This window comes from Siphateles boraxobius, unplaced genomic scaffold (assembly GCF_051911475.1).
Source record: "Siphateles boraxobius isolate OS27281-9 unplaced genomic scaffold, OSU_SipBor_1 31, whole genome shotgun sequence".
Classification (NCBI taxonomy): Eukaryota; Metazoa; Chordata; class Actinopteri; order Cypriniformes; family Leuciscidae; genus Siphateles; species Siphateles boraxobius.
Genome location: NW_027508931.1, coordinates 3,901,027 through 4,042,168, shown reverse-complemented (window position 1 = coordinate 4,042,168; position 141,142 = coordinate 3,901,027). Strand labels below are relative to the sequence as shown.

General features: G+C 38.8%; 6 protein-coding genes, 1 long non-coding RNA gene and 1 other non-coding gene across 23 annotated transcripts; 5 read left to right on the top strand and 3 right to left on the bottom strand.

Moving 5' to 3' along the window:
* Positions 1-27,293: 27,293 nt before the first annotated feature.
* Positions 27,294-38,673, top strand: eif4g2b (eukaryotic translation initiation factor 4, gamma 2b). 6 transcript variants are annotated; one of them, XM_077193417.1, is made up of 22 exons: positions 27,330-27,501; positions 28,164-28,272; positions 28,563-28,657; positions 28,943-29,008; positions 29,086-29,226; positions 29,746-29,848; positions 30,475-30,606; positions 30,784-30,850; positions 30,967-31,118; positions 31,236-31,346; positions 33,239-33,421; positions 33,571-33,709; positions 33,797-33,960; positions 34,043-34,153; positions 34,454-34,582; positions 35,580-35,684; positions 35,782-35,997; positions 36,092-36,350; positions 36,557-36,761; positions 36,869-37,077; positions 37,191-37,312; positions 37,417-38,673. In XM_077193417.1, the coding sequence occupies exons 3-22, from the start codon at positions 28,647-28,649 to the stop codon at positions 37,480-37,482; spliced, it is 2,691 nt and encodes an 896-aa protein (XP_077049532.1). In that variant the 5' UTR covers positions 27,330-27,501; positions 28,164-28,272; positions 28,563-28,646; the 3' UTR covers positions 37,483-38,673. The 6 variants fall into 6 exon arrangements, with proteins under 6 accessions (XP_077049536.1, XP_077049532.1, XP_077049538.1 ...); XM_077193419.1 differs by having other exon boundaries at positions 27,365-27,501; positions 33,604-33,709; XM_077193418.1 differs by lacking the exon at positions 27,330-27,501 and adding an exon at positions 27,525-27,603.
* LOC143697176 (small nucleolar RNA SNORD97) lies at positions 34,197-34,372 on the top strand. The gene has a single exon (XR_013186214.1). It is a non-coding gene; the product is annotated as a small nucleolar RNA SNORD97 (small nucleolar RNA).
* On the bottom strand, positions 38,481-43,443 carry LOC143696768 (uncharacterized). Of its 2 annotated transcripts, none has more exons than XM_077193446.1 (8): positions 43,041-43,423; positions 40,278-40,418; positions 39,992-40,192; positions 39,709-39,896; positions 39,352-39,565; positions 39,077-39,175; positions 38,925-38,980; positions 38,481-38,849 (listed from the first exon to the last, which is right to left on the bottom strand). In XM_077193446.1, the coding sequence occupies exons 1-8, from the start codon at positions 43,311-43,313 to the stop codon at positions 38,693-38,695; spliced, it is 1,329 nt and encodes a 442-aa protein (XP_077049561.1). In that variant the 5' UTR covers positions 43,314-43,423; the 3' UTR covers positions 38,481-38,692. The 2 variants fall into 2 exon arrangements, with proteins under 2 accessions (XP_077049561.1, XP_077049562.1); XM_077193447.1 differs by having other exon boundaries at positions 38,488-38,846; positions 43,041-43,443.
* On the top strand, positions 43,436-49,454 carry lyve1b (lymphatic vessel endothelial hyaluronic receptor 1b). Of its 2 annotated transcripts, none has more exons than XM_077193450.1 (6): positions 43,436-47,052; positions 47,149-47,314; positions 48,173-48,312; positions 48,537-48,941; positions 49,078-49,105; positions 49,202-49,454. In XM_077193450.1, exons 1-6 carry the CDS (start codon positions 46,839-46,841, stop codon positions 49,374-49,376), a joined length of 1,128 nt encoding a protein of 375 aa, XP_077049565.1. In that variant the 5' UTR covers positions 43,436-46,838; the 3' UTR covers positions 49,377-49,454. The 2 variants fall into 2 exon arrangements, with proteins under 2 accessions (XP_077049565.1, XP_077049563.1); XM_077193448.1 differs by having other exon boundaries at positions 49,024-49,105.
* A 343-nt stretch (positions 49,455-49,797) lies between these two features.
* Positions 49,798-56,258, top strand: rnf141 (ring finger protein 141). The gene is made up of 6 exons (XM_077193453.1): positions 49,798-49,903; positions 50,827-51,023; positions 51,791-51,899; positions 52,049-52,230; positions 52,331-52,438; positions 54,556-56,258. Exons 2-6 carry the CDS (start codon positions 50,890-50,892, stop codon positions 54,704-54,706), a joined length of 684 nt encoding a protein of 227 aa, XP_077049568.1. The 5' UTR covers positions 49,798-49,903; positions 50,827-50,889; the 3' UTR covers positions 54,707-56,258.
* A 1,435-nt stretch (positions 56,259-57,693) lies between these two features.
* Positions 57,694-123,985, bottom strand: ampd3b (adenosine monophosphate deaminase 3b). Of its 8 annotated transcripts, none has more exons than XM_077193425.1 (17): positions 123,805-123,970; positions 123,196-123,231; positions 122,966-123,077; positions 119,076-119,298; positions 118,798-118,975; positions 110,313-110,478; positions 109,837-110,056; positions 109,618-109,747; positions 109,327-109,521; positions 108,835-108,966; positions 108,558-108,721; positions 107,489-107,615; positions 106,970-107,133; positions 106,685-106,805; positions 103,523-103,696; positions 103,272-103,382; positions 101,544-102,396 (listed from the first exon to the last, which is right to left on the bottom strand). In XM_077193425.1, the coding sequence occupies exons 3-17, from the start codon at positions 123,021-123,023 to the stop codon at positions 102,220-102,222; spliced, it is 2,340 nt and encodes a 779-aa protein (XP_077049540.1). In that variant the 5' UTR covers positions 123,024-123,077; positions 123,196-123,231; positions 123,805-123,970; the 3' UTR covers positions 101,544-102,219. The 8 variants fall into 8 exon arrangements, with proteins under 8 accessions (XP_077049542.1, XP_077049547.1, XP_077049544.1 ...); XM_077193426.1 differs by lacking the exon at positions 123,805-123,970 and adding an exon at positions 123,537-123,655; XM_077193427.1 differs by lacking the exons at positions 101,544-102,396; positions 103,272-103,382; positions 103,523-103,696; ... (10 more) ...; positions 119,076-119,298; positions 123,196-123,231 and adding exons at positions 57,694-57,870; positions 65,161-65,271; positions 65,412-65,585; ... (9 more) ...; positions 78,942-79,113; positions 79,491-79,713 and having other exon boundaries at positions 123,805-123,919.
* On the top strand, positions 95,437-100,646 carry LOC143696773 (uncharacterized). Its single transcript, XR_013186058.1, has 3 exons — positions 95,437-95,489; positions 100,289-100,352; positions 100,574-100,646. It is a non-coding gene; the product is annotated as an uncharacterized LOC143696773 (long non-coding RNA).
* Positions 123,986-125,107: 1,122 nt separating the features above from the next.
* On the bottom strand, positions 125,108-127,164 carry admb (adrenomedullin b). Of its 2 annotated transcripts, XM_077193399.1 has the most exons (5): positions 127,017-127,148; positions 126,569-126,681; positions 126,362-126,484; positions 125,972-126,258; positions 125,108-125,882 (listed from the first exon to the last, which is right to left on the bottom strand). In XM_077193399.1, exons 2-4 carry the CDS (start codon positions 126,667-126,669, stop codon positions 125,988-125,990), a joined length of 495 nt encoding a protein of 164 aa, XP_077049514.1. In that variant the 5' UTR covers positions 126,670-126,681; positions 127,017-127,148; the 3' UTR covers positions 125,108-125,882; positions 125,972-125,987. The 2 variants fall into 2 exon arrangements, with proteins under 2 accessions (XP_077049514.1, XP_077049513.1); XM_077193398.1 differs by having other exon boundaries at positions 125,108-126,258; positions 127,017-127,164.
* Positions 127,165-141,142: the final 13,978 nt, after the last annotated feature.

Here is a 141,142-nt window from a genome sequence, read left to right as displayed (position 1 = left end):
CAACAGTGACAGGTACACTCTGTGTAAGCTCTCTCTTATCGTCCTCCCAGGCAAGAAGGAGTAGAGGCTTGCACAGGGCGCTGGATGGAGAGCAGCAGCTGTGGCGCTTTAATAGGGATTCCTAGGTCACAATGTACGCTGAGAGTGACCGACTGATAGGGAACGTCTCGGTTACTTATGGTAACCCTCGTTCCTTGAAGGAGGGAACGGAGGCGTACGTCCCGTCGCCACATCTACTGCTGCCCGCCGGGGCAGCCAGCTTTTCAGGCTTGGCTTCTCAGCAAAAAACTGAAGTGCAATCACACCTGCTGCTCATTATATTAGTCAAGTCAAGTCATCCTCATTTATATAGCGCTTTTAACAATGTAGATTGTTTCAAAGCAGCTTTACAGAGATAAAAATATAATTTAAGGTAACAGAGATTGGTTTGGTTTTATAGGGGTTTTTGAAAAATGTTTCTTCCAGCTAGTTTTTCCAGCTTCAAGTTAGTTTTGATTGATTCACTTCCGTCTAAATGATCATTTGTTATTAAATTAGGGGCCGCTAAGACGACACCGTTCTCTCTAGAGGCTTATATTACTGCGCTGCGAGGCTGAACAGCTGATGCAAATGATTGCACGCCAATCTGCATTGGCTCATTTAGTTTCACTCGAAGTAGATTGGCCTCTCTAGCGAGATTCCTATTCGTCGGTCACAACGTACGCATTCATTCCTTCATTCAAGGAACGAGGGTTACAATATGTAACCGAAACGTTGTTTCCAACTCTTGGTGATTCTATGGGCAATCTCCTGCCATAGACAAGAGACTGTCCATGAATTTTTTTGGCACTGATTTTTCTAGGGTAGGTAGCCAGGTCTTTATATCTTCACGCATTCACAACTACAGACAATTCACCTATTCTGCTTGTTTTTTGATTGTGGGGGAAACTAAAGTGACCCCACGCAGACACACTCAGCCCCACCCTGCTTCATACCACAGTAACGTTAATGAAACTTAAATGAAACTCAAATGCTCATCCATTAACACGATTTCTGCCTGAGTCGCTTCGGATTGCTTTCTATCGGCTGTGGAGGAAGACAACAACTCCCATGATTCTACGCTCATTCATCAAGTAACGCCTTTGTTGTTGATTTTAAGAAGCGACCTCTAGTGGCGAAACTTACATACTGTGCTGTTAAAAGGGCTATTTCCTGTCTGTCTCTGATCCTGCAGGACACCCAAGCAATAAACAGATAGATCTACACAAATCTTTCCAGAACTTAAAGGTACAACTTTTTTAAAAGCATAAATAGTGATTAAGGAGTTTTTTCCCCCTTTTAACATTACTTAAAGTGAACAATAGGAACTTCTATTAAATAAGTAAATACTGTAAATTTAACTAAGTTAGAGTACAGTATATAACATGTAGCAATAACTGGGTTCCCAGCAGACATACAGTAAAAGAAAATATAAGGCAATGCCTTTATTTATTGAAAACATATTTATTTACTAGATCTCAGTGGAATGGATTCTGCATTCTGTTGAATAATGAAAAGACAAAACTGTACAGAGGAGCAGGTATGCAAAATACATATTCCTTAGAGAACTAGTACTACCATTCTATTTTCTGCAAAGATGATAAATATTTATCATTCTAAGAAGTACATGAATGCATTAACTTGGTGTGTTATGTTGATCCTCACGTCTAAATAATCTGAAGTTGAATGTATAGCTGCTGTGAGCTTGGAACAGCAAGAACGTTTAACTAATAAGTCTTATGGTTTGGATCATTCACATTGTCCTTGAGGCATGCTCCTCCAGCTCTTACAACAATTTGCTGAAGTGGCTGACCTCACAAAGCAAAACAAATGTATATAGCTTTAGGAAAGAGGAATGGAAAACAAACTGCTTTTAGTCCCTTTTTTTGGTCTGTCGTTTTATTTGATTTCCTGGATGCAATGGATTTATCTGTGTGATTTGCGAAAATGAAGCTGTTTACAAACATATTTTAGAGGGAAAGTATCATTAGTTGGTAAAGTTCAGGTGATTGCAATTGCAAGGAAAGTAGTCAAATCACCCACATGAACCAAAATTAACACCATTGCACCCACAAACATGGCAGTAATAGGCAATGCTCTAGACGTGAAATATCCGAATGAACTGGTGCACAGCATGACTATCCCTCAATGGCTCTCTTGCTGCAGATTTATAGGACAACCTCCAATCATTTCCCCCTGGAATCCATTATTTCTGCCTCCTTTCTTCTGTCAAGGTTGTGGGTGTCGAGTTGAAACGACTTTTCAACCCAAGCTTATAGTTATATTTAGCAACTGTTTGTATTTTACTTTCTGTTGGTTATGTGCACCTGAGCCATAAACAACAGAAAAGTTGGCAGAAAAGAATATAGACTTGGCATACGTTTTATTCTATTTTCCACCTTTTTTTCTCCAAATTTAGTTTTACTGTGACAGAACATTGTGGAAAAAATAATCTCCACTGGTAATACATCAACACTTATAGATCAAGACCAGTGGCAGATTGACTTTCTTCATCATAACTGGAAAAATGGTGGCTTTATGGAAAGCGAGCTCTTGATTGAATCCTGATAGAAATGTAAATTAAGGAAATTTCTCTTAAAGATGTGTGACGTGTGTCAATTGAAGTTACATCCAATAAAGCATTTCTTCAAAAAATTAAGTTTAGAACAGATTGACCCTAAACTGCATATCATCAATTTTGTTGATTAAAATTATACCTCATGAGAACCTCGGAAATTTATATTGCACTGCATGATAGTGTTGAAAACTATGGTATGATTACACAGGTGAATTTGATCAAATAATTAATAAATCATGAATTAGTGTTTTATGTTGTTGCGTTGGTTAAATGCTGTAAAGATTAAGGGGTGCTGTGAAAATTATTCATATTTGTGTATACATGTAATTTGGAATGCAGTATCAAAAGCAAACCTTGTGTATGGCAATCATTCAACTTTGTGAAAACCGTTAACATCTGAGGAAATCAATGAGGCCATTATCTTAAAGAAATTACTCCGTGTTTGAATCAGAGTGTCTGAACTGTTTTTCATGTGTTATCACAAAGCCTATCAAAAGTTATGTTCATCATTTTAATTCTTTTGAAGTTAAGAAATGTCCCTTTTTTCTTGAGGAGAGAGAACTGGCCTTTCATGTGAAAATCTAAAAGGATGATATTTCTAATACAGGAAATAAAAGGCCCTGGGGTCATCATGCTAATGCAGAAACTCCCAGAAAAAGTGTATAGTTTCCACTAATAAAAACGATTTTGTGTTTCTTCCCAGTCTTTCATGTACAATGTGATGTATCTGTACCGAAAAATAAAGAATCTCCCCTGAACCTAAGACATGAATATATGTACCAATAAATGTATGCCAATTGTATAATAATGCTGAGGGCAGATGAAAGAAATTTCCATTTCCATGTCTGTCCTATATTTGAATACAAATCAGTTGATATTATGATGAATTTCTCATTTTATTAATGTACTCACAAAATAATTATTTCAAGATATTATTTCACTAATCTGAGTTTTCTTCTATAAATGATTAATTTAGGGTCAACATGAAATCAAAATGTTCCCTATTTGCTTTCTCTATTGCATGTTCCACATGGTCACACAAAGCAATTTATCGGATCTTGTTTGCGTTTAAAAATCACTATTAATATATCAAATGTGTACTTTAGCAGTAATTTTAAACTTTCCACTAATGGGTGACATTAGCTAATAGCCAAATGTTTAAAACGAGAAACTTAAGTGTGGCTCCATTCTGGTACGTAAATATTCACGATCCAGTCGATTTCTGCCCTAATTATTTCAAATTGAATAATCTGTTTTAGTAAAATTGGTTATGAACAGCAACTTAAAAAAAACAACAGCAAAAAAACATTTTACCCCTCAATAAAAGTACTTTTGAAAAAAAAAATTAAATCACATATTCGATTCATATCTATTGCTCACAAATACATGAATCATGGCCGATTGTGAATATCACATTTCTACAATCAAATACTTAACCAAAACCATGTGACAAAGGAAAGCTGTTTAACACTGACACATTGTCTCAACCCATGATTCTTTGTGTTTCTCAACTCCACTATGGCCCTTGTCCTTTTTTTTGTTCTTTGTCCATTTTTACAGCTCTAAATCACCTATTCAGCCTTTCCATTACTATGTGATCATGTTACATCAGGCCAAAATTCAACCTTTAAGAAACCTTGAAGCCACAATCCCTCTCCTAATTTGCTATCATCTGAAGCATGGCCCTCTGGCTGCCACCCTACTGGTGCGCATTCCCTCCTGCAGATAAAATCTATGAGCTTGAAGGGTTTTAATGAGGCAGACGATTCCTGTTAGAGATGGCTTTTTAATTATCACAAGGACCACTTCGCTCTTCTTCAGGAGGGGAATAAAATGATTGGATGCATGAAATCTTGGTGAGCTTTTTGGCACTATCATGGCACGGACCTGGAGAAATACACAGAGGTTTAGCCTTTCAGCCAACATCTGTGACTGTGATTTCGCAAGTCATATATTGGGTAAAAATGAGGGCCCCCCGCAACAATGTTTCATTTTTTTTTCATCTTTATTACTGTATAAGGAGACAAAAAGAGATGTTTTGTGCAAATACTGGAAATAACCCAAGGAAAACATTCTCTGCAAAGATCAGTTCTCAACAAGGCCATCCTTGAATATTTGAATGAGAAAACGTGTGCAATGGATCTTTGTTGCTGCTGCCGTGGTCTGGCTAACTTTCGTCTTCAGGATTTACACACTTTTAATTCTTTCATAAAAAATATGCTCTCACACACATGCAAACTGACTGCAAAAGTTCACCTGCTTAATCCTTATGAAATTTGTATGTCTCAACAAGACATAATAGTAAAAAAAAAAACTTGTTGGGACTGTCTGTGTGTGTGTGTGTGTGTGTGTGTGTGTGTGTGTGTGTGTGTGTGTGTGTGTGTGTGTGTGTGTGTGTGTGTGTGTGTGTGTGTCCAATGCCATTTTTACATTGAATTGGTAAAAAACACACTCTGTAATCATTAAAAAAATCCTTATTGTTGTTTAGCTTTGCTCAACAAATTAATTTATCCCTAGGTAAAAGAAAAGGGGGAGGGGGGGGCAGGGACCATTTATATTACACTGAACAGATTTTCTTATTCAAGTGCTTGAGTTAGCACATCTGAAAACAAATAAGGTGTCTTTAGTTTTCATCATTACTTTTAAATCGTGACGCTTTTGAAGGACAAAACAGCAGTGGGATGTAAACAAGAAATCAAGTGGCTGTTACCAAAGCAAATTTATTTTTGTCACTGTGTGTATATCCTTCGTAGTTCAATGGGCCTCCAGTACAAACACAATGCAAAGTCATACTGTGAGGGACACCCGAGAGACTAGATTTGACTTTGAACATTATTACATCAGGGACCTTATGAACATATTGTTTTAAACTAGAGGTAATGTGATGTGTTCCCATGATGAAGGCATGTTCTTTGATTGTGTGGAAATGTTCTCTGCAGAGAAAGCCGATTCCCAATTTCAGAAACGTGTTTGTGGTTTACTTACTGGCTTAAAGGCCTTTGAAATACTGATTAAAGAATTTGCATTCTCAGGAAAGAGAACAGGGCAAATTATAAAGGAACACGGGAATGCAGTGCACCGTGAGAGTTGACTGTACAGGGCAGCTTAACATTTTCACACTGAATAAGTTCACACTTGCATTGTGGCTACAACAGAGACATTGTAAGTATCCAGGATTTCAGTAACTGAAATCAGCTAAGCTGATATGCTACAAGCCTTTGAATTGGATTAATTCAAATATAATATAACTTGTGAATATAATGGATTTGATGCAACTATTTTGATGGTTTTTATATATATATCTTTGGGCCGAGAATAAGGTCAAATAATCTCAATGTAAAAACTAAGAAGATTAGGTTTATGTAGTTCTACAATTCGGTCTTGAAGGCCTTTAATTAACTAGAGTAAACTTTCATGCTCAGTCGTGTTGTGTGTCATGCATTCGGTGCTGGGTATTCTTTACAAATTGTAGTCCTTACTGATTCCAAATTAATAATAAACCATTACAATACACATTTATGGTAATATAAGCTGACTACTTTTGACCTAACTCATTTATCACATTGAATTGCATAGGACAATCTTGTAAAAATACAAAGCGAAAGAAAATATATGCCATTGTTATCAACAACATGAAGTGCATTTAATATTACATTACGCCAGGGTCTCCCAGACGGTTCGTGATGGAACTGCAGGACTTTGTGAGTACAATGAAAAGCTATAAAGTATTTAAATCATACTTTTTTTTAATTAAAATAAATCATACATCACTTGCTAAAAAGATTTAAATATATATTATTTGTTTACCTGCATGCAGTGTTGGGGAAAGTTACTTTTAAAAGTAATGCATTACAATATTGCGTTACTCCCAAAAAAAGTAACTAAGTACGTTACTTAGTTACTTTTTATGGAAAGTAATGCGTTACATTACTTTTGCGTTACTTTTTCTCACCTGCATGGGCTTGTTTGTTTGTTTTTTAATAACAGCTAAAACAATCTATTTTTGCCAATTGTTAAGGCCCTTTCACATCAAAAGTTAAATGAATAAGCCTAAGGCTGAAGGAAATGCATATTTACTACTGTACAGTAGAGGGCGCCGCTCAAACAAACCTTTCAGCTGCTGCTGTTCTTGATTAAATAACAATAGGATACAGGAGAAGGAAGTTCAACACTCTTATTTCTAAACCTAATCTAAAGTCATTTTTGCTTATTAGTATGGTTGAATTAGATCATTGTAGGTCAGCAGCAAAGACATTGGTTAATAAAGTGAGATTAAATACATAAAGTATATTTGTGTAATTTAACCTAGTTAATTATAAAACTTTTGCACAAAATTCTGAGATTGCATTTGACTGTTTTTATTCATTTTGAGGAATACTGAATGTTTTTGTGCAAGTTAGATGAGTAAATGCATGTTCAATGCAAATGCACACAACACCTCACTTTATTTCTCTCAACATGGGGACAGGAGAGCTGTCAGTCAATACATTTGAAAAAGTAACTAGCGTTACTTATTTGAAAAAGTAACTCAGATATTTTGTTGTAAATTGAAAAAGTAATGCGTTACTTTACTAGTTACTTGAAAAAGTAATCTGATTACGTAACTCAAGTTACTTGTAATAAGTTACCTCCAACACTGCCTGCATGTCATGCAACCATTAACCGACATCAGAGAACCGTGAACTTAATTTTATTATTTATTATTATTATTATTATTATTATTATTATTATTATTATTATTATTATTATTATTATCATTATTATTATTATTATTATTATTATTATTATTATTATTATTATTATTACTATTATTATTATTATTATTATTATTATTATTATTATTGACCTAACTTATTAACTTAAATCTTCAAGAACATATATTAGGTCAAAAAATTTGGGGAATACCTCCATTGCAAGTAAATATGAAATGCTGTGAATCTGTACATTTTAATGTGTTTGAAAGACAAAAGATAATACCTTCCAAAGATAATACGTGGTTAAATGACTGATCATTCCAATAAACATTGCGTTTGAAAACAATTCTTAAAAGTGAAATGAAATACAGTGATCAAATGCTGTGGGTCTTAATTTTCAGCAATAGTCACATGTCTAGTGGGTGCTCTGTGAGTGCAATTCCACCTTCTGAACATATATAGGCAGTAGGATTTTTTAAGAAAGAAAAATATCAAAGATTTAACAAAAAATGAGAATGGGAAGAATCAATGAATTATGAATAGTTTACTGCCATTGTGAGAATAATAGGTAATCAATAAAAAAGTAATCAAGTCTGATTAAGAGTACATATTTTAAAATGTAATATAATCTAATTACAAGTACTTTTTTTTGGAATCTGATTAGGCTATCCAAATTACATGTAATTATGCATGGATGCCTACAATTATGACATCCCATTATATAAAAAAAAACTGTTTGACTCTTTCTGCAATTATTGAACATTAAGCTCCTGTGGATTAAAAAATAAAATACTATCAATGTAAACTGGTAGTGGTATACACAGAAAAAATATTTTTAAAAAAACTCAAAAATGCATTATAAAATTGTAAGAGTTTGAGGTATTCATTCAGTGTATATTTATATAGCATACACAGTTTAATTATTAAAGCTTTGTGCAAATTATCTGTCCACAGTACTCTGGGGGCCACTGTATTGCACATGCTTGGGCTTTTTCTTTTTTGAAAAGATATTTAAGTTTCTGCTGCCATTTAGTGGCTAAAGTCAGAAATGCAATTTAAATGTGTGGAATTGTAATAATTTTTGTTTGATTTTTGCCACAAGAGCTTTGCACTACAAAAGAAAAAAGAAATACATTTCCCTTCTACACTTCTAAATGTTCTTTTCTCTTTTTTTAATTGGTATATTTACATTACATTCTTTGAACTCCGAGACACTAAAATTGAGTGAATCAAAATAATTTATACTTATACTTAATTATTTATAATGCTGTTCTCAAAAGAACTTAGAGTACTAATTGTCTATTTAAAGTGAAGAAACATTAATTTACAAATAAAAAAAAAAATCCCTTCATATTTCTTCATTCAATGAGCATGGGACCAAGTTATTATTCCCACCCATTGCATCTTACAAAACTCCATGTTTAATGCAAAGATGTAACTGTTGCTCTTGATCCAGCTATTCCATCAAAGCCATGGTGTATGTTGTCCATTTCAAGCCTGTGGGCATTTCTGTCAAAGTGCACCTGATCAGTGCACCTGTTTCTTATCTTCCCTTCCTGGGTTTCAGTCACACTTTGTGATATAAGCTTTCCCTTTTGATTGACGCTGCTGACCTTGTTCTCTTTATAGATAATGGGCAATTTCTGTCTTGAATCCACTAAACACTCACCTGCTCAAGCCTTAGTTTTCCGATATCCAATTTATCCTCTTATCTGCAGTCAAAAGAAACTCAAATCCATGAAATTCTCGTGCTTGTTAATGTCAAATTCGTTCTCACTTTTATCACTGGAGGAGTTAATTCATGCACCCTTCTTCTTGCCTGTTGCATAGAAGATGGATTTTTTTTCTGACAGAAAAAACATAAATCATAGTTGTCATTTATAAACTGTATTACTTAATACATCCAAATAAATAACTACAATCTAATTATATCTATTATATATTTAATATTACCTTTTAAAATTCATAATGTTGAAAATAAAAAGCTTTAAAGATATTAAATGTGCAGAGATTTGTTTAGTAGTTCAACATGAAGAGCACTTGAATCTTCATTGTAAAGGAATGGAGGAAAGTTGTCATGGGTTAAAATAACTAAAGCTTATTCTTTCAGCAACTATTCATTGAAAGTTTTTTTTGGGGGGGGGGGGGGGGATAAAGGTTGTTCTTCTGGCCTATGGAACTAAAACCATAAAAAAAACTTTTTGTTACTTGAAATAAATACGATATTATATAAATGATGTACTAATTATATATCCGACTCTGATTACTTGTTTTTGCTACCGTCTATTCACAAACAAATGACAAATACACCATCTGTAGATGTTCCTCAACTGTATAAAGTTTTGGTTTATCTTGCGCTGGCCACCAAACTTAATTATACTGACTCGTACCGGCATGCATGCAGCATCATGCAAAAATAAAGGTTTACAGTATGTATGCGGCTGTTAATGCGGTATTATGATAGATGTATTCTTTGTGTTTCCTAGAATGGGCAGTTTGCATGAACAACAACATTGGCATTATAACATTCAATGGCACATGCCACTCAGGCTACTGATGTGCCACAAACTGACATGTTTAAAAATAATATGACCGACTGTAAACAATTATATAGCCTATTCAATAAGTTATGACCACATATTTTTACATTGCTTTAACTCAGTGGTCTTCACTATTTTTTTCATGAGAGCCGCACTGATAGGACAAAGTCAGTAGGAGAGCCATTTTTACAGGAAAGTATAAAAAGTTACATCCAGTCATAAATACCATGTCTGTTTATTAATATGTCACCCCTGAACATTCAATATGCAATGCAATAAATATTTTTTTTAATGATTTATCAGTCAAATTTGTAACTGAGACAAGATGATTTCCCTTAATGACAAAAAAAGCAGGATTTCCAGAATAGATTCATCCCAGAATGACATTAAGTTATTTTTTTCTACATTAGCCCCTCATGTATCTAATCATCCAAGAGCACATGCGGCGTTAAGAGCTGGAAATACCGCCATAACTGGCAACTTGTTAGACAAGATATGTTTACATGCACAACTTTTGTTTCAATCGGTCTGAATTCATTGTGATTGATTAATCTGAATGTATTGTAGTTTACATGAATGCTTAACATCGTGATATGATGCATGATCGGGGTGATGTGCACGTTTATAAGTCAAAAGATTCAAATTGGGAATAGGTTTTTTGACATTCGCACACTGCACAAATATACAAAGTTTCCCGCTGTTGTCGCGTAATAACCATTTTCATACATTGGTTCTTTATTTGTTTTAAACAGCAGACTTAATATCAAATTCTGGTCATAATTTGGAGACTGTGATGAACCGTTATGCCGTGCTGTTTGTATTGATCACGCAGTAAAAATGCCCAAAATCAGTCGTCTGTGGATGAGAATCTGAAACAAGAACTGGTGAGCCGTTGTCCTGATTCACTTAACAGATACTGAGTGAAAGGAGAATTATAGAACGACGTGACACTCGTTTATACGACACTTTATTCATCAGAAGAACAGCGCGTTCAGCGCGACGGACGGCGTCCTTTCAGTTTCGGTTTTCAATCGATCAAGTGAACATGTTCTCTCGATAAACCACCCCTTTCAATCCGATCAAAATTATTTGAAAATAGAGCTGACACTTTGAGTTTTTAATGGGTTATGTTATAGTCCTACTTCTTTATAAATGTTTTTATGAAATATCTGTAGTGACTGCTTGATCATATCACTGTATTATTTACCGCCATGCGAGCCACAAATGAAAGCTTGGCGAGCCGCATGCGGCTCGCGAGCCGCGCAATGAGTAACACTGCTTTAACTCATTAAAATAAGCTGAGTGAGCAGCTTTTTATAGGCCTATATCAACTCATTTTTTAAAGTCAGTTTAATGTAGCCTAATTTAAGTTGAAATTACTTAAACAGCCAAGTTGATTGTACTTAAAAAATTATGTTTAAGTTTAGGCAAGGCAAGGCAAGTTTATTTATATAGCACATTTCATACACAATGGTAATTCAAAGTGCTTTACATAGAAGAAATTAAAATAATCAAAAGAAATCAGAATAATTAAAACAGTTTAGAATAAAAGATAAAATACAGAAATCAGAATAATTTAAAACATAAAATAAAATACAGTGCAAACAGTCGGACGAACAGTGGCACAGTGCTCATTCAGTAAATGCACAGTTAAACAGATGTGTTTTGAGTCTGGATTTGAATGTGACTACTGTAGGAGCACATCTGATCTCTTCTGGAAGCTGGTTCCAGCTGCGGCTGGCATAGTAGCTAAAAGCAGACTCGCCATGCTTAGAGTGAACCCTTGGTATTTCAAGCTGATGTGATCCTAATGATCTGAGTGATCTGTTGGGTTTATATTCACTGAGCATATCTGCAATGTATTGAGGTCCTAGGCCATTGAATGATTTATATACCAGTAATAATACTTTAAAATCAATCCTAAATGTAACTGGCAGCCAGTGTAAAGACCTGAGGACTGGTGTGATGTGTTCATATTTTCTGGTTCTGCTCAGAATCCTAGCAGCAGCGTTCTGTATGAGCTGCAACTGTCTTATGGTCTTTTTGGGAAGGCCAGTGAGAAGTCCATTACAATAATCCACCCTACTGGTGATGAAAGCATGCACAAGTTTTTCTAAGTCTTGACTGGAAACAAAGCATCTAATTCTTGCAATATTTTTCAGGTGATAATATGCTGATTTAGTTATTGCTTTGACATGACTACTGAAACTAAGGTCTGACTCCAGAGACACACCCAGATTCCTGACTTGATTTTTAGTTGTTTGACCCCTAGACTGAAGGTATGCGTTCACCTTGAGAACTTCATCTTTGTTTCCAAACGCAATGACTTCAGTTTTGTCTTTGTTTAACTGAAGAAAGTTTTGGCACATCCAATTGTTTACTTCATCAATGCATTGGCAAAGGGAGTCAATGGGGCTGTAATCGTTAGGCGATAGGGATAAGTAGAGCTGTGTGTCGTCTGCATAGCTATGGTAAGCGATTTGGTTCTTTCTCATTATTTGGCTCATTGGGAGCATGTACAGGTTGAATAGGAGTGGCGCAATAATTGAGCCTTGAGGGACTCCGCATGTCATGGATGTCCACTCAGACTTATGGTCTCCTATACTCACATAATAACCTCTGCCTCCTAAGTATGACTTGAACCATTTTAGGACTATCCCAGAAAGCCCGACCCAGTTTTCCAGCCTGTCAAGAAGTATTTTGTGATCGACAGCGTCAAATGCAGCACTGAGGTCGAGTAGTACCAGCACTGATAATTTGCCTGTATCAGTATTTAAGCGAATATCATTTATTATCTTTATGAGCGCGGTCTCTGTACTGTGGTGCGGTCGGAAACCAGATTGAAAATGGTCAAAGTATCCATTCGAGCTTAAGAATTTGTTCAGCTGATTGAAGACAACTTTTTCAATGATCTTGCCTATGAAAGGAAGATTTGAGATCGGTCTATAGTTGTTTAATATGGTCTTATCCAGATTGCTCTTTTTCAGGAGGGGCTTGACAACAGCCGTTTTCAGGGAGGTCGGAAAACTCCCAGAGAGAAGTGAGGCATTTACCACTTCTAGGAGATCTGCTTCTAAGCTGTGTAACACATTTTTGAAAAAAGATGTGGGAAGTGCATCAAGGGCGCAGGTTGATGTTTTTAGTTGCTGAACGGTTTCTTCCAAAATTTTGCCATCAATTTCTTCGAAATCAGACATAGTGGCTACTTTCTCGCGCTGTTGTCTGATCTGCCTGACACCAGCGCAACTCAAGGATGAGCTGATCACCTTTCTGATATTATTGATTTTCTCAGAGAAGAAAGAAGCAAACTCACTGCACTTTCTCACTGAGAGCATTTCACTGGGAATCTGGCTTGGGGGGTTTGTCAGTCTCTCTACAGTAGCAAAAAGAGTGCGCGTGTTGTTTATATTGCTGTTTATAATATTCGAGAAAAAAGTCTGTCTAGCTTTGCTTAGTTCCTTATTGAAAGCATGGATGCTGTCTTTGTAGATGTTATAATGGACTACAAGTTTTGTCTTCCGCCACATGCGCTCTGCTTTTCTGCATTGTCTTTTCATATTTTGCACTGCTGTTGAGTTTCTCCAAGGTGCTTTTTGTCTGCCATTCTTCTTCCTGACTATCACAGGAGCAATATCATCAATTACACTCTTAACTTTTGAGTTAAAAGAATCAAGGAGAAAATCAACAGAGTCAGCAGATATGCTTGGTGTTAAAGTTATAGCCTTCATAAATAGTACACTAGTGTTCTCATTTAAGCATCTCTTCTTGACAGACACAGATCTAGGTTCAATGGCAGGAGAGATCAATATATCAAAGAAAATACAAAAATTATCAGACAGTGCTACATCCTTAATAACAATTGATGAAATGTTTAGACCCTTACTGATAAGTAAATCTAGAGTGTGTCCACGATTATGTGTGGCTCCATGAACATGCTTAGTCAGATCAAAAGTTTTTAAAACAGTTTTGATTTCTTTTGCCATATTGTTTTCTGCATTATCTATGTGAATGTTAAAATCTCCAGCAATGGCAAAGCAGTCAAACTCTGAGGAAATTGTTGATAACAGTTCTGTTAAGTTCTCAGCAAAAGCTGGAGAGTATTTTGGAGGCCTGTAAACAATGATAAGTAAAATGCGTGGAGCACCTTTTAACACAATACCCAGATATTCGAAAGACGGGTAATTCCCAAATGATATTTGCTTACATTGATAGACATCTTTATAAAGAGCAGCTAAACCTCCGCCTCTTCTGACAGCTCTGCAGACACTCATAAAAGTAAAGTTAGGAGGGGCTGTTTCATTGAGGACTGTTGCACTACAACTTTCTTCTAGCCAAGTTTCATTTAGCAACATAAAATCCAGGTTGTATGTGGTTATTAAGTCGTTGACTAAAAGTGATTTATTTTTAAGTGAGCGGATGTTTAAAAGTGCTAACTTAACAGTCTTACTTTTTGTCCCCACAGCAATCTTGGTATGTCGTGTAATAGGCACCAGATTAGATGGGTTTGCTGTACGGCTTTTGAAGGCCTTAGACTTTCTATCATGTAATCGAACAGCAATAGAAAAAGATACAGGCACACTGGGTTCCCGCTTGTTCTGTAAACATTTGAGAAAGTTATTGTTATCATAGCGGGGACCCGACACATATCACTGAGAGCTGGTATCAGTTGTTTTTGGTTCACCTCGAGCCGCTGGAGGAGGGTGTGGGCCCTGGCGCTGTGGCAGAGGCCGAAGAGCTCTCACAGGAGGAGGGCGAGCTGGGCCCGTAGGCTTTGGTGGTTGTGGGGCCTGGCGTTTTTTGGTTGGTATCTGGGGGCTCGCAGCAAAAGAGTGGGATAGTCTAGTTCCAGCATGCACCAGTTGTTCCATTTTCTCTGAGAAGCACAGAAGTGGAGATGCTGGAGAGAGTGATAATGTTTCCGGTGAGAGTGATTTTTGCTCTGGTGTTATTGGAGGCTGTAATATGCTGTCCTGGTTTCCCTGGCTGTTTTCCAGAAAGTCGTCCTTGGGTGCTGTATATTGGAGCAGTGCTGGTATGTCACAGTCTGTCTGTGGTGAGCTCTGTGGGCAGGGCTCAGCTGAGATTGTGTCCGTGAGCAGAGGTTGTTGTGGCTGAGTGGTGTTATCACTGTCCTTGTGTGATGTGTCAACCGCATGTCCATTCAGGGGCTGAAGTGAAATCCTGTGGTCATTCATACTGTATCCAGGTGTGTGTGTGCCATTCAGGTTGAGTGAATTGGCACACATTGCAGAAGGATGACGGAGGGAGAAGTAGATATTGTCCTTTAGCACTCTTGAACCAAGTTTGTTTGGGTGGTGGCCATCCTGTTGAAACAGTTGCCTCTGACTCCAGAAAAGATTGAAGTTGTCAATAAAGTTCACTCCTTTTATATTGCAGGTTTTTTGCAGCCATGTATTAAGCCCAAGCAACCGTGAAAACCTGTTTGTTCCTCTTGCTGGGAGTGGTCCACTGATGAATGTTTGAACTTTCAGTCTTTTAAGTGTTTCAAAAAGTTAATTGAAATCCTTTTTAAGAAGTTCCGACTGCTCTTTATGAATATCATTCTTCCCCACATGAATGATGAGTCGATTTGCAGTCTTATGTTTCATCAGAATGTTCTGAAGTTCCCTGTTTACATCAGATGTTGTTGCTTGTGGAAGGCAGCACGTTGTTGTATCCCTGCTATTAATGTTTCTGATTACGGAGTCGCCCACTATCAGAGTCCTGGGCTCGGCTGCACTGTGAGCTGAGTGCCGCTGTCTGCTCGACCTTGAGCCCCAGTTAGCATCAGTGTTAGCTACTGGCTGATTCTGTCTGTGTGTGATCACATTCATCAAATTTGGGGATTCCTCATTCATTAATACTTCAAATCTGTTCTCAAGATGTATAGGCGGTGGTAGGAGACCAGTGTTTGCAGTCCTTGTCAGAGCCGTATCTGGGGTAGAGGATGCTACTGCAGTAATATGTGATGCTCGTGACAATCTGATGTCTCGAGTGCCTTTGGGTCTCGCACCCTGTTTGTGCCATCGATTAGTAAAACGATCGGCTTGTTTCTCTACACTCAGTATGGCCTGTCGAGAAGCACTAGATTCATGGGACTCACCGGCTGTATGCTGAGGGCGTCCATGACGAAGCTCTGTTGTGTGTTCCGTCTGGTTTGGTGGTCCCGCAATTAACTTTGTTTCAAGAATTGCAATCCTTTGTAAAAGTCTGTGGCAGTTGGAGCAGCAAGTAGATTCCAGAGGAGGCATTTTCTTATCCTTATGAATGTAGGCAGTTTTGTTTTCTCTTCCCCGGAATGTAAGCTTTCAGTGGGAGGCTGGTTGAATAAAATAATTCTGCTTTTTTTTGTAGTAATCCAAACGTTTGAGCACTGTGCTGATTTGCTGAAGTTAAAATTAGGTGATAAAAGGAGATAAAATATAGAAATATAAAAGCGATAGAGCAAAGCGCGGAGCAGTAAGCGACAGCGTCCGAACAGTAGCTGAGCAGGAAGTAGTAAGTTTACATAAATTTAATTGTGTAATTTAAAAAATATCCCTAAAATAGGCAATTTATCTAGGATTTTTTGTCACAATTACATCAGTACAGTTGCTCAGCTCATCCCTCAGTCAATACTGGAGGTGTTACAACATACGGCGACATGTTCTGCAACACAAGCTGCATCCTTCGAAGGCCGATTGTGCCACCGCTGTGAGACGAAGGCTATCCCAATTCGAAGGCTTCTTGAAATGTGGCCTCCATATGCCTTTGTTTCCCGTAAAATGAAGGATACAACAGATGGATCCATCGCAGCCTTGCCTACCCCAGAATTCAATGCACACCAGTGACGACAGGACTTTTTTGAGAGAAATTAAGGAATTGCACTTTTAAACGTAATTATCGGGTTTCAGCTTAATCAAATATCCAATGATACAAATGTAAAAAATTAAGAAAAAAAAAACCTTTAAAGGGATTCAAGTGTTGACTTATCTTACTAAGTTTATACTCTTTATTATATTCAGTAAATTGACTGTAGTGAACATATTTAGACAGTTTGTGAACCCTGTTTTGTTTTCAGACAGTTGAATATAACTTTCAAAAGTCTAGTACAAACGTTACTGCCACTTATCAACGGTAGCTAGGTAGGCTAGACCGACCCATTTAACAATGCTCCGTCTGACCTTCGCGGCCTTCGAAGGATTCAACCTCTGAAGTCCGAGTCCTTAGAACAGTGTTACTCATTGCGCGGCTCGCCAAGCTTTCATTTGTGGCTCGCATGGCGGTAAATAATACAGTGATGTGATCAAGCAGTCACTACAGATATTTCATAAAAACATTTATAAAGAAGTAGGACTATAACATAACCCATTAAAAACTCAAAGTGTCAGCTCTATTTTCAAATAATTTTGATCGGATTGAAAGGGGTGGTTTATCGAGAGAACATGTTCACTAGATCGATTGAAAACCGAAACTGAAACGACGCCGTCCGTCGCGCTGAACGCGCTGTTCTTCTGATGAATAAAGTGTCGTATAAACGAGTGTCACGTCGTTCTATAATTCTCCTTTCACTCAGTATCTGTGAAGTGAAGCAGGACAACGGGTCACCAGTTCTTGTTTCAGATTCTAATCCACAGACGACTGATTTTGGGCATTTTTACTGCGTGATCAATACAAACAGCACGGCATAACGGCTCATCACAGTCTCCAAATTATGACCAGAATTTGATATTAAGTCTGCTGTTTAAAACAAATAAAGAACCAATGTATGAAAATGGTTATTACGCGACAACAGCGGGAAACTTTGTATATTTGTGCAGTGTGCAAATGTCAAAAAACCTATTCCCAATTTGAATCTTTTGACTTATAAACGTGTCGTGCACATCACCCCGATCATGCATCATATCACGATGTTAAGCATTCATGTAAACTACAATACATTCAGATTAATCAGTCACAATGAATTCAGACCGATTTAAACAAAAGTTGTGCATGTAAACATATCTTGTCTAACAAGTTGCCAGTTATGGCGGTATTTCCAGCTCTTAACGCCGCATGTGCTCTTGGATGATTAGATACATGAGGGGCTAATGTAGAAAAAAATAACTAAATGTCATTCTGGGATGAATCTATTCTGGAAATCCTGCTTTTTTTGTCATTAAGGGAAATCATCTTGTCTCAGTTACAAATTTGACTGATAAATCATTAAAAAAAAAATATTTATTGCATTGCATATTGAATGTTCAGGGGTGACATATTAATAAACAGACATGGTATTTATGACTGGATGTAACTTTTTATACTTTCCTGTAAAAATGGCTCTCCTACTGACTTTGTCCTATCAGTGCGGCTCTCATGAAAAAAATAGTGAAGACCACTGCCTTAGAAGGATGCAGCCTCTGAATTGGGACACAGCGATAGTGTCAGTTGTAGGCCAACATGCCACTATATCCACTAGACTAGCACATGTCACTTAAATCCGACGTGCCAATATGTGACATTCATGGGATGCAATTTTAATGTCAACTCCAGGGGCCGGTTGCATTGACTAGTCTTACAAGTTAGTCATCAGTTTTTTTGTTCATAACTTTTTTAAGTCAGTTACATAGAAAAAAATGTAGGTTGGTCTAATTTGATACCCAAAAGTAAGATTGATTACCCCTAACTAACTGCTGGTTGTTCCTACTAGTTCTCAAGACACAGTCTTAAAGCTACAATATGTAATTTGTTTCACGCTAGTGGTCGTAAACCTCTTACAATAACAAAGGTGTAGGTTGATGACCCGAATTATGAAACTTGTCTAGCTGATGGATCTAATAATGTTTATGGATGAGTGAATACATTGATGTTTTTAACATGACTGTGGTATGAAGCAGGGCACGATTGCTAATAAGAGACAGATATCAGCGCCACACGCGAGTCCCACGCATAAAGGCATAAGGACATTTAGCCTAATTCTACCGAACTACCCACAAGTGCTGTATTAACACTCACACAGGTCAGTTTATTAGACGAATGAAACTTGTGAGGTAACGCAGCGCTTTACCGTTTCACTTGGTCTACACCAGCGGTTCTCAAAGTGTGGGGCGCACCCCACTGGTGGGGAATAGAGACGTGACAGGTGGGGCGCACCAAACGGGAGGAAATTTTCCTTTTTATGCCTTTACAGTATATCTTCAGGGCCGTGCACAGGGGGGTGGCCCGGTGGCTAGAGCCACTGCCCCTCTGCCCTCATCGACTGATTTTCCCGCTAGCTCCGCAGCATCACTCACAATATATGTGTCTGCGGCGCTCTCTTGAAACTGAGAGTGAACACGACAGTTCACGAAAGCTGTCGCATTAACAGGTAGGCTATGCAAGGCAGTGGTTGAATCTGGGAAATTTTTCTTTTTTTCTTTTTTTCTTTATGTTGATAATGTTTTGCTCTTGGTCTTCTACTAGTGCTAACAACTTGTACAACATATCGACGTTCTTAGAGTTAGCTGCTTGCTTGTCAAATCAAATTATTGTAGGCTACTCTCGACCAGATCTAATACAACTAACTCAATTTTCTGATGTTGGCACACTTTGTAGACAACAGGCTCAGACTCAGAAAGGCTCAGCAGGTTCAGAAAGCGAGCCCATTGAGCATCAGCCAAATCAGACACTTACAGGTCAGTTTTGTTAAACTGGCTGACAGTAAAGGATTCTGAATATGCTAGAATAACAAGAAAGATAGACATTAAATTATTTGAATTGAAGAGTAATTATATTACAAGAACATAAATTGAATTAGCACTAAACCTAACAATTGTATTTAAAATATGATTGTAACAGGTTTGTTATTCATTCTCTATATTAAGATGAAACAGCCGCAGAATCAACTCAAAAGAGTAAAAGTGAAGGTCTTGGAACTGAGCCAAAGACAGAAAAAGTTCAGAATGAGAAAGGCAATGAGACAGAGAGGGAAGAGACAGACGCAGAACAGGAAGAAATGGAGAGTGAGGCAGCCACAGCCATATACACAAGGGAGAAAAAGTTATATCAAAACATCTACAATAAAGTCTAAAATGTATTTGACCGTGTGCTGTCTTTTCTTTTAATTGTATATTTTGTAATAACTGGATAATTTGTGTTAACAAGCAACCACCCCCTTAGTGCCCCTTTTTTTGGTTTAGGCCACTGCCCCTCAAAATGTCTGTCCACGGCCCTGTATATCTTTATTCGTTGATGAGGAGTCCGCATCGTCAGCTTCATCTTTGCAGCGACACAGAAACCCCCAGTTTATTAATAAACAATTAAATGTCTCCTTGCTATTTTTTACACATTCATAATCATTACTTTTGCCGGTTCTTTGTGGCAAGCTTTGAGTGCGCTCGTGCGCTTGAATGCGGCAATATAACGCTCATTATCCTGTATAGCCTATTTAAGTAATTAAATCAATATAAAGGGGCGATTTGTCCTAATGGCTTGAATGAAAAACTACTAGTCGACTACAAAAAAACTTTAGTCGGAAACAGCCCTTATTCCACATATTTTCGAACCAGCAGGACATTGTTGTGTGCGTGACACTGAGCGTAATGAGCAAGCAGAGGAATATTCAGAAATGCGATCTCCGCTCACATGCTGTGATCGGAACAAAGGAATATTAAAATAATTAATCATAAGTTTATATCTTATACACTGCCCATCAATTTAATCCCATATCAAACACATTATGTTATGTCTATTTATATATATATATATATATATATATATATATATATGTGTGTGTGTGTGTGTGTGTGTGTGTGTGTGTGTGTGTGTGTGTGTGTGTGTGTGTGTGTGTGTGTAATAAATATTTTTTTATTTATTTCACGTTTTTAAGTACAATATTATGTAAGTCCACAGCCCCCCACCAGGGGGTGCTGATGCTATCACAGTGGCACTTTTATTTCTTTTCTTTTTTTGAACTTGATACAAATTTTGACACAACTGCACTTTCATTTTCTCTATTTTTGAATTCCATGCAAGTTATGACTAGCCTGGCTCCGCCCTCCTAGGTACTTCCGCTCAATTTTCATTTTCCTTCAGTACTAGGTCTGGGATTGTGCTGTAGTCTTTGGTTTTCTCCAATCAATTTTTATGACTGTATGTACAAATGAAATGTACGAGAGTCTGGTGGGACCAGGCTAAGTTATGACACAGCTGCACTTTTATTTTTGAACTTGCTGTTATTTTACGTAGAGTTTGTATTTAGATACAACTTGTTACTATACTGATACTTATTGTTACTTCAATAAATTGGAACATTTTAAGCTTGTTGCGTACTTCATTAGCATTGTGTTGGGGCGATGGGGGCAGGTGGGGCTTGAAAATTCCCCCTTGTCCAAAGTGGGGAATGACCGAAAAAGTTTGAGAACCACGGTCTACACTATCACACTAAACTGCATTTGAGTGTGTTGAAAGTTATAATGTTATTCTATGTGTTAGTTTGTTGGCTGTATGAGACTAGTAGTAAGCTATCAACATTAGAATAAAATACAGATCATATTCTAACATTTCATCATATTAAACTAGGTCTATGTATAACATTGATTAGTTTTATTTGCTCACCTGTCTAATACTACATGCAAGGTCTCAGCAGCAAGAGGGAAGTAGAGGTCAGTAAGCTGGGCTGAGTTGAGTGGGGGACGGAGGGGGGTGACTCTGGGACGCCAGAGTCACTGTCGAGCCCTCTTGAGGTGTCGTGGGCTAGTCGACGAAACACTGAGGACGGAAGGTGCCCACTTGAAGACCCTAGAGATGTTCCCTACTCCGCTCAATCCAGAGGGTTGTTATGGGGGACCGCACTGTGGTTGCAGCCGTTGTGTGTGCTGACGCGCAATATTAACACCAGACAGAAGATTCACGTCAACAGATGGAAAGAAGCGTAAATGGATGGAGAAGCATAGGTTACTGTAAAGCTACGTCTTAGTTGGTGATTATCTTGGCGAAAGCCGAGTACAAATCAGCATGAAGTTTTAACATCTACTCTCGTGTAATGGAAATCATGAAGATCTGGATACGTCCAGTGACTGCGGTGAATAGTGCTGCTGGCAACAAGGGAAAGACCTTGTGACAGCCTGGAGAGACAGCTGACAGGAGGAAAGAGACCCCAATGGGGCTGGTAAGGGTTAGCTACCCTTGTCGGCAGTATCCAGCTCTGTGTTTACAGGATGCTGGAGACACCCGCCCAAGGCTTCTGAAAAATTAAAGAGGAAAATACCCCTAGAGTCTGCGAGAGCAGGGGCGGAAGATGACTCAATGGTGGACAACATGGTTAACGACTTTGGAATGGAAACGGATATGAGTATAGAGAGTACTTCACAAAAGACTAGTTCAGGTTCTGCAGTTAGCAAAGCCATTGAACTCCAAGCTTGTGTCTGTGGCTGGAGCAAGGCGACAACGGTCAGGGGTTTGAAGATTCATCAAGGGAAAATGAAATGCTTGAGGGAGAAGGGACAAGGGCCTCGCATTGATCAGTACTTCTTACGAAGTCAGTCAAGTCAGTCGAATGAAATCCAGCGACAGGAAGCAAACCACAGTTCGCAGGATATCAGCACCCCTGTCATAGAGGAGAGGAGGGTTTGCACAGTTAGTGATGAACACATTGATTCTTGTGAACCCGGTCAGACTAACCAGCATAAGAGAGAAAAGAACCTCAACGGGCATAGGCCTGGAGTTAGATGGCCAAGAGCTTGTGAGAAAACTGCATGGGACACGGTAAACACAGATCTATGCTTTGCATTAGAAAGATTAACTGGTACAGTTGAAAAGAAGCTAGATAAATTTGGGGACATCATTTACGCATATGGAAGTGAGAGGTTTGGTGTGGAAAAAAGGAAGGAAAAAGTACAAACTACTCCTGGATTGTCTAGACGGCAGCAGAAAATTGAAGGGTTAGTTAGAGAAAGGAGACAGCTGAGGAAGCAATGGAAAAGAGCGGAACAAAGTCAGAAGGAGGGACTCAATCTCTTACAAAGGGCCATAAAAGATAAGCTTGCAACATTACGCAGAGCTGAGCGCCTACGGAAACGCTACAAAAAGAAGGAGCGTGCGAGGGCTAATTTCTATAAAGATCCATTCAAATTCGTAAAGAAGTTATTCACCAGTGAGAAGAATGGCACTTTAAAAGCATCTAGGGTTGAGCTAGAGAGATATTTGGATGAAACGCATACAAATGCAAAAAGGCATGAGCCTATGTCAATTCCATCAGACATCCCACCTGTCAGTCCACCAGAATACCAAATGAAGGTCTGTGCACCTAAGTGGAAAGAGATAGAGCAGGTTGTGAGAAAGGCAAGGGCTTCATCATCTCCAGGGCCTAATGGAGTTCCGTACAGAGTGTACAAGAGTGCTTCAGGAGTTCTACGAATTCTGTGGAAATTGATAAAAGTGGCTTGGGAAAAGCAGGTTGTACCTAGAGCATGGCGCCGAGCAGAGGGAGTCTTTATACCCAAAGAAAAAGATGCCACAAGCATCAGTCAGTTTCGCCCTATTTCACTATTAAACGTCGAAGGCAAGATTGTCTTCAGCATTATTGCTCAGAGATTGTCAACCTACCTATTAAAGAATGGCTTCATTGACACTTCAGTTCAAAAAGCGGGAATTCCAGGATTCTCAGGATGCTTAGAACACATCAGTGTTATCTGGCAACGAATTCAATCAGCTAAAAAGGAGAGGAAGGAGCTCCACGTGACATTCCTGGATTTGGCTAATGCATATGGTTCAGTGCCACATGAGCTTCTTTGGGCATCATTTGATTTTTTCAGGGTACCGATGTCGATAACAAATTTAGTGAAAGCCTATTTTGGAGATTTGCAATTTAGTTTCTCAACTGCAGAATACAGCACTACATGGCAATGCTTAGAGGTTGGAATAATGGCAGGATGCACCATTTCTCCACTGGCTTTTACCATGGCAATGGAAGTAATCATTAGGGCATCAAAATGGGTAGTAGGAGGAGAGCGCTTGGCTTCTGGGATGCGACTACCACCAATCAGAGCATACATGGATGACATGACAACCATGACTACAACGGTAGCCTGCACTAATCGGTTATTGGGGAAGTTAACAGATAATATTGAATGGGCACGAATGCAATTTAAGCCCTCTAAATCAAGGAGCATCTCCATAATTAAAGGCAAGGTAGTAGATAAAACATTCTTCATTAATGGTGAGGCAATACCAACAGTTTCTCAGAAGCCAGTGAAGAGTCTAGGGAGATGGTACGATGGGGATCTAAAGGACACAGTTCGAGTGGGAGAAGTTAGACGACAAGCAGTGGAAGGGTTGAAGAGCATAAACAGCTGTGCTCTACCAGGCAAACTGAAACTCTGGTGCTTTCAGTTTGGTCTACTGCCAAGGTTGCTGTGGCCACTGACTGTGTATGAGGTTTCTTTGACAACAGTGGATAAGCTGGAAGCGTTAATAAGTTCATACATCAGGAAATGGTTGGGAGTTCCACGCTGCCTCAGCAGAGTGGGACTTTATAGTAAAGGAGTATTGCAGCTGCCAGTCTCTGCTTTAACCGAGGAGTTTAAGTGTGCCAAGGTCAGACTGGAAATGACTTTAGCAGAGTCACGTGACAAATGTGTAAGGGAGACAGCCCCTGTGGTAAAAACTGGTAGAAAGTGGTCAGCAAAGAAATCTGTAGTAAGGGCAAAGGCTGACCTTCAAATTGGGGATATCGTGGGACAGGTACAGCATGGAAGAGGGGGTTTTGGGCTCAGTTTAGCTCCTCCTAAATGGCACAAGGCAGGCCCAGCCCAAAGGAGGAAGCTGGTAGTCAACTAGGTGCGAAAGCAGGAGGAGAGGATGAGATGTATAAAGGCCATTTCCCAGGCCAAGCAGGGAGAGTGGATGAGATGGGAGAGTGTGGAACAACGCAAAATGGGCTGGCAAGACCTTTGGTCAATGGAAGAGAGTAGGATCAGTTTCCTTATTAGGTCAACATATGATGTTCTCCCATCACCGCAGAACCTAAACCTCTGGGTAGGAGAGGATCCATCTTGTCCTTTGTGTTCATCACCTGCCACATTAAGGCACATTTTGACAGGATGTAAGGTGGCTCTTAGCCAGGGTCGGTTTACTTGGCGCCATGACCAAGTATTGCGATGTTTGGCTTTAGCATTGGAAGGCAAGCGTAGTATGACCAATAAATTGCCGCCTGTTCTAGCAAAACATTACACGCAGAAGACAATATTCCTCCGCCCAGGCGAGCAACCACCAAGAAAAGGTGCTAACACCAATTCTCGCCCAGGACAACTGGAAGCTGCTAGGGACTGGAAGATGCTGGTTGATCTTGATCAACGGCTTATTTTTCCACCTGAGATTGCCACCACTAACCTACGACCAGATATTGTTTTGTGGTCTGGATCAGCACGCATTGTTCAACTGATAGAGTTAACAGTGCCATGGGAGGATGCGGTAGATGAGGCATATGAGAGGAAGAAACTGCGGTATGCTCATCTGGCCACTGAAGCAGAACAGCGAGGATGGAGAGTCCAGGTTTATCCAGTGGAAGTGGGTTGTCGTGGTTTTGTGGCACACTCTACAACCCGGTTCCTCAGAGACGTCGGATTCAGTGGCCAAGAGTTGCGTCGTACAGTAAAGAACTTATCTGAAGCAGCAGAAAGGAGCACCAACTGGCTGTGGTTGAGACGGAAAGATTCTAGCTGGCTGTGTACAGGCCGCAATGCTACGGTTTCGTAGAATTCTTGAAAACTTGAAAGGTCTGTTGGTTTATTTGTATAGGTTGTATAGTATTTACAGTCATTACGTTCCTGTGTATATTGCGTGAATGACGGGTGGTTGGGCAGATATTGTGTTTTGCGGTAGGTGGTATGCCATACGGAACCGTTGCCACTGAAACTGCATATTAACGCACCAGTGGGGCTCGACAGCCTTAGTCAAACGGGTTGGCGCGTATGGTTGGGTTGTGGAGAGATTGTGAGATTGTGGTTAGGTCTCAGCAGCAACTGTTGGTTTATTTGTATAGGTTGTATAGTATTTACAGTCATTACGTTCCTGTATATATTGCGTGAATGACGGGTGGTTGGGCAGATATTGTGTTTTGTGGTAGGTGGTATGCCATACGGAACCGTCGCCACTGAAACTGCATATTAACGCACCAGTGGGGCTCGACAGCCTTAGTCAAACGGGTTGGCGCGTATGGTTGGGTTGCGGTGAGATTGTGGTTAGGTCTCAGCAGCAACTGTTGGTTTATTTGTATAGGTTGTATAGTATTTACAGTCATTACGTTCCTGTGTATATTGCGTGAATGACGGGTGGTTGGGCAGATATTGTGTTTTGTGGTAGGTGGTATGCCATACGGAACCGTTGCCACTGAAACTGCATATTAACGCACCAGTGGGGCTCGACAGCCTTAGTCAAACGGGTTGGCGCGTATGGTTGGGTTGTGGAGAGATTGTGAGATTGTGGTTAGGTCTCAGCAGCAAGAGGGAAGTAGAGGTCAGTAAGCTGGGCTGAGTTGAGTGGGGGACGGAGGGGGGTGACTCTGGGACGCCAGAGTCACTGTCGAGCCCTCTTGAGGTGTCGTGGGCTAGTCGACGAAACACTGAGGACGGAAGGTGCCCACTTGAAGACCCTAGAGATGTTCCCTACTCCGCTCAATCCAGAGGGTTGTTATGGGGGACCGCACTGTGGTTGCAGCCGTTGTGTGTGCTGACGCGCAATATTAACACCAGACAGAAGATTCACGTCAACAGATGGAAAGAAGCGTAAATGGATGGAGAAGCATAGGTTACTGTAAAGCTACGTCTTAGTTGGTGATTATCTTGGCGAAAGCCGAGTACAAATCAGCATGAAGTTTTAACATCTACTCTCGTGTAATGGAAATCAAGAGCTCTGTCAAGTCGAAGTTTCTCACGGACGTGGATCTCTCGGCATCTCGAAAAACGCCACGCTGATATTGATCCTCGTTTTAGTTCTCCTTTTGTCCCAAAGTCTGCTTGACATGGTCTATAATGTTTGAACGGAACGAAACAACAACAACAGCGTGACTGTGCCGCTAGACATAACGATGTCGTCCACGTCTGTCGCCATGGTTACTATGGCAGTACAAGCAGAAACCAGGGATAATGGTAGTCATTGACAGGCGACAAGTAAGGGAGTCCGGGACGAGCCATTATTTAAAATTGTAATTTCTCTGAAATTTAAAATCTTTGGGAACTTTTGGTATATTGTAATTACACAGCTGCAGGAAATATATAACTATGCAAGTGATTTTGGATATTTTATTACAAAATTCTTACATATTGTACCTTTAACATAATGGATATGCAACTGGCCCCGGGAGTAAACCATATAGTTTTATGGCCAAGACCAACCGTTTTGTTTATAATCAAATCAAATATTCAAAAATGAATTACAATTTAACTGAATATTTAGGAGATCATTCCAAAATATGTCTATCTGTAGCCTATGTGGTTAATAACGGAAAAATACTGACAACGAAGGCCTGACGAATGCAAATCAAGTTCCCGTGTGACGTCAAGCAGTCAGTCAGGGGGAGGCTCGCGCATAGCATTTCTAACCCATAGTGAGCTGCAATCGTGCCTGACCGGTTAACGTCCCGATACTCCCCAAACATCTGTTTTTATTTTCATATTTTTTCTCTCTCTTTTAGAAGAACAAAACCAAAATCCAAACTGAGGTTGTTTTAGTAAAGGTAGGTTCTTTTGTATAAAACGTAAGATAAAATGGCTGCTCGTGTGAGAGCGTGAATTCAGAAAATGGCGTCGTTTTAGAACAAACACCTGAGAGCGTTTCTGTATGTATTACTATTCATATAAAAGATTTAAATACATGTCTGTCGTTAGACATATTAATATATATGTCTCATTTTGGCTTCTCTCCGTGTCCTGAATCTTGAAAATGCCACGTGACCAAAAATAGCACGCAAGCTAGCCATTACGCCAAATAAATGTTGATATATATGTTAACGTTTTGTTGTTAGCGTAGCTAAGTGATTCGGTCATCTTTCATGCTTTCAAAACAATGAAAACTAAAAGGCGTTATTTTCATGTTTTTTGTCTTTTCTTTGTTGCCTTTGTTACTGTGTTATCAAGCAAAATGTCTCGCCTCTTTTGCTATGAAAGGTGGAAAACCATTTTGTTTCCGACCAAATATTCGCAACGTTACTATAAAATGTTTTCTAACAGGTAAACCTCAATCTCTGATGTAGGCATTTTCGTTTTAAGGAAGAGGAAATCAGTAAATCTCTGACCAGACTTGTAGCCTACCTCCTGTGTGTTTGTAATACGCAATAATTTCTTAACCTGTTAGTTGTGTTTTTTCATGTTTCCTTGACTTACTTTCTCTCTCATACAGTTCGGATTTTCCCACCCCGCCCTTTGATTATAATTTTTTTGAAGATTCTTCGTTGTCAAGCCGCCAAAGTGGAGAGTGTGATTGCAGAAGGGGGTGCTTCTCGTTTCAGGTGAGATCATACATCAAGCACTGGCCAAGATTTGGCTACCAGTCATTCTTAACATCTATAGAAGAAACATAGCTAGCTAATGCCTAAAAATATAGGCACTTGTTGCCCTAAATGTGTTTAAATCGTTTTTTGTTCAGCAAAATGTTCATTTTGAAGCACCCTATTTAAATGGGATTTCCCAATGTTGATGCTTTTCAGGTCAAAATAATATGTATAGGTCTACTCTCAGATTAAACACCCATGATCATTGTGTAATGACTGGCATTTCTCTCTATCGCACACTGGTTCAGTTGCGTTTTAGACCCGAGCATCTGCATTGACGCCGCACCAATCGCCTTGAGCAAGTGGACAGTTCAGTCGATTTAACTTAACTCATGACAGAGGGGTAAAGCATTTGCCTGAATTTTTAAAAGGATGTATGAATTGAAGATTGAAATAATTGATCAAGATGGGAGGGTCACTCAGATATTGGGGTTCTTACCACGTTAAAGATAAGTCATAAGGTGTTTTAACTGGTCCACTAGTTCCTTTGTCTTCTGCTTTGCTATTTAAAATGGTTTCCACACCACAACAAATTGGATAACTGTAAGCCAGTTAAGTATTGTTTTGTGGTGGTTGTTGTGTGAAAAGCATTTTGAAGTTGTTTAATCTAATGTTGCTTTTGTTCTAGTGCTTCTTCGGGCGGAGGAGGAGGTAGGGGTGCACCTCAGCACTATCCCAAGACTGTCGGCAACAGGTATACCATGCTAAAGTCATGAACATTCCAGCTTTGTAACATGCTTCAGAGACTCTAATTGCTTTGTTTGTCTTTAGCGAGTACCTGGGGAAAACCCCAGGGCTTAGCGTTCAGAGATGGGTTCCTTCACGAAGCACTAGACGAGATGTCAACTCCTCCAATGTCAACTCCTCCAATGAAAAAGAACATCACGATGGAATATTTAGGAAAGTGAGAGGGTAAGTGTCCTTAAGGAGCGTGAATATTAAATAAAATTTAGTTCTCATTTATTTGTAAAGCGCTTTTCACAATACATATCGTTTCAAAGCAGCTTTACAGAAAATGCATGGGTGATCTGTTATTAGAGGTGACTGAGGTATGCATTTCAGAAATGTACTTATACAAATTGTGCAGTTAGCTAACAATTTATTATTTTAAACAATGTATTAATTTAAGGCAGAAACAAATTAGCCAATTGAAGTAATGAATGCATGTTAACAAATGATTATTGTATAGAAAATGTAGCATTGGTGCATGTTGATTCAGAATATTCAATTCACCAGTGATGAGCTTAAAGAAGCCTCTGTTTTTGAGCTCTTTTGTTCGTTGTGCTCTTGGCCTTTTGAGCGTGTTTTTGTGGTTGTGTCAGCTGATGCTCTCAAGCTCTGATAAGCTTGAATCTTTACATGTGGTAAACTGTGGTCTTTGTTTTAACTGGTACACAATGTTTATTCTTTGCTGTTGCTTTTCTGTTTTAGCATACTTAATAAGCTGACCCCTGAAAAGTTTGACAAGCTATGCCTTGAGCTTCTCAATGTGGGCGTAGACTCTAAACTTGTCCTCAAAGGAGTCATCTTGCTGGTAAGCTGGTATTATAATTTAAAATGGCTATTTTCTGTTTTAATATATTTTTCAAATTTAATTATTCTTGTGATGGCAAAACTGAATTTTTATCATCATTACTCTAGTCTTCAGTGCCAAATGATTCTTTATAAATCTTTCTAATACACTGCATTTTTTTTTTATTGTTGATGTAAACATGTTTCTTAATATTTTTGTGGAAACATGACTTAAATACAAAGTTCAAAACAACAGCGGAATAAAGTTTAATTTCTCTCAAAAAAAATCTTGCTGACTACAAACTTTTTAGTGGTAGTGTTGGTTATGTGTTTTGCTCATGGAATCGATTGATTCATTGTGGTGCTAGTTATTATAATACAAATATTTAGACTATGATACAACCCTGCTTGGATATTAGTTCTAAGCCAGATTACTTTGCCACTCCTCAAAAAAAAAACAGTTGTCAGGAATGTTTTAATACTGAATCTTACCTTATTAAGAGCAACAGAGCTCCATAAGTGTTTGAAACTCAAAACCTTCTTGACTAAGTGAATCTACACAATGAAATAAAGCTATAAATATAGTTAAACATGCCATACAATATTGAAATACTTGTGGCTACATATTAATTCTGTTGTTTCCTGTAGATCGTAGACAAAGCCCTAGAAGAGCCCAAATACAGCTCACTCTATGCTCAGCTATGTCTGCGTTTGGCAGAGGATGCACCAAACTTTGATGGCCCAACACCTGAAATCCAGTCATCGCAAAAGCAGAGCACAGTGAGTTCCTAAATGCCATTTATAAATTGAATGCCATATTGGTGTTTCTTAAGGGTTTGTTGAATCTGAAAGAGCTGTTAATTTCCAAACAAATGATTGGTTACCAAGCTAATTGCCCCTTTAGTTTTTTCTCATGGCACACCATATTCATTTTCATAACTGTGTATTTCCTTGCAGACTTTCAGAAGACTTCTAATTTCCAAGCTTCAAGATGAATTTGAGAACCGCGCCAAAAATGTTGACAGTGAGTCACTTCTCCCCTGCCAAACCCATCTCCCTCCCCCCACACACAGTTTTGTTTTATTGCAAGGCATTATGCTCTGTGCTAGGTTTCTAATATTTAAATGTCTCTGCATTAAGTCTATGACAAACAAGACAACCCTCTCACCTCTGAGGAGGAGGAGCAGCGTGCCATTGCCAAGATCAAGATGCTTGGCAATATCAAATTCATCGGAGAACTCGGAAAACTTGATCTCATCCACGAATCTATCCTTCATAAGTGCATCAAAACAGTATGTATCTCAATTTCACTCAACAGATCCCACTTATCATTTAGTTCCACTCCATTTTGTTCTTTGGTTAAAGGTGAGTCAGTGATTTTGATGAGTCATTCTCTACACTTTCTGTAGCTTTTGGAGAAAAAGAAGAGGGTCCAGCTCAAGGACATGGGAGAGGATCTGGAGTGTCTCTGTCAGATAATGAGGACTGTGGGGCCCAGACTCGACCATGAAAAAGCCAAGGTACCATCTGGCCCAAGAAAATTTAAGGGTCGCTATTCTTATTCACCAGTAGAAAAGGATTGACTGATGAATGGAAACACCAATTTCATGTCTTTCAAGTTTTTACTTTTTTAATGATCTTGTTACAAGTAAAAGTGCAAGTTTAACTTTAAAATACACAATTATGTCAGCTAAGAAGTCAAGAAATATGATTGTAATGCTCATGTAAGTATTAAGGATTGATTTAAGGTGTTTGTGATTGTAAGGGATGAGTTTCACCTAGGGGTGTGCGATATCATGATTTTTGATCGTGTATGATTAATGTCTCCACGATCTGCTTTTGAAGAAATATAGTGGTATCGTACATTCTATCAGTTGCAATCGGCACCTCCGTCGCAACATACTGTACAACACGACATATATTCACATCAAATGTTAACGCAGAGGAACGGGACACTGCAGTTCAAAAAAGTTAATTATTTGCATGTACTTTTAAGCCTTGCCTTGTCATTCGCGTGCTGATGTGCTGTTCTAACGTGCTCTTTCCTGAGTACAAACACCCAAAGCGCACATGCACTAAAAGCCTGTCAAACAGCGCCTGGTTACTAGACCAAGTTATCTTTCGAGTCTTATTGCGCTAATACTGTCAAATATACACAGTTTATATAAACAAAGTTGGTTATGTCTAAAGTGAAAGCAAACAGAGAAAATTTAGAGAAACTGCTTGTCAAATGTGTGTATATTAGACGCGTTGCATGCAGGTCTTAAAGAGACCGCAGCCTAATTGTAAACATGCTGCCGCTAGTCCTTAAAGGGATAGTTCGGTCATTTTTTACTCACTCTAATGTTGTTCCAAACCTATATTAATTTCTTTCTTGTGCTGAACACAAAAGAAGATATTTTGAAGAATGTGACTTACCAATCAGTTGCTGGTCCCCATTGACTTCCATAGTAGGAAAAAATATACTATGGAAAGTCACTGGGGTACATCAACTGTTTGGTTACCCACATTCTTCCAAATAACTTTTATTTTTAACAGAAGAAAGACTTATTCGGGTTTCAAACAACTTGAGAGTAAATGACAACTTAAATTTTTGGGAGAACTATCCCTTTAATGTTCATAAAACAACAAAACAAATCAAATCACTCACTGCTCTTGACTGAGAGCTTTAATAAAAAACAATGTATAATTTATACAGTAAAGTCTGTTGTTTTATTTTCATAGTTCATTTAATTACTTTCTTCAATGCTACTGTTAAATACACCTACTGTAGCTGATAAAATAAATCACTGTTTATTTCATTTGTATATTAAGTTGTGTATGTGTAATGTGTATCTTTGTTCATAATTTAATAACAAAGAAAATTACACAGATTTTTGTCTTCGCCACTTTAGCCTAAATGTCTGTCATTCTTGTTTTATTTTATATTTTGTTACAAACGGCTTTTTTAAAATGGGGACATTCGTTTGGCTGTAATGCTCAGTCACTTGCAAAATAGTAAAACCAAGAATCGTGAATCGTGATTTTCCTGAAAAAAAATCGTGATATGATATTTTTGCAAACCCTAGTTTCAACCATAAAACAATTGTTCCAGGCCCCTGCTCTTTCTAAAATGGACTGCTTAATTTCACCTTGTTCCTAAAATTGGTCAGTTTTCTTGAAATTGGCCTTGTAGCCTATTTGAAAGAGCCAAACCATGACTGATTGGAATAATGTCATTTTGACTTTTTGAAAGCAGTTTTGAAGCACTTAAGAGGCTTTTTTTTTTTCATGAACAAAACAAATCTTAGACTGAGTTTTTTTCTTTTTTTTTCTATTCTTTTTTTTTTTCTCTAAAGCAGTTTTAAGAGGATGACATAGCCATTGATTGTAATTTGTGAGAATACTCCATTTATTGTTTCCTTTCCCACAGTCTTTAATGGATCAGTACTTTGGCCGTATGCAATCCTTAATGAACAACAAGGATTTGCCTGCAAGGATTCGTTTCCTACTGCAGGACACTTTGGAGCTGAGAGAGAACAATTGGGTTCCTCGCAAAGCTTTCATCGACAACGGACCAAAGACGATTAACCAGATTCGTCAAGATGCAGTGAAGGTGAGTCAGTGGTGGTTTTTCTTTCAGGTTTTACCAAAATACTCTCAAATATTATTTTTAGGCTAAGGAGTCATTGGCTGCTATTATAAACTGATGTAAGTTTATGTAGTGTTGGTTATTAGAAGTTTTTTATCTTTCCTTTTGTGAAGGATTTGGGTGTTTTTATTCCACCCATGAACCAGGGAATGAGAATGGACTTCTTCCTAGAAGGCCCCTTCATGCCGAACAGGATGAAACTGGATAGAGAAACTCTTGGGGGATTGGCCGATATGTTTGGTCAGATTCCAGGTGAGTTAAGAACCTGTGAATTGTATTGATCAACTGTCTATTGATAAATGTGCCATGTCTTCATATTAACTGCATTTATATGTGCAGGTATTGGCATAGGAACTGGTCCAGGTGTGATCCAGGACAGATTTTCCCCCACCCTAGGACGTCATCGTACAAATCCTCTTTTCAATGGCCACAGTGGACACATGACCTCCCAACCACAGTCACAGTTTGACTTGAGTATGAAGCCTTTCATCAAGTCTAACCAGGTAAGCATAAACATTTTTTTCAGCAACAATTTGCCTTTTTCTAAGCAGTTTATGAGATTGCTAAATAACTGTATATCCTTAGGGACAGAATCAGCATTTTCACAATCAAAACCAGAACCATTCAAGCCAGCAGCAAGCTCAATCTAAAGACATGCCTCCACGGTTCAAGAAGGGGCAGCTCAATGCAGATGAGGTAAACCGGAGACACTAAATACTGAGTAAAACCAAAACATCTTGCACCCTGTGATTATAAAAAGACGCGTTATTCTGAGGGACTCAACTGGATAGTAGTTTTCTTTCTTTCTTTGTTCTGTTTCTTCTTTTCTTTATCTCCTCCTTTTGCTTCTCTCCTATCCCTCATTCTTGAACTCCTACCCAGTCCGCTGACTGTGATTATGAGATATGAGGGTGTGAATTGGTACAATGGCCTTAAACAGTGTAATCTTTGTTATTAACCTAACAATGTTTGTTTTTCCATGATCCATTCTTACAGATCAGCCTTAGACCTGCTCAGTCCTTCCTTTTGAATAAAAACCAAGTGCCAAAACTGCAGCCCCAGATTCCCACCATGATTCCTCCCAGTGCTCAGCCTCCACGGACACAGACTCCACCACTTGGACAGGTATAAATCTCTCTAAGCTTTGCTGAACTCTCTTTTTTATAACTAATTACATATGAGAGCATATGCACGAATGGTGCCTTTTGTGCATTCACGCGTTTGACGCGAATTCGCGTCTGCCGCCCGAGTTGAAAAATCTGAACTTTGGCGTCAATTCGCGCCGCGTTAACCAATCAGGAGCCTAGCTGCTTGCTGCTGTCACGTGGTGAAGTATCTGGATGCTTCAATACATTATTTTGTAATGGTTCTAATGCACAACAAAGCAACTATTTTATCACATAAAACTTGATTTCAATATATAGACATTCATTTTGTATTGAATGCTATTTATTCCATATCTAGATTATATGAAATATTATTATAATGTGAAGACAAACATACTGCATTATAAGTTCATGTCTGGACAGTGTTGTGTGTGAGAGAGAAAAAAATCACAGGACAGATTAATCACTTTTGGAGGCTGGCTCCATCATCAAAACAAAAATAAATGACAGATTAGGTGGATGAGGGCGAGGGTGATCCTCGCTCCGATGCGGGACAACAGGTCATCAAGCTGGGCGCGGGACAGGCGGAAGTACCGCTGAAAGCGGCCGTCATCCAGGCGCAGCTCCTGGAGCGAGCAAATGGTGAAACTCGCCACACTGGGTCGAAGGGTCAGGTGGACACAAATACGGCGACGAGGACCCCTACGCCGCCGTTCTGCTCTCCAGAGCAAATACAGAGCTGTGACTCTCTCGGTGAATGCTCGATCAACATAAAAAAGATGGCCGCCAACGGGTTTCGATTGTGACGCGCGTAAATTTTGCTTCAAACTTTTTTTTTTAGGCACGTCAATTTCGCTCTTGACGCGCGAATGGATTCAAAGTGGTCAAGCGTATAACTAGACGCAGTAGGCACGAATTTGACGCGCTATTCGCGTCCGGTGTGAACGCAGCATTATAGGGTTTTAATCGTATCTTTAGATTCAGCGTGTTGCTCATCTTTCATGTGTTCTTTTTAGCCTCCTCAACTTGGTCTGAAATCCAACCCGCCTCTGATCCAGGAGAAACCTCAGAAGACTACTAAGAAACCAGCACCTACTAAGGAAGAACTGCTGAAAATGACTGTGGGTATCTTTGTTTGTTGTACCACTCTTATGTTCAAAGCATTTTTCACCGATCGTTGGAGATTTTCTAATGGTTCACTGATTTTGTTTACAACAGGAGAACATTGTGACTGAGTATCTGAACAGCAAGAACATGGAGGATGCTGTCATTGGTGTGAGAGAGATGAAAGCTCCCAAACATTTTCTCCCAGAGATGTTGAGTAAGATCATCCTCTGTTCTCTGGAGAGAACTGATGAAGACAGAGAACAAGCTAGCACTCTTATCAATACACTGCGTACTGAGGGCTTCATCACTGGGGAAAACTTCATGTGTGTAAGTTACCATGCTTTTTTTCTTTTCTTAAGCAATCAAAAGGTTTGCATTTAGCATTTCACTGCTAATTCCAATAACTGTGCCTTGTCATCAGGCTCTGCTGAATGTCTTGGATCAATGCCCTAAGATTGAGGTGGACATTCCTCTGGTAAAGTCATACCTAGCCCAGTTTGCAGCACGAGCCGTCATCACAGAGCTGGTCAGTGTGGCAGAACTGGCTCATCCACTGGAGAATGGCAACCACTTTCCTCTTTTCTTGCTCTGCCTCCAGCAAGCTTCCAAGCTCAAGGACCGCGAGTGGCTCACAGATCTTTTCCAGCAGAGCAAGGTCAACATGCAGAAGATGCTTCCTGGTAAGTCTCCTACACTTAGAGGTTTTTATTATACAACTCTGGAATACTTGACTTTGATTGGTCAATCACTGCATTTGATTTTTGAAGAAAAAAAAATTGGTTTTTCTATATCAGCAGAAAAGTCCTCTCTGAAATATATATATATATATATTTAAAAAAAAAATTTATATTAAATAGGATTGATTTAGTGGATTTTTGTTCCTCAGAAATCGACCAGAATAAGGACCGTATGCTGGAGGTTCTTGAGGGGAAAGGTCTGAGTTTCCTCTTCCCCTTGCTAAAACTGGAGAAGGAACTGCTGAAACAAATCAAGGCAGACCCCTCCCCTCAGACCATCTACAAGTGGATCAAAGACAATATTTCTCTCAAACTTCACACAGACAAGGGCTTCGTCAACATACTTATGACCAGGTACATCTCCCTGTATCTTCCCATCTACAAATGCAGATAAATGCAACTAAGATTTTGTTATAATTAATGTTGTAGTTTACAAGCCTTGCTCTTTTTTCATTTAACAGCTTCCTGCAGTACTTCTTTGCTGAGCTTGGTGTGACCGAAGGTGACGAGCAACTTTCCTCACCTTCTAAAGAGCAGCTGGACCAGGAGAAGCAACTATTACTCTCCTTCAAGCCAGTCATGCAGAAGTTCCTCCACGATCACACTGACCTGCAGGTCAGTGCCCTGTACGCCCTGCAGGTGCACTGCAATTCCAACGCTTTCCCAAAAGGTAGAGAAACTACTGCGATTTGTAAGATTCTGTCCCTTTTGAGATCAATAAAACATGACTTATTTGAGGTATGAAGCTCTTATTTTATCTTCTTTTTTTTTATTGCAATTTAGGTATGTTGCTTCGCTACTTTGTCCACTTTTATGACCTGGAGATCATTGAGGAGGAAGCTTTCATTGCATGGAAAGAAGACGTTTCCCAAGAATTTCCGGGAAAAGGAAAAGCCTTATTCCAGGTGTTTAACTACTGCAAACTCTACAGTATCCTCAAACAAAGTTATCTCTCTCTCTATCTCTCTTCAGTACAAGCATGTACATTTACAAATCTTTTTCTTTTCAGGTGAACCAGTGGCTGACTTGGCTTGAGACGGCTGAGGAAGAGGAGTCAGAGGAGGAAGCCGACTGAGGAGGGGACTAATCCTCATAGTACAAATTAATTTCCTGCTACATGACTCGCTGTCTTCTCTTTGTTTCCCACTTTTTCCAGTAGCTCACACTCAGACAGCTTTATCACACTGCTGCTAGGCTCCTGAATTAAATGAAAGGCATAGTAATACCAATGTCTGTTTGCTTGTATCTTAACCAATGTCTGGCTTATCTTTTTTCATTTTTTTTAAGGTTTTTTGATAAATCAACCACTATCCTTTTTCAGTAGAAAAGGTGTTCGTCAAATTTTCCTTACATGTTCTGCCTGGTTCAGTCTGTTTTTGTTTCCCAAGACACAGGACAGGAAACCTTTCGATGTCTGCGAAAGTTAAGCAGTCACTATATAGAACCAATGATTTGTTTGCAGTCTGTCTGGGGGATTGATTAACATAAATCATGAGATCCTAGTTGAAAGGCTTTCATAGGTTACACTGTAGACTCTTTTAGTGTTATTCTGGGTCGGTTGCAATATACTTCAACCCTCGTGCATGATTTAAACATCTAAAACTGTAATCATTGTAACTTTTTAGCAGTTTCCACTTCTACCTCCTGAATAAGCGTTATTTAGTACAGGCTTCTGATATGTATGAAGTTTTAGTCTTGAATTAAGATCCAGAACAACTGCATAGTCATTCAGTTTTGCACAACACACTACCTAATATCTCAGCTTGCAGTAGTTTTAAGTATTTTTCATTGAAGATTCTGATATCAAGCTACTAGTGTCAACTTAATGCCTCTGCTGCCCCAGCCTTACTTAATGTTGTCTGCAGTGTGGTCTGACAAGGTAATTGAGATGTGTTCTCTGTCTGATGGCTGTAGTAATGTTGCCCTTCAGGTCTCAGTGATCTGCTGCAAATTATTCCAATCTTAACCCTCAAACTGGTGGATTATTTTAACCTGCCTTTTAATTGATCATTAAACGTAAATGAAAACCCTTAATGCCCATTAAAGGGGAAAGACTTTTGCCCTTGTCAATAAGGGGTTCTCAAACAACCTTTTATTGACAGGTGTTTAATTGTATTTGACAGTTAATCTTGTTGTACTTACATTTGCCAACATGTTAACATCCAATTGTCAAATGAAATGGCTTATGATCATGTCATTGTAAGGCTGTTTAGTGCTGGATTCACCACTATTGCTGAATTTACAATAAAGGAAAAACTTTATCAGCTCAAGTGTTTTAAGTGCAATTATTCCTCATCAGTGGGGATCCAGAAATATTCCACTTTCCTGTTTCTCCTTGAAAATCCAGAATCGTGGGAGTCTGCCATTGGTGACAGCTCACTGAAGTGGGATGGGCCAGCGTCTCTTCCAACTCGAGGTGCTGCCACCCTGTACATTGTTCTGCTGAAGGGATGGGACAAATTTACAGACAAGACATTTATTTATCTTAATTTAGCATTGGTAAAAAAAAAGACCTACCTCTCTGAATCCTCACTGTTGAGGTCAGGAGTGGAGATATACACAGGGTCTCCTTCCTGTTGGGGGCATATTGTTTAATGCTATTATTTATTTTAAAAAAACAAACAAAATTTTGATTATTTTATTAATAATTTGCTGAAAAGAAAAACTACCGTGAAGTTCCTTGGTGTGCCGTCTTGATTTTTTAGGATCTTAACCTTCTGGTCGCTTTCAGTCATACACAGGAAGTAGCTCTTAATATTAGCTTGACACTGAAGTGAGACATGAGTGTGTGTTATTGGTGCCATCAAATAACATTCTAAAGAGTCAGTTGACAAGTAAGAAGAAAAAAAAGCTGAAAATAAAATTGTTTACTTGTATAAAGTATAGTAATGATGAACACAAAAGGAACTCTTAATGGATTGACCCTACAATCAGGAGGACTTACGGCTTTGGTCTGCCTCAGGGACTTCAGCTCTTCCTGGGCTCTGATGACTTCTGCCAGGACCTGGTGTTTCTCTCTCCAGCTGAGACACTCCCTGGTCCGATCCTGCCTCTCCTGCTCAATTAAATGTCTTTCCTGCTCTGCTTCCTGCAGGGCTTTATTGGTCCTCTCACTCTTCTCTTCAGCAACCAAAGCTCTGCGTCTAGAGTTCACCTCCCTACAAAGGAGACAGACGGCATCATGAGCCATGCCTACTTAGCTTTTATTGCATTATAATGGCCTGAATTATGGCATGCCAGCCAGGATCTTTGGCTTAAATTACAAAAGATAAATGGCACGGCTGAATTCTTGAGAGCTTACTTTTCCATTATCTTCACATTCTCCTCGGTCAGTTCTTTCAGTTTGTGTCGTAAAGTGTTCCTCTCATCTTCCAGTAATCTGTTCTCCTCCAGGAAAGTCTGCTTTTCTCCTGACGCCCTGTCTAGTTTAAGCTTGGTCTCAAAGTAATTTTTTTCAGCCTGTACTAAAAGTAGCTGGACATCTTTGTGCTATGGATGACAGTATGCAAATTAGTTTAATTTCAGTGGAGCCATAGTGTTATTTTGCATCCCATGTGTATGTGTTCATGATATTGTATGTGTACCTCTTTCTTCAGCAGCTGCAGTTCTTCACCCAGCCGTGTTTTGTCAGCTAGTGTAAGATCTTTTTCTTGCCTGCTGTCTAGTGCTCGGGTCTCTGCCAGTGCCCTGCTCTTGTCCGCCTCTGCTCGAGCTCTATCAGCATCCTCAGCTGCCCTGGAACACAGTGTCGCCCTCTGCTGGCTGAGATAGAGCTTCTGTTTCAGCTTATTATAACAAAGGAAAGAAAACTTGTATTATAATTTTTCTCTCTCTTGTTCTTCTATATTTCAAGATGTTTAATGTGCACACCTCTTTAACTTGGGCCTGGAGTTCCTGGTTGAGATTCCGCAGGTTTCTCATGGTGAGCTCACTCTCAGTTCTCATCATGATCCTTTCCATGTGGATTTCATTAGACAGATACTTGTTCTCCTTTTTCAGGTCCTCACATTCCTGAACACAGATACAGTGACAATGAGGGTCTCTAGGCATCCAAGACACAAAGTATTGATGGAGAATGTTTCAAATACTTAGTATCTTTTTAACTCTTATTATAACTAATTTAGCAGCTTTTGCTGCTTAAAATGTCTGTGGAAACATACACCCAAACATATATATATATATATATACATGCAGACGTCTTTACTTTTTTAAGTGAATTTTTAAGTTGTTTACTCTGTATGTATATATATATATATATATATATATATATATATATATATATATATATATATATTATAATTTCTATATAAAATTAGGCAGCACCTGTGTTAAAAACTGGTAGAAAGTGGTCAGCAAAGAAATCCGTGGAAGATGCAAAGGCTGCCCTTCAAATAAGTGATATCATGGGACAGGTACAGCGTGGAAGAGGGGGTTTTGGGCTCAGTTTAGCTCCTCCTAAATGGCACAAGGCGGCAGCCCCAGCTCAAAGGAGGAAGCTGGTAGTCAATGAGGTGCGAAAGCAGGAGGAGAGGATGAGGTGTATAAAGGCCATTTCCCAGGCCAAGCAGGGAGAGTGGATGAGATGGGAGGGTGTGGAACAACGCAAGATGGGCTGGCAAGACCTTTGGTCAATGGAAGAGAGTAGGATCAGTTTCCTTATCAGGTCAACATATGATGTTCTCCCATCACCACAGAACCTAAACCTCTGGGTAGGAGAGGATCCCTTTGTCCTTTGTGTTCATCACCTGCCACATTAAGGCACATTTTGACAGGATGTAAGGTGGCTCTTAGCCAAGGTCGGTTTACTTGGTGCCATGACCAAGTACTCCGATGTTTGGCTTTAGCATTGGAAGACAAGCGTAACATGACCAATAATTTGCCACCTGTTCTACCAAAACATTACACACAGACAATATTCCTCCGCCCAGGCGAGCAACCACCAAGAAAAGCTGTTAAAACCAATTCTCACCCAGGACGACTGGAAGCTGCTAGGGACTGGTTAATGCTGGCTGATCTTGATCAGCGGCTTATTTTTCCACCTGAGATCGCCACCACTAACCTCCGACCAGATATTGTTTTGTGGTCTGGATCAGCGCGCATTGTTCAACTGATAGAGTTAACAGTTCCATGGGAGGATGCGGTAGATGAGGATTATGAGAGGAAGAAATTGTGGTATGCTGAACTGGCCACTGAAGCAGAACAGCGAGGATGGAGAGTCCGGGTTTATCCAGTGGAAGTGGGTTGTCGAGGATTTATGGCACACCCCACTACTCAGTTCCTCAGAGATGTCGGATTCAGTGGCCAAGAGTTGCGTCGCACAGTAAAGAACTTATCTGAAGCAGCAGAGAGGAGAAGCAACTGGCTGTGGTTGAGACGGAAAGATTCTGGCTGGCTGTGTACAGGCCGCCATGCTACGGTTTAGAAGAATTCTTGAAGAACTTGACCAACAGACTGTTGGTTTATTTGTATAGTTTGCATAGTAATTACAGTTATTACGTTCCTGTGTATTTTGCGTGAATGAGGATTGGTGTTTGGACAGATATTGTGTTTTGCGGTAGTATGCCATACGGAACCGTTGCCACTGACCGCTTTAACGACGGCAGTGGGGCTCGACAGCCTTAGTCAAACGGGTTGGCACGTATGGTCGGGTTGCGGAGAGATTGTGAGAGATTGTGGTTAGGTCACATGTGAACTACGAGGGAGGAGCAACCTCAGCAGCAGGAGCGATGTAAAGGTCAGTAAGCTGGGCTGAGTTGAGTGGGGGACGGAGGGGGGTGACTCTGGGACGCCAGAGTCACTGTCGAGCCCTCTTGAGGTGTCATGGGCTAGTCGACGAAACACTGAGGATGGAAGGTGCCCACTTGAAGACCCTAGAGATGTCCCCTACTCAGCTCAATCCAGACGGTTGTCATGAGGGGACCGCACTGTGGTTGCAGCCGTTGTGTGTGCTGACGCGCAAAATACACTGCAGCTATTAACACCAGACAGAAGGAGATTCACATCACCATATGGAAAGAAGCGTAAATGGATGGAGAAGCATATATTAATGTAAAGCTACGTCTTAGTTGGTGCTTAACTTGGTGAAAGCCGAGTACAAATCAGCATAAAGTTTTAACATCTACTCTTGTGTAATGGAAATCATTATAACAATTATAATATATTATATTTTTATATATATATATATATATGTATATATATATATATATATATATATATATATATATATATATATATATATATAATTATTATAATAATTATATATATTATAATTTATATATATATATATATATATATATATATATATATATATATATATAATTAAGTAATTGTAAATGTGTGTATATATACAGTATATAATTAATTGTATTGAAAAACGTTATAATGTCTTCAACATAGCTTCAACATAACTTGAACATGATAATACAATTACATTTTACTGGCATTGAAAATGACTTAATTACAAGCAAATTTTCACATATACGTCATTCACAATGTTCTGAAACAGGCAAAATAAGTGAAAAAGTCAAACCTCAAATACAGAATTCTATTGATTCAGTATAAATACATCCTAATGTTCAGAATGTGCCCTCAGGATGTGGCTCTAATGTTCTCCATCATGTCAGCAGCACCTACCTTCCTCTTCCTCACTAGTTCTCCCTGCAGGTGGTTGATCTGCAGGAAGGATCCGCTGGCGCTCAGAGCACTGACGGGTCGGACAGCACGTACAGGTCTTCGAGGGTGGTGTGTGGGTTTCGAAACTCCTTTAATCTCTTCAATGCTTTCGAATCGTCCCCCCATGTTGTTGTTGCTGTGAGAATGGGACTTAAAAATAACGCTGTCTGAAGCATAGGTCTTCATTGAATTCAGATTCTGGAGCTCTCCATGAGAGGTGGCCCTTAGGGTCATCGTTCTGACTGGACGCTGAAACCAGTTTCAAACTTCAACTTTTGAGCAGTTTTAAAATGTTTAATTTATTTTTGCTCCTGTCGACCCAGAGCTCCTGTAGAAGTGCATGCAATGGGGACTAAGGAGACTCACCAACATGCAGCCTAGTTCAATTATTTATAAGGAAATGTTATACCACCACAGAGGGAGCAGAAACTCTATGCTACCACAAGGATTGAAACATAGCTCTCCTCATCCTTGACTAATTGCACCATAGTGCCTCTCAACATCCTGAAATAAGCTGGTTAGGGTTCACATCATATTGGTAATGATGCCAGGACTGACTAGATTTTTTAAATTTTCTGATGCAAATGTGAGTGGTGTTTAGCAGACAAATTCCGCTACCAAAGCTATGGTGTCTGGGAGGTTCCTCAGAAGTGTCTATAATTTTCTGATCATCTCACCCTACATAAGTCTCTTGGCAATTTCAGATTTTATTGTCCACCAAAGCAAAAAATTTGAGCCTGGTCACGTGGAAAAATAATAGCACTCCATAAAATAAACCACACAATTGGAGCTATCATTCATGTTTGAACCACAATCAGTGCTGGACACACTGGTTGCCAAAGTTCAAGGTTATTTACAAGCACCACTACTGCATTATTACGCTGGTCTAATTTTTTTAATTTGATTATTTTTAGTTAGATTAATTATAAAATCAAACCAATATTTTATGTCCCCATGTATTTATTTATTTTGCGATTAGGCCTACTCATTATCAAACCTTCAGCGTGATCAAATTACAAGCAACTTACCAAGTGTGTGAAACACTCTCTAAAAGTGATTGGCAGCTAAAATGGATATATATATAGCATACAAATGACTTAACTAACTAATTGTTATTCAGAATGGTTCTGCATTATGACCCTATACCTACTTTAATAGTACCTCAATAACACCAGATCCTTTACAAGGAGTGTTGGGGAAAATTACTTTTAAAAGTAATGCGTTCTATTTTAATTACTCCCTAAAAAAAGTAACTAATTCTGTTACTTTTAATGGAAAGTATTACTGTATTTTTGTGTTACTTTTTCTCAGCTGGGCTTGCTTCTTCGTTTTTAAATAAGAAGAAAGTTCTATTTTTGGCAAGTTTAAAGGGCCTTTCACATCAAAAGTTAAATGTAAGCCCCAGACTGCAAGAAAGGCAAAATTTTACCTCTACAGTAGGGCGAGCAGAAAAACAAACCTTTCAGCTATGCTGCCATCCTGGATCGCAGAAGAACACTCTTCTTGCACTCTGCAGCAATTCAAAAATGAAACACAAATGTGCTGTTTAATTAAAGTCATTTTTGCTTATTCGTATGATTGAATTGGATCATCTGAGATCAGCACCAAAGACATTAGTTAATAAAGTGAGATTAAATACATTTATACAGTGAATTACAGTATATTGTGTTATTTATCATTTATTTATTGCAGGGTTTTGCATTTCACTGTTTTTATTCATTTTGAGGACACTTAATCTGTTTTTGTGCAAGTGAGATGGGTAAATGCATGCTCACAATAGTGTACAACTAATAACTATCATGTTTACACAATGCACACAATGCCTCAGCATTTACTCCCAATTTCTCTGGGGACAGGAGAGATGTCAGTCAATAAATGGGGGCCAAATGTAACTTGTTTTACTTATTTGAAAAGTTAACTCAGACATTTTCTTGAAATTTGACAAGTATGCGTTACTTTGTAGCTTGAAAAAAAGTAATCTGATTACGTAACCCACGTTACTTGGAATTCGTTACCTCCAACACTATTTACAAGTATTGATTCCCTTTACTTTACAGCATGGAAACTCAAACCCCTCTATTATTCAAGCAGAGTGAAGCAGCACAAATAGGACAAGTTCCACTGGCCTAGTTAGCTTTGTTTGTGGTTTTGCTATAAACATTAAATGCCTAACAACAATTCAATTTGATTCTGCCATTTGAACAAAAACTGATTGTCTTGTAACATTTTGTGACTACAAACTAGTAAAATAAAAGGAGCAGAGCACACAAACCTCTTCAAATATCTGAAGAAGAATATTGATAGTCCCAGTCAAAACCTTTTGTTATGGTTTATTTCCCGTGTTCTCTGCACAGTCAGGGAAATATGTTTTTATGTTGAAGTCAGGAATTTAGAGATAAGATAATAAATTATGTGAATCTGCAAAATGGCAGGATGCTTTGAATAACTTCCTGTCATTTTGTACATCTATTCTGTGGGTTCATGGAGAAGATTTTTGTCTGATAAGTCTTCGCTATAGACTAAGATAATTCACTGTTCTCAGTCCCAGCTTCTTGCAACAGCATGCCACTTGGCTGGTTGCTTTGAAAGTGACTTGTTAATGATCCTTTCTGTTTATTTAGCCTTCAAAATTACAGACAACACTGGACAGAATGCTCTGAAAAAGGAAGCAGGCCTACCTCGGACGTCACTCATACACTTATACGTTTTTCACTTGGATATTTGGATAAAAAAACATCAAGGACATCAACAATGAATTTAAACTGAATTTTAATATAATAAAGCCTCAAAAACATCAAATAAATATTTTATTTAGATAGTTGCTTAGTACTTTTGTAAAGTGTAAAGCGATATGGCTGCCTGGAAGTTTTCCAGAATGTCTATATGCGCATGATGTACACTGTAAAAAATCCGTTAAATTTAGGGGAAAAAACTGGCAGCTGTGGTTACCAGAGTTTTCCTTTTAAAAATATGGTAGCAACATTTTAGGTTTTACAGACTTTTAACCGTATATAATTTTACAGCAATAAACCGTATTTCATTATCTGATATAATTTTAATTTACTGATCTTTTGAAGTATTAATATCCGTTTTGTTCCATTGTAATACACTGACAGCCAACAATCACAGCAATAATGAGAGACAAATGATCAATCAAAGCTAATCATAAGCAGCTCTTCCACATGAAAGTTAATACTAATATATAGAAGCTGCATAGTTTCATTCAAACAAACATTAAACACCATCATGGTAACATGTTGAAATTTAAAAAATGCAATAAGCATTAATTTAACAACATTATATGTAACATAAAACCCTAATGAACATAACTGATTAGAAAAAAACTAAGAAAATTATGAAGAAACAGTTATTTTAAAAAAAATACATTAAATGTGAAGTGTCACGCGGGGAATTGTGGGAATGTCAATTTACATTTTTTCACTGTAAATTATACAATGAATTGTTCTTTTTCACTTCCAAAAACTGTAAATTTAACGGTATTTTACAGTAAAATTACATTAAATGTACCATTATATATATCACAGTTATTTACCGTATATAGTAAGGAAACTTTCTGTTAACCAATTAACAGTTTTTCCCTGTAGCGTCTTTTACCGTTAAAATCACGATAATTTTTTACAGTGTATTGATGTATTGTATTGTGCATGATGTATTGAATGTGTTTAAATATATTTAACATAACTGGTGCACAACCACAGGAAGCAAAAGTTTTTCCATTGTCCTCTGACCCAGCTTTAAATGCCCTCTTTGGGAAGGTCATCTTACAGATCATCCTCAACCTCCTGTTTCCTATTTATGGGTCCCTTTCTGCACCATCAACAAACTCAGTGTTCAAGTTTTTGGGCAGTTTTGGTGGCATGTTCTGCAGTCATGACAAGAGTCTGGTTAGCATTTTGTATACTGTTTTTCTTATTTACAAGCACACCCTGTCTGGACGTGAGTCAAATCCTAGGTAGGTTTCTCTCTTTCTTTTTCTGTTGATTTAAATGCACTGTTTTGCTTTTAATTGTTTGTGAATCTGTACTTTTGCATGTTGGTTCTTTTTTAGTCCCTACAAATGATGGAATTTCTGGAGTGTTGTTAGTCCAAACCAAGACCAACAAGTACAGTTTCAATGCCACCACAGCCAATGAGGCATGTGAGGCTATTAAAATGAGAATTGCAAAACTAGCTGAAGTGGAGACAGCTAATCAAAATGGCTTACAGACATGCAGGTAAAGCACTATTTAATGGGGGACTTAAATAGTCATTTAATAGTCAAATAAAAGTCATTTAATTGTCTGACTCATTGTCAGTTATAGACAATCAAATAGTATTTTAATAGTTAATTAAAATATTACTGTAGATATATGATATTTGTTTTTTTTAGGAAATATGATTCCTATTTCTAAATAACATTTTAAAAATGGATGCTTTGTATATTTCAAAGTACTTACAATACCATATAATATTCATTTAAATAAAATATGAGCCTGCTTTATCACATATTTTGTGTGTAGTCACATGCTGTCTAATTAATTATACAGTAGTGGCCAAAAGTGATGGACTAGGAAAATTGACATCTTCACCCTTTATTCAAAAGTTTGTAAAATATTTTTGCATATTGCATGTTGTAAATTATTTTATTTGTGATAATGCCAACAAAACATGCCAAATTGTGCAGACATAATTTTTGGCCAGGCTGTTATACAAATAAATTATAAACATTTGCAAAAACAAGAGAGGAAAAAAATAGTGACTATGTTCAGTAGGCTATATGCTTTTTTCTGAGAGCTGTTTGTTTTCTATGCATTTATATTCTGTTTTGTTTATTTTTTGCATAATAAGATAAAACCTGTAGCTTTAGATTGCCTTGTTTTGCCAAATTATTTAGTCAGATAAATGTCTCAACCTTAACCAAGTTTAGTGTTTTTTCCTTCTCTTATATTTAAAATATCTAAAAGTAAAATGAAAAGTACAACTAAAGTATCTAAAGTCCTCATATTTTGTAGTATTTTGCCAGTACTAGAAGTCATTTTTGAACTCTATAGTATATGTTTCTTCTAAGAGTGCAATATCATTCTTCCACACAGGTATGGTTGGATTGAAGAGCGAATTGCAGTTATTCCTCGAATTGAGAGAAAAGAAAAATGTGGTCGAAACAGTTCAGGCGTTTCTGTTTGGAGAGCTGACATCAGCACAAAGTTTGATGTTTATTGTTTTAAACCAGCGGGTAATTATATGTGTAATATGTTTTTGAAAATGCTTTCATCATAATAATTAGTGTCCTGAAATAGGAACCAATGATGTTTAATGTGATTTGAGAGACAATTATATAATATGTCTGGACTTTGGATTTTGTTAAGAACATATAATGATAATAAAATCAGAACATAAATCTGCTTGTCAGTAAAATGTGCAACATAATCAGAATATGTCTCTCTCAATGCACCTCAGGTCCTGATGGATCATTTGAAACAACATCAAGCAGGCCTCAACCTACAACAGGAGGAAGAATACCATCAAACAAGCATTATTTCACTGAAACAACCCATCCATCAACCATTAAGTCAACCACTTCTCCTGCCTACACATCCACCCCATCCATTTCATTTGCTTTCAACACTTCCTCCACAACATTTATAACACTTAGTCTTTCTGGCATCAGTGGCAGTTCCCAGACAACAAGCCCTCTGTCTCTTTCAGAACTTCCTGAATCTTCCAGAACCTCACCCAAGTTCTCAACCTCATCCTCCTCGACTTCCTCTTTTTCCTCCATTCATTTTCTTTTTCAGCAAACTTTAACTTCCACAGGTCAGCCTGCACTGTCCCAGACCACTACACCTCACAGAGCATCCAGAGGTTGGGTTTTAAAAGTAACATAACTTTTTAATCACTTTACACATTCATTTGATAACACTCTTTTGTCGTTTTTATATTTTAGCAAGTCCCAAAACATTTGTCACCATTTCTGTTGTGCTTCTGCTCTTGTTGGCAGCGGCAGGTGCAGCTTGGTACCTCAAAATGTACGTTTTTACTTTTAATTACTATGAGAGACAGACATGCATAGGCTATGCATTACTGACTGGTCTATTCTCCATGATTTTTTTTTTTTTTTTCAGCAAAAGAGGACAACGGTTTCCATCTTGGACCAGAATGAGGCCAAAACAGATTATTGAAACGGAGATGTGGAAACAAATAAGTGAGAGTATGCCAGAAAAGACAAGCAAAGACAACAAAAATAGGAAATGTTACAACATCATCCTTCAAATGGAACAAGACCCAGACTCTCTCTAAGAAAACACTGTACTTTTTTGTACTATTTAAAGGGAAAAAAATAAAGTCCTGTCACTGTAACTGCATGTAAAAGAGAAACCTGGACAGTAGGCTATTCAGATTTTTCTCTTCTCGTGTTTCACAAAAGAAAGCCCTGCAGATTTTAAACAACATTTTTATGTTTAGGGTGAAAACCAATGACTTGTTTTTAGTGTTTTTTTGTTTTTGTTTTCAGTTTGCGGCTCATTCAAAAAATGTTTTTAAATAATCAAATATTAAGAACTGATGTAAATAATAGTTTGTTCTTGATTTTTTTTTATTACATTTGACCATTAATTAACTTAATAGCTTAAATGAGTGTAATAATGTGTAGGCTACTCTTTAAATTCATTAGTTGTACTTGTTAGTTTATCTGCTTCAAGGTTCGATGTATTATCTTTTTACAATCGAATCTGGTCGTTACGTCATCTTTCCGCGTCAAAAGGTTTTCTTGCTATTATCCTGCTTGTCATCTCGAATATTTGCTTGGATAAAACAAATGTCAGCAGGTTTGTACACATTTATTTGCACCTCGATGAGTTCTTGTATATTTGTAGCTAATACTAACTTTTGGTGTATTTGCTCTAAGATATTTATGTATTGTTTTGGCTAGGCAGGCTAACACTAATAGCCAGATGATTGTTTTTTTTAGTAATATTCGATATACAAACATCATCAGTATTTCAGCCGCCTTTTCACATTCCGAAATGAACATATATTGTTCACTCGTCTACTTAGTTATTGTAAAAGAGAGTTCGTTTTTTTTTTTTTGATAACGTTACATCAAATTGGGCAGATAAAAAATAAACACCTGTTCAATTCGAAAGCATTTGTGTACATTTGTTATGAATGGATGTTTCAGGGATTGTTTCAAAGTCTGCTAAATGTAGCCTACCGCTGATCTCAGTTGACAACTCGTGCAAATTTGTGGTCGTATGCTTTTATTGTAGCACGTCAAGAAGTTAATATTGTTCCATGAGTTGCTGCCTAATAAGCATAAACAGGTTTATGCCAGGTTTAACTATTTGGTGAGTGGGATCCAAATGCCTGTGAGCACTAATGAAAATGGTTCCTTTTGCACTCTTCTACATTACATTAAATATCAACATCAACAATATCAACAAGTTTTCAGTGTTGTCTCAGACATCAGGATCCCACAGTGAATTAATAAAGGAATGTCTATATTTTAGCTGCTGTGACTGGCCGCCAGTTCTTTTAACAAATGTATTCACCTTTTAGTGAAGTTTCACTACACCCAAATCTCTATTTGGTGTGGCAAAATTAATACATTTTTACAAGTTCAGATATTTTAGTGTATTCTATTAATTAAAATGAGGTAATAAAATTGCATGTGTATGAAAATACTATTTAAAGTACAGCATGTCATCACACTACAGGGCAGAATGTCATGTCAGCATCCTCTTTTGTCTAGGGCCAGACCAGCAGTGAATGAGGTCTAGAGTTGTTACAGAGCAGACCTCCATCTGGAGCCAGGATGGGCCAGCATCTTTCTGGCCAGGCAATGACCAGACTGCCTGAGAAACTGATCAAACATGTGGGGCTAGTGCGTGACAGTGGCTACCTCAACTATGACGAGTTCTTGGGTCGTGTGGCGGAGCTTAATGATGTGTAAGTGAGGCTTTTAGGATAAATCAATATAGTGACACAATAATCTGAGTTTGATAAGAATATGGCATCCCATAAAAAAACATAATATTATTATGATATGGAAAACAATATAGAAAAAAATAAAAATTATAATAAATTTAAATAATGATAATAATAATATTTTTTTAATTATAGTGACATAAGAATGTGGCGTCTCATAAAAGCCATAATATTGTTATAATATTGAAAATGTTATTAAAAAATTAAAAGTATGTAAAATAAAATAATATTAATATTATAATAATAGGCACATTTTTTTATTATAGTGTCACAATAATCTGCTGGAGTTTGATAAGAATGTGGCGTCCCATATAAACCATCATATTATTATAAAATTGAAAATAATATTAAATAATATATAAAACAATAACAATTATAGTAAATAATGATAATAATAGTTACTTTTTAAATTATAGTTGCAATAATCTGCTAGTATTTGATAAGAATGTGGCGTCCCATAAAAACACATTATAATATTAAATAATATATAAAACAACAAAAATTATATTAAATAAATAATTTAAATAATTATTATTTGTTTATTTGAAAGAAAAATAACAGATAAAAATAACAATACAAATATATAATATATTGATTGTTTTTGAATTTGCAAAAACTGAGAATGACATCACTATATGTCCTCCTTAATTATAACTTTAAAATGTATTTAGAAAATATACACATTATCCTGTTTGACAGATATGGAATGATTTAATTTTCTTCCACAGAACTGCTAAACTAGCCTCTGGCCAAAAGAAACACCTTTTGTTTGAAGTGCAGCCTGGATCTGATTCAACTGCTTTATGGAAGGTTGCTGTGAGAATAGTGTGCACCAAGGTGATATCAATGTACAGACCCATATCAGTGGAATATATTCATATGATAAAAATGAAGTCAAGCTATAGACATTAGTCATTTGCTCTGCGTGGTTGATCTTTATCTAGGGCGGGATGGCAATTGTTGCTGATCTTTCTGTGTCCTTGCAGATTAACAAGGAGAATGGAATGGTGGAGGCCTCCCGTATTATGAACCTGTACCAGTTTATCCAGCTCTACAAAGACATCACCAGTCAAGCAGCTGAAGTCTGGAGTTTAGAGGTGGCAGCAGAAGGATCCTCAGGACCGCTGTCTTCAGAAGACACCTGCCAGGCCAGCATGTGGATGGGCAGGTAATTTAGTGACTGCATTTGTTTGCCAAATCTGCACCTGATGTAATGATGCATAATGGATGAGTCATTGTCTAAATATGCCATTTGTGCTCTGTAACAGGGTTAAACAGTTGACTGATGAGGAAGAATGCTGTATCTGTATGGATGGGAAAGCAGACCTTATTCTGCCCTGCGCACATAGCTTCTGTCAGAAGTGTATTGACAAGTGGTAAGAATCATCTGTGATTCATTATCATGACTGATTAATCGATTAGTTCACCCAAATAAGGAATTACTTACCCTCATAGTGTTCCAAACCTTTATGGCTTACTTTCGTCCATGGTACAAAAAAGAAGGAAATCTGAATCTAAAAGGACAACCATAAATGTTAGTATTGTAATTTTACTGTTGTTCGGTAAAAAAAAAAAATCATCTTTAACTGATCACATGCCTGTTATTGGTTTATGTACATTTTTGTCAATGTAATACTAATATATCAATACATACGAATTAGAGGTTGATTGATATTGGAGGACAAATTTATAATAGATACTGCAATATTCCATAAATAAAACAAGAGTTGTCTCTTTTTTTTTTTTTCATGGTGACTTCAAATACTGTTCTTAGTCTTTCCTTGCTGTGACAGGACAGCCTAGAGGGAAGCTACAAAAGTTGAATTATATTCCAGATACAGTTTATTATTTAATCAAAATGCCAATAATTACCAGAAAAAAAGATTGTATGCATAATGTGGGACTTTTAATTAAACAATCCTGAAATGTTTACTCTCATTTTGAAATGTCTTTGCTTTACTACTTCCAGCTGCTCACTAAAAAGATGAGGCAGATAATATATATGCACTCTCATAACTATAATACATCATAAATCATCAACAATATCACTTGGCATAAATGTGCGGTTTTCATTGTTTGCAAACTGCTTTAAAACTGCACCAGAACGTGCAACATTGCCACGTTTTGACCCCACCTTTTGAAGTTTATCATCACATTAAAGTCGGCATGAAATCAGGAATGGACCCTTTTCACAAACTGTGATGATGCGTTTTATCATCGTAAATCATTTTTTTCACATTTTCATTAAAAAAAAATAAAAAAAATGTGTGATTCCTGTTTTTGACCCAACTTTTAACAACCTTAAAGGGTTAGTTCACCCAAAACTGAAAACTGTCATTAATGACTCACCCTCATGTCGCTCCAAGCCCGTAAGACCTCCGTTTATCTTCAGAACACAGTTTAAGATATTTTAGATTTAGTCCGAGAGTTTTCTGTCCCTCCATTGAAAATGTATGAACGGTATACTGTCCTTGTCCAGAAAGGAAATAAAGACATCATCAAAGTAGTCCATGTGACATCAGTGGGTTAGTTAGAATGTTTTGAAGCATCGGAAATACATTTTGTCCAAAAATAACCGAAACTACGACTTTATTCAGCATTGTATTGTCTTCCGGTTCTGTTGGGGATCCGCGTTCACGAGTCCGCAGTGACGCTGATGACGTAAGACGCTGCTGACGTGTATCTGGTGCGTCCGTGTATTCGGGTTCAAATAAATATGGCTGGGCAAAAAAATGCAAGTCTTCCTCTGTGTGGAAATCCTTAGACATGTTTGTGAAGATTGTTTTGTTTCCAGCATGCGTCTCCCTCTGACTGTAAACGAAGCTCGGGCGCACCAGACACACGTCAGCAGCGTCTTACGTCAGCAGCGTCACTGAAAGCGGATCCCCAACAGAACCGGAAGACAATACAATGCTGAATAAAGTCGTAGTTTCGGTTATTTTTGGACAAAATGTATTTCCGATGCTTCAAAACATTCTAACTAACCCACTGATGTCACATGGACTACTTTGATGATGTCTTTATTGCCTTTCTGGACAAGGACAGTATACCGTTCATACATTTTCAATGGAGGGACAGTAAGCTCTCGGACTTAATCTAAAATATCTTAAACTGTGTTCTGAAGATGAACGGAGGTCTTACGGGCTTGGAGCGACATGAGGGTGAGTCATTAATGACAGTTTTCATTTTTGGGTGAACTAACCCTTTAAATTTGATCAAACTGAATTTTTTACAGCTCGATTCATTGGTCAAATATACTACAAAAATAATCAATTTAATATATATATATATATATATATATATATATATATATATATTTTAAAAGCTTCAGTCCTCATTCATTTTTTTAGTATTATTATTATATGGGGGGGAAGTTTTTCAGAAAAAAGAAGGGGAAAAAATATGTTTGGAACAACATTATGACAGAATTCTTAAATTATTTTTATCAGCCATGACAAACCCTGTGCTATTGTGTGTCTATGCCTCAATATAGGAGCGGTCAGAGCCGAAACTGCCCAGTCTGCCGAATTCAGGTAACTGCCGCTAATGAATCATGGGTCATGTCAGATGCTCCCACAGAGGAAGATATAGCTGGGTACATTCTCAATCTTGCAGATGAAGCCGGGCACCCACACAGACCTTAAAATGAAGCACTGTGCATCCCGTAAAACTCACTGTCTCCCCATAACAGATGACCTTCTTTAAATACTTATTTTATAGGGTGACTGGGTATTTGTTGCACTATAGTGTCATTCACTGGAGGCAATAACTGCTGATTATTTGACTTTTTGTTTTGGTCATATTATAATACCAAGTCAATTGACAGACTGTGAATGCATGTTGGTAAATTCTAGACAACATGTAGCTGTAAAACATAATTTCCTTGTTGCACTTGCTGTTTTATTTTGTTTGTGAAGTAATTGCACTTAATTACATTTGTTCCGTAAAGGCCTTGTAATACCTGAAAAAAAAACGTCACAGTATCAGCATGTTCAACAGTTTAATAGTATTGTTGACACTATAATTCAGTCAAACATGATTTAGTAATGTTGATGTGCGTTTATAATCTAAGGTTTAACAATAATTACAGTGATACATTTGATATGAACTCTTTATCTGTGTAAGTTGGACCAAATGTTAATTATAGGGAATGTCTCTGTTATATTACATTATATCATTCATTATGAAAAATAATTGGATAGTTCAAATGGATTAACATTTGAGAATTAACTAATTTGCTTGTTTTCTTCTGAAGCTTAATAGGTTGCTAATGAAACCTTTATTTTATAGGGAATCACTGACACTTTCAGTGGAGGTTGGTTACCTTTTTTTTTTCTTTTTTTTATTATTTCAGTTTGAAATCCTAGACTTTTCATCTCGCACTTTTGTGTGTATGAGAGACTGTGAATATGTGGGCTTAGGGAAGTCACTTGTATTATAAAATATATGATAATGTATAGCTAAAATTTTCTACATCTATTTACAGTATATACATAAACTTGTGTGGCAGTTTATGATGATTTAATCCAGTTTATCAAGATCTACTAATCTAGTTTTAAAAATGTTAATTTCTGCAATAGTCTCACAGATTTATAGAGATTGGACTGAATGTTAATAGTTTTATCAGAGAAAATAACATTATTAGCTGCTTCCTAGTGTTGTTTTGAAGGATGTTTCTTTTACTTATGGACTAAATGGGGATGTTGATGTTCTCAGTGTAAATCTTGAACAATAAAGTAAATTGATATTTTTTTCTAGTTAGTTTGTTTGAAAACTGTAACGGTTCCTAGTACTTCCACTGGGCTGCAGTGCCAAGCAAATAAAGAATAATTTTTCAATTATTCTGAAATATGAACTATTAAAAATCTCATTATGAAATGATTCAGCAAGGCTTTTTTGACACCACTTTACTTATTTTACTTTGAGTGCAGTATTCAGATATTGGCGAAGATATGAAGCATTCAGGCATGTTTCAGGTGGCTTTTCAGAGGCCAAGCACCCATACATTATACGGCATCCTAACAACAGTTTAACCATCATTGTTGGTGTACAAAATGTGCAAGTTTGTAAGCCTAACTTAATCGGCCCAATGGAAGTTTTCCGATAGAACGGGTGAAGGTCTCTGCGTGTTACTGTCTTTCTGCGTGGCAAAAGTAATTTGATTAAATGAAATAAATGTTTTCATGTTTTAACTCGTTATTCCATCTGACTCATAAATGAAAAGATTTTAATGATATCTGTGCATCATTAAATGTGAGCGAATGTTTGGTGAACTCTTTACTGAAAATAATGTCAGTCAGTTAGAATAAAATCAAATGTTTGCAATTTATTATGTCAGGTAAATGTATCATGCCAATTTCATAATCAATTTAAAGATAATGGATACAAAACATCAAATGCTCTGGAATAAAGAGAGAAGATGCGAACCTTGATATTTATATCATTTATATCCACATTACGGGCTAATTTGAGTTACAAATCACATTGAGCCTCTTGTTGCAATTCATTAAATACCCCGACCAAGACAGAAACTTATTTCACATGGAAACACTTGCTAACAAAGGGAATTTGCATTCAGAGGGTTACACCTTTTGAGAGCAGGAGGCCATTTGCCTGGAAGACACATCCTCCTGTGTGGAAGATATCTCTAAACTCTTAAAAACTTTATTACCTTTTGGTTTACTTCATGAGTAATGAGAGATTTCAAATGATACCAAACATCTATAAAACTGTATGATAATAATTCACATTTAAACCAAATAGAGTTTTGGGTGAATTTCAGGTGATCTCAGCATGAGAGAGAGGGAGTGGGGGAAGAGGGAAAGAGATGTATTCTGAGGTGAGACTCACGTCTCAAATGATGATGCTAACTTCACAAGAGAGAGTTCAAATGTTAATTTCCAGAAAGGTCCTTTGTCTTCTCGGAGAGTGGTCGTTCCTCAACAAGACTGCCCGGCATTTTCTAATTTACTTACTAGTTCAAGTACACAAGTCTATTTTGTGCCACAAAAATCTCAGGTTGCAAACAAACTAGTTTATCAAGGCAAATTTTAATTCCACTTCCTGTGACTTTTTTTTACAAAAACATTTATCTGAAAAAAAGAATAAATTTTTTCAAGTCAGAAACCCGAAGACTCCCTTGTTAAGAAAAGGTAATTAATGTATGCTCACATTTTCAGAAACCATGCAAAATACTGAAACAGTTTATCAGAATGTCCCTTTTTTTTTAAAGAATAGATTTGAGATATGAAATTTATACACATAAAGGCACTATGAAAAGGGATATGCCCATCATATAAGGCATTAAGTCACATGACTCCACATCTTGGTACCTAAATGATGTATATCCATGGCTCTTTAGTGCAACACTTATAGCAAGATAAAGTTTGATGCTGATGTCTGGTCCACTCGTATGTTCTACCCCAGGGATGAGCAACTCCGGTCCTCGAGGGCCACTGTCCTGCGGGTTTAGCTCCAACCCTAATTAAACACACCTGAACAAGCTAATCAATGTTTTCAGGATTACAAAAAATCATTTTTGTCAGGGTTGGAGCTAAACTCTGACGGACAGTGGCCCTCAAAGACCAGAGTTGTCCATCCCTGCTCTACCATATCGATCACCCTGCCATGTTTACAGGGCTTGTGCAGCCAACGCTTCTGACTTGACGGCATCCACTAGGAAGCTGAGCTCATTGCACAAGATCTCGTGACGATAGGCCATACGGATTTGCGCCACATTTGTCAAACGGATGTCATTACCCTCTGGTCCATCCTGTAGATAATTCTCACCCAGAAAGTGTTTCTTCTCCTGCAAGGGAAATCCAAATGTCTTTACAAAGGCTGATGTTAAATTTAGCATTGGAATGTGTTTAAAATTAGTAGGCCTACTAGAAAACTTTTCTGAAGGTAATATTACGGATTTAGAAGAAGTTAAGCCACACCAACAGTATTTTTAAATTCAGTTACAGTGAGGCACTTACAATGGAAGTGAATGGGGCCAATTCATACATGTTAAAATACTTTTTCAATCTTACAGCCAAAATACATAAACATACGAATGCTAAAATGATTTAGGTGTAAAAAAAATTTAAATAAATGTCTTATTAATATAAAATTGTACAACTTCGCCGCCATGGCAATGCAATAACATAAACTCCAAAACCCATAAATTACAGTAAAAATAGTTTAAACAGATTTACAGCTCAAATTATACATAAGTGTTAACAGAAGAATTAAAGGTAGGCCTACACTAACTTTTGCCGCTCTAGAGGTTAATAAACAAAACTGCGGTTAATAAACAAAACCGCATGTGTTTTGCGGATGGGACATTGTATCCGGAGCTACTTTTCTGTTAATGTAAAGTCACTCAAGTACTGGTCTACACCCATAAACTGTAAAAAAAAAAAATAATTACACCACAGTGGTTGTCGCTCAGTCCGGTCTAAAATAGTTTGAATATAAACACTTGTAGGCGTACCGTAGTGATTCAGGATAAGACAAAAACACTGTTTCGAAGATGGATGCATGACTCACTCATATAAATTTTGAACATTTTTATTTTATTTTTTTAACAAACGAGGATGAGCTTAATTTATTTGTAAATCTGAACCTAGAATATTCCTTAGAAGTTAAGACAGAGAGAGAAACAGAGCTGCCAACTTTTGAGTTTAGCTTGGCGTGTGTCTTCTCCAACGGGGGGTGGGTTGCTGTCTGCACACGCAAGGTCTCTCGCTCGATAAGTATGGAAAGCCAAGAGGGCCAAAAACACGCGAATTTTTACGCGTATTTCACGTGTATTTTACACGTAAAATACGCGTTAAAAAATCAGTATGAACGGGTCGGTGTCATTGGCTGCTGAAGACTTGGGTCCAACCATTTCTGTGAACTTAGAGGGGTGTACCTTTCATAGACTAGGCTACCACCAGTTTACATTCTATAGATCAGCTTATTCAGGTTTTTTGTATAACCTATATGAATAATATATTTAAATAGCAGTTTTATGACTGTTACCCATAAAATGATAACATTAACTTGGATTTTGTTTTTTGTCTTTTATTCCTCTTGTGCAGAACTCACAATGTACACATTAAGTTTTGTTGCAATTTAGTTGTAGTTGGGAATATTTATGTGCACATAATGTGTATGCGGTCAAACTGTAAATATAAAACAATTCACAGTTAGTATCCAGTAATGTTTACATCCCCAAATATATTACTCCAAACATTATAATATCAGCTTTAGATAATAAACATTAAAGTATACGCTTATAAATCAAAGATATCCCCTACAATCAAATATCAACATATTAGCATGAAACATTATCACGTACGTGATAAAATACTGTCAATACAGATTTCTAAAACAGTCGCTGTATTACAAACACATTAAACTTTGTTTGTTTAACAAATAAATGCAACACATATTGCATGAATATTTCAATACGCAATTTAAACTGGAAATGTCTAACCAAACATAATAACAAACTAATAACATTAGGCGTTTAGGCGCTAATCGCAAATAGCGATCTACATAGTGATTTTATCAATATACTTATAACAACCAAATGTTACTCACCACGCTGGGAATATATAGTTTAGATTAAGGTTGTATATGTTGTTGTTATAGAACATTAGAAAGTCTGCATATGAACATCAACATTGCTTTCTCACTCAGTTCGGTTCAGTTCAGTTTTTTTTTTTCTTACAGCGCCTCTTCCTAGGCGATCACATGAGCCCACAGAATCAACGTCCTTAAAGGGGTAGCACCCTACAATGACAATTTAGATAAAAATAAAATTAACTTGTTTTTCTTCACTCATGCCTTTTTGTAAATAAACACATTAGTGGACATTCTAGCTTTAACATCAAAGCATTAAGGTGTGTGGGGAAATCAGTTACAGTGGAGGTAACCAATGCAGGTTTATGATCACTGCAGGTTTAAGATACAGACCACTGTAATCAATATCTGTCTTTGGAAAACAACGTGAGCTTTTGTTGTGCTTACATTTACAGCTATAGCAAGCAGGGGCGCTTTTTCAAACCTTTTTGTTCTGAAATTGGGCACTCAGACAAACTGTAATTAGGTGTACAGGTGATATTATCAATTTAAAGGAATTTAATGACTTAAAGTATTTAAATATGTTATTTAAGGCTTTCAGGATTAGAATGGGAGCTTGTGCTCAGGTCAGGACAGGTATAAGAACTTGATTTGGCTTTCCTGACAGCAGAAGTATTTTCCTGCTACAAAATTAAATATCCTCCTATTTCTTTTTCTTCGTTTTCTTGTGTAGCCCAAAGAAAATAGATAGATTGCATTTTTATGAACAAATATTTTTACCAAGATTGCCCCCTTTTGCATATTAGTACATTTACATATTATTATTATTATTATAACAGGGACAATGGACAGTAAAGAACTGTCCAAGAATTAGCTACAGAGCTCAATTTCATCTGCAGTCCCTGGCATTTGACAGATGCTTTTATCCAAAGTGCCTTATATTGCATTTCAATGTACACATTTACATTCTTATCAGTTCTTGCTTTCCCTGGGAATCGAACCATGACCTTAATTTTGCAAGCGCCAACATTCCACTGTTTGAGCTACAGGAAAAGTAGGAATTTATCTGTAAAACCAATCAACCCAACTCAAGATTTCTAATATTAAAAGTTAACATTTGATTGTGGAAAAGTTTACAGATGTGGTTCTTGATCAATGCAATTGTAATGAATATCTGTTAAAACAACATAACCTTGCTTCACAGGGACCAAATTACAGAAACGTCCTATCTTAAAGGTATTGTTAAATCAATTTAAAATTCTGTCTTCATTAACTCACCCTCATGTTGTTTCAAACATGCACAGGGCTGGACTGGGACTAAAAATCGGCCCGGGCATTTTGGCCCAGACTGGCCCGCTACATATAATCATAAACACAACCGATCTTTTCACGCCCCTGAATATGTATACTAACTCCTATTAAAACCACTAATGCCATGTAGCCTAATGAGTGAGTAGGAATGAGTAAGAGTTAATAGATGAAATAACTACTAATTGTAAAATACAATCGAACTAATCCACAATGATGAATCCTAAAACAAGCTATAAGCTGCATTGGTATAGCAATACCAGTGTTTGACAAAGGATTTTTGGTAAATCTTTTGGTTTGGGGGAGCCCTCCGTAAGAAAAATGTGTGCTTTTTAATGTTAAATTCATCAATCTGGTGCACTTTGAGAGTTAAAAATGAAGAGTTCCAACCCATAATGAGTGTGCAAATTGAACAAAGAAAAACTCAAAACTCTTTTAGCTGTGATATAGTGTCTGTCTGCATTACACATACTACATAATAATAGTTATAATATTAATTCCATGACAGTAATAGCCATATATTGTAAAACAAATGCACTGAAAAATAAAAGGAACTTTCATAATTAGTTTTGTACTAATTTCCATGCTTGAAAGAGATGCTTGAAACACATGATCTTTTATTTTGGCGGAAAATAAGGTTTACAAACGCGTCTCATTACAATTCTAGTAAAATGCGTAATCATCAAATATGCCGATGTGTAAAAAATGCGTAACTGGGTGATGGGTTACGACACTCATCGCCTCAGTGTTCTGAAAGTTGCCTAGTCCTGCTTACCACAGTTCTCTAAACTCACTCATTCTCTCCTGATCCTCCTCAATATCCTCACCAGACACTTGAAGGGCCCGTTTCTTTTTTTCACGCTATTTCTCTGCACATTCCTTGCGTTTCTTCTCCATCTCTGACTATTTTGACAGATACACACTGACACTGCACGCGCGCTCAGAGCCCAAAGGGGGAGGAGTTTAAAGATGTGATTGGACCACCCCAGTGCCAATCAAGGCCGCTGATCTACGTGTTTCTGTTAAAAAATTCCTCAATCCCCTAACCCATTCCTCATGTATGCAGCCATATATCAAGGTGGACCTCACACAGCAGGGGCACACTCAGAGTGCCATTACATGGACATTTATCAACTTTATCATAGAAGGTTTTAATAAAATAAAGCTAACAGACATAGGCGTCGATTTCGGGGATGCGGTGATTTCGTACCACCAGATTTCGTCATGAGTCATTTTGTAGGCTACCCACCACTTTTAACTTCCGTCCATATTAATTTGACTTTTGGTTCGATTTTTTGGACCGTTTTCAGTGGTTATGAGGAGCAATATGAGAGAGAAATTTGGCAATCATTGTCTGACCCAGCAAAAAAAAAAAAAACTACAATATATTTTTTATTGATTTTTCTGTTCGCATTTATGAGGGAAAAAACAACGTGTCTGTTCTTGTTTACGGACGTGAGCGTTCTGAAAGCGGCACTAAAAGACTTATTTAAAACTTTAACAGAGACCTCAAACAGAACAGCTGCCTTTCTTTACATTTATTTTCGTTTTGTATTAATTATATCTTAATTTTAATCAATGTTTCATGACCCAATTGTCTGGATTTATTTAATAAATAAGAAGTAAATATAACAGAATCACTACATGGAGGCGCCGGCGAGTGAATTGGAGTTCGTCTCATAAATGAACCGAAACTCGGCGTATAATTCACATTCACATTCACAGCGTATTTAGACACATTTAGATGCATTTATAATCATTACTTTTACCGGTTCTTTGTGGCAAGCTTTATGCGTGCGGTCGGCTTGAGCACAAATTATGAGCTTTTGGCAAAAAAAAATTATAATTATTGACAAAATTAGAATATAGTAAAAGTTTTTTTTTGTTTGTGTGAAAGCTTTGGGTGGGCCTGTTGAAAAGTGGGGCCGTGCCTGAGCTACGTAGGACATCGTCTTTAAAAACATAACCTGCGCTAAAGAGAGAAAAAAAAATTAATAGGCCTACGTCATTGTACCCAGCACTTCTGAAAATGCACTTCCGAATGCGTCTCTGTCCTCAGCACATTTCAAACCAAACTGACGCCCATGATAACAAAGATAGATTGACAGGTGGCAATGACTACCCTTTTAAATTACTAATTTAACCCTTTACACTCTTTTTTTTTTGGCTTTTGACGTGCGCTTTGGGGGTCACCGAAAACGCACGCTTTTGACGCGCGTTTATCGTAACAAAAATGGGCGTCGAAAACGTGTGTTTCGAGTAGGACGTTATGAACGTGTAAACAGGTAAACCACACGGCTGTGTGAAGTGTTCATACAGGCGAAAAGAACGTGCTCGTTCATTTAGTGTTCTCGGAATCGCACGTCGAAAGCGTTAATAACGCGCGCTTTTTATGGCAAAAACTTTTGACGCGCGTTTGGCTGTCGAACGCGCGCTTCTGACGCGCGTTTTCTGTGTGCACAAAGCGCACGTTAAGAACGCGCGCTTTTATGGCAAAAATGCACGCTTTTGACGCGCGTTTGGCTGTCGAACGCACGCTTTTGACGTGTCAATGTGCAATCGGACGCCTTGCCTTAACCCCTAGAATCCACTGGATCCGTCTACGGCGCGGAACGTCAGCGCCACGTTTTTGATGCGTCCCTAGCTCGGCGTCAAAGTCCACTGGAAGCGTCTCAGACGCGTTTCAGCAGCGGAGCGTTGGTGACGTCTTCATTTTTCCTCAGAATCGGAGCGTTGTTTATTTGTTGTTCATTTGTCTTCTTTTGGCTCAGGAGCAGTTAATGTGCTACCTTATTTATTTTTTCTTCTTCAATTTTCCTCTTTGTGCTTCTACAATAGGTAAGTGGGTTACTTAATTAAGTGAATTCTTTCTATTAGTTTTTTTCTGTTGTTATTTCCTGCTTGGTATCCAATCAGAGGCATTGTTGTCCAAACTGTAGGGATGCGGAGTCTTCACAGGGTGTTTATTTAGAAATTGATTGTGTTTTTTTACTTTTATTTTGTATTCACGGTGCGGCTTGGACGCGGGTCCGTCAAAAATAGACTAGGCACCTATCTTTAGCGAAGCTGGGACGCGTTTGAGACGCGCTGCGTCCGCAGCTGGTGGACTTTAGAACATTGACTATAATGGCCGCGATTAGCTGCGGCATCCGCGACGCTGACGTTCAGCGCCGTAGACGGATCCAGTGGATTTTAGGGGTGAGGCTTTACCTCTCTGCCGTGCGCGCGCGCGGTTTGAAGCACAATATCTGTCTCGCATGCACGCTCGCTCTAGATAGATTACGGGAGTCGGTCACGAGTGGCTCAACAGGTAGATAGATCTCATCTTTCAGGCATTTGACCGACCGGGTTGACACTTCAGCGTGAGAAATCGGGGGTGTGGCGTGAGAGCGTGAGAATTGGGTCAATTGCGTGAGTCCTAGCCTACCCCTAAAATCCACTGGATCCGTCTACGGCGCGGAACGTCAGCGCCACGTTTTTGATGCGTCCCTAGCTCGGCGTCAAAGTCCACTAGCGTCTCAGACGCGTTTCAGCAGCGGAGCAATGGTGACTTCGTCATTTTTCCTCAGAATCGGAGCGTTGTTTATTTGTTGTTCATTTGTCCTCTTTTGGCTCAGGAGCAGACAGTTGTGCTAAGTTACCTTATTGATTTTCTTTTTCAATTTTCCTCTTTGTGCTTCTATGGGTAAGTGGATTACTTAATTAAGTGAATTCTTTATATTTGTTTTTTCTGTTGTTATTTCCTACTTGGTAGGTAGCCTATAGCCTAAATTTCACACAATTAAAAACAAAAAAATTACACAATTACACGTTCAGTTCACCACCCACTGCCTCGATTGGCTGCCCAAGCCTAACAGCGAATGCAAATAATATCCAATCAGAGGCATTGTTGTCCAAACTGTAGGAATGCGGAGTCTCCACAGGGTGTTTATTTTGAAATTGATAGTGTTTTTTGACTTTTATTTTGTATTCACGGTGCGGCTTGGACGCGGGTCCGTCAAAAATAGACTAGGCTCATATCTTTAGCGAGGCGGCGCGGAGAGCCGCTTCTGGGACGCTTCTGAGATGCGCTGCGTCCGCAGCTGGTAGACTTTAGAGCATTGACAATAATGGCCGCGATTAGCTGCGGCATCCGCGACGCTGACGTTCCGCGCCGTAGACGGATCCAGTGGATTTTAGGGGTCACGCTCAATGCGTGAGAGTTGGCAGCCCTGGAGAAAGTAGGCTAGCCTACCTGATGAGACAGACCGCTCTGAAGCACACTATTTCTGGCGATCTCACACACATCGCATGTGCTCAGTTTCCACAGTTGTGCTGCTATGGCGTACTCCTCCATCAAGGCCTCCTAGAGATACATAAACAACAGAATCACATCACCTGACTGCTCTAGATGAACACATTCAAAGTAGATAATAATAATTAACTCATTCAGTGTTGGCAGTGTTTGTTGCTATGTGAGTCATTCACAGGGACTGTTTCCCAGACCTTTGTGTAGTGGAACTGTAACGGGTCATCCGTGGAGAGGGACACACACAGGCCCTTTTGCAGGAACTCCCTGAGGGGATTCTTGGAATACTCCAGGAACAGGCTATTGTTACTGAGCGGAGACATGGCAATGGGCACCTGGGCCAAGTAAAACAGGTACTGAAGCACAGGACTCTGTATTGAGAAATGAACAAGAACAATGTTAAACCACTAGAAAATACTACATCTGTACTTATCTGAGGATTTTCAAGTTTTTTTTGAGTGTGTGTGTGTGTGTGTGTGTGTGTGTGTGTGTGTGTGTGTGTGTGTGTGTATGTTAAATTACTCCTTTCTTAGAAACTTAGCATACATGGCTCAATAATAATGATGACCAGTTGACAGAACTGTCACTTTCCTATTGGGTCAGTATTGTATAATCTTTTTTTTTTTTTATCTTTTTTTTTTTTGGTCAACTATGTGAATCAATCTGGCTAACATAAATGAGGGTCTTTTTTCTACAAAATTGCAAGAATGACTTAGTATGTCAACATGTGTGCCATAATTTTCCAGCAAAAAAAAGGAATTTTCTTAATTTTATAATAACTGTATTTTTTTAAATCCTAAATAAAAAACTATACATTTACAAATACAATAAAAATGTAAAAATAATAATTTGTAAGTATACATTTAAATTCATGTCAAGGAGCTTTGCATCCCTGTCATGCAGTGTCATACTCTCTTATTTGTCAATAATTGATTTTGCAAAGGGACACAGTTCTGTTTAGCCAAAATGAGCAGAGATGCCTTGTACGAGTGTAAACGGTACCGATTTATTTGTAATTATACATATAAATTCGTGCTTTTTTTGTGGCAGTGAACATTACCCCAAACGGGGAAAGCTGAAACGATCCTTACTTTTGAAAATGGTGTAATAATTGTTTATTTGGTGGATTCTGAACTACACTGCCTATTGGTGTAATGTTGTGTGGTTTGATGTGAATACAATTAGCCTAGTTCCCTTTCAAAGGGAACTCGAGCTGCGTTGAGACGCGGTGGTGGGAACGCCCTGCGTGATTGCGTCGTGAAGCACGCGTATAATCAGTCAAATGGAAAGACGAGACGTCATAGATGACGTCATAGACTAGGAAGCTATATAGCACCCCTGAAAACAGACCACGTCAGCTTCTGTGCCTTCAGCAAGCGCTCTCTGTATATCTGTCCTTGTCATATTTATTGTTGTCTGTCATGCTGTATATACTGTACTATATATATAATGTACTGTGTATATATATATATATATATATATATTTTGTTGATGGACTGAGCTTGATGAGGAGCTTATGGAGGTCTTGACTCGTGCTGTAGCTAAATTAAATATTGACTGGCCAGCCGATGATGTTGAGACTGAATCAAGAAATAGTCTTTTAAATTAACGTTACTTACCATCTAAATCACGATCTCCTCGTTGGGAACTCCCGTTTTTTCCCGATCTCCACACTGAGGTGTCGAGATCGTGGAATAAACCGGTATCTTTCAGAGTGCATAATCCATAAACACACAACTATAGTTATGTTAAAGGTATTTCACACTATGGTTATTTGACAATGCCTCGTGCTGAAGAGACGCTTGCGAGCTATCTCTCCCCGAGTCAGCGTCATCACTGAAAGCCCCGACGTTACCCACCCAGCCTTTACTGGGTAAAGCGTATTTGGCCGCAGGTCAAGCCGCGGCATGCTTACACACTATGTCTATTCTCTAGGGCTGTGAACCTACACTGGTCTCACGGTTCGGTTCGGTTACGATTATCATGTAATCAATTCAGTTCAATTCGGTATCACAATGCATTTCGATGCACCGCATCCTCAATTTTCAAATTTACTTTAAAAGTGATCCGTGCGCGTGCGTGAGTGTTCGTCTGTTCGGGAAGTCGCAGTGACAGAAACAGTGACATTCCGTTTGAATTTCAAAGGCCTGTTTATGCCATTAAGAAAATAAAATTGTATCAAATCAATTTTGTTTTAAAGAAATGTTTATTTAAAAGCAGCGCTCATTCATCAGTGTATATGTCACCATTAGAGGCGCGCGCATCAACCGTCGAGAGTTCACTGTTGAAGATGACGATCATTTATAATCACCCGTAACAGCACAGAATAATTGTAATTTCACCATCGGCTGGCAGCGAATACTTAAATCAGAGAACAATATTGGGGCGGGTGGATTATTTGTTTTGGCTGCGGATTCGGGTGACGTTGAAGCTCATTCTCTTACTCTAAAGCAGTCTGGCTCTGCCAGGAGTAACAGCTCGGGGTGAACACGGCTAACATTGTTTATCAAGTTAATAGCTATTACCTCCTGCCTATTCTATTTGTGCATGACATGAGCGCACACAGCGCGTGTCTTCTCCAGGTCGTGCTTACCAGGTTGTTCATAAAAGCCGAAATGTGTCCAGATGTAGGGTTTTAAAGTATCTGGAGCATTTTTAATTATGCGCACACATCTCGCCTCCCTCTGCCAGTGTATGGTATCACGACAAAGCACATACGTGACAAATTACGTCAGAAAAGCGTCAGTACATTATAACCGGTTATGGTCTATTACTGAACCGATAACCGAATCGTCCTCGTCTGCATCGCGATGCATCGTAGAAACGATTAATTTCGACACCCCTACTATTCTCCAAGCATACCAGGCTGACCTGCTGAGGGACATTGATGATTGTGAGGATTATCTCCTTCTACTTTAAAGTCATATGTGGCGGTTATATCGGCCTACCACACCCCTCTGAGGGGCACTTCTCTTGGGAGAGATCCTCTTATTATTCGTTTTCTCCGTGGTACATTGAGGTTGAGACCTGCACTGCACTCTAGAGCACCGGCTTGGGATTTGGCCATTGTACTTGAGGGTCTGGCCATGGTTCCCTTCGAGCCTATTGAAGTGGTTTCAGAAAAGTTCCTCACTCTTAAAACTTTATTTCTTCTCGCTATTTCTTCTATCAAGAGAATTGGAGATCTGCAAGCCCTTTCGGTAGCTCCTTCATGTTTGGAATTTGCACCTGGTATCAGGGACGTGCACAGGAATTATGAGGGGCAGTTGCTCTGACCTGAAAAAAGGGCTTCCCCTACATTCAGTTGTGCTTCTTGCTCGTATTCAGTTCTGATGGTAGGCTACGGGCAACTACGCATGATTTGAGGTATGATTGCGTAAAGGGAACAGGAATTCCGGTAGGCAACAGAATCGACTGCTAAACCCAGGGCCGATCCTGAACTCCCCCTGGGGCCCTAAGCAAAAGGGGCCCTCTACCTGACCTGTGACGCCGTGAGCTATGTAAACCATTTGCCATTGCCACACAATCACACCTGACACTTCAGTGCTCCCAATACAATCCTCCCTCCTTTAAACAAAACAGTCAAAGAATAAGTACAACAATATAGAACAGAATGAGGTTCAAACAAACAATATTTATTGAATAGAGTATTTTCTATAGAATGTTAACATAACAAGTGAATATTAACGTAAACATAAATAAGAAGAAAATAATAAATTATAACCCTGAGCTTTGGCTTTTGGGATTAACTTTGGTTCTCTCTACAGCCTGGGTATTTTCGGCATCAGTATGATTTTTTTTATTTATTATTATGCATGTTGAAGCAATTCTTGATTTATGGTTATTATTTACCGAGGGATGTGCATCCATATTGACCAGTATGTCCAGCTAATCAACATTTTAAATTCAATATAGCCTATAAATCAATAGTCAATCAATGTCAAATTGTCAATACATTGCTTTCTATCTTGCATAATTAGTGCAGTTGTTTAGAGTTTTTAACTACACTGAGACTAGATAATCAGTTTCTTGTTTTATAAATGTGACTTTGATTGGGAGTGCCATCATTCACTTGCATGTATTGTACAGTATGTCTGGTCTCCACATATTTCTGCTTGAAAAATGCGAGTTTCATTTCGTGCACGCGCATATGAACGCACGATAACACACGCGACGCGGTTATGTTTTCCGAGCTGCAGTAAACAAACACCGTTGCACTTTGTCGTTTATCAAAAACAAACGTAATAATTTTTTTTATTTTACTCTCACTTTTGTCAGGCACAAAGTGATGCAAGAGATGCACTGCCTGCCCAGCTAGGTTAGCAAGACCGAAAAACATCAAACTTTGCTGACATCAAACTTAGAGAGGAGAGAACACAAGTTTACCATGATTGTTGTTCCCGCAATTCACTCTCATGGGTTTTTTCTTCTTCCTCTTTTCGTGACCAGAAGGATAGTTTCGCTTCATTTTGTCATGGATGTTGTACACATTAACTGACACGCTATGACACGAGATGGAGGCGGGGCCTTAAGTAATTTGTGGGGTCTTACGCACCGGTCGCATGCAGCGCTGCAGCCACGTAAACAGTTTGCCCTTACCTTACTGACTTTCACGTTCGGTGCACGAATGGAAGTGAATGAGGCTTTGCGAATTAAAAAAAAAAAAAAAAAAAATGTATCTAGGCCTATGTGAAATTCTGCAGCCATTGTACGATTATTTTTTTTTTTTTTCTCGGAAGGGCAACTTGAGTCGAGAAGGGCATATGGGCAGTTGCCCGGGCAACCTGAGCAACCCCCCTGTGCACGTCCCTGCCTGGTATGGTGAAGGCATTTCTTTACCCTAGGCCGGGTTACATCCCTAAGGTCCCTGCTAATGTTGCGGGCCCAATAGTGTTGCAGGCCTTTTATCCTCCACCTTTTAATACCCCAGATCAGGAAAGTCTTAATCTGTTATGTCCCGTTCGGGCATTGGATGCTTACATTCACAGAGCTGCCCTGTGGCGTAAATCTGAGCAGTTATTTGTCTGCTTTGGGTCACCTAAGAAAGGTTGCCCTGCATCTAAACAGGTAATGTGGAAGTGGGTAGTTGAGGCTATCTCACTTGCTTGTGAAGCGGCCGGACAGCCTTCACCTATGGCTGTTCGGGCCCACTCTACAAGGAGTATGGCTGCCTCTAAGTCTTTAATTTCGGGTATTTCCCTTCAGGATGTTTGTAATATGGCAGGCTGGTCCTCACCACATACATTTGTCAGATTTTATGACTTAGACTTCTCCACTCCTGGGGTTAGGTTGCTCGCTTCTTAGGGTGCGCAAGGACTTCACTCAGAACAGGCATTTGTCATTATGGCGTAGTGGGTATGGGGTTCCCACCGCGCCTCAACGCAGCTCGAGTTCCCTTGAAAGGGAACATCTCAGGTTACGTATTTAACCCTGGTTCCCTGAGAGGGAAAGAGACACTGCATTCTCCTGCCATACTTCCTGCATGCCCTGATCGACTTGCTTCAGGCTTTCCAGAAGCTGATGCAGTCTGTTTTCAGGGGTGCTTTATAGCTTCCTGGTCTATGACGTCATCTATGACGTCTCGTCTTTCCATTGGACTGATTATACACGTGCTTCACGACGCAATCACGCAGGGCATTCCCACCACCGTGTCTCAACGCAGCGTCTCTTTCCCTCTCAGGGAACCAGGGTTACATACGTAACCTGAGACGTTTTAGAGACTGACCTTCTTTAGGTTAAGACCGTGAGAGATGTTGTCAGCTGTGAGGAAGGCTGACACCAGATGGGTGATGGATCCTGCCTCGCCACAGTGAGGACGGAATTGGAAGGTATTGAGACCACGTTCCCTGCAAAATATATATATAGCCTATATATTTAACTATTTAACATGGCATGTGACTTCAGTTATAAAGCTTTTGGCTAAATTTTAGGGGAATGTAATGGGTTGTAATGCTGAAATCATAGCTTGATCTTTATAGTGACTTACTTTCGTAGGTTGTTGAGGACCATGATGTTGGCATACATGTGGAAGAGGTAGTAAGTGTATGGTGGGTTTTCCTCCATGGTCCACTCTTCCGGTTTTGGGCTCTTATAAGTGAATAAGTGATCACTATGTTTGGACTCATCATCCACACTGTCAAACCCTGTCACCTGCAGAAAAATACATCCAAATCTTTTTTGACAATTTCACAGTCACTTTTTGCCCTAATTTTCCTTGAAGGTTGTAGCTTTACTAGACAAGGTGGCGTTCCTTTGACTTTGATGACCATCTTTTGAAAAATCGACAACACAATCAATAGAATACATTACTCAGTTCGGGGTAATTCAACCACATCTATGTTTTTTTTTTGTGTGTGATTTTATTGTACATGACTATTTTTCATGGACTCGTATTCATCTGAGAACTATTTAATTGTTCATAAGGGAACAATTATCCCTTACCTCAATCCTACAGTTAATTGCACTGGTGGTGTTAAAATGTTATATTGTGGCATTAATCTGCTCTGACTGGTCTTGCCAGTTTAACAAAACTATGATGAAGCACTTACGTGTTTCAGGAAAACATGTGTTTCTTTGTGGTTCTGAGGGTTAACTGTGGCCTGGAACAGTGGGAGGAAGATGTTCTCCAGCATCTTGGCGAAGTTAAGAACAATCTTCTTTGATCTGAAAATGTCACTAAAAACAAAGTACACAAATCAAGAATATTTGATTTTAGAAATACTGGATATGAATTATGAGCAAGTGAGTAAAAATATAGTATGAGTGGAAACTCATATATGTTGCATGTATGTTGAGTTGTGCCATTCAGAGTTGAATTGAGAATGCCCTTTAAGTTCATGAATTTTAAATGACAAGGATAAAAGGAATGCAGAATTGTAATTTGAATTTAGAAAAACTTTCATACATTGGGTTGAACATTAGGTAGCCTAATATTAATAACCCTGGTCTACAGCCAAAATGCTTCTGAAATAAATGTTGTCGAACTTTACTAATTCTAGGTCACTGAGAAAGAAAATAATGCTTAAAATTGTTGATTGGCTCTAGTTTTCAAGATATGCTATTAGGTCAGTATATAAGACCCTTGACTTGGGAATGGCAGAGGAGACGTGAGTAATAAAGGGAAGGGATCTCAGTTTATACCTGAAAGTCCTAAAATACATCTTTTACTGGATCTATAAATAAATATGAATAGTAATTGGTTAGGCAAAACAATGAATAATTCAATCTGAAGCTGATATTGCATCATATTCCTTGAAGCCATGGATGATGCGAACATAACAATGCTCACATCACTCAGCTGAACAAATTAACCTATACAGCTCTAGAAGTCATTCAGCAGGGGTGCAAAACTGAATTCCTGGAAGGCCACAGCCCTAGAGAGTTTAGTTCCAACCCTGCCCCAACAAGCAATCCTGTAGTTCCCTTTCAAGAGAACTCACGCTGTGTCTGAGAATTCCAACGCTATGGGAACAGGGTCCATGACCAGGAAACTATAAAGAATACCCGGACCAAACAGCTTTATCTTCAGTGTCTTCAGCAAGTGCTCTCTGTGAAATCGTCTATTTGGTGTTTGTCTGTCACATACAATTCTTGTATTAGACTTGAGTTATATAGAAATTGTAAAATTCGCATAAGGGCCTGGGACTTTGCCCGTGGTATTGGAAGGCTTATTCCTGGCTCCCTTCGAACCTCTTGAGGAGGTTCCAGCAAAGTTTCTGACCCTCAAAACTCAATTTCCCCTTACTATATTCTCTCTCAAGACACATGCCTTTGGTGTGAGAGACCCGGGTTCGAATCCACTGTGAGACACCTATGTGTCCCTGAGGAAGACACTTAACCCCTAGTTGCTCCAGAGGCGTGCGACCTCTGACATATATAGCAATTGTAAGTCGCTTTGGATAAAAGCATCAGCTAAATGAATAAATGTAAATGTAATGAATAGGAGACTTACAAGCCCTGTCGGTTTCCCCTTTGTGTTTGGAGTTTGCACCAGGTATAGTGAAAGCCTTTCTATACCCTAGACCGGGTTATGTTCCTAAGGTCCTCAGTAATGTGGCGAGATCTATTGTACTGCAGGCCTTTTGTCCTCCCCCTTTGAACTTCGGACCAGGAAAAAATGAATATGCTTTGCCCACTTAGGGCACTAGATGCTATTGAAAGGATTTCACACGTGCTTCACAACGCAAATAATTTTTTTTGAATGGCCCATAAAACTCATACATCAGCGGCCCATTTGTTTTGTTTTGCTTTGCTTAATTGGCGGCGCTGAGATCTTTGTGCCGGTGTAATGCATTGGTCAAAAAAAGTCAGCGTAGGTTTTTTTTTTCTCACAGACCGGCCCATGAAACACGTAGATCAGCGGCCCATTGATTATTTTCTTTAAACACCTCCCCTTTTGGGCTCTGAGCGGGCGTGCAGTGAGTGTCAGTGTGTATCTGTCAAAATAGTCAGAGAGATGGAGAAGAAACGCAAGGAATGTACAGAGAAATAGCGAGAAAAAACAAAACAGGCCCTTCAAGCAGATGCTGTCAAATGTTTTAAAAAACAGATATATTTTCTGCAACAGCAGGACCTTCATCATTTCCCGTGATGATGATTATAGTGAAGAGGATAAGGAGAGGGATGTTTTATAACTTCTCATGTAGTAGAGACTGAAGTAAGCAGAACTACTTTCAAAACACTTAGGCCGTGTGTCCACCAAAGAGGTTGATCATTTGAATTTGATAAGAAGGCGCGCAACACTATTTATAGGCAAGATTTTCGCTAGAACACTTGTTTTTCAGCGGGAATGCAAATTAGAATAGCACCTAACCAACAGAAAAGCCACAGCACACAAATGGCTTTTAATTGGTTTATTTTGTTAGCAAACATGTCACTATAATTGTTAAGTTCTTTCCATCAATCAATTTTCTGCAAAAATAACGATCGACATGCTTGTTTGCTTTGCGGCCCCTTTAAATAAAGTTTTAAAAAAGACCAAGCATTCGATCTACGTCAGGGCATTAGAGCGTCCACGAATCTTTCCACGGCGTCGCTGGCAAGGCGGCGAGAGCGAATTTTGCCGCTCTCGCCGGTGGCGGTGTGAATGCACGGTTACGCTCATGGCGTTTAAAAAACACGGCGCTCCCATTGATAACAATTGAAAAAATACGCCTATGCGTGAAAAAAACGCTTTGGTGGACACACAGCCTTAGGCTGTGTCATGAGTGTAGGAACCCATTACCCAGTTACACATTATTTTAACATCTGCATGGTTGACAATTACCGAATTTTACTAGAATTGTAATGAGATGCGTTTGTAAACCATTATTTCCGCCAAAATAAAAGCTCGATGTAGTTTCCGTCAAAATAAAAGATCATGTGTTTATCTCTTTCAAGTATAGAAATTAGTACAAAACTAATTATGAAAGTTTCCTTTATTTCAGAGTATTTGTTTTACAATATATGGCAATTACTGTCATGGGATTAATATTATAACTTTTATTATGTAGCAGTGAAAATGGGTTGGAGCTTTTAAAAGACCGTAACTTCGTTTTTGGTCGAAAATTAGTTATTGATATTTTTGGAACATTCAAGACCTCCTTTATCATGTGGATAAGTATCTTGAGTTAATTCCGTTGTTTTTTTGAGAAAATAATGGGTTGTCTTAACAATAACTTGTTAACAAAAGCCCATGAGAAACCAAGGCAGAACACCGTAACACCAGTTACCGCTTGGCTTTGTTTTGGAACGCTCAAATTGAGTTACGGTACTCTGCCTTTGTTTATCCGCTCGTCAATATGAAGTTACTGTGCCGGTGTTCTGTCAAATAATGCTATCAGATTGTACGGTGCTCTGCCTTTGTTTTACTGTCCATTAAAAATTAAATTACGATGTAGCCTGTGTTTGTACAGCTGCCATCAGTGTAACTTCTGATGTCCCCAGAGCTTGGTCCTGCACAAACGCGGTCAGAACATTTAGTATGGTCTGAACCCGCTCCATCGACAAACGTGCGATATTGATCGCGATTTGCGAATAATATATGCAGAGTTGACAGTAAAATGTTACACATTCCTACTACGATGAATACAACAAAGAACTAAAACCCCGCCTTGCCCAGTTCGGGTACTGGACCTGGTTGAAACGCTCATGTACTTAGCTGGCAGAGTGTACCTTGGCATTACTTCTCACTTTTTGCTGACAATACAAAGTCAGAGTACATTAACTTTAAAATAGTGGTCAAAAGTCAAGTTTGAGCTCAATATTGTTTCAAGTAGATGATTTTAATTACTAAAACATCTAATTGCCAGATTTCCAGTGTCCTACCTATAATTAATTTGGTCATTTTTCTCAGTTCGACACTCTAGCATGTATAGGTATTTTGCCTTTGTAGGGCAGTATTGAGAACATATTTCTCATACATGTTCTCAATATTTTTAATCAATTTCTTAAATATAATGAAAACAATTATTTTATTTAACTATATAAATTGTCTTGCCCATTTTGTCGTGTTACATTATTAAGTTTCTCTGTTAAATTTCTTTAAATTCATATGTTAATTAACATTAGAAGAGGACTTACTAAATCCTGGGGACCTGTATGATCCATTTCATGTTAGGGGAGTGCAACTTTTGCTTGATAAACCATTTGGACAGTCTGGCCCACTCTTCAGTGGCTCGGCCGTAAATTGAGAGACGGGGTTCTGCATGCTGATATTTACTCTCCTCCAGGTTATGAGCAACTTCCTGCACAACAGGAACAATGCAATTGATTGTTACCCACTTAAGAAAATAGTCTGTGTGCTCTGACAGTTATAGTTCATTTTATCTTGTGCATCAGCATGCGAGTTGATCAATTTTACCTTGATGAGACGTGCAAAATATTCTCCATTGATGTAGTTATCACTTTTGAGGTAGATCTCTCGGAGCTCACTAGCACCCACTGGGTTGTATTTGGAATTGAATTTATCAAAGCGATGAAAGGTTTGTCTGCCCTGTAACAAACAAAAGAGCAATTTCTTAATGCGGCGAGATCTATTCTGCAAGAAAATGTAGCATAAAAGCATCATTTGGAAGTCCTGAGGTTATCTGAAATACGTACCGCGTGTACATCTAATGAGTCCACTGTGAGATCGTAAGGGTCCATTTTCAGATTGTCAAACACCTGTTTGAGGGTGAGCATCTTTCCATTCTTCTCCACCACCACTCGCTCTGCTTCTGTCATATAGGTGTCCTGGATGAACTTCAGAAGATGCTTCTGGTTCATGCAGGCAGCTGCGTGAATGTGCGTATCAACCTGAATATTCACACATATGTACGTTTAGGAGGGAAAAGGGTATTTATGCAGTAAGTAATGTAAATGTTAGTGTTTATACCACTTTGTTTGAAATACCTTTCTGACATTGTAGAAGTCTCTGTGAGGAACGCCTTTCAGTTCCTTTAACTCTGCCATCTCGTTCAGCATTTCATGTAGTTGGAACTTGGACATCAGGAAGTTAAGCCTTCTGTGACAATAGGTCTTCCTATAAAAGAAAATTGAATTCACCTATTATTATTATTATTATTATCATTATTATTATTATTATAACAGATATGCATCGCAGTGTTATAAATATAATATAACCAAACTTACGTTGGTCCGTCTGCAATCATGGCAAGGACGTGGCTCAAGTCAATAGCAAAAGTTTCCAAGTCAGGATATGGCAAGCTCCGTGGCTGATCCCGTTTTAAAGCATCCTCATTATCATAGACATATATGATTCCATCTTTCATCCTCAGGGAGTAGTTCAGATCCTGTGGGAGGTCTTCCATACTGTAGGGATCCTCACCCTCACTTGGAGGGGGGCAGATATCTGTTGCCATGGAAATAAAGCATGGTAGTGCAGATGAATACTAAAGTCATATCATATTGATGTCCTGATAGGAATAGAAACAGGACTAGGTGTTTTTAGTATCACTTTCCCAAACGTAATGAACACACTACAGTCTTTGAGACAGAATAGTACTAAGGATTTAGGACAGTCATTTCTCACTTATGTCTCAAAGCTGTTGTCATTATAATTTTTTGAACAGTTAAAGGCAGGGTAAGCGAGAAACAATGGCTGGTTAAAGTCCTGATAGCAATCACTGGCTGGTTAAAGTCCTGATAGCAATCACTAAGTTAAGTGATCTAAATATATTTAAATGTAGATCATCTGTGGAAGCCGTAGGACAATAAAATGTCCTACCTGCCTGTCAACGTATGTATTTTCATACCTCCGCGCACCAGTGCGTTTCATGCAGTTAGACAGGCGTCATTCACCGAGGCGAGAACCCCAACCAAAACAGAAGCCACTTTTTACAGTTCTTCCTGAACCAAAACAACGTGCATATGCTGTGTTCACGCTATAACTACTGTAATTTGGAGGAGATGGAAACCTGTGACGTTATACCCGGAGCTGTGCATGACTCGAATTTATGCGTTTCAATGGCAACACTATCAACACCGATATGAATCTCTCATAGTCAGGTGGTACTAAATATATGATTGACATCTTTTATTGTTTTGCTTAATTTTTAATGTCTTTTCCTCATTTAATAAGGGCAGCTGGGTAAACACAAAATTGAAATGATTATATGCCAGTCATATAAGTCCAGTACACATTTTGTAGCATCAGTGTTCTTTGGGGTCAATTTGACCCCATGCTCATTAGCTGTATAAATCATGTAAGAAATATAAAAATTTTACACACATTTGTTTTGGTTGTTTTGGATGATACTGAGGTCATTATAACATGTAATTTTATAATCTTCAAAAAACGTCCCTCTGCTTTGCACCAAAATGGCCTCACATGCAAGGAATTTGCAGCAAGCTAAGAATATTGCACCTGAAAGAACCATTTACCGGATCAAGACTTCAAGGAGGGGTTCAACTGCAGTGAAGAAGGCTTCAGGACATCCCAGGGTGTCCACAAGTGCCAGAACACTCTTCCTAAATGAGTCAACTACGAAATCGTGTCACCATGATTTAAAGGGCTATTTAAGTAGTCAATAAAGAAACATAAAGTACCTGCCACATGAAAAAAATTGTTGGAAAAAAATCATAATCTGGAGGTTTACATTTCTGCAGCCCAATTTACCCCAGTGGGAAAAAATATGTTGGTAAATTTGAAGTTGTATATCATTATTATTGTAATGTTCTGAGACATGAGGTAGTTTAACGCCGTCTCTCGTCTCGTGACACTCATCTTCATGTGTTTTTCAAGCTTGCTATTGCTAACCACTCTGAAGATTGCCTACAATACCTTTAATTTATTAATGCATGAACTGTTGCCAACCATGACATACCTGGCAGCACTTCATCCTCCTCACTCCATTTCTCATTATTGGCACTCCTTAGAAACCTGGCTGTGGTCCTGGGGAAGTGGTGATATGCCAGCCGGGAATATTTTTCTCTGATGAAGAGTGCTGTCAGCAGAGATTTTGTTGCCTGTTCATAGTCCTCGACTGTTGTCTGTCCAAAATCATCATAGATGAATTCATTTTGTCAGCTTTTAGGAGTACAGCATATACACTGCAGTTCAATAGTCAAAGGTGTTAAGATTTTTTGAAAGGAGTATCTTTTCTGTTGAAACCATATTACATTTTCAGCATTCTTTGATGAATAGAAATGTAAAAAGAACGGCATTTATAAATCTTTTGTAACATCATGAACTATATTTAATATATAATATGTAAGATACTTTATATACATGCCCAATGGTCTCCTACCCCTGCGCAGTAGTCTCCACTGATGGTGACCCTCTGGAATTCTGGGATATTGTCTGGCATAGGGCCTGTGGCTGTGGAAGGGGTCAGCAGGGGTGAAATCACAGGCAACGCCCAATCTGAAGTGATGGGGATTTGCAAGGATTGGGATCGCATCAGCTTTAAACTCTGTCTCCTAAAATGGGGTATAAAGAATAATAAATACATTTACCAAACAACAAAAGCAGAGAGTGCTACGCGGGTGTCTTTACGTAGCCATTGGTGCTCAGTGGATAAACTTGAGGTAAACATCAAATTATAAAGACAAAACACTAAGTAAAAGTAAAGTAAAAAACCTTTAATTAACTGGGCTAAATCATTAAAAACAATTAAACGTGTATATCTACACTTTTAATTGTATTTAGTGACTTAGCCCAGATAATTAAGGCTTTTTACGGTCATCACGTGAGTGCCGTTTGTTAAATCTTTATAATAATACATACATATTGAATATCACAATAATGCAAACTGCTGATTAGTTCTGCAACCTGTAGCACATTTGAGTTCACTGACCTCTTGACAGATTTATCTGACATCTGCTCCTCCATCTCTTTGCGTAGCTCCCATTCCTTGGCCTGATGTAAGCCAATGGGACAGTCTTCAGGGACGGTGAACATGGACAAGCTGTTCTTAGACTCTTCTTCCTTCAGAGCTGAAGCGTACACTTTCTCAGCCATGAGTCGCACTTTCTCATCCACCTCTTGGAGAGAGATCTTAGTGAACTGACGCGGCATTTCTGCAAGGAGTGGTGCCATCAGAAAGAATGCTTTTTCTTTCTATAATTAGTCAACGTTCTTTATCAGGTGTAACACCTTGTTATGTACATGGTGTTCATTTGTTAAAAGTATTCTAAAAACTTTCATTACTTTGGGCAGTACCCTTTCCATCAGCTTCTCAATCTATGATCACAAGCCTGTATCTATTCCACAAAATCCCTTACTTTGATCAAATGAGACTAGAAAGTGTACTGTGTGTTTGTGTTATGACTTATGACTGAGTTACTAGCATATTTCCAAAACCTGACAACTGATAGATATGCTTTGAAATGAATGTCATGGTACTATTAGTATTGTAATATTTTGGCTAAGAAATTATTTTCTGGATTTTGCCTTAATGTAAAACTATTATTGAAGGTGAAAAAAAAAAAAAAACGTGTTTATGTGTACATGGCAGTTTTGCAACTGCACACATCACAGTTGTAAATATGACCTTAAGTATCGGTCCACACAGTTCAGGTTTCACTCTGCATCTTGTGCCTTGGTCTTAGTCAGGTATCTATGAGGTTAACTAAGTTTCTGTCATATTAGAGACTGGATTCCCAAAGTGTCCCAGAGTTGTTGGTGTGTCCTCTGGCAGCAAACTACTCATGGTGCACAGCAAGCATTCCTTTATTTACTTGGTAGGCAATCATAATTAGTTTAGGCACAATCATGAAGAAAGAACGACAGGAGAACTAATGTATATACAACCCCATTTCCAGAAGAGTTGGGACATTATGTAAAATGCAATAAAATCAAGAATCTGTGATTCGTTAATTCTCTTGAACCTTTATTTAACAGACAAAAGTAGAAAGAAAAGATTTCCAATGATTTCACCGACAAACTTAATTGTATTCGGTATTCAACCAATTTTGCTTTTGATGGCTGCAACACACTCCAAAAAAGTTGGGACAGAGGCTGAATTAAAGTGAAAAGGTTATAGAATGTTAAACTGTTTTAAAACAGTCCACTATAAACAGATGAATTGGTAATAGGTGAGAGCATCGTGATTCTGTATAAAAGGAGGATCTCAGTCTTTGCAGGCAAAGATGGGTCATGGCTCATCACTTTGTGTCAAGTTTCATAAGTGAATTGTCTAATAATTCAAAAATCACATTTCTCAATGCAAGATTGCAAAGAATTTAAGTATTTTACCATCTACCTTCCATAGTATCCTGATAAGATTCAGGGAATTCAGAGAAATCCCAGTATGTGAGATCAAGGCAGGAAACATGACCTTCGAGCCCTCAGATGGCACTGCACGAGAAACCATCATTCTACTGTGTTAAATATAGCCATGTGTGATCGAGAGTAACTGCTTTGGAAAACCGTTTTGACTTAACACAATTTGACACTGCTTCAAGAAATGCAACTTGAATCTCTGTTACGATAAAGCTTTACATTGATTCTATGCAGAGATGACTGCGAGTTTTCTGGCCCCGAGCTCATCTCAGATGATCCAAAAGACAGTGGAAATGTGTCCATGTTTCAGTTGTATTTTAAATCAAATAGAGAACCTCCATTTCCAGACCCTGGCTTGGATCCATCTGGACCGCGGCGGGAAATAATTGTGCCATTTTACCATTTCACAGATTAAAGTGAGCAGCGCATCAAAACAACGGAGCAGTAATGATACTGTACTGTAATGATGTTGCTTCTCTTCTCCACTAAAGATGTAAAGCTCCACATTAAGAGCTGCAGATGACGTGGTTATTTTAACAACAGTAGCAGAAACAAGCTGCACAGAAAATATATACTAATACACTGCAAATAGAGAAAATATAATTATTTCCCTTTCAGTCGCTCACGTTCGACGTGACAACGTCATTGTGATCACTTCAGGGAGCCCTATCAACTTCGAGTGTCTACAGAACAAGCCAATGAACGTTGGCGTGCGTGAAAACGCACTGAAGCTGAAGCAGGTATAAACAGGAAGCGGGCGCACGCACTCATTGTCTTTTGCTTCGGAGCCGAGCTTTCGTTTTGGCTCTGATTTTCTGCAGACTGCTGCAACGTTAAAGACTGCTTCAAAGGGAAAATACTCTGTTCCAGTGCTGGTGTGACGGCGCGATCAGCGGTGGCGGTGAGCATTACAGCTCACAACTGCTGTTTTCACAGCATTGTTTGTGTGTGTCTGTGTCTGTGTATGTGTCAGTCTCGGTGGGCTTTCCTCTTTGATTGTGTACCCCATGCTTTCCCGGGCCGCCGAGAAGGTCGGGCTTGCGTGGAACCCTTCACCACGTCCCGAACCTTCTCGGTTGGACGATTGGTATCTCGGGGCGGGCCGTGCTGGTTCTCAGCACGCCGCCCCGGTACCATTCTTTCCGGAAGTGCATGAGGAGCTTACTAGGACGTGGACGGCACCGTATAGTGCCAGAAGCCGTCCTAGTGGCTCTTCCCTTCTCACCACGCCCGACGGCGGAGCAGCTAAGGGGTATGTGGATGTCCCGCCGGTGGAGCATGCCGTCGCGATGCAACTGTGCGTCCGCTTCCTCCTGGAATCCGCGCCTCCCGTCCAAGGCATGTAAGTTTTCGTCCGGTCTCACGGCGAAGGCTTACAGCACCTGTGGACAGGCTGCTTCTGCCCTCCATGCCATGGCGCTTCTGCAGGTCCACCAGCCCCAGGCGCTCATGGACATGAACGAGGGTGGTTCTGACCCAGAGCTCCTCCAACCAACCTCAATCTTTTGTTTCCTTTTCTTATTGTTCCACCCACGGGCCAGTGGTACCCACATTTTCAACAAAAGAGCAATTTCTGAAACCTCTGGGTCCCAAGAGGGCGCACTTGGCGGTCGACGACGCTATGCCTTGTCACCCTCAAGCCCTTCTTTCTTCGCCAGCGAGCAGCAGTGGCTGTGTTCTGGACGCACTGACGCCTCCGCACACTCACTCTGCCCTTCGACGGAAGCAGGTATGTGTTGCACCACACACTCAGACGTCCCCCTGTGTTCAAGGGCATTCTGTTCACCCCTGTTCTGGCGGGCAGTGCCCCTGTGCTCAGGGCAGAGATCCCAGTCCTACTGGCGAAGGACGCTATCGAGCCAGTCCCTCCAGCCGATATGAAGACCGGCTTCTACAGCCCGTACTTCATTGTACCCAAGAAAATCGGTGGGTTACGGCCTATCTTGGACCTGCGTGTCCTGAACTGGTCCCTTCACAGGGTGCCGTTCAAGGTCCCTTCACAGGCTGCCATTCAAACGATTGGTTTGCAGCGATCGACCTGAAGGACGCGTACTTTCATGTCTCGATTCTCCATCGACACAGACAGTTTCTTCGCTTTGCGTTCGAGGGACGGGCATATCAGTACAAAATCTTACCCTTCTGGCTGGCCCTGTCGCCCCGTGTCTTCACGAAAGTCGCGGAGGCGGCCATTGCTCCCATGTGTGAGCGTGGTGTTCGCATTCTCAACTACCTCGACAACTGGCTTATTCTCGCCCAGTCGAGAGAGCAGTTTTGCGAACACAGGGACATGGTGCTCAGTCATCACAGCCACCTAGGGCTTCGGGTCAACTGGGAAAAGAGCAAACTCACCCCCGGGCAGTGGATCTCTTTTTTCTCTGTATGGAGTTGGACTCGATCAACATGACAGCGCGTCTCACCGAGGCCCGCGTCCAGTCAGTGTTGAACTGCGTGAGCACACTCAGACGCAGAACAGTGGCACCACTGAAACTGTTTCAGAGGCTCCTGGGGCATATGGCATCTGCAGACACCGTAACGCCGCTCGGATTGCTTCATATGAGGCCGCTCCAACACTGGCTCCACGATCGAGTCCCGAGATGGGCGTGGCAGAGCGGCTCGTGTCGGGTCCAAGTAGCTCCGCACTGTCGCCAAACTCTCAGCTTGTGGTCGGACCCTTCGCTCCTGCGGGCAGGTGTTCCCCTAGAACAAGTGTCCAGGCACTCCATGGTCACCACGGATGCCTCTGCCACAGGCTGGGGGGCCACGTACAAGGGGCATGCAGTTTCAGGTCTGTGGACGGGGCCTCAACTGCATTGGCACATCAACTGCCTTGAGTTGTTAGCAGTACATCTTGCGCTGTGCCGCTTCAAAACACCGCTACTAGGCAAGTATGTACTGGTCCGTACGGACAGCACTGCGACCGTTGCGTACATCAACCGTAAAGGTGGTCTACACTCCCACCGCATGTCACAACTCGCCCGCCATCTCCTCCTTTGGAGTCAGCAGCATCTGAGGTCGCTTTCTGCTGTTTATATTCCAGGCCTGCTCAACCGTGCAACCGACGAGCCCTCACGGCAGCGGGTGCTACCAGGAGAATGGCGACTCCATCTCCAGGCGGTCCAGCTGATTTTCAGGTGCTTCGGGATCGCACAGGTAGATCTGTTTGCCGCCCCGGACACGTCTTACTGCCAGTTGTTCTACTCCCTGACCGAGGGGACCGTCGGCACGGATGCTCTGGTACACTGCTGGCCCCCGGGCCTACGCAAGTATGCGTTTCCCCCAGTGAGCCTTTTTGCACAGACCTTGTGCAAGGTCAGGGAAGACGAGGAGTAGGTCTTGTTAGTTGCGCCGTATTGGCCCAACTGGACCTGGTTCCCGGAACTAGCTCTCCCCGCGAAAGCCCCTCCCTGGCCCATTCCTCTGAGAGAGGACCTTTTCTCTCAGAGACGGGGCACCCTATGGCACCCGCGTCCAGACCTCTGGAAAACTCATGTCTGGTCCCTGGACGGGACGCGGAGGTTCTAGGTGATCTACCCCCTGTGGTAGTTGACACCATCACTTCCACTAGAGCTCCCTCTACGAGGCACCTCTATGCGTTGAAGTGGAACCTGTTCGTTGGCTGGTGTTCTTCTCACGAGGAGAACCCCCGAACTTGCTCGATCAGAGCTGTGCTTTCCTTCCTGCAAGATGGGTTGTAGCGAAGGCTGTCTCCCTCCACCCTTAAAGTGTATGTTGCCGCTATCGCCACACATCACGATGAAGTTGAAGGTAAGTCGCTGGGAAAGCATGACCTGATCATCAGGTTCCTGAGGGGAGCGAGCAGACTAAATCAATCCTCCTCGCCCACTCTCTATACCCTCTTGGGATTTGTCTATGGTCCTTTCTGCCCTTCAGAGACCACCCTTTGAGCCATTGCAGTACTCCTGGTTGCATTGGCCTCCATCAAGAGGGTAGGGGACCTGCATGCATTTTCGGTCGACGATTCATGCCTAGAATTCGGCCCGGCTAACTCTCTCGTGATCCTGAGACCCCGGCCCAGATACGTGCCCAAGGTTCCCACCACCCCCTTCCGAGACCAGGGTGTGAACCTGCAAGCCCTGGTTTTTCTCTGTCCTTTCCGCGCTCTGCGCCTGTACGTGGACAGAACGCAAAGCCTCAGGTCCTCAGATCAGCTCTTCGTCTGTTACGGAGGCCAGCAGAAGGGAAAGGTTGTCTCCAAGCAAAGGATGACCCACTGGATAGTGGATGTCATCGCCTTGGCTTACGAAGCCCAAGGCGTGCCTTGCCCGCCCGGGTTGGGAGCCCACTCCACTAGGGGTGTCGCTTCTTCTTGGGCGCTGGCACACGGCCCCTCGCTGACAGACATATGTAGATTTGCGAGCTGGGCGACACCTAACACGTTCGCTAGGTTTTAAAGCCTATGTGTTGAGCCGGTTTCTTCCTGTGTGCTCACTTCAACCAGCCGGTAACACCGAAGTTCCCGCTCTAGTGTCGGCTTGCTGCGCCACTCCCCTCCACATGGAGCGGATACGTGCGCTTTTTTGCTCCAGTCGAGTTCCCCACTCAAGCGAACCCTGTAGAGTTCCTCTGCACCCCCTCGGCAGTCAGACGTTGCGGAGCGTCCATATGTGTATTCTCCACATGTTACCTCCCTTCGGGCAGGATGTGGCTTCCGCAGCGTCCCTTCCTTCCTTGTTCAGGGTACGCTTTCCCAGTGTTATTCAAGAGTTCCACTGTGTGGGGTATAACGGAACAGCAGTGAACTCTGTCTACGCAGGTCTTCCGCCCCAGCCAGATGGGGGTCTGAGAGTCTTCTGTAGGGCGCTGGATGTGGCAGCAACAGTGGCGTTTTCCTTTGGAAAACGTTGTCACGTCGACGTCACGTAGAATGTGAGCGACTGAAAGGGAATGTCTTGGTTACTAATGTAACCCTCGTTCCCTGAAGGAGGAAACGGGAGACGTGACGTCCCGTCGCCACGGTTGTTGACCATCGCTGTAGGGCAGTTTCAATCTCGGCTCCTCAGCGAAAAATAATGAGTGCGTGTGCCCGCTTCCTGTTTATACCCGCGCTGCGGGGCGGGGCGCGTGCCGCTTTTCACGCACACCAACGTTCATTGGCTTGTTCTGTAGACACTCAAAGTTGATAGGGCTCAATGAAGTGATCCCAATGACGCGTCAGGGAACGAGGGTCACATTAGTAACCAAGACGTTTTATCTTTCTTATACAGTTGACTTCGACTGTTTATCTAAACCAGGTGTGTGACAAGTTTATAACATGTGGCACCTTAAGATGTTTTTCCCCAAACATTTAGCATTGTTAACCTCTTTATATTCATATCCAGTTGAAATAAATATTTACTTTTTTTGCTAAATATTGGTATATTGGTATAAATGTGTCTCTGTCCCAACTTTTTTGGAGTGTGTTGCAGCTAGTAAAATCAAAATTTGTTTATATTTACATAATACAATTAAGTTAGTCAGTGAAAACAATGGAAATCTTTTCATTGTATGTTTTGTCAGTTAAATAAAGTTTAAAGGGAATTAACAAATCACCGATTTTTGATTTAATTGCATTTTACAAATTTTCTTTTCTGGAAATGGAGTTGTGTATATATTCATAATAATACATGAATGTTTCTAATAAAGCATGTTAAATATTGAGTCATTGTTCTTTCACATATCAGAATGTATGCACAACCATCACCGTGAAGCAGAAGTTTATGCAGCACATTTACAAAGTGTAACTTTTACATGCAACACTGTAAGAAAAGGCAAAGTGTCTTGTGTCTGGGTCTATAGAAAATCTGACACTTTACTAAATGTATCTTTTAGAGTTTTCAAAGTTGATAATGAAAGACATAAATTAAATGTTTAATGCAATATTTTTAACATCAACAACAATATTTACAGAATTTAATGTTATTGTGGTTTTGTTCTGCTTTTGACAAACTTGTCAAAAATCATGACATTAATCACAATTTTATTCAATTGTCAGCCCTAATAGTATGAAATAAACAAAATCTGGTTGTTTTTAGGTTTAGAAATGCTATATTTTAGTCACACATGATTCAGTAATGTTTATAATCTGGTTTAACAGAATAACTATTTATCCATTTAACATGGACTTTATTTCTGTGTAAGGACCAAATGCTAATTATAGGGCATGACTCATTACATTCATTATGAAAAATAATTGGATCTTTCAAATGGATTAACATTTGACAATAAATTAATTTGCTTGTTTTCTTCTGAAGCTTAATAGGTTGCAAATTAAACCTTTATTTTGGCAATCACTGACAGTGGAGGTATGTTACGTTTTAATTGCATGTGGTTGTTTTTTTCAGTTTGAAATCCTATTCATCTTCGACTTTTGTATGAGAAGAGTATGTGAATTTGTGGAAAATGTTAATTTCTGCAATATTCAGATTTATAGAGACTGGACTGAATATTTTATCAGAGAGAAAATGACATTAGCTGCTTCCTAGTGTTGTTTTGAAGGATATTTATTTTACTTATGGACTAAATTGGGATGTTTTATGCTTTCTTCTGTTCTTCTGTTGCTAGGGTGTTTTGAGTGGTTGCTAGGGTATTCCTGGTGGTTGCTAGGGTGTTCTGGGTGGTTGCTAGGGCGTTGCTAGGGTGTTTTGGGTGGTTGCTAGGCGGTTGCTAGGGTGTTTTGAGTGGTTGCTATGGTGTTGCTAAGCGGTTGCTAGGGTATTCTGGGTGGTTGCTAGGATGTTCTGGGTGGTTACTATGAGGTTGCTAGGTGGTTGCTATGGTGTTTCTAGGTGGTTGCTAGGGTGATCTGGGTGGTTGCTAGGCGGTTGCTAGGGTGTTCTGGGTGGTTGCTATGATGTTTCTAGGTGGTTGCTAGGGTATTCTGGGTGGTTGCTATGATGTTGCTAGGTGGTTGCTAGGGTGTTCTGGGTGGTTGCTAGGCGGATGCTAGGGTGTTTTGAGTGGTTGCTATGGTGTTGCTAAACGGTTGCTAGGGTATTCTGGGTGGTTGCTAGGATGTTGTGGGTGGTTACTATGATGTTGCTAGGTGGTTGCTAGGGTATTCTGGGTGGTTGCTAGATGGTTGCTAGGGTACTCTGGATGGTTGCTAGGGTGTTGCTAGGTGGTTGCTAGGTTGTTCTAGGTGGTTGCTATGGTGTTGCTAGGCGGTTGCTAGGGTATTCTGATTGTTGCTAGGGTATTCTGGGTGGTTGCTATGGTGTCACTAGGTGGTTGGTAGTTGTCAAAGATGGTTACTATTGGAGTTCTTAGCATTTTCTTGGCATGATTTAGCACTTACCTAATCGCCATTAGCATGTAGCTATTCACAGCTAGCATGTGTAGCATATTGGAAATTCTGTTTGCTAGCATGAGTCAAAAGAGACAACCCCAATCTCTATACGATGTTCTGATGAAGAGATATAGGTCTTGCCAAATGGTTGCTAGGGTACTCTGTTTGGTTGCTAGGGAGTGGGTTGGCAGCTGCCAGTCATGAAAGTCCAAAGGCTGCTTGTCAGTATGAATGATATAAACCAACTCCCATGCCTCTGTGACATTTAGAATGGAAGATATCCCTTCATGGATTTTGGTTGCTAAGGTGTTCAACAATGGTTGCTAGGGAGGGGCTAGGAAGTGTTGAAATGATTCATGATTGGCTGTTTGCTGCCCAGAGTCAAACTTGTGTTAACCCCATCTCTATATGATGTTCTGATACAGAGATATAGGTCTTGCAAAATGGTTGCTAGGGTACTCTGTTTGGTTGCTAGGGAGTGGCTTGGCAGCTGCCAGTCATGAAACTCCAAAGGCTGCTTGTCAGTATGAATGATATAAACCAACTCCCATGTAGGGATGGCGAAAACTAAAAATTTTCTTGACCGACCACCGAGCCTCGTTAGCCGGTTGAAACCGATTAGTTTAAAATATGCCACGCTATTTGAAATAACAGCCATTTCGAGCCGCGCCTGCAATTTCGCAACTCTGTCGCATCTCTCTCTGCCTCCCGCTCACACACACACACACACACACACTGCGCCGCGCTTCCACTCACGTCACTTTTTTAAAATCCCCTACAGCGCGAAACATGAGTCCCGCAAACGCGGCGCCGAGGAGCTTGTATGTAATCGGAGGACAAATGGCTCCTTAGTTTTGAAATGGTTTGGGTACAAGGTGATCGCGTTGAAAATAAAGGCGTTAGTCTAGCGTTAGAAGCTCATTTGAAACATTGCAGCGGCTCATTTAAGAAAATGACAGCTCCGAAGAGACTCCGCTTTAGTTTGAGGTAACATTAGTGCTAACAATAATAAAGAAAGATGATGATCATCATCACCTTATCTGTTACCACTGAAATGTAGATGTAATGTTTTTCTACAGTATTACTACTGTATCTAAGCACTGTATCACACAACTTGCAACTTACTGTGTCATTCTTTTTGGTGAAATGGTCCCACGCACTACGTTTCTTTGCACGCTTCATCCTGTGGTCTGCCCTGGCTCTTACCTCGAGTGTTTTAGCCTGTAGCCTTTACTTTTCGCAAACCTTGTGAGCGCGCAAACCCAAACGCTGTGACCTCGCGCCAAATGTTTTTATTGGTTTATTAAGTACAAACAGGCGAGTTATGAAAAATTGAGTGTGAGGGATTTGTTCACTTCACACAACAATATCTTGGAATGAGATGGCTAACTGTAGTAGCGTTTAGTCCACTGTCTATAATAGCCTAATTTAGAGATCACTTTTTTTTTTAACCGACAACTTTGATCGGTTAACGTTGAGACGGTCAACCATCAGTCAAACGGTCATCGGTTAGCATCCCTACTCCCATGCCTCTGTGACATTCAGAATGGAAGATACCCCTCTATAGATTTTAGTTGCTAAGGTGCTCGACAATGGTTGCTAGGGAGGGGCTAGGAAGTGTTGAGGTGATTGAATGATTGGCTGTCAGCATGTATTTATTATAATATAGGAACAGATAGTCACTATAGAGTTATTATAGAGTTCTTAAAATCTTTATTAACGAGTGCCTATGGCCTACGGTTGCTAGGGTGCTGTAATTGGTTGCTAGGGTGAGGCTATGAAGATTTTAAGCCATTACTTATTGGCTGCTTGATAATATAAATCCTCTGAGGGAGAGAGAGAGGGAGAGAGAAACGCAGGGGTGTCAGGCCCTTTGTGTCTGTGTGTGTGAAAAAGTCGGTTGGGATTTACATTTCTGAATATTCCGCAATGTTAAGTCAATGGGACTTTTTTGGCCGCTTTTTCGTCCGCTGTGCGAACATCGTACACCCGATCGCTTAGAAAAGTCATAGCACACCTCTCCTCAATGAGCCGGTCGATTTGACGCCTCACTCAGGGGTCTGTGACACTAATAACACATTCATTTCAGGGGCCGTTCACAACATAGTAAGTCAATGGGGCTACTTTGGGCAGCTCCTGCCCCCCAGGGGTGCAACTTTTACCCCATTGTGAGGTATGTTCTTACAGAGCCTGCCAGCCTCTTCAATTGTAGTGACCCACACATTTCTGCGAAATTCTCGCTCAGAGATACGAGTGGTCAAAGTTTGTCTCAATGTTAAGTCTATGGGATTTTTCGGCCGCTTTTTTGCCCGTGGGGCAAACACCGTACACCTGATCGCTCATAAAAGTCATAGCACACCTCTCCTCAATAGGCCGCACGATTTGACGCCTCATTCGTGGGTCTGTGACAAAAGCTGCGGGACTAGTTACGCGCCAAACTTTTGTGTGGAATAATAATAAGAAGAACTAGAATGTACATTTCCAGAAGAAAATGTGAAGTGGTGCTTGCAGTGGTAAAACTCGCCACTCGGTTGCTAGGGCGTTGCTAGGCGGTTGCCAGGGTATTCTGGGTGGTTGCTATGGTGTTGCTAGGCGGTTGCAAGGGTGTTCTGGGTGGTTGCTAGGGTGTTGCTAGGCAGTTGCTAGGGTGTTGCTAGGGTAGTTGCTATGGTGTTGCTAGGAGGTTGCTAGGGTATTCTGGGTGGTTGCTAGGGTGTTGCTAGGCGGTTGCTATGGTGTTCTGGGTGGTTGCAATGGTGTTGCTAGGCGGTTGCTAGGGTATTCTGGGTGGTTGCTAGGCGGTCGCTAGAGTGTTCTGGGTGGTTGCTAGGGTGTTGCTAGGCGGTTGCTAGGGTATTCTGGGTGGTTGCTATGGTGTTGCTAGGTGGTTGCTAGGGTGTTCTGGTGGTTGCTAGGGTGTTCTGGGTGGTTGCTAGGGCGTTGCTTGGCAGTTGCTAGGGTGTTCTGGGTGGTTGCTAGGGTGTTGCTAGGGTAATCTGGGTGGTTGCTATGGTGTTACTAGGTGGTTGGTATTTGTCAAAGATGGTTACTGTTGAGTTTGTAGCATTTTATTGGCATGATTTAGCACTTAGCTAATCAATATTAGCATGTAGCTATTCACTGCTAGCATGTGTAGCATGTAGCAAGTCCTGTTTGCTAGCATGAGTCAAAAGAGCCCACCCCCATCTCTATACGATGTTCTGATGCAGAGATATTGGTCTTGCAAAACGGTTGCTAGGGTACTCTGTTTAGTTGCTAGGGAGTGGCTTGGCAGCTGCCAATCATGAAGCTCCAAAGTCAATGTGAATGTATAAACCAACCCCCATCTCTATACGATGTTTTGATGCAGAGATATAGGTCTTGCGAAATGGTTGCTAGGGTACTCTGTTTGGTTGCTAGGGAGTGGCTTGGCAGCTGCCAATCATGAAACTCCAAAGGCTTCTTGTCAGTATGAATGATATAAACCAACTCCCACGCCTTTGTGACATTCAGAATGGAAGATATCCCTCTTTGGATTTTTGTTGCTAAGGTGCTTGACAATGGTTGCTAGGGAGGGGTTAGGATGTGTTGAGGTGATTCAGGATTGGCTGTTTGCTGGCCCGAGTCAAATAGCCGTGGCTTGATAGCTTCACAATGATCCTGAGAGACTGATTGGCCGTCTGAGTAAAATGAGCCTGCCCCTTTGTCTCTATGATACTGTGATCCAGAGTTATGTTCAATATAAAAGCGGTTTCTATGGCATGAAATGGGCCGTCCTACACCATAGTAAGTCAATGGGGCAACTTTGGGCCGCTCCTGCCCCCCAGGGGTGCAACTTTTACCCCATTGTGTGGTATGTTCTTACATTAAATTAATTCTCCTCGTTTCGAGCTACGACTCGTCAAAGTTTGACGCAATGTTAAGTCTATGGGATTTTTCGGCCGTTTTTTCACCCCTGGGGCGAACATCGTACCCCCGATCCCTTATAAAAGTCATAGCACACCATCCCCGAACAGGCCGCACGTTTTGACACCTCATTCATGGGTCTGTGACAAAAACTGCGGGAGGAGTATCGCGTCAAAATGTGGCCAGAAGAATAAGAACTAGAAACAGAGCATTTCCTGCGGAACATGCGTGTGAATGCTTAAAATGCTTAACTGAAATGCAAAGAAAGAAAGAAAGAAAGAAAGAAAGAAAGAAAGAAAGAAAGAAAGAAAGAAAGAAAGAAAGAAAGAAAGAAAGAAGGATTAGTTAGAAAGAAAGAAAGATGGATTAGTTAGAAAGAAAGAAAGATGGATTAGTTACAAAGAAAGAAAGATTAGGTAGAAAGAAAGAAAGAAAGATTAGGTAGAAAGAAAGAAAGAAAGAAAGAAAGAAAGAAAGAAAGAAAGAAAGAAAGAAAGAAAAAGAAAGAAGGATTAGTTAGAAAGAAAGAAAGATGGATTAGTTAGAAAGAAAGAAAGATTAGGTAGAAAGAAAGAAAGAAAGATTAGGTAGAAAGAAAGAAAGAAAGAAAGAGAGAAAGAAAGAAAGAAAGAAAGAAAGAAAGAAAGAAAGAAAGAAAGAAAGAAAAAGAAAGAAGGATTAGTTAGAAAGAAAGAAAGATGGATTAGTTACAAAGAAAGAAAGATTAGGTAGAAAGAAAGAAAGAAAGAAAAAAGGAAAGAAAGAAAGAAAGAAAGAAAAAAAAGAAGGATTAGTTAGAAAGAAAGAAAGATGGATTAGTTAGAAAGAAGGAGATTAGGTAGAAAGAAAGAAAGATTAGGTAGAAAGAAAGAAAGAAAGATTAGGTAGAAAGAAAGAAAGAAAGAAAGAAAGAAAGAAAGAAAGAAAGAAAGAAAGAAAGAAAGAAAGAAAGAAAGAAAAAGAAAGAAAGATTAGTTAGAAAGAAAGAAAGATGGATTAGTTAGAAAGAAAGAAAGATTAGGTAGAAAGAAAGAAAGAAAGAAAGATTAGGTAGAAAGAAAGAAAGAAAGAAAGAAAGAGAGAAAGAAAGAAAGAAAGAAAGAAAGAAAGAAAGAAAGAAAGAAAGAAAGAAAGAAAGAGAAAGAAGGATTAGTTAGAAAGAAAGAAAGATGGATTAGTTAGAAAGAAAGAAAGATTAGGTAGAAAGAAAGAAATAAGGATTAGGTAGAAAGAAAGATAGATTAGTTACAAAGAGAAAGAAAGAGGGAGGGAGAACAGGAGAAGCAGAAGCATAAATGCAACAAAAACCTGTAAAGTTCCTTCAGAAAAGAGCTCAGTGACTGTGCACCAATCAGAACACAGGACCAATTATGTGTGTCTCCCTTTGATCTGTGCCCCTTTGATCTGTGCTAATCAACATCACCTGTGCAATCAGCTTTCCTATTTAGACAGAGGGCAAAATCGCTGATACTTGGCCTCGAACAAACCTCCCTAGAGACAAAACTATAGGTTGTATCGGCGAAATGACCTGACCGTGAGCGAGACAAGGCCTTTGTGAACGATGTGATGTATTTTTTGTGTGGATAGAGTTGAAAAAAGAGACCACTTTGGCAAGTTGAAAAACTAGTGATCAGAGCATTACGGACCAAAGTTTGACCTGAATTTATAATTGCTGCCAATGGAGGATTGTCTGTCACTCTTGTCCTTTGGAAGGACACAGAGGAAAAACTGTAAGTCCGAGGGATTTACTAAACACACGTGAGGAAGCACAACAAAAATACCTACGTTTCAAGTATAATTACATGCACGAAGAGTTAAAATTGTGGCCAGGCCAGCGATTTAAAAATTATTTTTTACGATTAGTTTTCAAGCTGGCTCACTCTAGCAGATGACATCACGTGCTCTAGCTCTGAACAGTCTCTCTTATCCGCTTCCATTAAAATCTGAGAAACGGCTTGAAAAACTTCATGAGACTAAAGTAGAGATTGTGAAAAAAGTATAAAAGATTTCAAAAAGTTGAATACAATGTTAATAGCTTAAAGATTTCTCAACATTTTAAAGTTGAAATGACAAAAATAGCTGAAAGTATGCAGAAGTAGTGGGCTTTGAAAGCAGAAGGAGCATAAAGCAGGATTTGAAGAATTCTCCATTGACTTACATGTTAAAAAAAATGCACAAAAAGATTAATAATTTAAAAAGTATAAAAGTTATAAAAAAGAAAAATAATAGCACACATGTACTTGAAAAGCTGAACATTTTGATACTTGAATGGTTTTTGTAGCACAAAGTAGAGAGGAGTTGAAAGCGACCACGGAAGAATACGGAATAATAATAATAAAGATTTGGATTTCAATAGTGTGAATGCTTGAAAGCATTCACACTAATAATAAGTATGCACAATAACACTAGTGTTGCTTTGCCTATGGCAAGCACCACTAATAATAAGTATGAAGAAGAACACTAGTGATGCCTTGCCTTTGGCAAGCACCACTAATAACTAGAAAAAGTTTGTCAAGACAAACTTTAAGTTGGCTTGTGAAAGTTTTGACCAGAAAGTTTAAGTAGTTAGAAGTTTGTAGTTTGAATTTTAAAGTAGTTTGACGTTTTAATTAGTTTAAAGTTTGAATTAGTTTAAAGTTTTAAATAGTTGAAAGTGGTTTAAAGTTTAAAGTATAATTTGAAGTAATTTAAAGTTGCTAGGGTGTTTCTAGTGGGTTGCTAAGGTGTTCTGGGTGTTTGCTAGGCGGTTGCTAAGGTATTTTGGGTGGTTGCTAGGGTGTTCTGGGTGGTTGTTATGGTGTTGCTAGGGTGTTTTAAGGTATTTTGTATGGTTGCTAGAGTGTTCTGGTGGTTGCTAGGTGGTTGCTAGGGTGTTCTGTGTTGTTGCTATGGTGTTGCTAGGGTGTTTTAGGGTATTTTGGGTTGTTGCTAGGGTGTTCTGGGTGGTTGCTAGGCAGTTGCTAGGGTGTTCTGGGTGGTTGCTATGGTGTTGCTAGGGTATTCTAGGGTATTTTGGGTGGTTGCTATGGTGTTGCTAGGGTGTTTTAGGGTATTTTGGGTGGTTGCTAGGGTGTTATGGGTGGTTGCTAGGCAGTTGCTAGGGTGTTCTGGGTGGTTGCTATGGTGTTGCTAGGGTATTCTAGGGTATTTTGGGTGGTTGCAAGCCAGTTTGGTGTTGCTAGGGTGTTTTAAGGTATTTTGGGTGGTTGCTAGGCAGTTGCTATGGTGCTCTGGGTGGTTGCTATGATGTTGCTAGGGTATTCTAGGGTATTTTGGATGGTTGCTATTGTGTTTTAAGGTATTTTGAGTGGTTGCTAGGGTGTTCTGTTGGGTTGTTAGGCAGTTGCTAGGGTGTTCTGGGTGGTTGCTATGGTGTTGCTAGGGTGTTCTAAGGTTTTTTGGGTGGTTGCTAGTGTGTTCTGGGTGGTTGCTATGGTGAACTATTTATGAGTTTAAAAGTCCATAAGTGTATGAATTCATGAAAGTTCATAAGTGTATGATTTCATGAGTTAATAAGTGTCAAAGTTTATGAGTTTAGAGTTTACAAGTTTAAATGAGTAACAGTTCAGAGTTTATTAATTTATGAGTTTAAGAGTTCATAAGTGTCTGAATTCATGAGTTTATAAGTGTACGAGTTTATGAGCTCTGAGTTTATAAGTGTATGAATTCATGAGTTCATAAGTGTATGAATTCATGAGTTTATAAGTGTACGAGTTTATGAGTTTAGAGTTTATAAGTTTAAATGAGTAAGTTCAGAGTTTATTAATTTATGAGTTTAAGAGTTCATAAGTGTATGTATAGATGAGTTTATAAGTGTATGAGTTTATAAGTGTACGAGTTTATGAGTTTCGAGTTTATAAGTTTAAATTAGTCTTAGAGTTCAAGTTTAGAGTTTATTAATTTATTATGAGTTTAAGAGTTTAAGTGTAGATAGATAAGTGTCATAGATAGATGAGTTCATTAGTTTAAATGAGTCTTAATGGCTCATATAGTATATAGAATGGCAGTTTGATTCAGTCTAGGCCTAGGGCTTCAAGGAGTTTAGATTTGAATTTTTGGCAGTTTGCCAGTTTGAAAATCTGAACATTCCGCAATGTTAAGTCAATGGGAGATTTTTCCAACTTTGATCGTCATTTTTTGGAAAACCGTAAGTCCGATCAGTTAGAAAAGATATGGCACACTAAGTCAGAACAGTCTGAGTGTCTGAGCCGAGTTTGGAGTATGTTGAGTTAAAGCTCTAGGAGGAGTTTGATATAGAAATTTCACTGCAAGAAGAAGAAGAACTAGAAAAAGTTCGTCGAGACAAACTTTAAGGGCGTTTTCACACCTAAAAGTCCGCACCAAGATCCGAACCAAAGTTCACGTTTTGATACATTTTATACTTTCAGAAAGTTTTGGTTTGGTTTCACACTGCAATTATGCGAGCGCACTAAAGAACTTTACGTGGCATACTTGCGTCCTGTCGTCATCATCTATGTGGGCTGCATCTCGACATTGATTGGTTTGTAAACGGACGTGCGTCTGACGTCAGCGTGTTGTCAATTCGGCAGGTAACTATGACAACATGAATGAACAGACGCATATCGTTGCAACTGTATTGTTATTTTTTCTTTGTGCGAACATTTTATCGTCACCGGCAGGAAAGGAGAAGACTGCAAGCAATCATGCGATTATTATTATTATTATGTCATCAGACCATACTTCAATTAAAAACCTCGTCTCCTCCTCTCCCCATGTGCTATCACGGCTCATTTTTCTTGCCACCTTCTTTTTTTTCGGCTATGTGGGAACCACCGGAACTTCCTGTAAAAGGTCTGAAAGTCCGAACCATACAGAAATGCTTTCACACTAGAAACGAACCAAACCTTTGTTCAGTTTGATCCGGACCGAGACTACCTCTTTTCGTCGGACCAAATTTCATCTGTTTGGTCCGGACCGTGGTCCGGGGTAGGTTTCACACCTGTAATTTTGATTCGGACCAAACTGAAAAGTCCGAAAGTCCGGACCAAACAAGGTAGGTGTGAAAGGGCCCTTAGTTGGCTTGTGAAAATTTTGACCAGAAAGTTTAAATTAGTTTAAAGTTTAAATTAGTTTGAATTTAAAGTAGTTTGAAGTTTAAAGTTTAAGTAGTTTAAAGCTTAAATTAGTTTAAAGTTTAAATTAGTTTGAATTTTAAAGTAGTTTGAAGTATAAATTAGTTTAAAGTTTAAATTAGTTTAAAGTTTGAATTATTTTAAAGTAGTTTAAACTATTTCAAAGTTTTAAATAGTTTAAAGTTTAAAGTAGTTTAAAATTTAAAGTATAGTTTGAAGTATTTTAAAGTTGCTAGTGTGTTTCTAGTGGGTTGCTAAGGTGTTCTGGGTGGTTGCTAGGTGGTTGCTAAGGTATTTTGGGTGGGTGCCAGGGTGTTCTGGGTGGTTGCTAAGGTATTTTGGGTTGTTGCTAGGGTGTTTTAAGGTATTTTGGGTGGTTAGTAGGGTGTTCTGGGTGGTTGCTAGGCAGTTGCTAGGGTGTTATGGGTGGTTGCTATGGTGTTGCTTGGGTGTTCTTGGCTATATTGGGTGGTTGCTATGGTGTTGCTAGGGTTTTTAAGGTATTTCGGCTGGTTGCTAGGGTGTTCTGGGTGTTTGCTAGGGTGTTCTGGGTAGTTGCTAGGCAGTTGCTAGGGTGTTCTGGGTGGTTGCTCTGGTGTTGCTAGGGTGTTCTAGGCTATTTTGGGTGGTTGCTATGGTGTTGCTAGGGTGTTATAAGGTATTTTGCCTGGTTGCTAGGGTGTTCTGGCTGGTTGCTGGGGTGTTGCTAGGGTGTTCTAGGCTATTTTGGGTGGTTGCTATGGTGTTGCTAGGGTGTTTTAAGGTATTCTGGGTGGTTGCTAGGGTGTTCTGGGTGGTTGCTATGGTGTTGCTAGGGTGTTCTAGGCTATTTTGGGTGGTTACTAGGGTGTTCTGGGTGGTTGCTATGGTGTTTTTAGGTTGTTCTATGCTATTTTGGGTGGTTGTTATGGTGTTGCTAGGGTGTTTTAAGGTATTTTGGGTGGTTTCTAGGGTGTTCTGGGTGGTTGCTAGGCAGTTGCTAGGGTGTTCTGGGTGGTTGTTATGGTGTTGCTAGGGTGTTTTAAGGTATTTTCGGTGGTTGCTAGGGTGTTCTGGGTGGTTGCTAGGCAGTTGCTAGGGTGTTCTGGGTGGTTGCTATGGTGTTGCTAGGGTGTTCCAGTCTATTTTGGGTGGTTGCTAGGCAGTTGCTAGGGTGTTCTGGGTGGTTGCTACGGTGTTGCTATGGCATTTTAGTGTATTTTTGGCAAGAAATTGATGGCAAAATTTTGGAAGAAACCGTACAGCAACTAAAAACATCAACCTGCGCCCTTGATGCACTTCCCACATCTTTTTTCAAAAATGTGTTACACAGCTTAGAAGCAGATCTCCTAGAAGTGGTAAATGCCTCACTTCTCTCTGGGAGTTTTCCGACCTCCCTGAAAACTGCTGTTGTCAAGCCCCTCCTGAAAAAGAGCAATCTGGATAAGACCATATTAAACAACTATAGACCGATCTCAAATCTTCCTTTCATAGGCAAGATCATTGAAAAAGTTGTCTTCAATCAGCTGAACAAATTCTCAAGCTCGAATGGATACTTTGACCATTTTCAATCTGGTTTCCGACCGCACCACAGTACAGAGACCGCGCTCATAAAGATAATAAATGATATTCGCTTAAATACTGATACAGGCAAATTATCAGTGCTGGTACTACTCGACCTCAGTGCTGCATTTGACACTGTCGATCACAAAATACTTCTTGACAGGCTGGAAAACTGGGTCGGGCTTTCTGGGATAGTCCTAAAATGGTTCAGGTCATACTTAGGAGGCAGAGGTTATTATGTGAGTATAGGAGACCATAAGTCTGAGTGGACATCCATGACATGCGGAGTCCCTCAAGGCTCAATTCTTGCGCCACTCCTATTCAACCTGTACATGCTCCCAATGAGCCAAATAATGAGAAAGAACCAAATCGCTTACCATAGCTATGCAGACGACACACAGCTCTACTTATCCCTATCGCCTAACGATTACAGCCCCATTGACTCCCTTTGCCAATGCATTGATGAAGTAAACAATTGGATGTGCCAAAACTTTCTTCAGTTAAACAAAGACAAAACTGAAGTCATTGCGTTTGGAAACAAAGATGAAGTTCTCAAGGTGAACGCATACCTTCAGTCTAGGGGTCAAACAACTAAAAATCAAGTCAGGAATCTGGGTGTGTCTCTGGAGTCAGACCTTAGTTTCAGTAGTCATGTCAAAGCAATAACTAAATCAGCATATTATCACCTGAAAAATATTGCAAGAATTAGATGCTTTGTTTCCAGTCAAGACTTAGAAAAACTTGTGCATGCTTTCATCACCAGTAGTGTGGATTATTGTAATGGACTTCTCACTGGCCTTCCCAAAAAGACCATAAGACAGTTGCAGCTCATACAGAACGCTGCTGCTAGGATTCTGAGCAGAACCAGAAAATATGAACACATCACACCAGTCCTCAGGTCTTTACACTGGCTGCCAGTTACATTTAGGATTGATTTTAAAGTATTATTACTGGTATATAAATCATTCAATGGCCTAGGACCTCAATACATTGCAGATATGCTCAGTGAATATAAACCCAACAGATCACTCAGATCATTAGGATCACATCGGCTAGAAATACCAAGGGTTCACTCTAAGCACGGCGAGTCTGCTTTTAGCTACTATGCCAGCCGCAGCTGGAACCAGCTTCCAGAAGAGATCAGATGTGCTCCTACAGTAGTCACATTCAAATCCAGACTCAAAACACATCTGTTTAACTGTGCATTTACTGAATGAGCACTGTGCCACTGTTCGTCCGACTGTTTGCACTGTATTTTATTTTATGTTTTAATTATTCTGATTTCTGTATTTTATCTTTTATTCTAAACTGTTTTAATTATTCTGATTTCTTTTGATTATTTTAATTTCTTCTATGTAAAGCACTTTGAATTACCATTGTGTATGAAATGTGCTATATAAATAAACTTGCCTTGCCTTGCCTATTTTGGGTGGTTAGTAGGCAGTTTCTAGGGTGTTCTGGGTGGTTGCTATGGTGTTGCTAGGGTATTTTAGGGTATTTTGGGTGGTTGCTATGGTGTTGCAAGGTATTTTGGGTGGTTGCTATGGTGTTCTGGGTGGTTACTAGGCAGTTGCTAGGGTGTTCTGGGTGGTTGCTATGGTGAACTATTTATGAGTTTAAAAGTTCATGTGTATGAACTCATGAAAATTCATGTGTATGAATTCATGAGTTTATAAGTGTATGAGTTTATAAGTTTATGAATTCATGAGTTCATAAGTGTATGAATTCATGAGTTTATAAGTGTACGAGTTTATGAGTTTAAGTTTATACGTTTAAATGAGTAAGAGTTCAGAGTTTAATTTGAGTCTGAGTTCATAAGTGTATGAATTCATGAGTTTATAAGTGTATGAGTTTGAGTTTAGAGTTTATAAGTTTAAATGAGTAAGAGTTCAGAGTTTATTTATTTATGAGTTTAAAAGTTCATAAGTGTATTAATTCATGAGTTTATAAGTGTATGAGTTCATGAGCTTAGAGTTTATAAGTTTAAATGAGTCTAAGAATTCAAGTTTAGAGTTTATTAATTTATTATGAGTTTAAGAGTGTAAGTGTAGATAGATAAGTGTCATAGATAGATGAGTTTATTAGTTTAAATGAGTCTCAATGGCTCATATAGGATATAGAATGGCAGTTTGATTCAGTCTAGGCCTTCAAGGAGTTTAGATTTGAATTTTTGGCAGTTGGGGAGTTTGAAAATCTGGACATTCCGCAATTTTAAGTCAATGGGAGTTTTTTCGAGTTTTGATTCGAGTCATTTTTAGGAAAACCGTAAGTCCGATCAGTCTGAAAAGATATAGCACACCGAGTCAGAACAGTTTGACTGTCTGAGCCGAGTTTTGAGTATGTAGAGTTAAAGCTCTAGGAGGAGTTTGATATAGAAATTTCACTGCAAGAAGAATCGGAAGAATAATAATAAGTTTAAATAGGATTTCAGTAAGTTGGCTCTCACAAGCCAACTTAATAATAAGTATGCACAATAACATTAGTGATGCCTTGCCTTTGGCAAGCACCACTAATAATAAGTATGCACAATAACAATAGTGATGCCTTGCCTTTGGCAAGCACCACTAATAATAATAAGTATGCACAATAACAATAGTGATGCCTTGCCTTTGGCAAGCACCGCTAATAAGTATACAGAAGAACACTAGTGATGCCTTGCCTTTGGCAAGCACCACTAATTAAATATTTTGTTCTAGCTAGTTTGTTTGAAGATGCAGTTCCTAGTACTTCCACTGGGCAGTGTCGAGGAAATAAAGAATACTTTTTCAATTAATCTGAAATGAACTATTAAAATCTCATTATGAAATGATTCAGAAAATGATTTTTTGACACCACTTTATTTATTTTACTTTGAGTGCAGTATTCAGATACTGGCGAAGATATGAAGCATTCAGGCATGTTTCAGGTGGCTTTTCAGAGGCCAAGCACCCATACATTATACAACATCCTAACAACAGTTTAACCATCATTGTTGGTGTACAAAATGTGCAAGTTCAAGTACACACAAAAAAAACGCCCCAGAATCTCAGGTTGCAAACAAACTAGTTTATGAAGGCAAATTTTAGTTCCACTGCCTTTTTTTTTTACAAAAACATTTATTGAAACAAAAGAATATATTGTTCACTACAATGAATATATTTTTCACCCGAAGACTCCCTTGTTAAGAAAAGGTAAGAAATGTATGCCCCTCCCATTTTCAGAAACAATGCAACATACTGAAACGTTTTATAAGAACGGCCCATTTTTTAAGGGATATTTGACATTTGAGATATGAAATATATCCATCACATACAAGGCTCTATGGGAAGGGATATGCCCATAATAAAAGGCATTAAGTCACATGACTCCACATCTTGCTACCTGAATGATGCATATCCATGGCTCTTTTGTGCATCACTTATAGCAAGATAAAGTGTGATGCTGATGTCTGGTCCACTCATGTTATGCTGATGTCTGGTATGGACTCATGTTCTACCCTATCGATCACCGTGCCATGTTTACAGGGCTTGTGCAGCCAACGCTTCTGACTTGACGGCATCCACTAGGAAGCTGAGCTCATTGCACAAGGTCTCGTGACGATAGGTCATACGGATTTGCGCCACATTTGTCATACGGATGTCATTACCCTTTGGTCCATCCTGTAGATAATTCTCACCCAGAAAGTGTTTCTTCTCCTGCAAGGGAAATCTAAAAGTCAGATATTTTATACACAAGGGTTGATGTTAAATTTAGCACTGGAATGTATTTAAAATTAACACTGGAAGATTTTTCTTAAGGAAATATTCCGGTTTCAGTAGAAGTTTTGCCCGACCAACAGTAATTTGTATCATAAAAAAAAAATTTTTCATTAAAAAGCAACAATCTGAGTTACAGTGAGGCATTTACAATGCAAGTGAATGGGGTCAATTCATACAAATACAGTCAAAAGACAAACATAAGCATGTTAACATGATTTTGGTGTAAAATAAAAATCCCTTATTAACCTGTTGTGTGTAAAGTTATATAAAATTTTAAAACATCACCAGCGCAATGCAATACCATGAACTCTAAAACCCTAGATTGACTGTAAAAATGATCTAAACAGCTTTACAGCTCAAATAATACACAAGTTTAACCAGAATAATTACATTATGTAACTTTTGCTGCTCTCGCGGTTAATAAACAAAATTGCATGCGTTTTGCAGAAGAACAGCACTCTCGGTTGAAATTTTGCATTTGGAAAAAAGAAATTGCATTTCAGAGTACCGACAACATACTCAAGAAAAAGTGAGCGTATGCTACAGATTAAAATATAGAAGTGTGTATAGTACCGGTGTGTTCCGGCCCACTTCAAGCACTGATTATACCTTTAATGGAAGTGTTTTTATTAAACTTTCAGCTTTAAATACTCTACAAATTGGCCCAATTTACTGCCATTGAATGTTCCTCAATGTCACCTCAGATTTTGCTGGGTATTTCTTTTTCTTTCTTTTTTTGAAGAAAACAAGGAGGATCCGAAACTATTTGACCTAGAATATTCCTTATAGGTTAAGACAGAGAGAGAAAGTACCTGATGAGACAGACCGCTCTGAAGCACACTATTTCTGGCGATCTCACACACATCGCATGTGCTCAGTTTCCACAGTTGTGCTGCTATGGCGTACTCCTCCATCAAGGCCTCCTAGAGATACATAAACAACAGAATCACATCACCTGACTGCTCTAGATGAGCACACTCAAAGTAGATAATAATAATGAACTCATTCAGTGTTGGCAGTGTTTGTTGCTATGCGAGTCATTCACAGGAACTGTTTCCCAGACCTTTGTGTAGTGGAACTGTAATGGGTCATCCGTGGAGAGGGACACACACAGGCCCTTTTGCAGGAACTCCCTGAGGGGATTCTTGGAATACTCCAGGAACAGGCTATTGTTACTGAGCGGAGACATGGCAATGGGCACCTGGGCCAAGTAAAACAGGTACTGAAGCACAGGACTCTGTATTGAGAAATGAACAAGAACTATGTTAAACCACAAGAAAAGACTACATCAGTAGCCTACTGGTATCTGTACAACTTACCGAAATCCATGTAATCGCTCAATCAGTGTTTCAACCACATAAATACGTCAATAAAACAGATTGTAGCCGAAACAATGTCACGTCATCTTACATTTACCTCAGAAAAGCCATTCAATCAATGTCCAAAAACTCGTCAGTCAGCTATGAAAATTAACTTTAGAGAGGAGGATTTTGATACATATATGCACTATATAGCATATTCATTGTATTTGAACTTAAGGCGAGACACGGCAGGCAAAAACATAGTTTTTTTTTCACTGGTCAATTTTTAGATTTTGGGATATTTGTCTTCAATAACATGTTTTCTTTCAGACTTGTGGTGAAAAAAAGTCCGAAATACACATTTAGGTCTTTATTTTACTACACTTTGTCTGTTTGCGTCTGTAGATTTCTCATAAATTCATCAAAAGTTGTCGTTATAAATCATCCTTCTGCTCCGCGATCGCAATCTGCACCCTGTCATCACACACACCGTTAGAAAGCTCTCTCTCTCCTAAACAATACAGCCAGATCCAAATATGGTCATTTCCTTTTTATCAGCAACCAATCGCGAAAGTAAAAGGGGGGATTTTACTCTAAATGCGCGATCTCATTGGCTGATGCTAAATCTTTAAAGCCCGTTTTCTCAAATTGACTTTTCTCTCATACTCCAAGTCCGACATCTCCACTTCAGTAGCATCTACGGTCCTTCTCAAAAAATGAGCATATTGTGATAAAGTTCATTATTTTCCATAATATAATGATAAAAATTAAACTTTCATATATTTTAGATTCATTGCACACCAACTGAAATATTTCAGGTCTTTTATTGTTTTAATACTGATGATTTTGGGGAAGATTGTGGTGAAGGACCGATTCCAGACCTTGGGGGACCTGCGGAAGCAGTGGACTGAGTCTGGAGTAGAAACATCCAGAGCCACCGTGCACAGGCGTGTGCAGGAAATGGGCTACAGGTGCCGCATTCCCCAGGTCAAGCCACTTTTGAACCAGAAACAGCTGTAGAAGCGCCTGACCTGGGCTACAGAGAAGCAGCAGTGGACTGTCGCTCAGTGGTCCAAAGTACTTTTCTCGGATGAAAGCAAATTTTGCATGTCATTCGGAAATCAAGGTGCCAGAGTCTGGAGGACTGGGGAGAAGGAAATGCCAAAATGCCTGAAGTCCAGTGTCAAGTACCCACAGTCAGTGATGACCTGGGGTGCCATGTCAGCCGCTGGTGTTAGTGCACTGTGTTTTATCAAGGGCAGGGTCAATGCAGCTAGCTATCAGGAGATTTTGGAGGACTTCATGCTTCCATCTGCTGAAAAGCTTTATGGAGATGAAGATTTCATTTTTCAGCACGACCTGGCACCTCCTCACAGTGCCAAAACCGCTGGTAAATGGTTTACTGACCATGGTATTACTGCGCTCAATTGGCCTGCCAACTCTCCTGACCTGAACCCCATAGAGAATCTGTGGGATATTGTGAAGAGAAAGTTGAGAGACGCAAGACCCAACACTCTGGATGAGCTTAAGGCCGCTATCGAAGAATCCTGGGCCTCCATAACACCTCAGCAGTGCCACAGGCTGATTGCCTCCATGCCACGCCGCATTGAAGCAGTCATTTCTGCAAAAGGATTCCCGACCAAGTATTGAGTGCATAACTGAACAGAATTATTTGAAGGTTGACTTTTTTTGTATTAAAAACACTTCTTTTATTGGTGAGATGAAATATGCTAATTTTTTGAGATAGGAATTTTGGGTTTTCATGAGCTGTATGCCAAAATCATCAGTATTAAAACAATAAAAGACCTGAAATATTTCAGTTGGTGTGCAATGAATTTAAAATATATGAAAGTTTAATTTTTATCATTACATTATGGACAATAATGAACTTTATCACAATATGCTAATTTTTTGAGAAGGACCTTATATACACCAAACTTTCCAGTCTTGTACCTAGTTATATTATGAAGACATTTACAGAGGGATTTGTAAATATATTATTCCTAGCCTGATTTATATAACATTTTATTCCAAAAAACATGTCGAAAATCATTTTTTTAAGGCTATTGGCAGTATATTCTGATTTACAGGATAACAAAAGTAGATATCCATAAATCCCTCTGTAATTTTTTTCCCATCTAATATGTGAACACAATGAAAAAATAATTTTGAACCTGGCTTTATCCAATACTCAGATTTCGTTTTTTAAAATATATGCAGATTAGCGCATATTTAATTAGATAATGTCTCATTTGCATATTTAAACATTAAATTACAGAAAACTTGTAATACATTTTTTTCTCATCTTAATGTAGGAAATCAACTGGCAAAGTTTCATGGTGATATCTGCTAGTTAAAAAAATTACCCTATTACCCTAAATTACCTTATTATATATATATATATATATATATATATATATATATAATAAATCCGTCTTGTTTTTATGACAGCCACCATTTAAATGTTTAGGCTATATCTAAATACGAGTAGAAACACAATTATGTTGTTTAAAAAAAATATTATTATAACGTTATTTTAAAAAACCTTCCTTATGTGTAATTTAAGTAGCCTACAAATCAGTTACCTTTAATATTATATAGTATGTATAACCACTGTCCCTGTATAGTTTTCAGCGTAAGGTGAGGGATTTTTTTGCCATGTACTGTACCTGATAGTCCCCAATTAATCGATATTAAATCGAATCGTAAAATTTGTGTCAATGCCCTAGAAATTACACCTGTAAATTCATGCTTTTTCCCCCCTAATTGACAGTGAACATTACCCTAAACGGGGGAAAGCTGAAACAATCCTTACCTTTGAAAGCAGTGTAATAATTGTTTGTCTATTTAGTGGATTCTAAACTACTCTATGGCTATGGGTGTAATGTTGTGTGGTGTGATTGTAAACAATTTTAGAGACTGACCTTCTTCAGGTTGAGACCGTGAGAGATGTTGTCAGCTGTGAGGAAGGCTGACACCAGATGGGTGATGGATCCTGCCTCTCCACAGTGAGGACGGAACTGGAAGGTATTGAGACCACGTTCCCTGCAAAAACCATTTTCACTATTTAACATGGCTTCGGCTTGTGACTTCAGTTATAAAGCTTAAGGCTAAATTTGAAGGGAATAGCTGGTCTTGATATTAGTTTGTTCTGTGAAGACAATGGGTTGTAGTGCTGAAATCAGAGCTTGATCTTTATAGTGACTTACTTTCGTAGGTTGTTGAGGACCATGATGTTGGCATACATGTGGAAGAGGTAGTAAGTGTATGGTGGGTTTTCCTCCATGGTCCACTCTTCCGGTTTTGGACTCTTATAGGTGAATAAGTGATCACTATGTTTGGATTCATCATCCACACTGTCAAACCCCGTCACCTGGAGAAAAAACATAGAAAGCTTTTTTTATATCTTTTTACAGCCACTTTTTGCCCTAATTATCCTGAGGTTGTGGCTTAATATTTACATAAGGACTGATCAGGCTGTTCAGATATATAGGCAAGGTGGCGTTCATTTGACTTTGGTCACATTTGGTGAAAAAAAAAACTAGTATTCATCTGAGAATCATTTAATTGTTCATAAGGGATTTGTCATTGAAATCTTGATACCCAGTAAAATGACTGTTTTGTGTTTAAGCTGTTAATTGTACTGTTGGTGTTAAAATGTGCTATTGTGACATGAATCTGCTCTGACTGGTCTTGCCAGCTCAACAAAACTCTGATGACGCACTTACGTGTTTCAGGAAAACATGCGTTTCTTTGTGCTTCTGAGGGTTAACTGTGGCCTGGAACAGTGGGAGGAAGATGTTCTCCAGCATCTTGGCGAAGTTGGGAACAATCTGCTTTGATCTGAAAATGTCACTAAAAACAAAGTAGAAAAATTAAGAATATTTGATTTTAGAAATACTGGATATGAATTATGAGCACAAATAAAGTATGAGTACAAATAAAGTTTGAGTGGAAATGTCATATGTTTTCAATGAATTTTAACTGACAGAAAAAGGACGCAGAATTGTAATTTGAATTTAGAAAGATAAATTCAAAAAAGTACATATATTATATAACTTTCATACACTGATTTGAACATTAACAATTAAACATTATGACAATAACAGTACAGACAAAATGCTTCTGAAATAAATGTAGTCAAACGTTTAAATGTAGTCAAATAAATGTAGTCAAACTAATTCTGGGTCACTGAGAAAGAAAATGATGCTTAAAATTGTTTTCATTGGCTTAAGTTTTTTAAAGATATGCTATTAGGTCAGTATATGCGAACATTTATGTAGGAATGGCGGGGGACGAATGAATAATAAAGGGAAGAGATCTCAGTTTAAACCTGAAATGATTAAAATACATCTTTGACTGGATCTATGAATACATTTGTGACTGGGTTTGGACTACTTGATTTTTAGGCAAAACAATAAATTATGCAATCTGAAGCTGGTATTGCATCATATTTCTTGAAAGTCATGGATGATGCAAACATAACAATGCTCACATCACTCAGCTGAACAAATTGCCCTAAATCAGCTCTAGAAGTCATTCAGCAGGGGTGCAAAACTGAATTCCTGGAAGGCCACAGCCTTGGTTAGTGGCAATGGATTTGAATGAAGAAAATGATTATTTTCTTAATATATTTAATTATTTTTTTGAAATATACTGTATAAGAAATTTATTAAATATGCACATTTATATCTATATATTTAAAAAAAAAAAGTATTGCCCATTTTGTTGTGTTAGATTATTGAAGTTTCATTGACATTAAATTCATATGTTAATTGTCATTAGAAGAGGACTTACTAAATCCTGGGCACCTGTATCATCCATTTCATGTTAGGGGAGTGCAACTTTTGCTTGATAAACCATTTGGACAGGCTGGCCCACTCTTCAGGGGCTCGGCCGTAAATTGAGAGACGGGGTTCTGCATGCTGATATTTACTCTCCTCCAGGTTATGAGCAACTTCCTGCTCAAGAGGAACAATGCAATTGTTTGTTACCCACTCAAGAAAATAGTCTGTGTGTTCTGACAGTTATAGTTCATTTTATCTTGTGTATCATGCGAGTTGATCAATTTTACCTTGATGAGACGTGCAAAATATTCTCCCTCGATGTAGTTATCACTTTTGAGGTAGATCTCTCGGAGCTCACTAGCACCCACTGGGTTGTATTTGGAATTGAATTTATCAAAGCGATGAAAGGTTTGTCTGCCCTGTAACAAACAAAAGAGCAATTTCTTATTGCGGCGAGATCTATTCTGCAAGAAAATGTAGCATAAAAGCATCATTTGGAAGTCGTGAGCTTAGAATTATACAGTTCTATCTCCGTTTAGGGGAGTTCTGAGATATTGAGCATCAAAGTTTTTAAATCCCTGTTGTTTTGTGAGATGGAACCTTTTTATTTTATTAATAACTACTAACAAATTTTTTTTTTTTACAAAAATAACACCACACAGGCATTAATAAACACCTAATGGATAAGATTATGTCAAAAACTCAATTTCGACCAAAAGTGGAGATAGAACCATATAATTCTAAGCTCACGAAGTCCTGCGGTTATCTGAAATACGTACCGCGTGTACATCTAATGAGTCCACTGTGAGATCGTAAGGGTCCATTTTCAGATTGTCAAACATCTGTTTGAGGGTGAGCATCTTTCCATTCTTCTCCACCACCACTCGCTCTGCTTCTGTCTTATAGGTGTCCTGGATGAACTTCAGAAGATGCTTCTGGTTCATGCAGGCAGCTGCGTGAATGTGCGTATCAACCTGAATATTCACACATATGTACGTTTAGAAGGGAAAAGGGTATTTATGCAGTAAGTAATGTAAATGTTAGTGTTTATACCACTTTGTTTGAAATACCTTTCTGACATTGTAGAAGTCTCTGTGAGGAACGCCTTTCAGTTCCTTTAACTCTGCCATCTCGTTCAGCATTTCATGTAGTTGGAACTTGGACATCAGGAAGTTAAGCCTTCTGTGACAATAGGTCTTCCTATAAAAGAGAATTGAATTCACCTATTATTATTATTATTATTATAACAGATGCATTCAGTGTTATAAATATAATATAACCAAACTCACGTTGGTCCGTCTGCAATCATGGCAAGGACGTGGCTCAAGTCAATAGCAAAAGTTTCCAAGTCAGGATATGGCAAGCTCCGTGGCTGATCCCGTTTTAAAGCATCCTCATTATCATATACATATATGATTCCATCTTTCATCCTCAGGGAGTAGTTCAGATCCTGTGGGAGGTCTTCCATACTGTAGGGATCCTCACCCTCACTTGGAGGGGGGCAGATATCTGTTGCCATGGAAATAAAGCATAATGGTAGTGCTGATGAATACTAATGTCATATTATATTGATGTCCTGATATAGATAGAAACAGGACTAGGAGTATTTAGTATCACTATCCCAAACCTAATGAATGCCCTACAATCTTTGAGACAGAATAGTACTAAGGTTTTAGGACAGTCATTTCTCACTTATGTCTCAAAGCTGTAGTCATTTTTTGTCTTTAGGTTATTGGTGCATGAACTGTTGTCAACCATAACATACCTGGCAGCACTTCATCCTCCTCACTCCATTTCTCATTATTGGCACTCCTTAGAAAGCTGGCTGTGGTCCTGGGGAAGTGGTGATATGCCAGCCGGGAATATTTTTCTCTGATGAAGAGTGCTTTCAGCAGAGTTTTTGCTGCCTGCTCATAGTCTTCAACTGTTATCTGTCAGAAGTGATCATAGATTAATTAATTTTGTCAGCATTTGGGAGTACAGCATATACACTGCAGTTCAAAAGTTGGTAGGCCTAAGTCTCTTATGTTCACCAAAGCTGGATGTATTTGATCATAAATTCATTAAAAAAACGTAATATTGTGAAATATTATATAACTGTTTTCTATTTCTAAAATTTAATTATTCCTGTGATGGAAAAACTGATTTTTAACATCATAACTACAGTCTTCAGTCTAAATCATTCTAATATGCTGATTTGGTGCTCAAGACAAAAATTCTTATTATTATCAAGGTAAAAAACAGTGTAGGATTACAAATTTTATTTAAATGTTTAATTGAGCTTCCAATACAATAGTATAGAAACTGAGAAAGTTTATTAGTGTGAATTTTGTATCTAAGGTAAATGATGTCACAAACCTCCCTGTTCCTGTCTGTCCAGCTCTCTATTGTAAGTTAAATTGGTCAGAGCCCTGAGACTATAGCCTTTTGTCTTTATGCACTGCCTGGCCATTTAGATAATGTGAAGGTATCGGTGAAGAGTCTGGCTGATTGGATACATTACACTGTTATGCTGATTGGATTAGGATTGGTAACACTCTCAGTCTAGGGCACATTCCTTAACCCGTATGCCTCATTTACATGCTTTTGATTCCACCTTTATGTAACTCCTCCCCCTGAAAGGGTATATGAACTAAATGTATACAGCCTTAGTTAGACTTGGTTGAGATGACTACAGCGACACAATAAAGAACGTATACCTCAACAATCTCCTGGTCTGCAACTCTATCTTTTCTACACTTGAGAAGAAAAAGTTCACAACAGATGGTGCCGTGACCCGGATGGAGAAACTGAAACTCAACAAAGAATGAACTTTTGAAACTTCAAAGCTCAAAAGATCTCAACAAAGATCTGACTTTCCAGTTCCAGACTGAATCTTTTGAATCCAGAAAGATCTCAACAAAGCTGCCTGAGTTCGCAAACTGAATCTCAACAAAGATCTCAACAAAGCTGACTGTGTTCCAGAACTGAAACTCAACAAAGATCTCAACAAAGATAACTGAGTTCCAGAACCAAGCTCAACAAAGATCTCTGACTGAGTTTCCAGACGGAATTTTTCCATACAACAAAAATTTGGTGAGTTTCACTCCATTCAAAGAACCGTTGAAAAACCAGTAAAAATTATCCTCTGTGCCATCAGAGAAGAAGTTAACAGACAGCTGTAGGGTTTGTTAACTAAAGTTATCCTCTAAAGTTGCTTTAGAGATGAAATGTATCCTCTGTTTTTCAGGCAGGGAAGATTAACGTACATGTTAATACTGTTTACCCTCTGCGTTGCCAGGGAAGTGTTTTATCCTCTATAAAATTAGGGAAGATTAGCATCAAGTGCTAATATATTGTACCCTCTGTTTTCAGGCAGGGAAGGTTAACATTACGTGTTAATATTGGTGAACCTCTGTTCAAACAGGGATGTGTTTATCCTCTAAAAGTTAGGAAGGTGAAAGATCCTTTGCATTTCCTTTTAGAGAAGATTAGTGTAACGTGCTAATATTTTGTGTGTTACCCTTTGCTCTGGGCAAGGAAGGTTAACTGTGTTATCGAGTGTAGCCTCTTTTGATCAGAGAAGATTTAGTGTTTTTGTTTGTTTTATCCTCTATAAAATTAGGGAAGATTAGCATCAAGTGCTAATATATTGTACCCTCTGTTTTCAGGCAGGGAAGATTAACGTACATGCTAATATTGTTTTATCCTCTGCTTTGCCAGGGAAGTGGCAAATGTTTTTTTCAGGCAGGGAAGATTTTAGCATAAATTGCTATTAATTTGTGTATCCTTTGCTTTAGGCAGAGAAGGTTAGCATTAACAACAGTAATCTGTGTTAACGAGTGTACCCTTCTGTGGATCAGAGAACTTTTAGTGTTTGTTTGTGTGGTAACAAAGAAATCCACAAAATTATTAAGAAAAGTGTGAGACTAATCTCCACAACTAAAAAAGGTGGTCTTGCTAATCCTTTGTGGTCAGATAGCGAATTTAAAACACTGTTAGGAGAACAGATGGATCTAATAGTCACTGAAAAAGTTAGACAAGAACTAACACAGAAATATGAGATTCATCCAGATAAGATTTGGTCTATTGAAGAATGCAAGAAGGTGTTAGGTGCATGTATCAGAAAGAAAAACATGAAAGGCATAATCTGTTGCCATAGGGAATTTAGCTTATCCATTGCACAAGAACAATCTAGGTGTATAGCTAAATTAAAAGAACAGAACAAACAAATGCACACTAAGGTGGGCCATAACAAGGCCTCAACCAAATGTGACTCAGAAGACCAACAGTCAGATGAAACTTATCCTGACTTAAAAGCATTCTTTGAAACAGATGTAGACATCCCGTCAGTAACTGATAAGCCTGTAGATTCAGTAAAGGTTTGTGTTCCAAGAAGATCTCAGGGAATTGAGGGAACTGAAAGTGTTCCTCCCAACTCTTCTGTTGTCCAAAACCAAACTGTTGCCAAAGCACTCGGACCTAAAGACATAGAAAGACTATCCCAAAGCTTACCTTCAGTACGCACTGATGTTTCTGAATTTAGAAGGGCATTGATCAGTAAAATGCGTCTTTACGACATGTCGTTGGCAGAAGTCACACAGCTGATGTCACAAATGCTAACTGAATCTGAATTCAACAGTTTTGAGTCTGCTGTTACTTCTGAACTACAACATGCCAGAAAAGATGAATTGAGAGAGGGAGTTCTGAAAGCGTTGAAGAACATTGTTGGACCTAAAATTGACTGGTCGAAGATCACTAGTTGTTTACAGAAGAAGGGTGAAACTGTTAGTGAGTACACTCAAAGATTTTGCCAGTCAGCAGCAGCATACAGTGGTATAGCTGACACTTCAGAGAAGGTGCTAGAAGATAATGGTCCCCTAGTTCGCACATGGTTTGATGGTCTGTTGTCAGAACATAGAAAAGCATTGCCTTTCTTAGACTTAACATGGTCCACTAGAACCATACAAAACAACTTAGACAGTTTGGCTGCATGGGAAAGAGACTCTGATGTCAAGGAAAGAGTAAAAATTGCTACAGCATCCTTTAAGGTCAACACAGAGAATCAACAGAAACGCAAATGTCCTAAGAGAGAGGGCAGTAGTTGTTATTATTGTGGTAAACATGGACATTGGGGAAAAGAGTGTAGGAAAAACAAAAAGAACTTTAAACAAGTTAACAATGTTACTCAGCTCCTACTCAGTCTGCTTGCTACTCTGAAGCAGCCCGTCCCCTCGTCATTAAACTGGGGCAGCTGGTTGACGCGTTAACCATTTGGGCTGTGAGTGCTTTATTTCCCCACTAACTTGCAACAGAGATAAAAAAAACTTCTGTTTTTGTTTAATAGAACAAAAGGAAAGTGACTATCTCAGTTTTTTCCTTTGGGGGACACTGGTTAAAGTAGACTCACAGCCTTAAATGTTATTTTACAGCACAGGCCTTTCATCATTAATAGTGTTAGGTCAGACTGTAAACGTAAAAAAAGCCCTCATGCAGTGTCCACAATAATGTCGAATATTGTTTTACAGCGTGCACCTGTCACGAATCCGTCCTCATGTATGATGTCTGCTATGACTGAAGTTTTGTTAGAGGATGAAGGAGAAATTACTCACAATTGTGTTACGCTTACATATAGACCTATGAGTGAAGTAAAAGAAAAAGGTAACAGACGAGCAGGTTATGCAGTAACGTCGACCACGGAAGTGTTAGCTTCAGGACGTCTTCCAGATCATTTTTCAGCTCAAGCTGCAGAACTAGTAGCCCTAACGAGAGCATACACGCTAGCTTCAGGATCAGTTGCTAATATCTACACAGATTCCAGATATGCTTTTGGGGTAATTCATGATTTTGGTGTCATTTGGCAAACCAGACAGTTTCTAAATTCTGCTGGATCCCCCATTAAGCATGCTGAATTAGTGAAAGATCTAATGTTTTCCATGAAACTTCCAAAGAAATTAGCAGTGATAAAAGTGAAAGCACATCTCACAACTAATACTACGGAAGCTAAAGGTAATGCTCTTGCTGATATGGCAGCTAAACAGGCTTGTTTCTATGCAACTGTACAAGTGTGTTCAGGTAGTGCAGCACAGAAGAAAATGATGCCTCCTGAATCAATAATTGATCTGTACAAAGACGTTTTCCTCCATTAGAACCAAAGTGGCATGGGCCACATCAAGTGATGTTGATTACAGCAGCTGCAGTCTTGTGTCAGGGAAGGAAAACCTGGACTCATTGTACACACAGTAAGGTTGTTCCCCCACCAACAGGGATAGGTTAGGACACGGAACCAGTGAGGAGCCCCGGGAAGAACCGAAACGCAACAGGCTTCGGAGGTTAACCCTGGGGTGAAGACTTCCCTCATAGGCCTTCCCATCCATTAATCCATCCTCACCTCACTGCGTTCTTTTGGTGTCAAAGGAATTAAGAAATAGGGAAAGATGGAACAATAGCAGACCCAGAAAAAGTTTACAACCCTAGTGTTTGAACAAATACTGCTCTACTGTCTAGCAGACTCAGAAAAAGTTTACAACCCCAGTGTGTGAACAAATACTGCTCTCCTGTCTTTTGTTTTCTTTCTTACTCTGTGCAGATACCACTGATGACTTCCCGAGACCCATACGCACTGACCTCGTCATCTGTGTATGAAGCCACAAGAAAACCTCAAGAAACAACTTGACCCACTTCCGAGACAACTATCACAAAAGGATAAAGAAAAGAAAAAGAAAAAAATACACAACGCAGAGACTACGAAACCTTCAGTCATCCATCGACATGATCAAGATTGTCCTACTACTACACATCATGAAGATCGCACAAAGTCCGGACTCCAGAAACAACATATTCTTAGAGCTGATGAATATGTCACAAATGCCTTGTTTGCTGGAAAGAAAGTGTGCATGTCACATCCGAAGATGACTGCATTCCAGGACTCACTTGTGCACAAACATGTTGGTCCAACAAGACATTCTTGATCTTTCAGCAAATTACACCAAGATGACTGAAGATAATTCTTCATGGTTCAGAAACTTGATTGATCACGAGAAAATCACAGTTCCAACCAGAAAAGACTCACGGACCCTATTTGCATGTTTTGTTTCTGTGTCAACATGCAATTACAGAAAAGCAAACACAGAACATGAGTTATGTGCCTGTAACGATCACAAGTTACAAGAATGAACTTTAAGTGTTTAAATTTGTATATAATGTGAGAGTTATTTAGAACTCTCAAAGGGGGAAATGTAGGATTACAAATTTTATTTAAATGTTTAATTTAGCTTCCAATACAATAGTATAGAAACTGAGAAAGTTTATTAGTGTGAATTTTGTATCTAAGGTAAATGATGTCACAAACCTCCCTGTTCCTGTCTGTCCAGCTCTCTATTGTAAGTTAAATTGGTCAGAGCCCTGAGACTATAGCCTTTTGTCTTTATGCACTGCCTGGCCATTAAGATAATGTGAAGGTATCGGTGAAGAGTCTGGCTGATTGGATACATTACACTGTTATGCTGATTGGATTAGGATTGGTAACACTCTCAGTCTAGGGCACATTCCTTAACCCGTATGCCTCATTTACATGCTTTTGTTTCCACCTTTATGTAACTCCTCCCCCTGAAAGGGTATATGAACTAAATGTATACAGCCTTAGTTAGACTTGGTTGAGATGACTACAGCGACACAATAAAGAACTTATACCTCAACAATCTCCTGGTCTGCAACTCTATCTTTTCTACACTTGAGAAGAAAAAGTTCACAACAACAGCTCAATATTTTTTTTGGAAACCATGATACATTTTCAGCATTCTTTGATAAATAGAAAGTTAAAAAGAACAGCATTTATAAATTTTTTGTAACATTATTAATCCCTTTACTGTCGTTAATGTGTCCTTGCTGAATACAATTATTAATTTATTTAAAAACAAAGATCTTACTGACCCCAAACTTTTGAACGGTATTGTATATTATATGCCTTAAACCTCTAAGTTTAAAAGGTTTGTGACTTGTAGTTCATATTTAGTTAGCTTTGGAGGCATAATATGCTAGGGTACTTCTAAAACTACACATACAAAATACTCTGTTCATCAAATGTGAATCACTGTGTAATGGACACTTTCTTGCTTGCATTTTTTCATAATTTAGTCTACTAATCTACCACTGCATCCAAAGTGTTTGATTTTGAAACCACACCTGTACTGGTCATGCAAACTTAATTTGTGTCGCACAGGTGTGACTTGCTCGTACTTGTACTAAACTAATTGAACTAATTTGTTTGGCTCAAATTAAATACCCAGCCCTGTTTAATAACTTTCTTGAACTTTTCCTTGTATATTATATTATATTATTAAATACCTTCATATATAATATATGTAAGGAATAATTGACGACGGGCCGTTAAATTATTCGAAAAATAATGCACACCCGGTAATGCACCTCGCGTTTGAGTGTGAGAGAGAGAGGGAGAAAGAGAGTATGTGCTTTCCGTACATAATACAACATAATTTTGTGGAAAAAAACATGGAAATATTTTTTCGTTTTTATCCTTTTGTTTACTATATTTATTTGCTTGGTCAGTGTCATTGTGGGTTTTGGTTCTCTTGCTGTTGTTGGTTGTGAGGAACTTTGAAATAACTGAAATCATTTGGCTAAGTGACATGGAACTACTTTAGCCATGCGTTTCCCTGAAAGTAAGTGCACACCTTAGAACGTTCGTCAACCAATCAGATACATTCAATCATTCAACAGCCCCCTAGTATAAGCCCCGTAGTATGAATAAATATATATATATATATTAGGGCTGCTCGATTATGGAAAAAATCATAATCACGATTATTTTGGTCAGTATTGAAATCACGATTATGTAACACGATTATTTTACATGACTTTGGGAACGTGTTGCATTTATTAAAAGACACCTTTCAACAACTCTTGAAAAAAATCTAAATGTGAACATTTATTGCACTTTTTGAACTATTAAACCGACTTGCAAACTCACAAGTGGTGAAAAGGGTGACATGTTTACAAATTAATTTGTTGTAGGGGGTCACCAGGGCGTTTTTTGCCTTTATAAAGGACAATTTATTAAACCTTACTAAATATATGTGTTATGTCAAATTCTTACATTTGATCAAATTCAGTTGTAATAAAAAGGGCTGGTATCCATTCAATTAATTTACACTGCAAAATTACAACTTTAAAAATATTATGAGATTAAAACATAATAAAATAAAAAATAAAATCAATGATACCTTTAAACAATAGGTGGCGACAAGTGACCGTCTTAATAAATGAATCATTGACTCATTCATTAAAACGATTCGTTCAAAATAATGAATCATTCAGTAACAAAACACAGCGCTTAGAGATGCTTTTCTTTTGTAACAATTTTCGTCGGTGAAATAGAACAAAACCAGTCAATATTGCATCTAAAATGTAAGTTACTAAATATAAACTAGGCTAGCTGCTACTTGTTTATGAAACCTAAATTCAATGTAACATTTGCAATCGTGATATAGAACAGCCCTTGGTCGTGTTATGTTACTTCTACATATGTTAAAAAAAAACTCAACACATACACACTCAACACACTCATACACATTTCTACCTTATTATGTTTCTTCTGTGAGTTTTTGTGGGAGCTGTTAGGCTCATTTGTTTTTGATTTCTCCACTAATGTCTCCCTCACAAATAGACAGGCAGCGCAGCTTCCAGAAACTATCCATTACCGATCTCTGTTTACACTGACTGTATAAGATCAAAACCATCTCGCGTTTCGATCGGTCGGGCAAGTTAAACTCTTTAACTTCAAACTTAAAAATCCCCTTTTCCCGGACAAGCAGACAAGTGTTGATGTCGCTCCCTGTGTTCATTATCTATTTGTTTCGTGCTGTAAAGCGGAACAGATGATCAGTTCATGTGCGCTCGCGCTGCCGTTCGCTTTAACTGAGGCGCTACAGTGATCGAGCAGAGATCTGCGACAGCTCGAGATACGTCTATGGTCTCACTCCAGTCTATATTAAATTAGCCAATTGTTATTGTGAAGTTTATTGTGCTTGCAGTTTATGACTGAGAGAGTATATGGCTTCGGGAGAGGCGGATGTGCGCGTGCGCGAGTCATTCGGAACACAGGACAAAATAATCGTTTTTATTCGATTGTACTATTTTGGAGATCGTTGGGAGCCAAAATCGAAATCGAAATCGAAATTCGATTAATTGCACAGCCCTAATATATATATATATATATATATATATATATATATATATCATTTGTCTCCTACCCCTGCGCAGTAGTCTCCACTGATGGTGACCCTCTGGAATTCTGGGATATTGTCTGGCATAGGGCCTGTGGCTGTTGAAGGGGACAGCAGGGGCGAAATCACAGACATAGCCCAATCTTGAGCATTGGGAATTTGCAAGGAAATTGATTGTGATCGTATCAGCTTGAAACTTTGTTTCCTAAAATGGGGCATAAAGATTAATAAATACATATTGAATATCACAATAATGCAAACTGCTGATTAGTTCTGCAGCCTGTGGCACATTTGAGTTCACTGACCTCTTGACAGATTTCTCTGACATCTGCTCCTCCATCTCTTTGCGTAGCTCCCATTCCTTGGCCTGATGTAAGCCAATGGGACAGTCTTCAGGGACGGTGAACATGGACAAGCTGTTCTTAGACTCTTCTTCCTTCAGAGCTGAAGCGTACACTTTCTCAGCCATGAGTCGCACATTCTCATCCACCTCTTGGAGAGAGATCTTAGTGAACTGACGCGGCATTTCTGCAAGGAGTGGTGCCATCAGAAAGAATTTAATTAGTCACTTTTCTTCATCAGGTGTAGGAACACCTCAGTTCATTTGTATGAAGAATTCTAAAAACTTTCATTAGTTTGGGCAGTACCCAAACATGTTGCCAAAACCTGACAACTGAGAGTCATGCTTAGAAATGAATTACATGGTACTATTAGAAGGCCTATTATATGTCATATTTTGGCTTAGAAATTGTTTACTGGATTCTGCCATAATGTAAAACCATTATTGAAGGTGGTAAAATAAACTGGAGGTAATTATGTATATATGTAAGTCATGGCAGTTTTACAACTGCACACATCACAGTTGTAAACATGTCCTCAAGTATCGGACCACACAGTTCAGGTTTCACTCTGCATCTTGTGCCTTGGTCTTAGTCAGGTATCTATGAGGTTAACTAAGTTCCTGTCCTATTAGAGACTGGATTCCCAAAGTGTCAGATGAGTTGTTGGTGTGTCCTCTGGCAGAAATCTACTCCTTTATTTACTTGGAAGGCAATCATAATTAGTTTAGGCACAGTCATGAAGAACAAACCACAAGTGAAGGGAAACTTGTATATAATAATGCATTAATGTTATGCATGCCCTGAAGCAGAAGTATATGCAGCACATTTGCAAAGTGTAACTTTTGGTTTAGTTTTACATGCAACACTTCAAGAAACGGCAAACTGTCTTGTTTTCAAAGTGGTGTCTGGGTCTACAGAAAATCTGACACTTTACTAAATATTTCTTTTAGGGTTTTCAAAGTTGCTTTTGAAAATCTGGTAAAAAAATTATGACATTAATCACAATTTTATAAAATTGAAAGCCCTAGTTGTAAACAGTTAAAAAATATGCTGTTAACTTAATACAAAGTAAATATTTAGTGACAATGATTTAATACCGGAAACAACAACGCTTAACATTTTCGTCACACTGTATAAATGTTTATTTTATTGAATCATTATATCGCTGCCATTATATTTTAGGAAGGGGATCATCATATTTTGGGGTCTTTGGCATCAAAAAGTTTGAAAACCCCTGTTATGCAGCATGCTTTTGACATTTGAAATTTTCAAAAAATAATGTTGGATAAGTGTACTAATGAATTGAATTTCTCATTTGAATTTTTCTCAAAAAGCACCTCACAAATTATTTTTCAGGCCTTGACCACTGGTTTTTGTCTCTATTATGCCTAACCTCACCACTCTTCCTCTATTCACTCATAGACTCCCTGTGCTATCAAAACCACATTTGCATCCTGTCCAGTAGATTATAGTTTCATATGAGTTACCATGCCTTGGCCACCTTTCCATTTCCCATATCACACTGGATATGACATCAGCGTTTACAAAGTTCAGTGCTCATATAGCATGGTAATGTAGGTCAGGCCCATCCCTATAAATAGTTTTTAATGGCAGGCAGGGTTATAAAGTGATGCAAGATTGTTGACTTCCACCTGTGTTGACATGTAACTGAATATTCCACTGCACTGTCAACAATCCGCAGCCCTTCGATATAGACGCTAGACAAGCCTGTCAGATAGATGATTCCAGACTCCTCTCAGCCCTGCCCATCTAGGAAACCTAGATACCAGACGTACTTCTAGAACAGCTGTGTCTCACGCGTGGAAGTAAACCCCTCAGTTATATATTCAAGTAAAAATCAATCATGTATATTTTTACTGCAAGATATGCATTAATATACAGTAAAAAACAAATACATAATATTTTATTATATATTTTTTCTTTTGGTGTAAATATTACATAAAATTCATATATAGAATAATACATTTATATCTAATTGATTTTTACTCTATTATACATATTTTAATAAATAAACAAGTAATTGTCAAAGGAATGGTTTACTTTAAGCACACACTATTATACTTTAAATATATCTTATATTTGTCCACTTTCAACCAAAGAAAAGCTTGTCATTATCCAATCTTTTGACTGTCACTGACCCCTATTATTCAGCTTGACTGATCCTATTGTACATTTTATTGTTGGAATATACACTTTCTCTTACCTTCTTTAGCTATTTTTGCCATGGTTTTACTGGATCTTTGTGTTTGGGTTCTCTTTTTTCCTGTTGCTTTATAACTGTTGTCTTCAGTTTAAGGTCTTATTTTGTCTATGAATAAGCTTCAGTGTTTTCCAGTCTGGAGTATCCCACTCCTCCCTATATTTAAAGGGTCTGACAGCATCATATCAGCAGAGAGCCCTGGCTGGACGTCACAACAAGCTGCCAGCTGAATCTGAGACCCTTCTAAATGCTGTCAGGTTCTGGAGCTTGCAAGCTATCAGGATCATTTCCCAGCCCGCTGTTTTTTTTTATTATTTTATTTTTTATAAGGGAATAACATTGTCTTGGCATTAGCTCACTCATGTTCCAGTAACATTAATGAACTTTTAAAGAACTTTTCTTGTATCCACTATTGAAAACAGGTTGTTTACATTACCATCCAAAGCCTTAGCAACTTCATATATAACAGGTCAACCTGACTCAAACCAGCTCACACGATGCCCTACCCCTGCACAGATAACTAGAATCACAGGTTACTCCTTTTTAAGTCAACATAACTCCTACGCCTCCAGTATACTGTACGTGCAGTATTATCATCAAGCTTCTGGAGAGCACACGCTGACACACACAAGACCCCAGAGGAATACTCTGTTCCAAACAGCATCCAATAATGTCCTAATCCATTTTCATACATCCCCATGGCTGAAGTTACACTCACCTAATTTTGCTGGACCTTGAAATGGGCATGGAAGAACCCTAGGCTTAAAGTAAATTAGCAAAGCGTTCTCAAAACACAACACCTCAGCTCAGAAATGCATTTATTTACCTGGAGCTTTGAGAAGGTCTGACAGTGTCTCAGAGGAAGTATAAAGGGTGAAAGACAGGATAGCTCTGTTTATATGTGTCTACTAAAACCGTGTCTCCTCCGACCTTTACTCATTTTTATGAAAACAAATAAGAGAAGCTGAACTCCGCCCTGCAGCGTAGCACTGGTTCAATGCCCACCAAGCCTCTGCCCCCTCCCCTTACTTCACATCTCAATGACGGAAAAGCCATACTTTCATTTTGACACACAAGTTCAGCTCACTTTGTGCCATACATTTGCAGTATTCTTCTTGTTTTGTAGTATTTGGTTAACATTTACTCTAATTTCATTGACTGAAAAAGTGTAAACCATTCAATTACATTGCCATCATTCTCACAGACTTATATTAAATAGCAAATAATGGAGTCAAGTGTATTGAATGCCCTTAGTGTAATTTAAATAATTGCATTTATAATAAGGCTTTCTTTTGGTTTTAAATGAAAACAGAAGTATTTTGCAATGACTTTGTGTTTGCACAAGTCATCGAGCCTGGCATGAGCAGAGTGCTTCATTGCAAAGAGGTTATTTATAGAACTAGTTCAGTGCTCTTTTGAAAGAGCACTTTATGACATGCTTCCAAAGAATGTTAAGGACACCATGTTTTGCTATATTTTTAACCTACTTCGACAATACCCAACAATATGTCTGCATGCCAGCTTTCAGGAGTTTGTGCAGTGGGCCAGCACATTAAACATACTAGCCATACTATACTCAGAAAAAATATGAAGCACTGAGATATAGTATTATCATATACTGTGCCAAACTTACCCCTCCCAAAGTTGGGTGTTGATTGTTGCTTAGACAATGGGGTTCCTTTCCTGTTCATTTTTTTTTCTTTACAGCGTAGCAGATGCAACCCGATCTCTAGTCAAAATTGCACCTGAGAGACAGAAGTAAACTCCTTGTGTTATTAAAATGCATTGCAGGAAGGAAAAATTCCACAGTAAAAACACCCTGATTAATTTGATAAGAATTCTACAGCAACATGGACTGTTTACCTCTCCGCGAGCAGATGAAAGCTAACTGCTAGTCTTCTGCTTTTCAAAAACAGGAAAAGGAAATTCATAAGTAGGCCAACTAGCTATCTGATGGACACTACTTCTGCAAAGTCAAATCCAAAAGCAAAACACAAAAGTTTGTTATTTCCTAGTGTGTTTGTTACATTTCCAGAATTCTTGGTTGACAGCAAATGCAACATTTTCTGATGGTTTAGGGTGAAACAACTCCTGATAAACACTAGAACGTTGTAAGCTGTCATCTTAGTTTATCTACAAGAACACAAACAGCATGCAGTTCTGAATAAGGAAATACCTCAATGTTCAAAAACATACCACCACACCTGGTAAAACTCTCCAAGATCTAATCCTTCCATTTTATGAAGAAAGATATGTAAATAATGCAATAAAGAGACAGAGTAATAATAATAATGTACATGGATTAAGACTACAGAGAAGCAGTAATGGAATGAGACATTACCACTCAACAGGTTCAGACCTGCAGGAGATGCTTGAAATAAAAGAGGACACATTTTACAGCACTTCTACTGTGGTAACCCAACTGCCAAATGGTCACTAAAATTTGTTTTATAGCGATATGAACCAACTCACCTTCTGTCTGCAGACCTTTATCTGTTCTCCTTGAAGTTTTTCTGTTTCTCTCTCTGTTCGTGTGACAGTCCCTTGAGAGATTCTGCTGTTTTCAGTAGGCCTAGTGCATTAGGCTACTCACTGGGTGTGAAGATAAACGCGTCAAGGCTTTTACAAGCTGAATCTTAAAAAATGTCACTGTACTTAACCCGTTCGGTGCTGGTGGTAGGGAACCTTGAACTTGGGACTTGAATCTTGTCTGGTGTGTTTAATTTTAGTTCTCTGGGCTTTTATTGTGTTTTGCATTTGTTCTCAGTGTTTAAAGAGACTTTCGACGTTTTGCGACTATATTTGTTGGTGAAAATAAAACATAGGCTAACTAAATTAAAGTATTTTATGTTATGTTTCGCGTTATGTTGTTCAACCTCGAGGCTTGACTTTATACACATGAGATTCCCATTAATCTGAGCAGAGAACTGTCACTGAGATGAAGGCGAATATGTTTACTTTAACCCCACCATCACCAAAAAAATGCGTTATTGCCTTCCCTTTTGCTGCCTTTTTCTATTTCTCTATGTAAAAATGCAAAGACGCGCCTTTGATTTGCTTCTTGCTATTTAATACGATCTGTCAGTAGGCTAACAGATCAGAGAACTTCATCCTTTACAAAACACATCTTGAGACCAATTCATTTAATGTACGTGTACACTATTTTAAACTTTAAACAATTCTGAGAAGTACAAATCTTTCGAGCGTAACACCTTTTAATTAAAAACAAAAAATCTGGGAAAGTTTTGCATCTGCTGTCAATCTCTCCAACTCATTTCACGAAGGATGTTGCTCAAGACTGTATTTTTGCAAGTCACCGTTAAATTGCCTTATATTTACATTGCTTTTATTTGGTAAGTGTTTTATTTGCAACTATTTCCTTTTCTGAAACGTGAAATTTTGGTTTAGGCGTGTAATAATTAATAGGGAAAGCGCGCCCTCTGCTGGGTTTGTAATGTAGTTCAAAAAGTTACTTTTCCCAATTCCCACAGTCCACTTGCCAAAATGACTTTTTTATTAAATCTTTTACTGCGGCTACTTTACTTTAGTCACGCACGGTAATTAAAAATATAACCGTTTTGTCTAAAGTAGTGAAGCACGAAAAAGGATGTCATTTCAGTTTCTCATGATAGCGGCAACACAATGTTTACATTTTTTAGTCGGTCCACACAATATTTGACTAAACAGTAGCCTAGCCTATGTGTAGCTGGCCAACTTATTTATTTTTGCGTTCAAGGTACCGACCTGAAAGCTGCCCTGGAAATAAGACAAACAATTTGTCCTCACTCACACTTGCAGAAGTTTAATAGGTTATCAATTAACACATTATTGAGTGATTCATGTGGAAAAAATGCTTCGCATTATAGCGATATGAAATCACAGAATAAACATCTTATTTCAAAATAAACGCAAAATAAACAATAGTTTCTTAAGGATACATGTACAGTAGGCTATGTAGATATAAATATGAACTTTTAAACGTACAGTATTTTCATAATATACATCTTTATACACATCAATAAAAGACGTTATCATTTTAAAGTAAAGTATTGCACGGCCCCCAAAGTATAGATAAATCAGTCTTCAAGTATGTGGATGTCCTTGAGGACAACAAAAATAATTTCTTCCATGAAGAGTTTTCTTTCTCTGTTCTTCATCATTGGTCCTCCAGGGTAAATAGCTTCATGAAAGCCCTTCTTGCTATTCTCTCTCCGTCCTCTTCACTGAAAATTTGGGCTGGCAGTGTCCTGGGTTGTTCCTTCATTCCTCCAGCAGAGGGCGCATCAGTGCTGCAGAAGAGACAGAGAGTCAAGTCCCAAAGCTCCATTAGAATGACAAGAATGCTAAACATATGCACAGAGCACTGACCACCCATTTCCTGTCATATTGTCTTAGACCCTCACAAAGCTTTTTTTTTTAATATATATATTTTTTGTCTCAACTGATAGCACTCCTTTTTTCCACAACCACTTTACTCGACCTGAATCCTTCTCTGTCCAACCCATCAGCCAGAGGATGGAGAGAAGGATGCTCCACTTGCTCCTTTGTGCCTGAAGAGAGTACACCGACGTTCAGCAAAAGAAGTATCAGAAGTATCTCAGTAAACAGAGCCAATATAAACCAAAGGCTCAGGACAAACAGCAGAGGTGTGTTCTTTAAATCCCTTTGTGGATGGATCGAACCCATGCCAGCTTTAGACGGCCTTCGTGGAAAGTCAGTGCAGGGTGGTTTGATGGCGATGAACGTCTCCGTCGCCGTCCGTAGCCCCCTGAGCCGATCTTATCAGTGGGGGCGTTGCTCGTCTTCGTGTGCATTATGTTCAGCAGGTGGGCCAGTTCGTGCACCGAGCAGGTGGCCAGATTACAGCCCGCTCTTTCAACTCTTTTGACCGTGTAGGCTGGTTCCGCCCGCTTTACCCTCACACTCCTGGAGGGAAACAGAAAGCATTTAGTTTTCCTTTATCTTCTGGTAGTGATTAGTTAGTTTGCCCTTGATTGGTGTGTTTATCCAGTCAAAGAATGTGACATACCTGTGCTGTGGTACAAATGACTCGCTGTTCCTCTGAGTCAGCAAAGCTGTCGAGTCGGTCTCGCTTCTCTCAGACACGCTGCTGACATCTTTCCTCACCTTACCCTGAAGCCAAACACTGAGCCTAGCAGATGACAAGAGAAGCCCATGAGATTTTTTCAAAGTCAGAGTTTTGAATGACAAGAGGGGTTCAGTCATGAGAGCATACCTTCTCAAACCATCTGTATTCAGAGGTTTTGCACCCGTGATGCTCGGCAGAAATGCAGTCAGCACACACCACAGGAAAGCCTTCTGAAGCAATGAGTTCATTGTAAATGGAACCTGTGGAAGAACATGTAGCAATGTTATTATTAATCGTGTAAAATGCATGCACTTCTCATGAAAAACACCTGATTTTTTAACAAAAGTCCCCAAGACTTGATCTTCCTGCTCCTTGTTGACTCCACACTGGTCATTCATTTATTTTGAAAGTTACACAGAGGTTAAGTTTTGCTCAAGCGTGTCATTTCCCAGTAGCGAGTCTTATATTTGCCTGAGACAAGTGCACACTTGGTGCAATGAAAATGACTTGCCAGAAAGTCAAATGTCTCGCTAACCCATGTTTTTGCCTTGACCTTTGAAACCAAAAAGTCAGAGAACAAACCAAGAAAACATACCTGATAACTCCGGTCGCTCTATAGAATTGACTGCACAGTTGAAAAGTGGTGATGTTGAAGTCAGTATTCTTGTGTGTTTCCAAGTTGTGTCCAAATCTTAGTTGGCTAAGGATGAGTATTCAGCTGTGACACTGCTAATGGTCTGAGTTACACAGAAAAACCTGAGTGCTTTATATACTTTACAGGGGGTGGGAAGGGGCGGGAGTTGTCTTGAGTGATAGCAGCCACATCCCTGTTCTAAACTAGCCAACAACTTTATGTGCCCTGTCTTAAAAGGATGGAAGAGAACCCCTGAGAGAAATCATTATTCTAGCATTCCTGTAATATCGTTTTTAATTAGATGACACCATTTGTTTTGTTTCCGAATCATTTTCATATCTCCTGCATTGGTGTGTTCACAGGGTCAGAGAGGTTTTAAATTGTAGACTCGAGATTCATTTCCCAGACAAATATGCTTCAGCATCAGCCTTGTAAACATCTGATGATTAACTTCCTGCGAAGCATCTGGAATGCACATCTAATTGGTGATCGAGTTTATTTCAAATGATGTGACTGCATGGGAGATGTTGTCCTTGAGATAATGACTCCGTACGAGCCCTCACACATTCCAGCCACCTACACATATTGTTAACAAGTTGGGAATGTGGAATTAATGATTTCTATATTGAGTACAGCTAATATGACACCAGATGCCTTGCCAAAATCATTTGAGAATGGAACATGCCCAAATTTGTAACTAAAGAGAGAGAAAAACAGTAAATGGCAATTATTTCTGTTCAAACATTTTCCCCACCCCAAAAATTTTATTGGGTTCTTCTCTCTGGATTGTTGCAGGTTCATGTGGCATATTTTTCAGTCCATATAAATAAACAACAAATTCGAAATTTAAATTGTATATACACATCTGCTTTAAAGTTTGGGGTTGGTAAGATTTTTGGAAAGGTTCTCTATTATCAGCAAGACTGATCATTTATTTGATAAGAAATACAGTAAAAATTGTAATATTCTAAAATACTGTTTTCTATTTTAACATATTTTAAAATTTGATCTATTCCTATGATGGCAAAGGTGAATTTTCAGCATCCTTACTCCACTCTTCAGTGTCACATGATCCAGAAATCATTCTAATATGCTGATTCGGTGCTCAAGATTATTATCAATGTTGAAACCGTTTGTGCTGCTTAATAGTTTTGTGGAAACTGATACTTTGATGAACACTTATTTGAAATAGACATCTTTTGTAACATCATAAATGTCTTTACTGTCACTTTAGATCAATTTGTCCTTCAAAAACGGCAAAACATATACATTTCAATGTTTAAGCAGTGTTACTTGTTGTACACAGTTTGTTTTTGAAATCCACTGTTTTAACACATTAGACACGTTCGAATTGCAAATAGGCTGCGTGACTATGGTAACATTACTTTAAGTGCCTCATAGGCTGCTGGAAATGTTCCTGCCAAGTGAAGACATGCTCAGGAAAGACAACTTTACTCCTACCAGTTTCATTTGAGTTAAACAACACCCAATTCTATATTTAAGCCTGAGCAAAGCCTCTCCTTCTCGTGTTTTTATCTGTAGAAAGTAGAAACAGTGTTGAAATTTTGAAAAATGTGTTCTGGAAAGATAAAATGCTCCAGCTCAGATGTTTCTGCCAGTCTAACAGCAGAGTAGTTGCTCGATTGCTCTTGGTGTAAATGACAAACTGACTGTCTGAATCCATTTGTGGTTTTCTATACCACACAATCTAAAAGAAAAGAGTGAGAGATTGATATGCTGCGGTGACTGGAAGTCGCATAATCTTGTCTGTTTATGAGAGGAATAAAGCATGTATAAAGTGTGCACCAGAATTCGATTCTAACAGCATTGAAGTATTATGTTCATAGTGAACTCCACATGTTTTAATGCAAGTATGACAGCACAGCTGTTATGTGTTTCCTTTTTTTGGTAATAGAGCGATTACCTGTTTGTTCCTCCTATCTATGCATTACCAGCTGTTAAATGTGGTTGAAGCAGGTTGAAACCAGACTTTGGTTATATCAGTGCATGAGCGACGACTCCAAAAAAATCAAGGGTGTATTCCAAGCAGATGGGACAAGTCCCCTAGAGGCATTGTTATTGCAACATCATCAAGTCAATGAATACAGACAGCCACAAATTATTTTAAGCCTCAGGAAGAGAATCTGCTCCATGGAAATGACACATCTCATCACATCCCCATGTCATGACATACATGCTCTCGTTTACACTTGCCAAGTAATGCATCGTGAAACCACCATGACATTTTATGCAAAATCCCCTCTGTTCTCAGTAAGTTATCTGCTTGACACTTTTTTATTGCTATTGTGTATCCTTTATATATAGGAGTAAGTGGTTCGATGTAATAAAGACTGTGCTGGCATCTGCTCATCCGAGTGGTCGGACAGCACGTTATTTATTTATTAATAATCTGAACATCAAACTTAATATAAATCCTCACAGTGGATATGCTGGTGGATATGCAGTGGATTTGATACAAAACAAGTGGGTCGTATCTTTTTTACTATCAATCTTTGCATGGTGTGAATGCTGTTTTCATGCTAAGAAAGAAATCACAAGCAGATTTAGAAATGTGGTTATTTCTGCTCTGTTTCGTGGAAGCGTTTATGTGGCCTGCCAGTCACCGCAGTAGTTCTGTTCGATTTTTGGAAAGTTTTTTATTTCTGCTCTGAGAAAAATTATGCACACTAATAATGTTTATATATTTTAATTGGTAAACAAGTGTAGGCCAACCTGGAAGTTAGCATCACCCTGGTTCCCTTGGCCCCAATAGGATATTTCCATTGGCTTTTGGATTATTGCAGAAAAATAAACTCTTTGACCAACAAAAGTGTATGATTCTGAAAATCTACACAACTGAACACGTCACCATCACTAAGCTTCTGACAACTCTTTGAGTCTTTATTTAAAGGGATAGTTCACCCAAAAATGAAAATTCTGTCATAATTTCCTTACCCTCAAGTTGTTCCAAACCTGTATGAAATGACTATCATCAACTGTTTGGTTACTGACATATCTTATTTTGTGTTCAACAGAATAAAAGAAACTTGTACAGGTTTGGAACAACTTGAGAGTGAGTATATGATTGAACTAAATATTTAGTTAAAACTATTTTCAAGAGGATGATTATAAGCACTGACAACCTCTGTAGTCCCATTTAGCCACTTGTTTGAAAAGTAAAGCTTAAAAAAAATCACAAGGGGGTAGCCTATTACTGATATGTTTTATATATTGTAGAATAAAACGTGAAAATATTTTCAGCTTGTGTAAACCACAGACCTTATTTCAAGCTTTTTACTAAAAACCTATTGATGAAAATGCTAATTCGTATCCACATTTTTGGCCTACCAAAATACACCATCCCTGCAATATTCATATGAAATGTTTCTTCTTTAGCACAATGCTTCATGCCACAAGGTGCAGCATAAAGACTGCTGCTTTATCGGTTTGCACAACTTGAAGGCCCTGTCCCAAATGCAGACCTAAACTCTTCTGATCCTTCTTTGTGTTTACACTTTAATGATGGAATGCCACATACAGTAGACTGTCGGTAGAATCTGTAGTCCCCTTTTTTATCTTGCAGATGTAACCGTGAAGGCCGCAATTACACATAAAGTGTAATATTTGGGCATCTGAATTGCATCAGTGAAACAGTGTAGTGCTCAGTTCTTAACTGGTATTTGAAGGTTATAGACCTCACAGTCAAATTTGCATGGAAGTAGCATTTAACCGTAACCTAAATGTTTTCTTGTGTTTAAGATTCAAGCATGCCCTAATAAGCTTTCTTGGGAAAACGAGCTTTCCGAAGTGTATACTCATAGCTTAAGCTAAGAAACGTACTTGAAGCCAACAGGCTAACAGGAACTGTGGATGATTCAACCCTTTTATTTCAGTTAAAAACAGAAAAGGGTGTTTCAGATAATTAACTAGCAGTAGCTTTCTGGGAACCATCACCTGAATAGGTGAATGACTTTCAGAGGAATTATTTTCTTAACACAAGCTGTTTGGTTAACTTTAAAGTCTATTACAGTCATTATTAAGTTTTGCTGTTCGTGCAGTTAATAATGCTTATATATTCTCTGTTTTGTGTTTGAGTCACATCATCACTTCAATTCTAAGGCATTTTTGCTCTCTGGAACCACTTACATCTAATCTTCCGTGGCATATCTTTAGCTATTATTGTCTGGATTTTTATTACTCACAGTTGCTGCTATTGCACAGTTTTGATTGGTCAGTCATTGTGCCTAATCTGATTTTAAAGACGCTGTGGATCACTTATGTGTCTAGCAGAAGGTGAAATGAAGTATTGGGCTTTGGAACAAATACCTGAAGTAGTGATTCTTGGCATTGTAAACATGATCCCCAGGTGGTCATCCATCCATTCTTGTCACAGTCATTTTCTGCTGTGCTGTCTTGCTCGTGTTCTTTCATGCATAGCTGTTTTAGCGCTCATTTGTTGGCATTTGTGACATCATATCATTGCCATGCAGTTTTTATTCATACCTTCTAATTTACCAAAGGAGTTACAAGGTGGGCAAATGTGTTAGATTATGATAGGTTATGGCTATGTCAATATGATTATCAATTCAAAACACTCAATAAACAAAGTTTTGTACACATTTATAGGGCTAAGATGTCTGAAATCATAAAATAACCATAGGTATCATGCCCTTAATAGTACAAGGAACTTTTTGGTTTATTGGTTTGCTTGAATTGTTCATTGTTAAATAAATGTTTTCATTGTGTTTGTTGCAGCATTCTCTTGGTCCAGAGGTCCACCTTTTAGTGCTCAGTGTTAATAAGTGGCAGAGAAATGCCTGTATAATGTATGCCAGTAGAGTTGTGGAGCGGAGATACCAGCATGGAAAATGTGTGCTGTGTCCTTAAATAATGTAGTTAGTAGAGATGCTTGCAAAGACCAGATACCGAAAAGGTGGGCCACACTTTTCATATCTATATGGATTCTGGGCTCTTTTGGTTTATGCAGTAAGAAACCATTGAGTAACACCATAGCAATGCCCATCGCAAAAAACACTATAGAACCCATTTAGAAATGCCCTAGTGACCACTCAAACATTGGCACTGGCAAGCACCACCCACATTTTCTTCAGAATTAATATTTACTTTAGATTTTGTGGTTTGAAAATACACACGTACACTACCATTCAAAAGTTTGAGGTCAGTAGGCTAATTTTTGTTAAATAAAATTGCAATTTCAAATAAATGCTGTTTTTTTTAAAACTTTCTGTTCATCAAAGAATTTTCAAAAACGCATCACGGTTTCCACAAAAAAATTAAGCAGCACAACTGTTGGAACAATGATAAAAAAATTAAAAAAGCACCAAATCGGCATATTAAAATGATTCTGAAGGATTTCTGAATACCAAAGACTGGAGTAATGATGCTGAAAATTCAGCTTTGCCATCACAGGAGTAAATTACATTTTAAAATATAGCTAAAAAAAGCTATTTAAAACGGATTAAATAAATTTAGGTTCACTGGGCATACGAGACTTATGCACACACACACACAAACTTTTGAACAGTATTATTTTTGTGAGTTCTTATTGGTTATGGCTCACTGGAGATGTCTGTTTAGTGATGTTAATATTGTTTTGTTGTAAATAATTTTTGGCTTTGAAGTCACCATTATGGTTGAGTGTATCTGTTGGTTAACTTCGTTCAAATCGATTAAGTTCAAATCAATTATCTCTGTAAATAATCTAAAATAACAAAAAATCCTGCATGTGTCCATCCTCATTTACAGCTGTTACAGTGTCTTTTATTGTTTTTAGCCAATTAAATACAAATTATTAAGTAAAAACTCATTTACAATACTGAGTTAAGTCTACTTGCTAGTAGTTAGAAATTAAGTGAATTCATTGAAGACCATTTAGTAAACTTGCAAGTTTTAAGATGAGACATTTTTGAGAGGCAATGAATTTAATCAAATGCACATGCACCTTGTTAGAGTTTACAGTGTACTGTGAAGTCTTACGAGATCATATCAACCAGCTCTCGTGTGCATTCATTAGAACGCTTGTCGATAACCGGCCTGACATGTGACCTGCTTTACCATAAATTTTTTTTCCATTGCATTTTTGAAAACTGAGTAATGAGACATGCTCCTCTTTATGTAATCTTAACATTGGAGCCAGACTTTGTGTTGGTAATCAGGACACATAATCCAGATATTTTTACTTGTCTAACCGGAGCACACCATCTAATTTTGTTTTTGCTGCAATGTCTTGTTAGATATGTGGAGTTTAGTTCTTTGATTCTTGGCTTGTTATCTGCTTTGTTGTATTAGTAGATGTCTAAGTCTGTACAGTGTGAATCGCACTACCTTTAATATTGCTTATGTAATCTTTATACTAAAGAATCTTTGGACAAAATGAAACTGAACTGCTCGGGAATCACTTAATTTTCAGGCTGCTTTCTTGGAGATCCAAGAAAGATTGGACGTTTACCGCACATGCTATTTGTATCTTATTACCATCAGTACATTCAAGAGGAAGTTACAACACGATTCTATCAATATCAGATATGTAGTTTTTCCTTTCAATTAATGAACTCAAATATTTTTAAGATAAATTGTTAAATCCTGTAACAGTGAGTGTTCAAGACGTAATCTGAGACAGCATCCCTAACATTTAGGGTTATTTTGGGTTTACGTGTAACGTATTACAATCTTAATAATGATAAAATGGCAACACTTTACAAAAAGGTTCCATTTGTTAACTACGTTAGTTAACATGAACTAACAATGAAAAATAGGTCTAGAGCATATTAATCTTAGTTCATTTTTTAATTTTTACATTTCCTAGTGAAAAAATCTCTGTATAATAGCAGTCTTTAAATGCAAGATATTTAAAGTGTACCGTTTAAAAGTTCCACTTTAGCACAATCAGGACCTCAGCACTCAGTTCAGTAATGGACCTCAGTACATTAAGAACAAAATTAATTGTTCCAATTTAGCAGACTTTAAGTATACCAATTTAGAATACCAAAAGTACAATTGTACAATTTAATATTATGAATCATCAAGAGTTTTTATTCAATATCCAATTAATACCAGCAGGACTTATGCCTTAAATATTTCCAGTAAAAGCACTGTTGGTAACTAGGGGACAGGACAGTTTGGTAAAGATTGTATTGCACCTTGTGAATGACACCTCATCCGTGAAAAGGACAGCATATGTTTTGAGCACAAAAGTCTGAATGGATTTGCTGATGTTATACTAGATGGGATTCCAGTTATCTGTGTTTTTTCCTTGACGTTTAAAATAAACTTCCTGAGTACATATAAGCACTGTACACACACATGTATAATGTTTAAACAAGTGTCACATATTCATTCCCTGGAGCTACAAAAACTTTGTCAGGCATTCTTTGACACTGCATTACATGATGTGTGTTGGATCTTCAAGGATTTTAGCAACATGTTTAAAATGTAAAGCTATATGTGCTTGATTAGTTAGCACAGTTCTAATTGCAACAACAACAAAATCTTTTAGGAATGCGAAAAATTAGAAATCTTTGTTCATACATTCCTAACTTCTGACTATGAAATATGAATTAGGCCCCACAGAGAACACCTGACTGTCCATCTGCAAAGGGGTCACGCCGGACGTGCCGCACGGTCCAGGAACAGCTTCATCAGAGCTTCTCAGCAAAACAGATGGAGATCAGCTGAATTAAGTTTCGAAATGTCATTCTTTCTGGCACATTTCACTGTATGGTACACTAAAGAATTGGTAATTTGGATGTGTTGTGACAACATTTGTTTTTACATTGCTTTAACTTGGAACTGTGTTAAGCAATATGCAACTTTTTTTATAACTTATACAAGATTAAACTTTTTTTTTTAATAAGTTTAATGTGATTTAAGTTGAAATTACTTAAATATCCAAGTTGATTGTACTTGTTAATCTGTTGCCTCTGTCAATCCAACACGTGGCTAAAACGAACACATTAGGTGATCAGATAATACCTGGTCTGTTTACCTCTCATCTTGAATTTACGAGTACCACCGCTATGGTTCATTTGTCCATAAAATCTTGGATTAAAATATGTATGGGCTGTTGCCATAGATTCTTGTTTGTTGAAAACATAAATGATTGATGTTTGGCTTGGCCTGTGTTTGACACCAGGGGGGGTTTAAAACACACTTGCTCCGTGAAGATGAGACATTATTTTTAGCACTTCATAATCTGCTTTTTGTTAACTGTCCCTTTACAATTCCTCATTCTTAATCTGTGACCGCATTCCCTGTCCACATCTTGATTTAATCCAATTCAATTTATGATCCGTGACTGAATTTGCTCCTCCAGATGAATTTTGACTCAGCACTTCAGAATTTCTGCCTGTTTATTTAGCACACGTAAACCACGGTCACTCTGGGATTATGTTTGTTTTTTAGCGTCAAAAGGTCAGGCTGTTTACGTGTCTGCAAAATAAGAATTATTCAAAACAGGTTTTTTTAAATCACATCCTGATTTTTAAACCTGATGCTGATTTTTTTGATGTAACAATGAAGAAATAGCCAAATTAAGCTTGATGTTGTGTAAACATTAGATCATGTTTTAGTGTTGGAAAGCCTCACCATATACACAAATGAAAGTATTTAATATGAATATAAACAACACTGGACCTTTTATTTATACTTTTATTGTAGGGACGAAAAAAAAGAAAAAAAAGATTTATCTTTTGTGTTCCACAGAGAAAGCAAGTCAAACTGGTTTGGAATGACATGAGGGTGAGTGGTAATGTAAATGATGACAGAATGTTCTCTTTAAGTGATTGCCCTTAAAAAAGCATCCAATGAGAAAGCATCAAGACTATAAAATGTGTTTTTGAGACTGCAGATGAATTTGCACTCATTGTTAATTTTAATAAAATATGGACATTTAATTGGAAAACATTTGTGGTTCTCCCTTCATCCATCTTCAAATCCGACACTTTGAAACTTGTTTAGAAAAGTTTATAGAGTCAGGTGGGGTCATCTTGTAATTATAAAAGCTGCATTGCACATGTAAGTTTGAGATGCAAAACATGTGCTTAGTAGCTATTTTTCTGTCATTACACTAATATGCTATGATTGCTTTGAAATGCAACGTCGCTGTGGATGTATCTTGTTTATCTCCCAGATATGATTTGGCTGAAATGATACAGCAGATACTGTTAGAACATGTGTGTCCAATCAGAATTACCTCGTGTGCATGGAATGTGTGGCATTTATAGTGACTCTGGTGTCAGAAGTCAAATGAATGGCAAGCTGCAGCCCAGAATGTATTTAACTCTTAAAGAACTCCTTCAGATGCAAAATGTGCGTACAGTTGTTTTTTAAAGCAGTCAATTTCTGCTTCACTCTTAGAGGAATATTTTCTGTTCAGTGCAAGTCAATGGACTGCACTTGTGACATAATGTTAAATACCACAAACATTTGATTTTTTTTTTTTAAAGATCAAAAAAGGAAAGTGAATGTGACCAATCCATAACCTTTAAAATACTGTTTCAATAGTATATCTACAAGATGTAAATAATGTGTTCAAAAGTTAGTTCACCCTAAATTATCCCATAATCCATCCTTTCTTCTTTCAGCCAAACACAATTGGAGTTATATTGAAAAATATTCTGGCTCTTCCAAGCTTTATAATGGGAGTAAATGGTACCCTAGAATGCCCAAAAAACGCATCAATTCACTACCATTCCAGCTTGGAAGAGCCAGGATATTTTTTAATATAACTCAGATTGTGTTTGGCTGAAAGAAGAAAGTCAAATACAAATATGATGGCTTGAGAGTGAGTATGGGATATTTTTTAATTTTGGGGTGAACTAACCCTTTAACATGATAAGAAGCACCTTTCTAGCCTCTTCTGTAAGGTTTCCAATTATAATTAACTTAGTTAACTTTACCGTTTCAATAATACACACATTTTAACAAATGAATTTATGCAAGTGCTTTTCTGTCAAGAAAACTCTCGGAGTGTTGTCTATGGTAATGGATATATGGCAATGTTGATATGTTTGGTCTTGTCCGAATAGATCTGCTACGCTGCTGTTGCTGTTGCAGAGCAAGTTCGGGACTTGCTACTGCCAATACACACACAACTCTTCTTTGAGCAAATAAGACATGCTGCTGCTGTACAATATAGTGTACATGAATTACCCATAGCAAATCTAAACAGGTAAAGCTGGGGAAGGGGAGGGTTTCTGAAAGCGCACATTAAATGCTGACCAGTTATTTTGAAGGTGCAGAAAACTCATTGGCTAATGATGATACAGAAGGAACCAAGCAGATTGAGTAAAGGACCTATCAGGATTGACCTTAAATTGTATTGAAACTGACATATTCTTTCAACATGAAAAAATAAATGAATAGTTTGTTTGTTTGCTTGTTCTATACTTTACTTTTTATTTTAAATATAAAGTGCTGACCTCTTTTTCGGTGTGGAAAAAATCTTTGTGTTGACTCAACATTTTGTACTGTTTTGTTGCTGTGAATGCAAGACATCCATCAGTGTGTTTGCCAGCAGATCTGCAGAGCATAAGTGGGAGCAGCCTATAGCCGAGACTGTTTCCTTATGAGCTCCTCGTGGATGAAGGGGGGCCTCTAGGCTCGTGCCATTTTCTGACACCATGCCAGAGATAAGCACTGCTTTATTGGAGTTTGTGCAAGGAGACGGGGGATTTCTTAACTGCTTCATTCCTGATATCTCCAGCCACGCAAACTGTGACAGCGATGTCACTACATCATCTGTGAAGCATCTGTGCACTTTTGGGGGTATATGGAGCTATATAAATAGAGAACGGATTATTATTTTGATATGACGAACTTTCTGAGTTTGCAAGTTTATGTTTGCAAGGGACAGTACTTATTCCCTGGCATATAATACTGTCGGCTATTCTGTCATTATTTACATAATTTATGTAACACAAAAGAAGATATTTTTGATAGTCAGTTGGGTCCAAACAACATTGGATCCCGTTGACTTTCAATGTATGTATAAAAAACACTGAAACATTTTTCGGAATTTCCTTTTTTGTGCTCCAGAAGAAAGTTTGCAATATTCACTTTTTGGGTGTTAACAAGGTCTCATTTGTTTACATTAGGTAATGCATTAGTTTACAAGAACTACATATGAGCAATATATTTTTACAGCATTTAATAACTGTTGGAGCCATTATTTTGAATTGTATTTTTTGTTTGTGACACTAGAGGGCGATTGAGTATTTTGAGTATGTTCAAATAGGGTAATGATGAGTTACAGGTGCGCAGAATGGAAGGTCAACAAACTTTTTGACCGTGCCGTGTTGAGCATTGGAGTGTGCAAGACTGTGCTCATGCCCAACAAGATTGTTTTGAATTAAATATTTTGGTTTGGTATTTATTATCGTTTTATTTGTTGTTTGCAGTACCAAGTGGACAATAAATGGATTTGGTTTATCCGAATTAATTCAAGGTATGGAAAATCAATTCATTTTATTCAAGAGCAAAGGCACGCGTCAGAAACAGCCGAAATAAGACCATCTGCGTCCCTACAAATAAGTCAAAAAGTTTGACCGAAGGAACCTTATTTCGACATCGACTGGAGCAGATCGAATTGGACGACTACAGGAAAAGTCAGCTGATCTGAAGTCGGATGATGATCATTCACGACAGTTATGTTTGATGGATTTTTTGTGGATTATTGCTTGGGATTGATCGCCGCGGATTTCGAAGGACTACAAACCCGCACGAAGAGAATAGCACACGAACAACAAAGTCTTCAGCGTTCAGCGTTTGTGGAACTGAGGTATGAAAGCGCTTTCACTTGAACTTGAGTCGAATGGCCATATATAAAACAGTGTGCACACAAACAAACAAAGACAAATCCAATGCGCATTGGTGGTATAAAAAAAAGGTGTTTGTGAAACGAGGAACTGAACTGTTTTATGATTTGAAATGCTTGTGTTTGCCCATGTTTACAGTCTTTAATCAGATGTTTATGATGTAAAATATGCAGTTGGTAAAGGTTTAAAAATGGCTGATGAAAATTAGTTTTGTGGTTCTGAAATCGAGCAAAATGGGGCTCAGACTCGGGTTGTGGAATTCAGCACTGTTGTATGGTTGGAGGAGCTACAGGAGGAATGTGATCGTGCTGCAAGCGAAATTGAACCCAATGGTAGCATTTCGAACATTGAAACACGGGTTAGCGGTCGCACTTCAAGCCACAAGAGCAGCCGCCACAGTTCGCTCTCCAGCAAATCTAATGCCTCTGTGCAGCATGCACGCATTCAGCTTGAAGCAGAAAAAGCTGCTCTTTTCGCTCAAGCAGAGTCTTTAAAAGCTAAGCATGATATTGAGCAACAATTGGAAATGTTACAGAAGCGTAAGGAACAAACAGATATTGATGCGAAGATCGCCGCATCCAATGCAAAGATATCTGTACTCGGGACTTATGAACAACGAGCAAACAGCATTGCATCAGAAGGGAGGGAATCCCATGTCAGCAAACAGGTAAAACAAGCAACTGCATCTCTTCATCCAGAAATTAAGAGACCGTCAAGGATACATCTCATTTACAGCAACCTGCATCTTCAAGATCCAGAATAGCTACCTCAGTAGATGATAGAAGGTCTGATTTCACACAGAGTATGCTTCAAAAACATCAAGAAATAACAGAGTTGTTAATACAGCAGCAAAAGTCTCAACATTTACCACCACGTGATATTCCAGTATTTGAAGGGGATCCATTGCAATTCAGTTTGCTCACTAAAGCTTTTAAACATTGTGTGCTGTGGAGGAAAAAACGAATAACAAAGTTTATTGCTTGAATTTCCTTGAAAGATACACAAGAGGGCGCCCAAGAGAAATAGTTCGTAGCTGTATGAATATGGCACCTGAAAGAGGTTATGATACAGCTAAAACTATGCTTAAACAGCAGTTTGGAGAAGATTATTTTGTTTCTGCTGCATATATGGAGAAGGTGCTTGGATGGTCCATAATCAGGTATGAAGATCCCACAGCTCTTCAAGATTATGCATTCTTTTTACGTGGGTGTTGTAATGCTATGGCAGATCTACAGTACATGCAAGAACTGGACATGCCAACAAACATGAGATCAGTAATTCTAAAGCTTCCATTTAAACTCAGAAAAAAATGGAGAACAGCTAAATGCGATATAATGGAAGACAGAAAAGAAGAGCCCAATTTAGTGATGTTGTCAACTTCATTGAATACCAAGTTAAAATCATTTCTGATCCAATATTTGGGTCCATTCAACATGTAGAGATGAGAACTACTGGTAAACCGAAGGATGTGTACAAATGGAAGTCACAATTCCAGTCAAAGCCAAAGTTAAAAGGGGATGGTTTTGCTACTAATGTTACCAACATTAACACACCCATTGTTGATGAAATTCAACGGGTAAATGCTGAACATCCAAGCAGGCAATTCAAGAGTAACTCCACTTGTTTGTTTTGTTCACAAGATCATTCTTTGGAGCAATGTAAAGAGTTTGAGAAGAAGAAACATAGGGAAAAGGTAAACTTTATAAAGGAGAAAGCTGTCTTTTTTGGTTGCTTGCATGTTGGACACATGAGCAAAGAATGTAAAAGGTGCTTAACTTGCAAAGTGTGCAACCAAAAACATCCCAGTGTTCTTCACATTCATTTCAAGGAGTTCAAGGTTGATCAAGCTGTCAACACCAACCATGAACAGTATATAGAACCAACTATCAACAATACACTTGTATCTGCCCAAACATGTGGTCCTATTGGGGCCGGGAGTAGCAGTGGTATCTTACCTATCCTTCCAGTCCAAGTAAAGTCTTCAAGGGGCAACAAAATTGTGCAAACCTATGCATTTATGGACACAGGCAGTACCTCTACTTTTTGTTCAGAAAGTTTAATGAGGAAGCTGCACCTGAATGGACGAGAGACAAACATTTGTTTGCTTACCATGAGTCTCAAAACAACAGTCTCAAGCTATGTGTTAAACAACTTGGAGATTTCAAGTCTTGATGGTAATAATTTTTATAAATTACCAAAAGTGTACACACAGAAACAAATGCCTGTAAACCAAGCTAACATGGTCAATCGGGA

Coding starts and splice junctions, on each gene's coding strand:
- eif4g2b (XM_077193417.1), top strand. Junction 34,583..35,579: donor AGACTCCACCACTTGGACAG/GTATAAATCTCT, acceptor TGTTCTTTTTAG/CCTCCTCAACTTGGTCTGAA. Junction 36,351..36,556: donor CATGCAGAAGATGCTTCCTG/GTAAGTCTCCTA, acceptor TTTGTTCCTCAG/AAATCGACCAGAATAAGGAC.
- ampd3b (XM_077193424.1), bottom strand. CDS start 123,023: ATGAACAGGAAAGGAACCCCATTGTCTAAGCAACAATCAACACCCAAC. Junction 108,967..109,326: donor ACTCATTAGATGTACACGCG/GTACGTATTTCA, acceptor TGTTTGTTACAG/GGCAGACAAACCTTTCATCG. Junction 107,134..107,488: donor CGCATGTTTTCCTGAAACAC/GTAAGTGCGTCA, acceptor TTTTTTCTCCAG/GTGACGGGGTTTGACAGTGT.
- LOC143696768 (XM_077193446.1), bottom strand. CDS start 43,313: ATGACCCTAAGGGCCACCTCTCATGGAGAGCTCCAGAATCTGAATTCA. Junction 40,419..43,040: donor AACTAGTGAGGAAGAGGAAG/GTAGGTGCTGCT, acceptor ATCTGTGTTCAG/GAATGTGAGGACCTGAAAAA. Junction 39,897..39,991: donor TGCAGCTGCTGAAGAAAGAG/GTACACATACAA, acceptor TGTCATCCATAG/CACAAAGATGTCCAGCTACT.
- admb (XM_077193398.1), bottom strand. CDS start 126,669: ATGAACTCATTGCTTCAGAAGGCTTTCCTGTGGTGTGTGCTGACTGCA. Junction 126,485..126,568: donor AATACAGATGGTTTGAGAAG/GTATGCTCTCAT, acceptor GTCATCTGCTAG/GCTCAGTGTTTGGCTTCAGG. Junction 126,259..126,361: donor TCATTTGTACCACAGCACAG/GTATGTCACATT, acceptor GTTTCCCTCCAG/GAGTGTGAGGGTAAAGCGGG.
- lyve1b (XM_077193448.1), top strand. CDS start 46,839: ATGCCCTCTTTGGGAAGGTCATCTTACAGATCATCCTCAACCTCCTGT. Junction 47,315..48,172: donor AATGGCTTACAGACATGCAG/GTAAAGCACTAT, acceptor TCTTCCACACAG/GTATGGTTGGATTGAAGAGC. Junction 49,106..49,201: donor GCAGCTTGGTACCTCAAAAT/GTACGTTTTTAC, acceptor TTTTTTTTTCAG/CAAAAGAGGACAACGGTTTC.
- rnf141 (XM_077193453.1), top strand. CDS start 50,890: ATGGGCCAGCATCTTTCTGGCCAGGCAATGACCAGACTGCCTGAGAAA. Junction 51,900..52,048: donor TGAGAATAGTGTGCACCAAG/GTGATATCAATG, acceptor GTGTCCTTGCAG/ATTAACAAGGAGAATGGAAT. Junction 52,231..52,330: donor GCCAGCATGTGGATGGGCAG/GTAATTTAGTGA, acceptor GCTCTGTAACAG/GGTTAAACAGTTGACTGATG.